The sequence below is a fragment of the Engystomops pustulosus genome, chromosome 4 (genome assembly GCF_040894005.1).
Source record: "Engystomops pustulosus chromosome 4, aEngPut4.maternal, whole genome shotgun sequence".
Taxonomy (NCBI): Eukaryota; Metazoa; Chordata; class Amphibia; order Anura; family Leptodactylidae; genus Engystomops; species Engystomops pustulosus.
The window spans coordinates 4,620,241-4,739,952 of record NC_092414.1 but is presented as its reverse complement, the minus strand read 5'-3'; the positions used below and the strand labels follow the sequence as shown (position 1 = coordinate 4,739,952).

General features: G+C 48.3%; 2 protein-coding genes across 7 annotated transcripts; one reads left to right on the top strand and one right to left on the bottom strand.

Annotated features, from left to right (window-relative positions):
• The first annotated feature begins 18,106 nt into the window (after positions 1-18,106).
• On the top strand, positions 18,107-61,535 carry SVOPL (SVOP like). 2 transcript variants are annotated; one of them, XM_072150537.1, is made up of 15 exons: positions 18,107-18,227; positions 25,466-25,557; positions 25,644-25,742; positions 26,605-26,676; positions 26,809-26,933; positions 27,314-27,377; positions 31,642-31,767; positions 31,867-31,995; positions 32,131-32,204; positions 32,403-32,596; positions 46,533-46,644; positions 46,713-46,794; positions 49,172-49,261; positions 49,345-49,458; positions 61,464-61,535. In XM_072150537.1, exons 1-15 carry the CDS (start codon positions 18,149-18,151, stop codon positions 61,473-61,475), a joined length of 1,464 nt encoding a protein of 487 aa, XP_072006638.1. In that variant the 5' UTR covers positions 18,107-18,148; the 3' UTR covers positions 61,476-61,535. The 2 variants fall into 2 exon arrangements, with proteins under 2 accessions (XP_072006638.1, XP_072006639.1); XM_072150538.1 differs by lacking the exon at positions 31,642-31,767.
• Positions 61,536-62,732: 1,197 nt separating this feature from the next.
• Positions 62,733-100,761, bottom strand: TRIM24 (tripartite motif containing 24). 5 transcript variants are annotated; one of them, XM_072144826.1, is made up of 19 exons: positions 100,176-100,761; positions 80,993-81,111; positions 75,603-75,753; positions 75,385-75,514; positions 75,180-75,296; positions 74,843-74,957; positions 72,427-72,573; positions 72,205-72,319; positions 69,389-69,672; positions 69,106-69,273; positions 68,840-69,007; positions 68,427-68,556; positions 68,278-68,344; positions 68,015-68,189; positions 67,623-67,939; positions 67,395-67,524; positions 67,234-67,308; positions 65,185-65,337; positions 62,733-62,997 (listed from the first exon to the last, which is right to left on the bottom strand). In XM_072144826.1, the coding sequence occupies exons 1-19, from the start codon at positions 100,471-100,473 to the stop codon at positions 62,803-62,805; spliced, it is 3,054 nt and encodes a 1,017-aa protein (XP_072000927.1). In that variant the 5' UTR covers positions 100,474-100,761; the 3' UTR covers positions 62,733-62,802. The 5 variants fall into 5 exon arrangements, with proteins under 5 accessions (XP_072000927.1, XP_072000930.1, XP_072000928.1 ...); XM_072144829.1 differs by having other exon boundaries at positions 75,385-75,511; XM_072144827.1 differs by having other exon boundaries at positions 75,603-75,750.
• Between the last annotated feature and the right edge of the window lie 18,951 nt (positions 100,762-119,712).

Genomic DNA, 119,712 nt, shown 5'->3' with positions numbered 1-119,712 from the left:
CCTAGTGGTGGTGTATAATATGTATGTAGTGATCTCCTCCTAGTGGTGGTGTATAATGTGTATGTAGTGATCTCCTCCTAGTGGTGGTGTATAATGTGTATGTAGTGATCTCCTCCTAGTGGTGGTGTATAATGTGTATGTAGTGATCTCCCCCTAGTGGTGGTGTATAATGTGTATGTAGTGATCTCCTCCTAGTGGTGGTGTATAATGTGTATGTAGTGATCTCCTCCTAGTGGTGGTGTATAATGTGTATGTAGTGATCTCCCCCTAGTGGTGGTGTATAATCTGTATGTAGTGATCTCCTCCTAGTGGTGGTGTATAATGTGTATGTAGTGATCTCCCCCTAGTGGTGGTGTATAATGTGTATGTAGTGATCTCCTCCTAGTGGTGGTGTATAATCTGTATGTAGTGATCTCCTCCTAGTGGTGGTGTATAATCTGTATGTAGTGATCTCCCCCTAGTGGTGGTGTATAATGTGTATGTAGTGATCTCCCCCTAGTGGTGGTGTATAATGTGTATGTAGTGATCTCCCCCTAGTGGTGGTGTATAATGTGTATGTAGTGATCTCCCCCTAGTGGTGGTGTATAATGTGTATGTAGTGATCTCCCCCTAGTGGTGGTGTATAATGTGTATGTAGTGATCTCCCCCTAGTGGTGGTGTATAATGTGTATGTAGTGATCTCCCCCTAGTGGTGGTGTATAATCTGTATGTAGTGATCTCCCCCTAGTGGTGGTGTATAATGTGTAGGTAGTGATCTCCTCCTAGTGGTGGGGTATAATGTGTATGTAGTGATCTCCCCCTAGTGGTGGTGTATAATGTGTATGTAGTGATCTCCTCCTAGTGGTGGTGTATAATGTGTATGTAGTGATCTCCCCCTAGTGGTGGTGTATAATGTGTATGTAGTGATCTCCCCCTAGTGGTGGTGTATAATCTGTATGTAGTGATCTCCCCCTAGTGGTGGTGTATAATGTGTATGTAGTGATCTCCCCCTAGTGGTGGTGTATAATCTGTATGTAGTGATCTCCCCCTAGTGGTGGTGTATAATCTGTATGTAGTGATCTCCCCCTAGTGGTGGTGTATAATGTGTATGTAGTGATCTCCTCCTAGTGGTGGTGTATAATGTGTATGTAGTGATCTCCTCCTAGTGGTGGTGTATAATGTGTATGTAGTGATCTCCCCCTAGTGGTGGTGTATAATGTGTATGTAGTGAGCTCCCCCTAGTGGTGGTGTATAATCTGTATGTAGTGATCTCCTCCTAGTGGTGGTGTATAATGTGTATGTAGTGATCTCCCCCTAGTGGTGGTGTATAATGTGTATGTAGTGATCTCCTCCTAGTGGTGGTGTATAATGTGTATGTAGTGATCTCCCCCTAGTGGTGGTGTATAATGTGTATGTAGTGATCTCCTCCTAGTGGTGGTGTATAATGTGTATGTAGTGATCTCCTCCTAGTGGTGGTGTATAATCTGTATGTAGTGATCTCCTCCTAGTGGTGGTGTATAATCTGTATGTAGTGATCTCCCCCTAGTGGTGGTGTATAATGTGTATGTAGTGATCTCCCCCTAGTGGTGGTGTATAATGTGTATGTAGTGATCTCCCCCTAGTGGTGGTGTATAATGTGTATGTAGTGATCTCCCCCTAGTGGTGGTGTATAATGTGTATGTAGTGATCTCCTCCTAGTGGTGGTGTATAATGTGTATGTAGTGATCTCCTCCTAGTGGTGGTGTATAATGTGTATGTAGTGATCTCCCCCTAGTGGTGATGTATAATCTGTATGTAGTGAGCTCCCCCTAGTGGTGGTGTATAATGTGTATGTAGTGATCTCCCTCTAGTAGTGGTGTATAATCTGTATGTAGTGATCTCCCCCTAGTGGTGGTGTATAATCTGTATGTAGTGATCTCCTCCTAGTGGTGATGTATAATGTGTATGTAGTGAGCTCCCCCTAGTGGTGGTGTATAATGTGTATGTAGTGATCTCCTCCTAGTGGTGGTGTATAATGTGTATGTAGTGATCTCCCCCTAGTGGTGGTGTATAATCTGTATATAGTGATCTCCTCCTAGTGGTGATGTATAATCTGTATGTAGTGATCTCCCCCTAGTGGTGGTGTATAATCTGTATGTAGTGATCTCCTCCTAGTGGTGATGTATAATGTGTATGTAGTGATCTCCTCCTAGTGGTGGTGTATAATGTGTATGTAGTGATCTCCTCCTAGTGGTGGTGTATAATGTGTATGTAGTGATCTCCTCCTAGTGGTGGTGTATAATCTGTATGTAGTGATCTCCCCCTAGTGGTGGTGTATAATCTGTATGTAGTGATCTCCCCCTAGTGGTGGTGTATAATGTGTATGTAGTGATCTTCTCCTAGTGGTGGTGTATAATGTGTATGTAGTGATCTCCTCCTAGTGGTGGTGTATAATGTGTATGTAGTGATCTCCTCCTAGTGGTGGTGTATAATCTGTATGTAGTGATCTCCCCCTAGTGGTGGTGTATAATGTGTATGTAGTGAGCTCCTCCTAGTGGTGGTGTATAATCTGTATGTAGTGATCTCCTCCTAGTGGTGGTGTATAATGTGTATGTAGTGATCTCCCCCTAGTGGTGGTGTATAATCTGTATGTAGTGATCTCCCCCTAGTGGTGGTGTATAATGTGTATGTAGTGATCTCCTCCTAGTGGTGGTGTATAATGTGTATGTAGTGATCTCCTCCTAGTGGTGGTGTATAATGTGTATGTAGTGATCTCCTCCTAGTGGTGGTGTATAATGTGTATGTAGTGATCTTCTCCTAGTGGTGGTGTATAATGTGTATGTAGTGATCTCCTCCTAGTGGTGGTGTATAATGTGTATGTAGTGAGCTCCCCCTAGTGGTGGTGTATAATGTGTATATAGTGATCTCCCCCTAGTGGTGGTGTATAATGTATATGTAGTGATCTCCCCCTAGTGGTGGTGTATAATGTGTATGTAGTGATCTCCCCCTAGTGGTGGTGTATAATGTGTATGTAGTGATCTCCTCCTAGTGGTGGTGTATAATGTGTATGTAGTGATCTCCTCCTAGTGGTTGTGTATAATGTGTATGTAGTGAGCTCCCCCTAGTGGTGGTGTATAATCTGTATGTAGTGATCTCCTCCTAGTGGTGGTGTATAATGTGTATGTAGTGATCTCCTCCTAGTGGTGGTGTATAATGTGTATGTAGTGAGCTCCCCCTAGTGGTGGTGTATAATCTGTATGTAGTGATCTCCTCCTAGTGGTGGTGTATAATGTGTATGTAGTGATCTCCCCCTAGTGGTGGTGTATAATCTGTATGTATTGATCTCCCCCTAGTGGTGGTGTATAATCTGTATGTAGTGATCTCCCCCTAGTGGTGGTGTATAATCTGTATGTAGTGAGCTCCTCCTAGTGGTGGTGTATAATGTGTATGTAGTGAGCTCCCCCTAGTGGTGGTGTATAATCTGTATGTATTGATCTCCCCCTAGTGGTGGTGTATAATCTGTATGTAGTGATCTCCCCCTAGTGGTGGTGTATAATGTGTATGTAGTGATCTCCTCCTAGTGGTGGTGTATAATGTGTATGTAGTGATCTCCTCATAGTGGTGGTGTATAATGTGTTTGTAGTGATCTCCTCCTAGTGGTGGTGTATAATGTGTATGTAGTGAGCTCCTCCTAGTGGTGGTGTATAATCTGTATGTAGTGATCTCCTCCTAGTGGTGATGTATAATCTGTATGTAGTGATCTCCCCCTAGTGGTGGTGTATAATCTGTATGTAGTGATCTCCTCCTAGTGGTGGTGTATAATGTGTATGTAGTGATCTCCCCCTAGTGGTGGTGTATAATGTGTATGTAGTGATCTCCCCCTAGTGGTGGTGTATAATGTGTATGTAGTGATCTCCTCCTAGTGGTGGTGTATAATCTGTATGTAGTGAGCTCCCCCTAGTGGTGGTGTATAATGTGTATATAGTGATCTCCCCCTAGTGGTGGTGTATAATGTGTATGTAGTGATCTCCCCCTAGTGGTGATGTATAATCTGTATGTAGTGATCTCCTCCTAGTGGTGGTGTATAATGTGTATGTAGTGATCTCCTCCTAGTGGTGGTGTATAATGTGTATGTAGTGATCTCCCCCTAGTGGTGATGTATAATCTGTATGTAGTGATCTCCCCCTAGTGGTGATGTATAATCTGTATGTAGTGATCTCCCCCTAGTGGTGGTGTATAATGTGTATGTAGTGATCTCCCCCTAGTGGTGGTGTATAATGTGTATGTAGTGATCTCCCCCTAGTGGTGGTGTATAATGTGTATGTAGTGATCTCCCCCTAGTGGTGGTGTATAATGTGTATGTAGTGATCTCCTCCTAGTGGTGGTGTATAATGTGTATGTAGTGATCTCCTCCTAGTGGTGGTGTATAATGTGTATGTAGTGATCTCCCCCTAGTGGTGATGTATAATCTGTATGTAGTGAGCTCCCCCTAGTGGTGGTGTATAATGTGTATGTAGTGATCTCCCTCTAGTAGTGGTGTATAATCTGTATGTAGTGATCTCCCCCTAGTGGTGGTGTATAATCTGTATGTAGTGATCTCCCCCTAGTGGTGGTGTATAATGTGTATGTAGTGATCTCCTCCTAGTGGTGGTGTATAATGTGTATGTAGTGATCTCCTCCTAGTGGTGGTGTATAATGTGTATGTAGTGATCTCCCCCTAGTGGTGGTGTATAATCTGTATATAGTGATCTCCTCCTAGTGGTGATGTATAATCTGTATGTAGTGATCTCCCCCTAGTGGTGGTGTATAATCTGTATGTAGTGATCTCCTCCTAGTGGTGATGTATAATGTGTATGTAGTGATCTCCTCCTAGTGGTGGTGTATAATGTGTATGTAGTGATCTCCTCCTAGTGGTGGTGTATAATGTGTATGTAGTGATCTCCTCCTAGTGGTGGTGTATAATCTGTATGTAGTGATCTCCCCCTAGTGGTGGTGTATAATCTGTATGTAGTGATCTCCCCCTAGTGGTGGTGTATAATGTGTATGTAGTGATCTTCTCCTAGTGGTGGTGTATAATGTGTATGTAGTGATCTCCTCCTAGTGGTGGTGTATAATGTGTATGTAGTGATCTCCTCCTAGTGGTGGTGTATAATCTGTATGTAGTGATCTCCCCCTAGTGGTGGTGTATAATGTGTATGTAGTGAGCTCCTCCTAGTGGTGGTGTATAATCTGTATGTAGTGATCTCCTCCTAGTGGTGGTGTATAATGTGTATGTAGTGATCTCCCCCTAGTGGTGGTGTATAATCTGTATGTAGTGATCTCCCCCTAGTGGTGGTGTATAATGTGTATGTAGTGATCTCCTCCTAGTGGTGGTGTATAATGTGTATGTAGTGATCTCCTCCTAGTGGTGGTGTATAATGTGTATGTAGTGATCTCCTCCTAGTGGTGGTGTATAATGTGTATGTAGTGATCTCCTCCTAGTGGTGGTGTATAATGTGTATGTAGTGATCTCCCCCTAGTGGTGGTGTATAATCTGTATGTATTGATCTCCCCCTAGTGGTGGTGTATAATCTGTATGTAGTGATCTCCCCCTAGTAGTGGTGTATAATCTGTATGTAGTGAGCTCCTCCTAGTGGTGGTGTATAATGTGTATGTAGTGAGCTCCCCCTAGTGGTGGTGTATAATCTGTATGTATTGATCTCCCCCTAGTGGTGGTGTATAATCTGTATGTAGTGATCTCCCCCTAGTGGTGGTGTATAATGTGTATGTAGTGATCTCCTCCTAGTGGTGGTGTATAATGTGTATGTAGTGATCTCCTCATAGTGGTGGTGTATAATGTGTTTGTAGTGATCTCCTCCTAGTGGTGGTGTATAATGTGTATGTAGTGAGCTCCTCCTAGTGGTGGTGTATAATCTGTATGTAGTGATCTCCTCCTAGTGGTGATGTATAATCTGTATGTAGTGATCTCCCCCTAGTGGTGGTGTATAATCTGTATGTAGTGATCTCCTCCTAGTGGTGGTGTATAATGTGTATGTAGTGATCTCCCCCTAGTGGTGGTGTATAATGTGTATGTAGTGATCTCCCCCTAGTGGTGGTGTATAATGTGTATGTAGTGATCTCCTCCTAGTGGTGGTGTATAATCTGTATGTAGTGAGCTCCCCCTAGTGGTGGTGTATAATGTGTATATAGTGATCTCCCCCTAGTGGTGGTGTATAATGTGTATGTAGTGATCTCCCCCTAGTGGTGATGTATAATCTGTATGTAGTGATCTCCTCCTAGTGGTGGTGTATAATGTGTATGTAGTGATCTCCTCCTAGTGGTGGTGTATAATGTGTATGTAGTGATCTCCCCCTAGTGGTGATGTATAATCTGTATGTAGTGATCTCCCCCTAGTGGTGGTGTATAATGTGTATGTAGTGAGCTCCTCCTAGTGGTGGTGTATAATGTGTATGTAGTGATCTCCCCCCTAGTGGTGGTGTATAATGTGTATGTAGTGATCTCCCCCTAGTGGTGGTGTATAATGTGTATGTAGTGATGTCCTCCTAGTGGTGGTGTATAATGTGTATGTAGTGACTTCCCCCTAGTGGTGGTGTATAATCTGTATGTAGTGATCTCCTCCTAGTGGTGGTGTATAATCTGTATGTAGTGATCTCCCCCTAGTGGTGTATAATGTGTATGCAGTGATCTCCCCCTAGTGGTGGTGGATAATCTGTATGTAGTGAGCTCCTCCTAGTGGTGGTGTATAATCTGTATGTAGTGAGCTCCCCCTAGTGGTGGTGTATAATCTGTATGTAGTGAGCTCCCCCAAGTGGTGGTGTATAATCTGTATGTAGTGAGCTCCCCCTAGTGGTGGTGTATAATGTGTATGTAGTGATCTCCCCCTAGTGGTGGTGTATAATGTGTATGTAGTGATCTCCCCCTAGTGGTGGTGTATAATCTGTATGTAGTGATCTCCCCCTAGTGGTGGTGTATAATCTGTATGTAGTGATCTCCCCCTAGTGGTGGTGTATAATCTGTATGTAGTGATCTCCCCCTAGTGGTGGTGTATAATCTGTATGTAGTGATCTCCCCCTAGTGGTGGTGTATAATCTGTATGTAGTGATCTCCCCCTAGTGGTGGTGTATAATCTGTATGTAGTGACTTCCCCCTAGTGGTGGTGTATAATCTGTATGTAGTGATCTCATCCTAGTGGTGGTGTATAATCTGTATGTAGTGATCTCCCCCTAGTGGTGGTGTATAATCTGTATGTAGTGATCTCCTCCTAGTGGTGGTGTATAATGTGTATGAAGTGATCTCCCCCTAGTGGTGGTGTATAATCTGTATGTAGTGATCTCCTCCTAGTGGTGGTGTATAATCTGTATGTAGTGATCTCCTCCTAGTGGTGTATAATCTGTATGTAGTGATCTCCCCCTAGTGGTGGTGTATAATCTGTATGTAGTGATCACCCCCTAGTGGTGGTGTATAATCTGTATGTAGTGATCTCCTCCTAGTGGTGGTGTATAATCTGTATGTAGTGATCTCCTCCTAGTGGTGTATAATCTGTATGTAGTGATCTCCCCCTAGTGGTGGTGTATAATCTGTATGTAGTGATCTTCCCCTAGTGGTGGTGTATAATGTGTATGTAGTGATCTCCCCCTAGTGGTGGTGTATAATGTGTATGTAGTGATCTCCCCCTAGTGGTGGTGTATAATCTGTATGTAGTGATCTCCCCCTAGTGGTGGTGTATAATGTGTATGTAGTGATCTCCCCCTAGTGGTGGTGTATAATGTGTATGTAGTGATATCCTCCTAGTGGTGGTGTATAATCTGTATGTAGTGATCTCCTCCTAGTGGTGGTGTATAATGTGTATGTAGTGACTTCCCCCTAGTGGTGGTGTATAATGTGTATGTAGTGATCTCCTCCTAGTGGTGATGTATAATCTGTATGTAGTGAGCTCCCCCTAGTGGTGGTGTATAATCTGTATGTAGGGATCGCCCCCTAGTGGTGGTGTATAATCTGTATGTAGTGATCTTCCCTTAGTGTGGGTATGTAATGTGTATGTAGTGATCTCCCCGTAGTGGTGGTGTATAATCTGTATTTAGTGATCTCCCCCTAGTGGTGGTGTATAATCTGTAAGTAGTGATCTCCCCCTAGTGGTGGTGTATAATGTGTATGTAGTGATCTCCTCCTAGTGGTGGTGTATAATGTGTATGTAGTGATCTCTCCCTAGTGGTGGTGTATAATCTGTATGTAGTGATCTCCTCCTAGTGGTGGTGTATAATCTGTATGTAGTGATCTCCTCCTAGTGGTGGTGTATAATCTGTATGTAGTGATCTCCCCCTAGTGGTGGTGTATAATCTGTATGTAGTGATCTCCCCCTAGTGGTGGTGTATAATGTGTATGTAGTGAGCTCCCCCTAGTGGTGGTGTATAATGTGTATGTAGTGATCTCCTCCTAGTGGTGGTGTATAATTTGTATGTAGTGATCTCCCCCTAGTGGTGGTGTATAATATGTATGTAGTGAGCTCCCCCTAGTGGTGGTGTATAATATGTATGTGGTGAGCTCCCCCTAGTGGTGGTGTATAATGTGTATGTAGTGATCTCCTCCTAGTGGTGGTGTATAATGTGTATGTAGTGATTTCCCCTTAGTGGTGGTGTATAATGTGTATGTAGTGATCTCCCCCTAGTGGTGATGTATAATGTGTATGTAGTGATGTCCCCCTAGTGGTGATGTATAATGTGTATGTAGTGAGCTCCTCCTAGTGGTGGTGTATAATGTGTATGTAGTGATCTCCTCCTAGTGGTGGTGTATAATGTGTATGTAGTGATCTCCCCCTAGTGGTGATGTATAATCTGTATGTAGTGATCTCCCCCTAGTGGTGGTGTATAATCTGTATGTAGTGATCTCCCCCTAGTGGTGGTGTATAATGTGTATGTAGTGATCTCCCCCTAGTGGTGGTGTATAATCTGTATGTAGTGATCTCCCCCTAGTGGTGGTGTATAATCTGTATGTAGTGATCTCCCCCTAGTGGTGGTGTATAATGTGTATGTAGTGATCTCCCCCTAGTGGTGGTGTATAATGTGTATGTAGTGAGCTCCCCCTAGTGCTGGTGTATAATGTGTATGTAGTGATCTCCCCCTAGTGGTGGTGTATAATGTGTATGTAGTGATCTCCCCCTAGTGGTGGTGTATAATGTGTATGTAGTGATCTCCCCTAGTGGTGGTGTATGTGTATGTAGTGATCTCTCCCTAGTGGTGGTGTATAATGTGTATGTAGTGATCTCCCCTAGTGGTGGTGTATAATGTGTATGTAGTGATCTCCCCCTAGTGGTGGTGTATAATGTGTATGTAGTGATCTCCTCCTAGTGGTGGTGTATAATGTGTATGTAGTGATCTCCCCTAGTGGTGGTGTATAATGTGTATGTAGTGATCTTCTCCTAGTGGTGGTGTATAATGTGTATGTAGTGATCTCCCCCTAGTGGTGGTGTATAATCTGTATGTAGTGATCTCCCCCTAGTGGTGGTGTATAATGTGTATGTAGTGAGCTCCCCCTAGTGGTGGTGTATAATGTGTATGTAGTGATCTCCTCGTGGTGGTGTATAATGTGTATGTAGTGATCTCCTCCTAGTGGTGGTGTATTTTGTGTATGTAGTGAGCTCCCCCTAGTGGTGGTGTATAATGTGTATGTAGTGATCTCCTCCTAGTGGTGGTGTATAATGTGTATGTAGTGATCTCCTCCTAGTGGTGGTGTATAATGTGTATGTAGTGAGCTCCCCCTAGTGGTGGTGTATAATGTGTATGTAGTGATCTCCCCCTAGTGGTGGTGTATAATGTGTATGTAGTGATCTCCTCCTAGTGGTGGTGTATAATCTGTATGTAGTGATCTCCTCCTAGTGGTGGTGTATAATGTGTATGTAGTGATCTCCTCCTAGTGGTGGTGTATAATGTGTATGTAGTGATCTCCCCCTAGTGGTGGTGTATAATGTGTATGTAGTGATCTCCTCCTAGTGGTGGTGTATAATCTGTATGTAGTGATCTCCCCCTAGTGGTGGTGTATAATGTGTATGTAGTGATCTCCCCCTAGTGGTGGTGTATAATGTGTATGTAGTGATCTCCCCCTAGTGGTGGTGTATAATCTGTATGTAGTGATCTCCTCCTAGTGGTGGTGTATAATGTGTATGTAGTGATCTCCTCCTAGTGGTGGTGTATAATGTGTATGTAGTGATCTCCCCCTAGTGGTGGTGTATAATGTGTATGTAGTGATCTCCTCCTAGTGGTGGTGTATAATGTGTATGTAGTGATCTCCTAGTGGTGATGTATAATGTGTATGTAGTGATCTCCTCCTAGTGGTGGTGTATAATGTGTATGTAGTGATCTCCTCCTAGTGGTGGTGTATAATGTGTATGTAGTGATCTCCTCCTAGTGGTGGTGTATAATGTGTATGTAGTGATCTCCTAGTGGTGGTGTATAATGTGTATGTAGTGATCTCTCCCTAGTGGTGGTGTATAATGTGTATGTAGTGATCTCCTCCTAGTGGTGGTGTATAATGTGTATGTAGTGATCTCCTCCTAGTGGTGGTGTATAATCTGTATGTAGTGATCTCCCCCTAGTGGTGGTGTATAATATGTATGTAGTGATCTCCTCCTAGTGGTGGTGTATAATGTGTATGTAGTGATCTCCCCCTAGTGGTGGTGTATAATCTGTATGTAGTGATCTCCCCCTAGTGGTGATGTATAATGTGTATGTAGTGATCTCCCCCTAGTGGTGGTGTATAATGTGTATGTAGTGATCTCCCCCTAGTGGTGGTGTATAATCTGTATGTAGTGATCTCCTCCTAGTGGTGGTGTATAATCTGTATGTAGTGATCTCCCCCTAGTGGTGGTGTATAATGTGTATGTAGTGATCTCCCCCTAGTGGTGATGTATAATGTGTATGTAGTGAGCTCCTCCTAGTGGTGGTGTATAATGTGTATGTAGTGATCTCCTCCTAGTGGTGGTGTATAATCTGTATGTAGTGATCTCCTCCTAGTGGTGGTGTATAATGTGTATGTAGTGATCTCCTAGTGGTGATGTATAATGTGTATGTAGTGATCTCCTAGTGGTGGTGTATAATGTGTATGTAGTGATCTCCTAGTGGTGGTGTATAATGTGTATGTAGTGATCTCCTAGTGGTGATGTATAATGTGTATGTAGTGATCTCCTAGTGGTGGTGTATAATGTGTATGTAGTGATCTCCTCCTAGTGGTGGTGTATAATGTGTATGTAGTGATCTCCTCCTAGTGGTGGTGTATAATGTGTATGTAGTGAGCTCCCCCTAGTGGTGGTGTATAATATGTATGTAGTGATCTCCTCCTAGTGGTGGTGTATAATGTGTATGTAGTGATCTCCCCCTAGTGGTGGTGTATAATCTGTATGTAGTGATCTCCCCCTAGTGGTGATGTATAATGTGTATGTAGTGATCTCCCCCTAGTGGTGGTGTATAATGTGTATGTAGTGATCTCCCCCTAGTGGTGGTGTATAATCTGTATGTAGTGATCTCCTCCTAGTGGTGGTGTATAATCTGTATGTAGTGATCTCCCCCTAGTGGTGGTGTATAATGTGTATGTAGTGATCTCCCCCTAGTGGTGATGTATAATGTGTATGTAGTGAGCTCCTCCTAGTGGTGGTGTATAATGTGTATGTAGTGATCTCCTCCTAGTGGTGGTGTATAATCTGTATGTAGTGATCTCCTCCTAGTGGTGGTGTATAATGTGTATGTAGTGATCTCCTCCTAGTGGTGGTGTATAATCTGTATGTAGTGATCTCCTCCTAGTGGTGGTGTATAATCTGTATGTAGTGATCGCCCCCTAGTGGTGGTGTATAATGTGTATGTAGTGATCTCCTCCTAGTGGTGGTGTATAATCTGTATGTAGTGATCGCCCCCTAGTGGTGGTGTATAATTTGTATGTAGTGATCTCCTCCTAGTGGTGGTGTATAATGTGTATGTAGTGATCTCCTCCTAGTGGTGGTGTATAATGTGTATGTAGTGATCTCCCCCTAGTGGTGGTGTATAATCTCTATGTAGTGATCTCCTCCTAGTGGTGGTGTATAATGTGTATGTAGTGATCTCCTCCTAGTGGTGGTGTATAATCTGTATGTAGTGATCTCCCCCTAGTGGTGGTGTATAATGTGTATGTAGTGATCTCCTCCTAGTGGTGGTGTATAATGTGTATGTAGTGATCTCCTCCTAGTGGTGATGTATAATGTGTATGTAGTGATCTCCTCCTAGTGGTGGTGTATAATGTGTATGTAGTGATCTCCCCCTAGTGGTGGTGTATAATGTGTATGTAGTGATCTCCCCCTAGTGGTGGTGTATAATGTGTATGTAGTGATCTCCTCCTAGTGGTGGTGTATAATCTGTATGTAGTGATCTCCCCCTAGTGGTGGTGTATAATCTGTATGTAGTGATCTCCTCCTAGTGGTGATGTATAATCTGTATGTAGTGATCTCCCCCTAGTGGTGGTGTATAATCTGTATGTAGTGATCTCCCCCTAGTGGTGGTGTATAATGTGTATGTAGTGATCTCCCCCTAGTGGTGGTGTATAATGTGTATGTAGTGATCTCCTCCTAGTGGTGGTGTATAATGTGTATGTAGTGATCTCCCCCTAGTGGTGGTGTATAATGTGTATGTAGTGATCTCCCCCTAGTGGTGGTGTATAATGTGTATGTAGTGATCTCCCCCTAGTGGTGGTGTATAATGTGTATGTAGTGATCTCCCCCTAGTGGTGGTGTATAATGTGTATGTAGTGATCTCCTCCTAGTGGTGGTGTATAATGTGTATGTAGTGATCTCCCCCTAGTGGTGGTGTATAATGTGTATGTAGTGATCTCCCCCTAGTGGTGGTGTATAATGTGTATGTAGTGATCTCCTCCTAGTGGTGGTGTATAATGTGTATGTAGTGATCTCCTCCTAGTGGTGGTGTATAATGTGTATGTAGTGATCTCCCCCTAGTGGTGGTGTATAATCTGTATGTAGTGATCTCCCCCTAGTGGTGGTGTATAATGTGTATGTAGTGATCTCTCCCTAGTGGTGGTGTATAATGTGTATGTAGTGATCTCCTCCTAGTGGTGGTGTATAATGTGTATGTAGTGAGCTCCCCCTAGTGGTGGTGTATAATGTGTATGTAGTGATCTCCTCCTAGTGGTGGTGTATAATGTGTATGTAGTGAGCTCCCCCTAGTGGTGGTGTATAATGTGTATGTAGTGATCTCCCCCTAGTGGTGGTGTATAATGTGTATGTAGTGAGCTCCCCCTAGTGGTGGTGTATAATGTGTATGTAGTGATCTCCCCCTAGTGGTGGTGTATAATGTGTATGTAGTGATCTCCCCCTAGTGGTGGTGTACAATGTGTATGTAGTGATCTCCCCCTAGTGGTGGTGTATATTCTGTATGTACCTCGGTGGCAGGTAACCAGAAAGTTGTCTGATTTTAGGAATTAATGGAAATCTAAGCGATCACATTGTTCCTGCAGATGTGTTGGATACATGTTCAGTTACATGATTCCTTTAAGATGTTCATGTCCCTAGGGGGATGTGGCTTTATCTGGGGATGTGGCTTTATCTGGGGGTGTGGCTTTATCTGGGGGTGTGGCTTTTGTGCAGGTTTATCCCCATTGTGTAATTATCTTTATTGGCAGAGGTGACAAGGACCGGAGAAATCACAGGTAAGAGACTTCTCCCATCATATCACATTGTAGAAAGCGGAATTAGTAACATAAATTATATCCAGATGGGAGGGGCTTGCATACATGTTATATTATATGACTAATGAGACCACACCCACTAAACATGAAGGGAGCGACATTATCTCCAATTATAGGGAAAAATCAACGCCAGACCAAAATATATCCTGTCCTTATGATAGGGGGCAGTATTATAGTAGTTATATTCCTGTACATAGGGGCAGTATTATAGTAGTTATATTCCTGTACATAGGGGGCAGTATTATAGTAGTTATATTCCTGTACATAGGGGGCAGTATTATAGTAGTTATATTCCTGTACATAGGGGGCAGTATTATAGTAGTTATATTCCTGTACATAGGGGGCAGTATTATAGTAGTTATATTCCTGTACATAGGGGGCAGTATTATAGTAGTTATATTCTTGTACATAGGGGGCAGTATTATAGTAGTTATATTCCTGTACATAGGGGGCAGTATTATAGTAGTTATATTCTTGTACATAGGGGGCAGTATTATAGTAGTTATATTTCTGTACATAGGGGGCAGTATTATAGTAGTTATATTCCTGTACATAGGGGGCAGTATTATAGTAGTTATATTCCTGTACATAGGGGGCAGTATTATAGTAGTTATATTCTTGTACATAGGGGGCAGTATTATAGTAGTTATATTTCTGTACATAGGGGGCAGTATTATAGTAGTTATATTCCTGTACATAGGGGGCAGTATTATAGTAGTTATATTCCTGTACATAGGGGGCAGTATTATAGTAGTTATATTCTTGTACATAGGGAGCAGTATTATAGTAGTTATATTCCTGTACATAGGGGGCAGTATTATAGTAGTTATATTCCTGTACATAGGGAGCAGTATTATAGTAGTTATATTCCTGTACATAGGGGGCAGTATTATAGTAGTTATATTCTTGTACATAGGGAGCAGTATTATAGTAGTTATATTCCTGTACATAGGGGGCAGTATTATAGTAGTTATATTCCTGTACATAGGGGGCAGTATTATAGTAGTTATATTCCTGTACATAGGGGGCAGTATTATAGTAGTTATATTCCTGTACATAGGGGGCAGTATTATAGTAGTTATATTCCTGTACATAGGGGGCAGTATTATAGTAGTTATATTCCTGTACATAGGGGGCAGTATTATAGTAGTTATATTCCTGTACATAGGGGGCAGTATTATAGTAGTTATATTCCTGTACATAGGGGGCAGTATTATAGTAGTTATATTCTTGTACATAGGGGGCAGTATTATAGTAGTTATATTCCTGTACATAGGAGGCAGTTTTATAGTAGTTATATCCCTGTACATAGGGGGCAGTATTATAGTAGTTATATTCTTGTACATAGGGGGCAGTATTATAGTAGTTATATTCCTGTACATAGGGGGCAGTATTATAGTAGTTATATTCCTGTACATAGGGGGCAGTATTATAGTAGTTATATTCTTGTACATAGGAGGCAGTATTATAGTAGTTATATTCTTGTACATAGGGGGCAGTATTATAGTAGTTATATTCCTGTACATAGGAGGCAGTTTTATAGTAGTTATATTCTTGTACATAGGGGGCAGTATTATAGTAGTTATATTCCTGTACATAGGGGGCAGTATTATAGTAGTTATATTCCTGTACATAGGGGGCAGTATTATAGTAGTTATATTCTTGTACATAGGGGGCAGTATTATAGTAGTTATATTCCTGTACATAGGGGGCAGTATTATAGTAGTTATATTCTTGTACATAGGGGGCAGTATTATAGTAGTTATATTCCTGTACATAGGGGGCAGTATTATAGTAGTTATATTCCTGTACATAGGAGGCAGTTTTATAGTAGTTATATTCCTGTACATGGGGGGCAGTATTATAGTAGTTATATTCTTGTACATGGGGGGCAGAATTATAGTAATTATATTCCTGTACATAGGAGGCAGTATTATAGTAGTTATATTCCTGTACATAGGGGGCAGTATTATAGTAGTTATATTCCTGTACATAGGAGGCAGTATTATAGTAGTTATATTCTTGTACATAGGGGGCAGTATTATAGTAGTTATATTCTTGTACATAGGGGGCAGTATTATAGTAGTTATATTCTTGTACATAGGGGGCAGTATTATAGTAGTTATATTCCTGTACATAGGGGGCAGTATTATAGTAGTTATATTCTTGTACATAGGGGGCAGTATTATAGTAGTTATATTCTTGTACATAGGGGGCAGTATTATAGTAGTTATATTCTTGTACATAGGGGGCAGTATTATAGTAGTTATATTCCTGTACATAGGGGGCAGTATTATAGTAGTTATATTCCTGTACATAGGGGGCAGTATTATAGTAGTTATATTCCTGTATATAGGGGGCAGTATTATAGTAGTTATATTCCTGTACATAGGAGGCAGTATTATAGTAGTTATATTCCTGTACATAGGGGGCAGTATTATAGTAGTTATATCCCTGTACATAGGGGGCAGTATTATAGTAGTTATATTCCTGTACATAGGAGGCAGTATTATAGTAGTTATATTCTTGTACATAGGGGGCAGTATTATAGTAGTTATATTCCTGTACATAGGGGGCAGTATTATAGTAGTTATATTCCTGTACATAGGGGGCAGTATTATAGTAGTTATATTCTTGTACATAGGGGCAGTATTATAGTAGTTATATTCCTGTACATAGGGGGCAGTATTATAGTAGTTATATTCCTGTACATAGGGGGCAGTATTATAGTAGTTATATTCCTGTACATAGGGGGCAGTATTATAGTAGTTATATTCTTGTACATAGGGGACAGTATTATAGTAGTTATATTCTTGTACATAGGAGGCAGTATTATAGTAGTTATATTCCTGTACATAGGAGGCAGTATTATAGTAGTTATATTCCTGTACATAGGGGGCAGTATTATAGTAGTTATATTCTTGTACATAGGGGACAGTATTATAGTAGTTATATTCTTGTACATAGGAGGCAGTATTATAGTAGTTATATTCCTGTACATAGGGGGCAGTATTATAGTAGTTATATTCTTGTACATAGGGGGCAGTATTATAGTAGTTATAATCTTGTACATAGGGGGCAGTGTTATAGTAGTTATATTCCTGTACATAGGGGGCAGTATTATAGTAGTTATATTCCTGTACATAGGAGGCAGTATTACAGTAGTTATATTCTTGTACATAGGAGGCAGTAGTATAGTAGTTATATTCTTGTACATAGGGGGCAGTATTATAGTAGTTATATTCCTGTACATAGGGGGCAGTATTATAGTAGTTATATCCCTGTACATAGGGGGCAGTATTATAGTAGTTATATCCCTGTACATAGGGGGCAGTATTATAGTAGTTATATTCCTGTACATAGGGGGCAGTATTATAGTAGTTATATTCTTGTACATAGGGGGCAGTATTATAGTAGTTATATTCTTGTACATAGGGGCAGTATTATAGTAGTTATATTCTTGTACATAGGGGGCAGTATTATAGTAGTTATATTCCTGTACATAGGGGGCAGTATTATAGTAGTTATATTCCTGTACATAGGGGACAGTATTATAGTAGTTATATTCTTGTACATAGGAGGCAGTATTATAGTAGTTATATTCCTGTACATAGGGGGCAGTATTATAGTAGTTATATTCTTGTACATAGGGGGCAGTATTATAGCAGTTATATTCTTGTACATAGGGGGCAGTATTATAGTAGTTATATTCCTGTACATAGGGGGCAGTATTATAGTAGTTATATTCCTGTACATAGGGGGCAGTATTATAGTAGTTATATTCTTGTACATAGGGGACAGTATTATAGTAGTTATATTCCTGTACATAGGGAGCAGTATTATAGTAGTTATATTCCTGTACATAGGGGGCAGTATTATAGTAGTTATATTCCTGTACATAGGGGGCAGTATTATAGTAGTTATATCCCTGTACATAGGGGGCAGTATTATAGTAGTTATATTCCTGTACATAGGGGGCAGTATTATAGTAGTTATATTCTTGTACATAGGGCGCAGTATTATGTAGGATGTATAACTGTTGTTTTCTGCCTCGTATCGTTATGTATGATATGAGGATTATTTATAATTAATATTTATGTGTTCAGTAATATTTTGCTGTACATTCTTAGCGCTGTGATTTTCCTCGCTATCTCCTGCGGTTTGTTATTAGCTGTAAGTGGTTAATGTGGAGCTGTTGTTGATTTTCTTTTGAGACGTTGGTTCACACAATGGGCACCTTCTGGCCGCTCTGTAATATTATAATATAATAAGCAGTTATTACGCTCCTCCTCCCCTGCGCTGATGTGTATAGAATATAATAATGGCGCTGTCGATCAGGAACCTGCGGAGAGATTATAGATCTGATGGGGCGGAGTATGAGGCTTTGTTGCTGTGTGTTATAGAGAATATTACACCTCATTTGTTATACTCTAGTCACATCCAAAGCTGCCTCTGACCCGTCACATGACACAACATGGAGCCACAACTGACAAAATATGTGAACACCGTGAAGATGGAGGAGATGCCCCCAGACGCTCCAGAAACATCTAAGGGTAAGTGCGGTGACCATTTATACAGACGCAGGACATTCATGGACCAAACCAGTGAAATTGATGACAAAAATGTAGATTTGACACAAAATGACTTCCAGAGGTGCAGGGAGGCCCCCAGAATGTTCCGTAATGTCCTTCTCAGGAGGTCCGTACTAAATATACTGCTATTTCCAGGGAATTGTCGCCATCTACTGGCTGGAAATCGCATGTTTGTATTGTGACCAATCAGATGTAATCTTTGATTCATCGGTTAAAAAGCTGCTGATTGGATAATGTCACAAGGGAAGGGAAGTTACTAAAACCCCCTGGCGGATGGAAAGTTCAAGTTCATTCTAAGATGGAATAAGAAGCACATGTGTCTGAGACTGCTGCCCAAACACACAGCCTTCAACCAAGGCCTGCAGGTGTCTGAGCCCCACCAGAGCCTTCAACTGAGACCAGCAGTTGTCTGAGCCCTACCAGAGCCTTCACCTAAGTCCTGCAGGTCTCTGAGCCCAGACAAGAGCCTACAACTAAGGCATGCAGGACTCTGAGCCCAGACAAGAGCCTACAACTAAGGCCTGCAGGACTCTGAGCCCAGACAAGAGCCTACAACTAAGGCCTGCAAGTCTCTGAGCCTTACCAGAGCCCACAACTTAGGCCTGCAGGATTCTGAGCCCTACCAGAGCCTACAACTAAGGCCTGCAGGACTCTGAGCCCTACCAGAGCCTACAACTAAAACCTGCAGGACTCTGAGCCTTACTGGAGCCTATAACTTAGGCCTGCAGGACTCTGAGCCCTAACAGATCCTACAACTAAGGCCTGCAGGTCTCTGAGCCCAGACAAGAGCCTACAACTAAGGCCTGCAGGACTCTGAGCCCAGACAAGAGCCTACAACTAAGGCCTGCAAGTCTCTGAGCCCTACCAGAGCCTATAACTTAGGCCTGCAGGACTCTGAGCCCTACCAGAGCCTACAACTAAAACCTGCAGGACTCTGAGCCCAGACAAGAGCCTACAACTAAGGCCTGCAAGTCTCTGAGCCCTACCAGAGTCTACAACTAAGGCCTGCAGGACTCTGAGCCTTACCGGAGCCTATAACTTAGGCCTGCAGGACTCTGAGCCTTACCAGAGCCTACAACTAAGGCCTGCAGGTCTCCGAGCCATACCAAAGCCTACAACATAGGCCTGCAGTATTCTGAGCCCTACCAGAGCCTAAAATTAGGCCTGCTGGACTGTGAGCCCTACTAGAGCTTACAACTAAGGCCTACAGGACTCTGAGCCCTACCAGAGCCTATAACTAAGACCTGCATGATTCTGAGCCCTACCAGAGCCTACAACTAAGGCCTGCAGGACTCTGAGCCCTACCAGAGCCTACAACTAAGGCCTGCAGGATCCTGAGCCCTACAAGAGCCTACAACGAAGGCCAGCAGGTGTCTGAGCCCTACCAGAGCCTTCAACTAAAGTCTGTAGGTGTCTGAGCTCTACCAGAGCCTATAACTAAGGCTTACAAGTCTCTGAGCCCTACCAGAGCCTACAACTAAGACCTGCATGATTCTGAGCCCTACCAGAGCCTATAACTAAGGCCTGCAGGACTCTGAGCCCTACCAGAGCCTACAACTAAGGCCTGCCGGATTCTGAGCCCTACAAGAGCCTACAACTAAGGCCAGCAGGTGTCTGAGCCCTACCAGAGCCTTCAACTAAAGTCTGTAGGTGTCTGAGCTCTACCAGAGCCTATAACTAAGGCTTACAAGTCTCTGAGCCCTACCAGAGTCTACAACTAAGGCCTGCAGGACTCTGAGCCTTACTGGAGCCTATAACTTTGGCCTGCAGGACTCTGAGCCCTACCAGAGCCTACAACTAAGGCCTGCAGGTCTCCGAGCCATACCAAAGCCTACAACATAGGCCTGCAGTATTCTGAGCCCTACCAGAGCCTACAAATAAGGCCTGCTGGACTGTGAGCCCTACTAGAGCTTACAACTAAGGCCTACAGGACTCTGAGCCCTACCAGAGCCTATAACTAAGACCTGCATGATTCTGAGCCCTATAAGAGCCTACAACTAAGGCCAGCAGGTGTCTGAGCCCTACCAGAGCCTTCAACTAAAGTCTGTAGGTGTCTGAGCTCTACCAGAGCCTATAACTAAGGCTTACAAGTCTCTGAGCCCTACCAGAGCCTACAACTAAGGCCTGCAGGTCTCTGAGCCCTACCGGAGCCTACAATTAAGGCCTGCGGGTCTCTGAGCCCTACCGGAGCCTACAATTAAGGCCTGCAGGTCTCTTAGCCCTACCAGAGCCTACCACTAAGGCCTGCAGGTTTCTGAGCCCTACCAGAGCCTACAACAAAGGCCTGGAGGTCTCTGAGCCCTACCGGAGCCTACAATTAAGGCCTGCAGGTCTCTTAGCCCTACCAGAGCCTACCACTAAGGCCTGCAGGTTTCTGAGCCCTACCAGAGCCTACAACAATGGCCTGCTGGACTGTGAGTCCTACTAGAGCTTACAACTAAAGCCTGCAGGTCTCTGAGCCAAGACAAGAGCCTACAACTAAGGCCTAGAAGTCTCTGAGCACAGACAAGAGCCTACAACTAAGGACTGCAGGATTCAGAGCTCTACCAGGGCCTACAACTAAGGTCTACAGGATTCTGAGCCCTACCAGAGCCTACAACGAAGGCCTGCAGGACTCTGAGCCCTACCAGAGCCTAAACTATGGCCTGCTGGACTGTGAGCCCTAGTAGAGCTTACAACTAAGGCCTACAGGATTCTGAGCCCTACCAGAGCCTACAACTAAGGCCTGCTGGACTGTGAGCCCTACTAGAGATTACAATCAAGGCCTGCAGGACTCTGAGCCCTACCAGAGCCTACAACCAAGGCCTGCAGGATTCTGAGCCATACCAGAGCCTACAACTAAGGCCTACAGGACTCTGAGCCCTACCAGAGCCTATAACTAAGACCTGCATGATTCTGAGCCCTATAAGAGCCTACAACTAAGGCCAGCAGGTGTCTGAGCCCTACCAGAGCCTTCAACTAAAGTCTGTAGGTGTCTGAGCTCTACCAGAGCCTATAACTAAGGCTTACAAGTCTCTGAGCCCTACCAGAGCCTACAACTAAGGCCTGCAGGTCTCTGAGCCCTACCGGAGCCTACAATTAAGGCCTGCAGGTCTCTTAGCCCTACCAGAGCCTACCACTAAGGCCTGCAGGTTTCTGAGCCCTACCAGAGCCTACAACAAAGGCCTGGAGGTCTCTGAGCCCTACCGGAGCCTACAATTAAGGCCTGCAGGTCTCTTAGCCCTACCAGAGCCTACCACTAAGGCCTGCAGGTTTCTGAGCCCTACCAGAGCCTACAACAATGGCCTGCTGGACTGTGAGTCCTACTAGAGCTTACAACTAAAGCCTGCAGGTCTCTGAGCCAAGACAAGAGCCTACAACTAAGGCCTAGAAGTCTCTGAGCGCAGACAAGAGCCTACAACTAAGGACTGCAGGATTCAGAGCTCTACCAGGGCCTACAACTAAGGTCTACAGGATTCTGAGCCCTACCAGAGCCTACAACGAAGGCCTGCAGGACTCTGAGCCCTACCAGAGCCTAAACTATGGCCTGCTGGACTGTGAGCCCTAGTAGAGCTTACAACTAAGGCCTACAGGATTCTGAGCCCTACCAGAGCCTACAACTAAGGCCTGCTGGACTGTGAGCCCTACTAGGGATTACAATCAAGGCCTGCAGGACTCTGAGCCCTACCAGAGCCTACAACCAAGGCCTGCAGGATTCTGAGCCATACCAGAGCCTACAACTAAGGCCTTCAGGTCTCTGAGCCCTACCAGAGCCTACAACTAAAGCCTGCAGGACTATGAGCCCTACCAGAGCCTACAACTAAGGCCTGCAGGACTCTGAGCCCTCCCAGAGCCTACAACTAAGGCCTGCAGATTGCTGAGCCCTACCAGAGCCTACAACTAAGGACTGCAGAACTCTGAGCCCTACCAGAGCCCACAACTAAGGCCGACAGAACTCTGAGCCCTATTAGAGCCTACAACTAAGGGCTGCAGGACTCTGAGCATTACCAGAGCATATAGCATAGGCCTGCAGGACTCAGAGCCTTACCAGAGTCCACAACTTAGGCCTGCAGGATTCTGAGCCCTACCAGAGCCTACAACTAAAGCCTGCAGGTCTCTGAGCCCTACCAGAGCCCAGAACTAAGGCCTGCAGAACTCTGAGCCCTAACAGAGCCTACAACTAAGGCCTGCAGGTCTCTGAGCCCTACCTAAGCCTACGACATAGGCCTACAGGATTCTGAGCCCTACCAGAGCCTACAACTAAGGCCTGCTGGACTGTGAGCCCTACTAGAGATTACAATCAAGGCCTGCAGGACTCTGAGCCCTACTAGAGCCTACAACCAAGGCCTGCAGGATTCTGAGCCATACCAGAGCCTACAACTAAGGCCTTCGGGTCTCTGAGCCCTACCAGAGCCTACAACTAAAGCCTGCAGGACTATGAGCCCTACCAGAGCCTACAACTAAGGCCTGCAGGACTCTGAGCCCTACCAGAGCCTACAACTAAGGCCGGTAGAACTATAAGCCCTACCAGAGCCTACAACTAAGGACTGCAGATTGCTGAGCCCTACCAGAGCCTACAACTAAGGACTGCAGAACTCTGAACCTTACAAGAGCCTACAACTAAGGCCTGCAGGACTCTGAGCCCTACAGGAGCCTACATTTAAGGGCTGCAGAACTCTGAGCCCTACCAGAGCCTACAACTAAGGCCTGCAGGATTCTGAGCCCTACCTAAGCCTACGACATAGGCCTACAGGATTCTGAGCCCTACCAGAGCCTACAACTAAGGCCTGCTGGACTGTGAGCCCTACTAGAGATTACAATCAAGGCCTGCAGGACTCTGAGCCCTACTAGAGCCTACAACCAAGGCCTGCAGGATTCTGAGCCATACCAGAGCCTACAACTAAGGCCTTCGGGTCTCTGAGCCATACCAGAGCCTACAACTAAGGCCTGCAGGACTCTGAGCCCTACCAGAGCCTACAACTAAGGCCGGTAGAACTATAAGCCCTACCAGAGCCTACAACTAAGGACTGCAGATTGCTGAGCCCTACCAGAGCCTACAATTAAGGACTGCAGAACTCTGAACCTTACAAGAGCCTACAACTAAGGCCTGCTGCACTGTGAGCCCTACTAGAGCTTACAACTAAGGCCTGCAGGACTCTGAGCCCTACAGGAGCCTACATTTAAGGGCTGCAGAACTCTGAGCCCGACCAGAGCCTACAACTAAGGCCTGCAGGATTCTGAGCCCTACCAGGGCCCACAACTAAGGATGGCAGAACTCTGAGCCTTACAAGAGCCTACAACTTAGGCCCGCAGGATTCTGAGCCCTATCAGAGCCTTCAACTAAGGCTTGCAGGTCTCTGAGCCCTATCAGAGCCTTCAACTAAGGCCTGCAGGACTCTGAGCCATACCAGAGCCTACAACTAAGGCATGCTGCACTCTGAGCCCTACTAGAGCTTACAACTAAAGCCTGCAGGAGTTTGAGCCCTAAAGGAGCCTACAATTAAGGGCTGCAGGACTCTGAGCCCTACTAGAGCCTACAACTAAGGCCTGCAGGATTCTGAGCCCTACCAGAGCCTACTGCTAAGGCCTTCAGGTCTCTGAGCCCTACCAGAGCCTATAACTAAGGGCTGCAGGTCTCTGAGCCCTCCCAGAGCCTACAACTAAGGGCTGCAGGTCTCTGAGCCCTACCAGGGCCTACAGCTAAGGCCTTCAGGTCTCTAAGCCCTAACAAAGCCTACAACTAAGGCCTGCAGGACTCTGAGCCCTACCAGGGCCTACAACTAAAACCTGAAGGGCTCTGAGCCTTACCAGAGCCTACAACTTAGGCCTGTAGGACTTTGAACCCTACCAGAGCCTACAACTAAGGCCTGAAGGATTCTGAGCCCTACCAGAGCCTACAACTTAGGTCTGCAGGACTTTGAGCCCTACCAGAGCCTTCAACTAAGGCCTGCAGGATTCTGAGCCCTACCAGAGCATACAACGAAGGCCTGCAGGACTCTGCGCCCTACCAGAGCCTACAACTAAGGCATGCTGCACTGTGAGCCCTACTAGAGCTTACAACTAAAGCCTGCAGGAGTTTGAGCCCTAAAGGAGCCTACAATTAAGGGCTGCAGGACTCTGAGCCCTACTAGAGCCTACAACTAAGGCCTGCAGGATTCTGAGCCCTACCAGAGCCTACAGCTAAGGCCTTCAGGTCTCTGAGCCCTCCCAGAGCCTACAACTATGGCCTGCAGGATTCTGAGCCCTTACAGATCCTATAACCAAGGCCTGCAGGTCTCTGAGCCCTACAAGAGTCTACAACTAAGGCCTGCAGAACTCTGAACCCTACAAGAGCCTACAACTAAGGCCTGAAGGACTCTGAGCCCTACCAGAGCCCAGAACTAAGGCCTGCAGAACTCTGAGCCCTACCAGAGCCTAGTACTAAGGCCTGCAGGTCTCTGAGCCGTACCAGAGCCTACAACTAAGGCCTGAAGGATTCTGAACCCTACCAGAGCCTACAACTAAGGCCTGAAGGATTCTGAGCCCTACCAGAGCCTACAACTAAGGCCTGAAGGACTCTGAGCCCTACTAGAGCTTACAACTAAGGCCTGCAGGACTGTGAGCCCTACTCGAGCCTACAACTAAGGCCTGCAGGACTCTGAGCCCTACCAGAGCCTACAACTAAGGCCGGTAGAACTCTGAGCCCTATTAGAGCCTACAACTAAGGCTGACAGGTGTCTGAGCCCTACCAGAGCCTACAACTATGGCCTGCAGGATTCTTAACCCTTACAGAGCCTACAACCAAGGCCTGCAGGTCTCTGAGCCCTACCAGAGCCTACAACTAAGGCCTGCAGGTCTCTGAGCCCTACCAGAGCCTACAACTAAGGCCTGCAGGATTCTGAACCCTTGCAGAGCCTACAACCAAGGCCTGCAGGTCTTTGAGCCCTACCAGAGCCTACAACCAAGGCATGCAGGTCTCTGAGCCCTACCAGAGCCTACAACTAAGGCCTGCAGGACTCTGAACCCTACTAGAATCTACAACTAAGGCCTGCAGGTCTCTGAGCCCTACCAGACCCAATTTACCATCACCAGGGATCCCTACACATACATCGGGGTTGCCCCAGTGAGAAATATTCTATACCTGCAGCCTCTTCCTCGTTTCTTGCAAGTCATATAAGATGGCTGTCAGCCTTCTTCTCCTCCTTACTGATTTTTTTCATAAAATCCAAAAATCTTTTTAGGCCCAAAGACTTTTTCCGTGGAGGACGCGGTGGAGACAATCGGATTTGGTCGTTTCCATATTATGTTATTTCTGATTATGGGGAGCACCGGGGTGAGTAAGATGGTGAGAGACTGCGACCACCGAGACAGCGCCGGCTCCATGGGGTCATTAGCAATCTCCCATCATTCCTCCTCCAGATCGCCGAAGCCATGGAGATAATGCTCCTCGCCGTCATCTCATCCTCCATCCGCTGTGAGTGGCACCTACAGAGCTGGCAGGTGGCGCTGGTCACTATGGTGAGTAATGTCATGTAGAATAGTGAGTGCAGCTCTGGAGTATAATACAGGATGTAACTCAGGATCAGTACAGGATAAGTAATGTCATGTATGTACAGTGACTGCACCAGCAGCAGAATAGTGAGTGCAGCTCTGGGGTATAATACAGGATGTAACTCAGGATCAGTACAGGATAAGTAATGTCATGTATGTACACAGTGACTGCACCAGCAGCAGAATAGTGAGTGCAGCTCTGGAGTATAATACAGGATGTAACTCAGGATCAGTACAGGATAAGTAATGTCATGTATGTACACAGTGACTGCACCAGCAGCAGAATAGTGAGTGCAGCTCTGGAGTATAATACAGGATGTAACTCAGGATCAGTACAGGATAAGTAATGCCATGTATGTACAGTGACTGCACCAGCAGCAGAATAGTGAGTGCAGCTCTGGGGTATAATACAGGATGTAACTCAGGATCAGTACAGGATAAGTAATGTCATGTATGTACACAGTGACTGCACCAGCAGCAGAATAGTGACTGCAGCTCTGGGGTATAATACAGGATGTAACTCAGGATCAGTACAGGATAAGTAATGTCATGTATGTACACAGTGACTGCACCAGCAGCAGAATAGTGAGTGCAGCTCTGGGGTATAATACAGGATGTAACTCAGGATCAGTACAGGATAAGTAATGTCATGTATGTACACAGTGACTGCACCAGCAGCAGAATAGTGACTGCAGCTCTGGGGTATAATACAGGATGTAACTCAGGATCAGTACAGGATAAGTAATGTCATGTATGTACACAGTGACTGCACCAGCAGCAGAATAGTGAGTGCAGCTCTGGAGATGATCTTGTGCTCCGTGTTTTGCAGATGGTTTTCTTCGGATACATGATTTTCAGTATAGTTCTTGGACTCCTCGCAGACAGATACGGTCGTCTGAAGGTTGGTGATGATGGATTGTGTCCTCCTATAGGAGACCAGTGATGGCTCCTCCTACTCTCGGGTGGGACCCTGTAGTTCTCCAGTAACTGTTTATATAGTTGGATTGTGATATATTGAGGTCTCTCCTTCCAGATCCTGACCCTGTCCTTCCTGTGGGGGGCGTACTTCTCCCTTCTTACCTCCTTCGCTCCCACTTACGCCTGGTTCGTCTTCCTGCGGTGTATGGTGGGATGTGGCGTCTCCGGTCACTCACAGGGGTAAGTAATGGGAAGGACCTATGGGACTAGAGACTCTTAAAGGGGAAGTCTTCTCTTCTGTGACTCCTCAACTGGAAGAGACAGAAGGGACAACTCTATTACCCCTGACTATGTGGACAAGCTCCTCCCCTAGATTTTTTTCTAGAGCACCCCTCCTCCGTGACTATGAGGATAAGCTCCTCCCCTAGACTATTTTCTAGAGCACCCGCCTCTATGACTAAAGGAGAACACCATGACTCCTCCAAAGTGGTTTTAGCTTCTATCTACACACTGTAGCAAAACTTTTGACTTTCCAGCTCCGCATTAGGAATGAAGCATCATGGGAGGTAATAATCAGTTTAATAATCAAGGATTAGTTATAGAAATTTTTGGTTTTTCAGTCTCATCATCAAAACTGAATTTTTGCCAAAGAATTTCCGCGGTTACATGCTCCCACTGTCACAGGTAAGAGACGCCGCAGCATCTACCAGCAGGAATACAAGAGGTTAATATTATAGGGTGACCACCCCAATATTCAATGCATCTTGTAAGGGTTCCCAATATTTAGCTGTGATCTGTTCTTACTGGAATCTCAGACACAAGGACCCAGAGCAGAGCTCATAATTACAGACTCTGGTCTCTGGAAGGTTCCGGGTGAGCAGCCGGTGGAGCAGCCGATAGTAGAGGCGATAGAGCAGCAGGTACAGCAGCCGATAGTAGAGTCGATAGAGCAGCAGGCACAGCAGCCGATAGAGCAGTCAAATTTTTGTTTATGCTGCTTTTGTTTTGAAGATATTAAAGAAATTCGAAAGGTCAAAAGTCAGTCAGCACTTCCCCTATCCCCTCACATAAACTGAATCAAACAAAAGTGGTGTCAAACGTTTATGCTGGTTTGTGCACCAAAAATTTTCGTCTGTGCTGCTATCATTTTTAAGCTATTGATCATTTTCTCCAGAGGTCAGCAGTGTTTTCCTTCCAATGTGTTTGCTAGCTCCCCCTGGTGATCAAACCAGAGAAGTGTCACCGTAACTTGTGTAAACACCTAAACATACCTTCAAAATGATAGCAGCACAAATTAAATTTATTTGCTGCACACACCAACACAAACGTTTGACTCACGGTTTTTTTATTTGGTTAATATGAGGGGGGGGGGGGCTGCCTGAATTTTTGACCTTTACAATTTCGTTAAGATCTTTAAAACAAAAACAGCACAAACAAAAATGTGAGTAGCACAAAAAACGTAACACAATTGATTGGCACCAGTTTTGTTTGATTTGGATAATGTGGGGGTGGGGGTGGGGTTGCTTGACCTCTGATGACCTTTGGAAACTTTTATTAATATCTTAAAAACAATAGTGGCACAAACTAAAATTTCTGCAGCAGACATAGCACAAACGTTTGACACCAATTTTGTTAGATTTCAACAAGGGGGGAGCTACTACATCTCTCCAGGGGCAATACATAACACTGGCTGCAGAGGGCACAGAGAACAGCAGTGTGAGGTCTGATTACACATCTCTCCAGGGACAATACATAACACTGGCTGCAGAGAGCACAGAGCACAGCAGTGTGAGGTCTGATTACACATCTCTCCAGGGACAGTACATAACACTGGCTGCAGAGAGCACAGAGCACAGCAGTGTGAGGTCTGATTACACATCTCTCCAGGGACAGTACATAACACTGGCTGCAGAGAGCACAGAGCACAGCAGTGTGAGGTCTGATTACACATCTCTCCAGGGACAATACATAACACTGGCTGCAGAGAGCACAGAGCACAGCAGTGTGAGGTCTGATTACACATCTCTCCAGGGACAATACATAACACTGGCTGCAGAGAGCACAGAGCACAGCAGTGTGAGGTCTGATTACACATCTCTCCAGGGACAATACATAACACTGGCTGCAGAGAGCACAAAGCACAGCAGTGTGAGGTCTGATTACACATCTCTCCAGGGGCAATACATAACACTGGCTGCAGAGAGCACAGAGCACAGCAGTGTGAGGTATGATTACACATCTCCACTGGGACAATACATAACACTGGCTGCAGAGAGCACAGAGCACAGAGCACAGCAGTGTGAGGCCTGATTACACATCTCTCTATGGACAATACATAACACTGGCTGCAGAGAGCACAGAGCACAGCAGTGTGAGGTCTGATTACACATCTCTCCAGGGACAATACATAACACTGGCTGCAGGGAGCACAGAGCACAGCAGTGTGAGGTCTGATTACACATCTCTCCAGGGATAATACATAACACTGGCTACAGAGAGCACAGAGCACAGCAGTGTGAGGTCTGATTACACATCTCTCCAGGGACAATACATAACACTGGCTGCAGAGAGCACAGAGCACAGCAGTGTGAGGTCTGATTACACATCTCTCCAGGGACAATACATAACCCTGGCTGCAGAGCACGGGGCACAGCAGTGTGAGGTCTGATTACACATCTCTCCAGGGACAATATATAACACTGGCTGCAGAGAGCACAGAGCACAGCAGTGTGAGGTCTGATTACACATCTCTCCAGGGACAATAGATAACACTGGCTGCAGAGAGCACAGAGCACAGCAGTGTGAGGTCTGATTACACATCTCTCCAGGGACATTACATAACACTGGCTGCAGAGAGCCCAGAGCACAGCAGTGTGAGGTCTGATTACATATCTCTCCAGGGACAATACATAACCTTGTCTGCAGAGAGCACAGAGCACAGCAGTGTGAGGTCTGATTACACATCTCTCCAGGGACAATACATAAACCTGTCTGCAGAGAGCACAGAGCACAGCAGTGTGAGCTCTGATTACACATCTCTCCATGGACAATACATAACCCTGGCTGCAGAAAGCACAGAGCACAGCAGTGTGAGGTCTGATTACATATCTCTCCAGGGACAATACATAACCTTGTCTGCAGAGAGCACAGAGCACAGCAGTGTGAGCTCTGATTACACATCTCTCCATGGACAATACATAACCCTGGCTGCAGAAAGCACAGAGCACAGCAGTGTGAGGTCTGATTACACATCTCTCCAAGGACAATACATAACACTGACTGCAGAGAGCACAGAGCACAGCAGTGTGAGCTCTGATTACACATCTCTCCAGGGACAATACATAACACTGGCTGCAGAGAGCACGGAGCACAGCAGTGTGAGGTCTGATTACACATCTCTCCAGGGACAGTACATAACACTGGCTGCAGAGAGCACAGAGCACAGCAGTGTGAGCTCTGATTACACATCTCTCCAGGGACAATACATAACACTGGCTGCAGAGAGCACAGAGCACAGCAGTGTGAGGTCTGATTACACATCTCTCCAGGGACAATACATAACACTGGCTGCAGAGAGCACAGAGCACAGCAGTGTGAGGTCTGATTACACATCTCTCCAGGGACAGTACATAACACTGGCTGCAGAGAGCACAGAGCACAGCAGTGTGAGGTCTGATTACACATCTCTCCAGGGAGAATACATAACACTGGCTGCAGAGAGCACAGAGCACAGCAGTGTGAGGTCTGATTACACATCTCTCCAGGGACAATACATAACACTGGCTGCAGAGAGCACAGAGCACAGCAGTGTGAGGTCTGATTACACATCTCTCCAGGGACAATACATAACACTGGCTGCAGAGAGCACAGAGCACAGCAGTGTGAGGTCTGATTACACATCTCTCCAGGGACAATACATAACACTGGCTGCAGAGAGCACAGAGCACAGCAGTGTGAGGTCTGATTACACATCTCTCCAGGGACAATACATAACACAGGCTGCAGAGAGCACAGAGCACAGCAGTGTGAGGTCTGATTACACATCTCTCCAGGGACAATACATAACACTGGCTGCAGAGAGCACAGAGCACAGCAGTGTGAGGTCTGATTACACATCTCTCCAGGGACAATACATAACACTGGCTGCAGAGAGCACAGAGCACAGCAGTGTGAGGTCTGATTACACAGCTCTCCAGGGCCAATACATAACACTGGCTGCAGAGAGCACAGAGCACAGCAGTGTGAGGTCTGATTACACATCTCTCCTGGTACAATACACAACACTGGCTGCAGAGAGCACAGCAGTGTGAGGTATGATTGGACACTTCTACAGGGACAATACCTAATGCTGGCTGCAGAGAGCACAGAGCACAGCAGTGTGAGGTCTGATTACACATCTCTCCAGGGACAATACATAACACTGGCTGCAGAGAGCACAGAGCACAGCAGTGTGAGGTCTGATTACACATCTCTCCAGGGACAATACATAGCACTGGCTGCAGAGAGCACAGAGCACAGCAGTGTGAGGTCTGATTACACATCTCTCCAGGGACAGTACATAGCACTGGCTGCAGAGAGCACAGAGCACAGCAGTGTGAGGTCTGATTACACATCTCTCCAGGGACAATACATAACACTGGCCGCAGAGTGCACAGAGCGCAGCAGTGTGAGATCTGATTACACATCTCTCCAGGGACAATACATAACACTGGCTGCAGGGAGCACAGGGCACAGCAGTGTGAGGTCTGATTACACATCTCTCCAGGGACAATCCATAACACTGGCTGCAGTCTATAGGGTCAGAGACCCTGATAGGGACACTCCAGGTACAGGGACTTACTTCCTCCCACCCATCAGTTTCGGGAGCCGCTATGGAGCTTCTCGATTAGTTGGGCCTTGCACAGAATGTGTGTGATGTTATAACCCTCCTTCTGATTGGTCCGTGCAGCTCTTCTGGTTGGGGGGCTCGTTGCTGATCATCGGTTTGGGGTCAGTGGTCACCCCCAGTCTAGGCTGGCGCTGGCTCGTCCGCTTCGCCTCCATCCCTGGGATCATCCTCATCCTCGTCTTCAAGGTGCAGTACACTGAGATTGTTTTGGGGTGATGCCTGTAGCTCCGCCTCCCTTGGGGTCACTCCACCCGCCGTCACATATTTTTCTGTATGTCTCTGCAGTTTGTCCCTGAGTCCGCGAGATATAACGTCTCTGTGGGTAAAGATCAGGCAGCGATGGAAACGCTGGGGAGAATCGCCAAGATCAATCGGTCAAAGATGCCGGAGGGAAGGATCCACGAGCCGGTGGCGGTAAGTGACAGCCGAAAGGACGACTCCAGTCACATCCAGAGCTGCAGTCACCACATCACAGGGCAGGACCTGCAGGGGGCAGCAGTGGGATCTGAGTCCTGGATCCTGACTTATTCCTTCTCTTCTCTCCCTCAGGAGAACCTCGGGAGCTTCATGGATCTTCTAGATCCGAAATATCGTCGCACTTCATTGCAGATTTGGGTCATCTGGTAAAATCTTCATTATTTCATCTGTGATTTTGTGGCCATATCTGGTACTGCAGCACATCAGCACAAACTCAACTAAACTGATGCAGTACGAGATACAGCCACATACATATGGAGGCGCTGTGTGAGAAAAATCACTGATCCCCCCCCCCCCCCATACACACATTTATACTGACCCCCAAAATTCATTTTACTACTCAGGTTGGGTATCGCCTTTGCGTATTACGGCGTCATCCTGGCGAGCTCCGAGCTGCTGGAGAACAATCTGCTGTGCGGCACCGGTCCGGTCCAGGGGTCCATCAGTGTAGAAAAGGGAGAGGGTCCCTGTCACTGCAACATGCTGAGCACCTCCGACTACCACACCATGATCATCAGCACCATCGGAGAGATCGCGTGTGAGGACGCAATACAATAACCAACAACAGAGGGGCAGCGTGAGGGGGAAAAGGGGAAGTGTAGTGACGAGCTCCCCCTAGTGGTGGTGTATAATGTGTATGTAGTCAACTCCCCCTAGTGGTGGTGTACAATGTGTATGTAGTGATCTCCTCCTAGTGGTGGTGTATAATCTGTATGTAGTGATCTCCTCCTAGTGGTGATGTATAATGTGTATGTAGTGATCTCCCCCTAGTGGTGGTGTATAATGTGTATGTAGTGATCTCCTCCTAGTGGTGGTGTATAATGTGTATGTAGTGATCTCCCCCTAGTGGTGGTGTATAATGTGTATGTAGTGATCTCCTCCTAGTGGTGGTGTATAATGTGTATGTAGTGAGCTCCCCCTAGTGGTGATGTATAATGTGTATGTAGTGATCTCCTCCTAGTGGTGGTGTATAATGTGTATGTAGTGATCTCCCCCTAGTGGTGGTGTATAATGTGTATGTAGTGAGCTCTCCCTAGTGGTGGTGTATAATCTGTATGTAGTGAGCTCCTCCTAGTGGTGGTGTATTATCTGTATGTAGTGATCTCCTCCTAGTGGTGGTGTATAATGTGTATGTAGTGAGCTCCCCCTAGTGGTGGTGTATAATGTGTATGTAGTCAACTCCCCCTAGTGGTGGTGTACAATGTGTATGTAGTGATCTCCTCCTAGTGGTGGTGTATAATCTGTATGTAGTGATCTCCTCCTAGTGGTGATGTATAATGTGTATGTAGTGATCTCCCCCTAGTGGTGGTGTATAATGTGTATGTAGTGATCTCCTCCTAGTGGTGGTGTATAATGTGTATGTAGTGATCTCCCCCTAGTGGTGGTGTATAATGTGTATGTAGTGATCTCCTCCTAGTGGTGGTGTATAATGTGTATGTAGTGAGCTCCCCCTAGTGGTGATGTATAATGTGTATGTAGTGATCTACACCCAATGTGGTGGTGTATAATGTGTATGTAGTGATCTCCCCCTAGTGGTGGTGTATAATGTGTATGTAGTGAGCTCTCCCTAGTGGTGGTGTATAATCTGTATGTAGTGAGCTCCTCCTAGTGGTGGTGTATTATCTGTATGTAGTGATCTCCTCCTAGTGGTGGTGTATAATCTGTATGTAGTGATCTCCTCCTAGTGGTGGTGTATAATCTGTATGTAGTGATCTCCCCCTAGTGGTGGTGTATAATGTGTATGTAGTGATCTCCCCCTAGTGGTGGTGTATAATGTGTATGTAGTGATCTCCTCCTAGTGGTGGTGTATAATCTGTATGTAGTGAGCTCCTCCTAGTGGTGGTGTACAATCTGTATGTAGTGAGCTCCTCCTAGTGGTGGTGTATAATGTGTATGTAGTGATCTCCCCCTAGTGGTGGTGTATAATGTGTATGTAGTGATCTCCCCCTAGTGGTGGTGTATAATGTGTATGTAGTGAGCTCCTCCTATTGGTGGTGTATAATCTGTATGTAGTGAGCTCCTCCTAGTGGTGGTGTATAATCTGTATGTAGTGAGCTCCTCCTAGTGGTGGTGTATAATCTGTATGTAGTGATCTCCCCCTAGTAGTGGTGTATAATGTGTATGTAGTGATCTCCCCCTAGTGGTGGTGTATAATGTGTATGTAGTGATCTCCCCCTAGTGGTGGTGTATAATTTGTATGTAGTGATCTCCTCCTAGTGGTGGTGTATAATCTGTATGTAGTGATCTCCCCCTAGTGGTGGTGTATAATGTGTATGTAGTGATCTCCCCCTAGTGGTGGTGTATAATGTGTATGTAGTGAGCTCCCCCTAGTGGTGGTGTATAATCTGTATGTAGTGAGCTCCCCCTAGTGGTGGTGTATAATGTGTATGTAGTGATCTCCCCCTAGTGGTGGTGTATAATCTGTATGTAGTGAGCTCCCCCTAGTGGTGGTGTATAATCTGTATGTAGTGAGCTCCTCCTAGTGGTGGTGTATAATCTGTATGTAGTGATCTCCTCCTAGTGGTGGTGTATAATGTGTATGTAGTGATCTCCCCCTAGTGGTGGTGTATAATGTGTATGTAGTGATCTCCCCCTAGTGGTGGTGTATAATGTGTATGTAGTGATCTCCCCCTAGTGGTGGTGTACAATGTGTATGTAGTGATCTCCTCCTAGTGGTGGTGTATAATCTGTATGTAGTGATCTCCTCCTAGTGGTGATGTATAATGTGTATGTAGTGATCTCCCCCTAGTGGTGGTGTATAATGTGTATGTAGTGATCTCCCCCTAGTGGTGGTGTATAATGTGTATGTAGTGATCTCCTCCTAGTGGTGGTGTATAATGTGTATGTAGTGAGCTCCCCCTAGTGGTGATGTATAATGTGTATGTAGTGATCTACACCCAATGTGGTGGTGTATAATGTGTATGTAGTGATCTCCCCCTAGTGGTGGTGTATAATGTGTATGTAGTGAGCTCCCCCTAGTGGTGGTGTATAATCTGTATGTAGTGAGCTCCTCCTAGTGGTGGTGTATTATCTGTATGTAGTGATCTCCTCCTAGTGGTGGTGTATAATCTGTATGTAGTGATCTCCTCCTAGTGGTGGTGTATAATCTGTATGTAGTGATCTCCCCCTAGTGGTGGTGTATAATGTGTATGTAGTGATCTCCCCCTAGTGGTGGTGTATAATGTGTATGTAGTGATCTCCTCCTAGTGGTGGTGTATAATCTGTATGTAGTGAGCTCCTCCTAGTGGTGGTGTACAATCTGTATGTAGTGAGCTCCTCCTAGTGGTGGTGTATAATGTGTATGTAGTGATCTCCCCCTAGTGGTGGTGTATAATGTGTATGTAGTGATCTCCCCCTAGTGGTGGTGTATAATGTGTATGTAGTGAGCTCCTCCTATTGGTGGTGTATAATCTGTATGTAGTGAGCTCCTCCTAGTGGTGGTGTATAATCTGTATGTAGTGAGCTCCTCCTAGTGGTGGTGTATAATCTGTATGTAGTGATCTCCCCCTAGTAGTGGTGTATAATGTGTATGTAGTGATCTCCCCCTAGTGGTGGTGTATAATGTGTATGTAGTGATCTCCCCCTAGTGGTGGTGTATAATTTGTATGTAGTGATCTCCTCCTAGTGGTGGTGTATAATCTGTATGTAGTGATCTCCCCCTAGTGGTGGTGTATAATGTGTATGTAGTGATCTCCCCCTAGTGGTGGTGTATAATGTGTATGTAGTGAGCTCCCCCTAGTGGTGGTGTATAATCTGTATGTAGTGAGCTCCCCCTAGTGGTGGTGTATAATGTGTATGTAGTGATCTCCCCCTAGTGGTGGTGTATAATCTGTATGTAGTGAGCTCCCCCTAGTGGTGGTGTATAATCTGTATGTAGTGAGCTCCTCCTAGTGGTGGTGTATAATCTGTATGTAGTGATCTCCTCCTAGTGGTGGTGTATAATGTGTATGTAGTGATCTCCCCCTAGTGGTGGTGTATAATGTGTATGTAGTGATCTCCCCCTAGTGGTGGTGTATAATGTGTATGTAGTGATCTCCCCCTAGTGGTGGTGTACAATGTGTATGTAGTGATCTCCTCCTAGTGGTGGTGTATAATCTGTATGTAGTGATCTCCTCCTAGTGGTGATGTATAATGTGTATGTAGTGATCTCCCCCTAGTGGTGGTGTATAATGTGTATGTAGTGATCTCCCCCTAGTGGTGGTGTATAATGTGTATGTAGTGATCTCCTCCTAGTGGTGGTGTATAATGTGTATGTAGTGAGCTCCCCCTAGTGGTGATGTATAATGTGTATGTAGTGATCTACACCCAATGTGGTGGTGTATAATGTGTATGTAGTGATCTCCCCCTAGTGGTGGTGTATAATGTGTATGTAGTGAGCTCCCCCTAGTGGTGGTGTATAATCTGTATGTAGTGAGCTCCTCCTAGTGGTGGTGTATTATCTGTATGTAGTGATCTCCTCCTAGTGGTGGTGTATAATCTGTATGTAGTGATCTCCTCCTAGTGGTGGTGTATAATCTGTATGTAGTGATCTCCCCCTAGTGGTGGTGTATAATGTGTATGTAGTGATCTCCCCCTAGTGGTGGTGTATAATGTGTATGTAGTGATCTCCTCCTAGTGGTGGTGTATAATCTGTATGTAGTGAGCTCCTCCTAGTGGTGGTGTATAATCTGTATGTAGTGAGCTCCTCCTAGTGGTGGTGTATAATGTGTATGTAGTGATCTCCCCCTAGTGGTGGTGTATAATGTGTATGTAGTGATCTCCCCCTAGTGGTGGTGTATAATGTGTATGTAGTGAGCTCCTCCTATTGGTGGTGTATAATCTGTATGTAGTGAGCTCCTCCTAGTGGTGGTGTATAATCTGTATGTAGTGAGCTCCTCCTAGTGGTGGTGTATAATCTGTATGTAGTGATCTCCCCCTAGTAGTGGTGTATAATGTGTATGTAGTGATCTCCCCCTAGTGGTGGTGTATAATGTGTATGTAGTGATCTCCCCCTAGTGGTGGTGTATAATTTGTATGTAGTGATCTCCTCCTAGTGGTGGTGTATAATCTGTATGTAGTGATCTCCCCCTAGTGGTGGTGTATAATGTGTATGTAGTGATCTCCCCCTAGTGGTGGTGTATAATGTGTATGTAGTGAGCTCCCCCTAGTGGTGGTGTATAATCTGTATGTAGTGAGCTCCCCCTAGTGGTGGTGTATAATGTGTATGTAGTGATCTCCCCCTAGTGGTGGTGTATAATCTGTATGTAGTGAGCTCCCCCTAGTGGTGGTGTATAATCTGTATGTAGTGAGCTCCTCCTAGTGGTGGTGTATAATCTGTATGTAGTGATCTCCTCCTAGTGGTGGTGTATAATGTGTATGTAGTGATCTCCCCCTAGTGGTGGTGTATAATGTGTATGTAGTGATCTCCCCCTAGTGGTGGTGTATAATGTGTATGTAGTGATCTCCCCCTAGTGGTGGTGTATAATGTGTATGTAGTGATCTCCCCCTAGTGGTGGTGTATAATGTGTATGTAGTGATCTCCCCCTAGTGGTGGTGTATAATGTGTATGTAGTGATCTCCCCCTAGTGGTGGTGTATAATGTGTATGTAGTGATCTCCCCCTAGTGGTGGTGTATAATGTGTATGTAGTGATCTCCCCCTAGTGGTGGTGTATAATGTGTATGTAGTGATCTCCCCCTAGTGGTGGTGTATAATGTGTATGTAGTGATCTCCCCCTAGTGGTGGTGTATAATGTGTATGTAGTGATCTCCCCCTAGTGGTGGTGTATAATGTGTATGTAGTGATCTCCCCCTAGTGGTGGTGTATAATGTGTATGTAGTGATCTCCCCCTAGTGGTGGTGTATAATGTGTATGTAGTGATCTCCCCCTAGTGGTGGTGTATAATGTGTATGTAGTGATCTCCCCCTAGTGGTGGTGTATAATGTGTATGTAGTGATCTCCCCCTAGTGGTGGTGTATAATGTGTATGTAGTGAGCTCCCCCTAGTGGTGGTGTATAATGTGTATGTAGTGAGCTCCCCCTAGTGGTGGTTTATAATGTGTATGTAGTGATCTCCCCCTAGTGGTGGTGTATAATGTGTATGTAGTGAGCTCCCCCTAGTGGTGGTGTATAATCTGTATGTAGTGATCTCCTCCTAGTGGTGGTGTATAATGTGTATGTAGTGATCTCCCCCTAGTGGTGGTGTATAATGTGTATGTAGTGAGCTCCCCCTAGTGGTGGTGTATAATCTGTATGTAGTGATCTCTTCCTAGTGGTGGTGTATAATGTGTATGTAGTGATCTCCCCCTAGTGGTGGTGTATAATCTGTATGTAGTGAACATCCCCTAGTGGTGATGTATAATCTGTAGGTAGTGATCTCCCCCTAGTGGTGGTGTATAATCTGTAGGTAGTGATCTCCCCCTAGTGGTGGTGTATAACCTGTACGTAGTGATCTCCCCCTAGTGGTGGTGTATAATGTGTATGTAGTGATCTCCCCCTATTGGTGGTGTAAAATGTGTATGTAGTGATCTCCCCCTATTGGTGGTGTATAATGTGTATGTAGTGATCTCCCCCTATTGGTGGTGTATAATGTGTATGTAGTGATCTCCCCCTATTGGTGGTGTATAATGTGTATGTAGTGATCTCCCCCTATTGGTGGTGTATAATGTGTATGTAGTGATCTCCCCGTAGTGGTGGTGTATAATGTGTATGTAGTGATCTCCCCCTAGTGGTGGTGTATAATGTGTATGTAGTGATCTCCCCCTAGTGGTGGTGTATAATGTGTATGTAGTGATCTCCCCCTAGTGGTGGTGTATAATGTGTATGTAGTGAGCTCCCCCTAGTGGTGGTGTATAATGTGTATGTAGTGAGCTCCCCCTAGTGGTGGTGTATAATGTGTATGTAGTGAGCTCCCCCTAGTGGTGGTGTATAATTTGTATGTAGTAATCTCCCCCTAGTGGTGGTGTATAATCTGTATGTAGTGACCTCCTCCTAGTGGTGGTGTATAATCTGTATGTAGTGATCTCCCCCTAGTGGTGGTGTATAATCTGTATGTAGTAATCTCCCTCTAGTGGTGGTGTATAATGTGTATGTAGTGATCTCCCCCTAGTGGTGGTTTATAATGTGTATGTAGTGATCTCCCCCTAGTGGTGGTTTATAATGTGTATGTAGTGAGCATCCCCTAGTGGTGATGTATAATCTGTATGTAGTGATCTCCCCCTAGTGGTGGTGTATAATCTGTAGGTAGTGATCTCCCCCTAGTGGTGGTGTATAACCTGTATGTAGTGATCTCCCCCTAGTGGTGGTGTATAATGTGTATGTAGTGATCTCCCCCTAGTGGTGGTGTATAATGTGTATGTAGTGATCTCCCCCTAGTGGTGGTGTATAATGTGTATGTAGTGATCTCCCCCTAGTGGTGGTGTATAATGTGTATGTAGTGATCTCCCCCTAGTGGTGGTGTATGTAGTGATCTCCCCCTAGTGGTGGTGTATAATGTGTATGTAGTGATCTCCCCCTAGTGGTGGTGTATAATGTGTATGTAGTGAGCTCCCCCTAGTGGTGGTGTATAATGTGTATGTAGTGAGCTCCCCCTAGTGGTGGTGTATAATCTGTATGTAGTAATCTCCCCCCAGTGGTGGTGTATAATGTGTATGTAGTGATCTCCCCCTAGTGGTGGTGTATAATGTGTATGTAGTGATCTCCCCCTAGTGGTGGTGTATAATGTGTATGTAGTGATCTCCCCCTAGTGGTGGTGTATAATCTGTATGTAGTGATCTCCTCCTAGTGGTGGTGTATAATCTGTATGTAGTGATCTCCCCCTATTGGCGGTGTATAATGTGTATGTAGTGATCTCCCCCTAGTGGCGGTGTATAATGTGTATGTAGTGAGCTCCCCCTAGTGGTGGTGTATAATGTGTATGTAGTGAGCTCCCCCTAGTGGTGGTGTATAATTTGTATGTAGTAATCTCCCCCTAGTGGTGGTGTATAATCTGTATGTAGTGACCTCCTCCTAGTGGTGGTGTATAATCTGTATGTAGTGACCTCCCCCTAGTGGTGGTGTATAATGTGTATGTAGTAATCTCCCCCTAGTGGTGGTGTATAATGTGTATGTAGTGATCTCCCCCTAGTGGTGGTGTATAATGTGTATGTAGTGAGATCCCCCTAGTGGTGGTGTATAATGTGTATGTAGTGATCTCCCCCTAGTGGTGGTTAATAATGTGTATGTAGTGATCTCCCCCTAGTGGTGGTGTATAATGTGTATGTAGTGAGCATCCCCTAGTGGTGATGTATAATCTGTATGTAGTGATCTCCCCCTAGTGGTGGTGTATAATCTGTAGGTAGTGATCTCCCCCTAGTGGTGGTGTATAATGTGTATGTAGTGATCTCCCCCTAGTGGTGGTGTATAATGTGTATGTAGTGAGCTTCTCCTAGTGGTGGTGTATAATGTGTATGTAGTGAGCTCCCCCTAGTGGTGGTGTATAATCTGTTTGTAGTGAGCATCCCCTAGTGGTGATGTATAATCTGTAGGTAGTGATCTCCCCCTAGTGGTGGTGTATAATCTGTAGGTAGTAATCTCCCCCTAGTGGTGGTGTATAATGTGTATGTAGTGAGCTCCCCCTAGTGGTGGTGTATAATGTGTATGTAGTGAGCATCCCCTAGTGGTGATGTATAATCTGTATGTAGTGATCTCCCCCTAGTGGTGGTGTATAATCTGTAGGTAGTGATCTCCCCCTAGTGGTGATGTATAATCTGTAGGTAGTGATCTCCCCCTAGTGGTGATGTATAATCTGTAGGTAGTGATCTCCCCCTAGTGGTGGTGTATAACCTGTATGTAGTGATCTCCCCCTATTGGTGGTGTATAATGTGTATGTAGTGATCTCCCCCTATTGGTGGTGTATAATGTGTATGTAGTGATCTCCCCCTATTGGTGGTGTATAATGTGTATGTAGTGATCTCCCCCTAGTGGTGGTGTATAATGTGTATGGAGTGATCTCCCCCTAGTGGTGGTGTATAATGTGTATGTAGTGAGCTCCCCCTAGTGGTGGTGTATAATGTGTATGTAGTGATCTCCCCCTAGTGGTGGTGTATAATGTGTATGTAGTGATCTCCCCCTAGTGGTGGTGTATAATGTGTATGTAGTGATCTCCCCCTAGTGGTGGTGTATAATGTGTATGTAGTGATCTCCCCCTAGTGGTGGTGTATAATGTGTATGTAGTGATCTCCCCCTAGTGGTGGTGTATAATGTGTATGTAGTGATCTCCCCCTAGTGGTGGTGTATAATGTGTATGTAGTGATCTCCCCCTAGTGGTGGTGTATAATGTGTATGTAGTGATCTCCCCCTAGTGGCGGTGTATAATGTGTATGTAGTGATCTCCCCCTAGTGGTGGTGTATGATCTGTATGTAGTGAGCTCCCCCTAGTGGTGGTGTATAATGTGTATGTAGTGATTTCCCACTAGTGGTGGTGTATAATGTGTATGTAGTGATCTCCCCCTAGTGGTGGTGTATAATGTGTATGTAGTGATCTCCTCCTAGTGGTGGTGTATAATCTGTATGTAGTGATCTCCCCCTAGTGGTGGTGTATAATGTGTATGTAGTGAGCTTCTCCTAGTGGTGGTGTATAATGTGTATGTAGTGAGCTCCCCCTAGTGGTGGTGTATAATCTGTATGTAGTGAGCATCCCCTAGTGGTGGTGTATAATCTGTAGGTAGTGATCTCCCCCTAGTGGTGGTGTATAATCTGTAGGTAGTGATCTCCCCCTAGTGGTGGTGTATAATGTGTATGTAGTGAGCTCCCCCTAGTGGTGGTGTATAATGTGTATGTAGTGAGCATCCCCTAGTGGTGATGTATAATCTGTATGTAGTGATCTCCCCCTAGTGGTGGTGTATAATCTGTAGGTAGTGATCTCCCCCTAGTGGTGATGTATAATCTGTAGGTAGTGATCTCCCCCTAGTGGTGATGTATAATCTGTAGGTAGTGATCTCCCCCTAGTGGTGGTGTATAACCTGTATGTAGTGATCTCCCCCTATTGGTGGTGTATAATGTGTATGTAGTGATCTCCCCCTATTGGTGGTGTATAATGTGTATGTAGTGATCTCCCCCTATTGGTGGTGTATAATGTGTATGTAGTGATCTCCCCCTAGTGGTGGTGTATAATGTGTATGGAGTGATCTCCCCCTAGTGGTGGTGTATAATGTGTATGTTGTGAGCTCCCCCTAGTGGTGGTGTATAATGTGTATGTAGTGATCTCCCCCTAGTGGTGGTGTATAATGTGTATGTAGTGATCTCCCCCTAGTGGTGGTGTATAATGTGTATGTAGTGATCTCCCCCTAGTGGTGGTGTATAATGTGTATGTAGTGATCTCCCCCTAGTGGTGGTGTATAATGTGTATGTAGTGATCTCCCCCTAGTGGTGGTGTATAATGTGTATGTAGTGATCTCCCCCTAGTGGTGGTGTATAATGTGTATGTAGTGATCTCCCCCTAGTGGTGGTGTATAATGTGTATGTAGTGATCTCCCCCTAGTGGTGGTGTATAATGTTTATGTAGTGATCTCCCCCTAGTGGTGGTGTATAATGTGTATGTAGTGATCTCCCCCTAGTGGTGGTGTATGATCTGTATGTAGTGAGCTCCCCCTAGTGGTGGTGTATAATGTGTATGTAGTGATCTCCCCCTAGTGGTGGTGTATAATGTGTATGTAGTGATCTCCCCCTAGTGGTGGTGTATAATGTGTATGTAGTGATCTCCTCCTAGTGGTGGTGTATAATGTGTATGTAGTGATCTCCCCCTAGTGGTGTATAATGTGTATGTAGTGATCTCCCCCTATTGGTGGTGTATAATGTGTATGTAGTGATCTCCCCCTAGTGGTGGTGTATAATGTGTATGTAGTGATCTCCCCCTAGTGGTGGTGTATAATGTGTATGTAGTGATCTCCCCCTAGTGGTGGTGTATAATGTGTATGTAGTGATCTCCCCCTAGTGGTGGTGTATAATGTGTATGTAGTGATCTCCCCCTAGTGGTGGTGTATAATCTGTATGTAGTGATCTCCCCCTAGTGGTGGTGTATAATCTGTATGTAGTGATCTCCTAGTGATGGTGTATAATGTGTATGTAGTGATCTCCCCCTAGTGGTGGTGTATAATGTGTATGTAGTGATCTCCCCCTAGTGGTGGTGTATAATGTGTATGTAGTGATCTCCCCCTAGTGGTGGTGTATAATGTGTATGTAGTGATCTCCCCCTAGTGGTGGTATATAATGTGTATGTAGTGATCTCCCCCTAGTGGTGGTGTATAATGTGTATGTAGTGATCTCCTCCTAGTGGTGGTGTATAATGTGTATGTAGTGATCTCCTCCTAGTGGTGGTGTATAATGTGTATGTAGTGATCTCCCCCTAGTGGTGGTGTATAATGTGTATGTAGTGATCTCCTCCTAGTGGTGGTGTATAATGTGTATGTAGTGATCTCCCCCTAGTGGTGGTGTATAATATGTATGTAGTGATCTCCTCCTAGTGGTGGTGTATAATGTGTATGTAGTGATCTCCTCCTAGTGGTGGTGTATAATGTGTATGTAGTGATCTCCTCCTAGTGGTGGTGTATAATGTGTATGTAGTGATCTCCCCCTAGTGGTGGTGTATAATGTGTATGTAGTGAGCTCCCCTTGTGGTGGTGTATAATGTTTATGTAGTGATCTCCTCCTAGTGGTGGTGTATAATGTGTATGTAGTGATCTCCCCCTAGTGGTGGTGTATAATGTGTATGTAGTGATCTCCCCCTAGTGGTGGTGTATAATGTGTATGTAGTGATCTCCCCCTAGTGGTGGTGTATAATGTGTATGTAGTGATCTCCTCCTAGTGGTGGTGTATAATGTGTATGTAGTGATCTCCTCCTAGTGGTGGTGTATAATGTGTATGTAGTGATCTCCCCCTAGTGGTGGTGTATAATGTGTATGTAGTGATCTCCCCCTAGTGGTGGTGTATAATGTGTATGTAGTGATCTCCCCCTAGTGGTGGTGTATAATCTGTATGTAGTGATCTCCCCCTAGTGGTGGTGTATAATCTGTATGTAGTGATCTCCCCCTAGTGGTGGTGTATAATCTGTATGTAGTGATCTCCCCCTAGTGGTGGTGTATAATGTGTATGTAGTGATCTCCTCCTAGTGGTGGTGTATAATCTGTATGTAGTGATCTCCTCCTAGTGGTGGTGTATAATCTGTATGTAGTGATTTCCTCCTAGTGGTGGTGTATAATCTGTATGTAGTGATCTCCTCCTAGTGGTGGTGTATAATGTGTATGTAGTGATCTCCCCCTAGTGGTGGTGTATAATGTGTATGTAGTGATCTCCCCCTAGTGGTGGTGTATAATGTGTATGTAGTGATCTCCCCCTAGTGGTGGTGTATAATCTGTATGTAGTGATCTCCCCCTAGTGGTGGTGTATAATCTGTATGTAGTGATCTCCCCCAAGTGGTGGTGTATAATCTGTATGTAGTGATCTCCCCCTAGTGGTGGTGTATAATGTGTATGTAGTGATCTCCTCCTAGTGGTGGTGTATAATCTGTATGTAGTGATCTCCTCCTAGTGGTGTTGTATAATCTGTATGTAGTGATCTCCTCCTAGTGGTGGTGTATAATGTGTATGTAGTGATCTCCTCCTAGTGGTGGTGTATAATGTGTATGTAGTGATCTCCCCCTAGTGGTGGTGTATAATCTGTATGTAGTGATCTCCCCCTAGTGGTGGTGTATAATGTGTATGTAGTGATCTCCCCCTAGTGGTGGTGTATAATGTGTATGTAGTGATCTCCCCCTAGTGGTGGTGTATAATCTGTATGTAGTGATCTCCTCCTAGTGGTGGTGTATAATCTGTATGTAGTGATCTCCTCCTAGTGGTGGTGTATAATCTGTATGTAGTGATCTCCCCCTAGTGGTGGTGTATAATCTGTATGTAGTGAGCTCCTCCTAGTGGTGGTGTATAATGTGTATGTAGTGATCTCCCCCTAGTGGTGGTGTATAATCTGTATGTAGTGAGCTCCCCCTAGTGGTGGTGTATAATGTGTATGTAGTGATCTCCCCCTAGTGGTGGTGTATAATATGTATGTAGTGATCTCCCCCTAGTGGTGGTGTATAATGTGTATGTAGTGATCTCCCCCTAGTGGTGGTGTATAATGTGTATGTAGTGATCTCCCCCTAGTGGTGGTGTATAATGTGTATGTAGTGATCTCCCCCTAGTGGTGGTGTATAATCTGTATGTAGTGATCTCCCCCTAGTGGTGGTGTATAATCTGTAGGTAGTGATCTCCTCCTAGTGGAGGTGTATAATGTGTATGTAGTGATCTCCCCCTAGTGGTGGTGTATAATGTGTATGTAGTGATCTCCTCCTAGTGGTGGTGTATAATGTGTATGTAGTGATCTCCTCCTAGTGGTGGTGTATAATCTGTATGTAGTGATCTCCCCCTAGTGGTGGTGTATAATGTGTATGTAGTGATCCCCCCCTAGTGGTGGTGTATAATCTGTATGTAGTGATCTCCCCCTAGTGGTGGTGTATAATCTGTATGTAGTGATCTCCCCCTAGTGGTGGTGTATAATGTGTATGTAGTGAGCTCCCCCTAGTGGTGGTGTATAATGTGTATGTAGTGATCTCCCCCTAGTGGTGGTGTATAATGTGTATGTAGTGATCTCCTCCTAGTGGTGGTGTATAATGTGTATGTAGTGATCTCCCCCTAGTGGTGGTGTATAATGTGTATGTAGTGATCTCCTCCTAGTGGTGGTGTATAATGTGTATGTAGTGATCTCCCCCTAGTGGTGGTGTATAATGTGTATGTAGTGATCTCCCCCTAGTGGTGGTGTATAATGTGTATGTAGTGATCTCCCCCTAGTGGTGGTGTATAATGTGTATGTAGTGATCTCCCCCTAGTGGTGGTGTATAATGTGTATGTAGTGATCTCCTCCTAGTGGTGGTGTATAATGTGTATGTAGTGATCTCCTCCTAGTGGTGGTGTATAATGTGTATGTAGTGATCTCCCCCTAGTGGTGGTGTATAATGTGTATATAGTGATCTCCCCCTAGTGGTGGTGTATAATGTGTATGTAGTGATCTCCCCCTAGTGGTGGTGTATAATGTGTATGTAGTGATCTCCTCCTAGTGGTGGTGTATAATGTGTATGTAGTGATCTCTCCCTAGTGGTGGTGTATAATGTGTATGTAGTGATCTCCCCCTAGTGGTGGTGTATAATGTGTATGTAGTGATCTCCCCCTAGTGGTGGTGTATAATGTGTATGTAGTGATCTCCCCCTAGTGGTGGTGTATAATGTGTATGTAGTGATCTCCCCCTAGTGGTGGTGTATAATGTGTATGTAGTGATCTCTCCCTAGTGGTGGTGTATAATGTGTATGTAGTGATCTCCTCCTAGTGGTGGTGTATAATGTGTATGTAGTGATCTCCCCCTAGTGGTGGTGTATAATCAGTTTTTTCGGTGAGGTTTTGGTGCTCTGTTCGGTGAATGTCTCTCTTCTCTTTAGTAAACCCTTTTAACATTTTGGGCATTAACCTGATTGGTCGCCGTTGGACTCTTGGCATCACTATGACGACTACGGGAGTCTTCTTCCTGCTGCTCATCATCTGCTTGTCCCGGTAAGTTGGGGGCTTTGGGGTCTCGGGGGAAGGGTCCGGTCTGGATGTGATTCTCGTCTCTTCTCCAGGACCGGACTCATCGCGATTCTTTTCTGTCTTCGCGCTTTAGTTTCTGCGAACTTCAACACCATCTACATCTACACGGCGGAGGTAACTATGGAGATGAGGGCGGAGCCAAAATGGGGACCACCTCCCCCGTTACAACACGATTATCGATATTTAGTTACATTATTTCAATTCTTCTTGCAGGGGCATTTTGGGGTCTGAGACGTAACAGATTGTGCCCCAAGGGATCCCCCAAATGGATGGCAGTAGATGGGACAGGGGTTCCCCTATATGGAGGGCAGGAGGAGGGTGCGGGAATCCCATATATGGAGGGCAGGAGGAGGGTGCGGGGATCCCCTATATGGGGGGCAGGAGGAGGGTGGGGGGGGATCCCCTATATGGAGGGCAGGAGGAGGATGGGGGGGGATCCCCTATATGGAGGGCAGGAGGAGGGTGGGGGGGATCCCCTATATGGAGGGTAGGAGGAGGGTGCGGGAATCCCATATATGGAGGGCAGGAGGAGGGTGGGGGGGGGGGTCCCCTACATGGAGGGCAGGAGGAGGGTGGGGGGGGGTCCCCTACATGCAGGGCAGGAGGAGGGTGGGGGGGGTCCCCTACATGGAGGGCAGGAGGAGGGTGGGGGGGGATCCCCTACATGGAGGGCAGGAGGAGGGTGGGGGGGGTCCCCTACATGGAGGGCAGGAGGAGGGTGGGGGGGGGTCCCCTACATGCAGGGCAGGAGGAGGGTGGGGGGGGTCCCCTACATGGAGGGCAGGAGGAGGGTGTGGGGGGGTCCCCTATATGGAGGGCAGGAGGAGGGTGTGGGGGGATCCCCTATATGGAGGGCAGGAGGAGGGTGTGGGGGGATCCCCTATATGGAGGGCAGGAGGAGGGTGGGGGGGATCCCCTATATGGAGGGCAGGAGGAGGGTGGGGGGGATCCCCTATATGGAGGGCAGGAGGAGGGTGGGGGGGGGATCCCCTATATGGAGGGCAGGAGGAGGGTGGGGTGGGGATCCCCTATATGGAGGGCAGGAGGAGGGTGCGGGGATCCCCTATATGGAGGGCAGGAGGAGGGTGCGGGGATCCCCTATATGGAGGGCAGGAGGAGGGTGTGCCCGGCAAATACTCCACACCTTTGCAATGGAGGGACTACAGAAAATAGGACACTATATCCCCCTTTTCCCCCAACTTCTATCATGTCCCTCGTTTGCCCTTTTCAGTGTGAGGAATAATCCTGCACATCCCATATCCTGGAGCGTGAGCCAAGGCCCCTCAGTTACCACAAAAAATAGAATAGGGACTTATTGACTTGAGTGTTACCTAGGAAGAGAAACTCACCCGCTACACTACACAATGAAAGTCCCAGCAGCGGCCTCCCCTCACTAATAACGTGTCCCAGCAGCGGCCTCCCCTCACTAATAACGTGTCCAGCAGTGGCCTCCACTCACTAATAACGTGTCCAGCAGCGGCCTCCACTCACTAATAACGTGTCCAGCAGCGGCCTCCACTCACTAATAACCTGTCCATCACAGCTTCCCCTCACTAATAACGTCTCCAGCAGCGGCCTCCCCTCACTAATAACGTGTCCAGCAGCGGCCTCCCCTCACTAATAACGTGTCCAGCAGCGGCCTCCCCTCACTAATAACGTGTCCAGCAGCGGCCTCCCCTCACTAATAACGTGTCCAGCAGCGGCCTCCCCTCACTAATAACAAGTCCCAGCAGCGGTCTCCCCTCACTAATAACGTGTCCAGCAGCGGCCTCCCCTCACTAATAACGTGTCCAGCAGCGGCCTCCCCTCACTAATAACAAGTCCCAGCAGCGGTCTCCCCTCACTAATAACAAGTCCCAGCAGCAGCCTCCCCTCACTGATAACGTGTCCAGCAGCGGCCTCCCCTCACTAATAACATGCCCCAGCAGTGGCCTGCCCTCACTACTAACCTGTCCATCACAGCCTCCCCTCACTAATAGCCTATCCAGCAGCGACCTCCTCTCACTAATAACGTGTCCAGCAGCAGCCTCACCTCACTAATAACATGTCCCAGCAGCGGCCTCCCCTCACTACTAACCTGTCCAGCAGCAGCTCCCCCTCACTGATAACCTGTCCAGCAGCAGCTCCCCCTCACTGATAACCTGTCCAGCAGCGGCCTCCCCTCACTACTAACCTGTCCATCACAGCTTCCCCTCACTAATAACGTCTCCAGCAGCAGCCTCCCCTCACTAATAACGTCTCCAGCAGCAGCCTCCCCTCACTAATAACATGTCCCAGCAGCAGCCTCCCCTCACTGATAGCGTGTCCAGCAGCTGCCTCTCCTTACTGATAGCGTGTCCAGCAGCGGCTTCATGTACGCCCTGTCTTCATGATAACAATCACGTTGATGTGAACCACAAAGTGGGCGGAGTTGAAGCCTGGAGGGAAACGGGCATCACAGAAATAACGGTCATTAGCTGCAACAGTAACTTGATTTTGTTTCCACCCACAGGTGTATCCGACTGTAATGAGAGCCATCGGGATGGGGACAAGCGGCTCCCTGTGCCGGATTGGAGCCATGGCCGCCCCTTTTATAGCACAAGTAAGAGGGGGGGGGGGCTGGGATGTAGACACTTGGTCACCGGCAGAAAAAACATTTCTCAATCACTTCTTGTTTCCTTGCAGGTTCTGCTCAGCGCCTCCATCATCGGGGGGCTCTGCCTCTTCGCCGGAGTCTGTTTTGTCTGTGCTCTCTCTGCCTTCACCCTGCCCATAGAGACCAAAGGGCGAGCGCTACAGGTAAGAGAAGGGTCCAACGTCACCTCCTCCTCCTCCGAGCTTTACCCTGCAGCTCTGCCGGGTATATGCACAAGGCAGGACGCTAATGAAACTTGTACATAACCCATGAGTACAGAGTGTGCAGAAAGTATTAGGACCCCTTCACATTCTTCACTCACATGTTTCATTGCAGCCAATTGGTAGAATCAAAAGAAGTTCTTCTATTCTCCCAAGTATTGTGCAGCTCTCCATCTGGTCAGAGCAGAGAATCTTATTCCTCATAGTCCGGATCCTCCATGTGCTGCACCCAGAGGAGAAGCTTCCAGACTCTGCCATAAAGCCCCGACTGCTGGAGGCAGCAGGGATCCCGCACTTTTCTTTAACTCTTACCAAGGCAGTTCCTCCACAATTGCTTAGTTTGGCTGGACGGCCAGGTCCAGGAAGAGTAGTGGTCCCAAAATTCTTCCATTTGAGAAGTATAGAGGCCACTGTGCTCTTAGTAACCTTGAGTGCTGCACAAATTCCTCTGTAACCATGGGCAGATCCATGCCTTGTCACATATCTGTCTCCGAGCTCCTGAGTTCTTGATTAGGAAAGGCTCCACCTGTCTATATAAGTCCAATCAGTTTAACTACACAAAACTGGACTCCAATGAAGGAGTAGAACCAACTCAAGGAGGATCAGAAGGAAATGGTCAGCATGTGAGATTCATATGCGAGTAACAACAAAGTTTCATAAATTAACAAAAATATCTACATTTCAGTTTTCTGTAAAATAGAAACAGAGTGCACATTAATGTGCAAAAAAAACTAAAAAAATTGACTGCAATGAAAAAAAATGAAAAATTTAAAGGGTCCGAATACTTTCTGTACCCACTGTATGCACCAAGAAATAAACATCTCAGACCAATTTCATTAGGAACTGTATATTCTGTATGTAGTAATCCTCCCTAGTGGTGGTTTATGATCATGATACAGCCGCCAGTAGGGGGAGCTCACTACATACACATTATACACCACCACTAGGAGGAGATCACTACATACACATTATACACCACCACTAGGGGGAGCTCACTACATACACATTATACACCACCACTAGGAGGAGATCACTACATACAGATTATACACCACCACTAGGGGGAGCTCACTACATACACATTATACACCACCACTAGGAGGAGATCACTACATACAGATTATACACCACCACTAGGAGGAGATCACTACATACACATTATACACCACCACTAGGAGGAGATCACTACATACACATTATACATCACCACTAGGGGGAGATCACTACATACACATTATACACCACCACTAGGAGGAGATCACTACATACACATTATACACCACCACTAGGGGGAGATCACTACATACAGATTATACACCACCACTAGGAGGAGATCACTACATACAGATTATACACCACCACTAGGGGGAGCTCACTACATACACATTATACACCACCACTAGGAGGAGATCACTACATACAGATTATACACCACCACTAGGGGGAGATCACTACATACAGATTATACACCACCACTAGGAGGAGATCACTACATACACATTATACACCACCACTAGGAGGAGATCACTACATACACATTATACACCACCACTAGGGGGAGATCACTACATACACATTATACACCACCACTAGGGGGAGATCACTACATACACATTATACACCACCACTAGGAGGAGATCACTACATACACATTATACACCACCACTAGGGGGAGATCACTACATACACATTATACACCACCACTAGGAGGAGATCACTACATACACATTATACACCACCACTAGGGGGAGATCACTACATACACATTATACACCACCACTAGGAGGAGATCACTACATACACATTATACACCACCAATAGGAGGAGATCACTACATACACATTATACACCACCACTAGGAGGAGATCACTACATACACATTATACACCACCACTAGGGGGAGATCACTACATACACATTATACACCACCACTAGGAGGAGATCACTACATACACATTATACACCACCACTAGGAGGAGATCACTACATACACATTATACACCACCACTAGGGGGAGCTCACTACATACACATTATACACCACCACTAGGAGGAGATCACTACATACAGATTATACACCACCACTAGGGGGAGCTCACTACATACACATTATACACCACCACTAGGAGGAGATCACTACATACAGATTATACACCACCACTAGGGGGAGATCACTACATACAGATTATACACCACCACTAGGAGGAGATCACTACATACACATTATACACCACCACTAGGGGGAGATCACTACATACACATTATACACCACCACTAGGAGGAGATCACTACATACACATTATACACCACCACTAGGAGGAGATCACTACATACACATTATACACCACCACTAGGGGGAGATCACTACATACACATTATACACCACCACTAGGAGGAGATCACTACATACACATTATACACCACCACTAGGGGGAGATCACTACATACAGATTATACACCACCACTAGGAGGAGATCACTACATACAGATTATATACCACCACTAGGGGGAGATCACTACATACACATTATACACCACCACTAGGGGGAGATCACTACATACACATTATACACCACCACTAGGGGGTGATCACTACATACACATTATACACCACCACTAGGAGGAGATCACTACATACACATTATACACCACCACTAGGGGGAGATCACTACATACACATTATACACCACCACTAGGAGGAGATCACTACATACACATTATACACCACCACTAGGAGGAGATCACTACATACACATTATACACCACCACTAGGGGGAGATCACTACATACACATTATACACCACCACTAGGAGGAGATCACTGCATACACATTATACATCACCACTAGGAGGAGATCACTGCATACACATTATACACCACCACTAGGGGGAGATCACTACATACACATACACCACCACTAGGGGGAGATCACTACATACACATTATACACCACCACTAGGGGGAGATCACTACATACACATACACCACCACTAGGAGGAGATCACTACATACACATTAAACACCACCACTAGGGGGAGATCACTACATACACATTAAACACCACCACTAGGGGGACCTCACTACATACACATTATACACCACCACTAGGAGGAGATCACTACATACAGATTATACACCACCACTAGGGGGAGATCACTACATACACATTATACATCACCACTAGGGGGAGATCACTACATACACATTATACACCACCACTAGGGGGAGATCACTACATACACATTATACACCACCACTAGGGGGAGATCACTGCATACACATTATACATCACCACTAGGAGGAGATCACTACATACACATTATACACCACCACTAGGGGGAGATCACTACATACACATTATACACCACCACTAGGGAGAGATCACTACATACACATTATACACCACCACTAGGGAGAGATCACTACATACACATTAAACACCACCACTAGGGGGAGATCACTACATACACATTATACACCACCACTAGGGGGAGATCACTACATACACATTATACACCACCACTAGGGGGAGATCACTACATACACATTATACACCACCACTAGGGGGAGATCACTACATACACATTATACACCACCACTAGGAGGAGATCACTACATACACATTATACACCACCACTAGGGGGAGATCACTACATACACATTATACACCACCACTAGGAGGAGATCACTACATACACATTATACACCACCACTAGGAGGAGATCACTACATACAGATTATACACCACCACTAGGGGGAGCTCACTACATACACATTATACACCACCACTAGGAGGAGATCACTACATACAGATTATACACCACCACTAGGGGGAGATCACTACATACAGATTATACACCACCACTAGGAGGAGATCACTACATACACATTATACACCACCACTAGGAGGAGATCACTACATACACATTATACACCACCACTAGGGGGAGATCACTACATACACATTATACACCACCACTAGGGGGAGATCACTACATACACATTATACACCACCACTAGGAGGAGATCACTACATACACATTATACACCACCACTAGGGGGAGATCACTACATACACATTATACACCACCACTAGGAGGAGATCACTACATACACATTATACACCACCACTAGGGGGAGATCACTACATACACATTATACACCACCACTAGGAGGAGATCACTACATACACATTATACACCACCAATAGGAGGAGATCACTACATACACATTATACACCACCACTAGGAGGAGATCACTACATACACATTATACACCACCACTAGGGGGAGATCACTACATACACATTATACACCACCACTAGGAGGAGATCACTACATACACATTATACACCACCACTAGGAGGAGATCACTACATACACATTATACACCACCACTAGGGGGAGCTCACTACATACACATTATACACCACCACTAGGAGGAGATCACTACATACAGATTATACACCACCACTAGGGGGAGCTCACTACATACACATTATACACCACCACTAGGAGGAGATCACTACATACAGATTATACACCACCACTAGGGGGAGATCACTACATACAGATTATACACCACCACTAGGAGGAGATCACTACATACACATTATACACCACCACTAGGGGGAGATCACTACATACACATTATACACCACCACTAGGAGGAGATCACTACATACACATTATACACCACCACTAGGAGGAGATCACTACATACACATTATACACCACCACTAGGGGGAGATCACTACATACACATTATACACCACCACTAGGAGGAGATCACTACATACACATTATACACCACCACTAGGGGGAGATCACTACATACAGATTATACACCACCACTAGGAGGAGATCACTACATACAGATTATATACCACCACTAGGGGGAGATCACTACATACACATTATACACCACCACTAGGGGGAGATCACTACATACACATTATACACCACCACTAGGGGGTGATCACTACATACACATTATACACCACCACTAGGAGGAGATCACTACATACACATTATACACCACCACTAGGGGGAGATCACTACATACACATTATACACCACCACTAGGAGGAGATCACTACATACACATTATACACCACCACTAGGAGGAGATCACTACATACACATTATACACCACCACTAGGGGGAGATCACTACATACACATTATACACCACCACTAGGAGGAGATCACTGCATACACATTATACATCACCACTAGGAGGAGATCACTGCATACACATTATACACCACCACTAGGGGGAGATCACTACATACACATACACCACCACTAGGGGGAGATCACTACATACACATTATACACCACCACTAGGGGGAGATCACTACATACACATACACCACCACTAGGAGGAGATCACTACATACACATTAAACACCACCACTAGGGGGAGATCACTACATACACATTAAACACCACCACTAGGGGGACCTCACTACATACACATTATACACCACCACTAGGAGGAGATCACTACATACAGATTATACACCACCACTAGGGGGAGATCACTACATACACATTATACATCACCACTAGGGGGAGATCACTACATACACATTATACACCACCACTAGGGGGAGATCACTACCTACACATTATACACCACCACTAGGGGGAGATCACTGCATACACATTATACATCACCACTAGGAGGAGATCACTACATACACATTATACACCACCACTAGGGGGAGATCACTACATACACATTATACACCACCACTAGGGAGAGATCACTACATACACATTATACACCACCACTAGGGAGAGATCACTACATACACATTAAACACCACCACTAGGGGGAGATCACTACATACACATTATACACCACCACTAGGGGGAGATCACTACATACACATTATACACCACCACTAGGGGGAGATCACTACATACACATTATACACCACCACTAGGGGGAGATCACTACATACACATTATACACCACCACTAGGGAGAGATCACTACATACACATACACCACCACTAGGGGGAGATCACTACATACACATTAAACACCACCACTAGGGGGAGATCACTACATACACATTATACACCACCACTAGGGGGAGATCACTACATACACATTATACACCACCACTAGGGGGAGATCACTACATACACATTATACACCACCACTAGGAGGAGATCACTACATACAGATTATACACCACCACTAGGAGGAGATCACTACATACAGATTATATACCACCACTAGGGGGAGATCACTACATACACATTATACACCACCACTAGGGGGAGATCACTACATACACATTATACACCACCACTAGGGGGTGATCACTACATACACATTATACACCACCACTAGGAGGAGATCACTACATACACATTATACACCACCACTAGGGGGAGATCACTACATACACATTATACACCACCACTAGGAGGAGATCACTACATACACATTATACACCACCACTAGGAGGAGATCACTACATACACATTATACACCACCACTAGGAGGAGATCACTACATACACATTATACACCACCACTAGGGGGAGATCACTACATACACATTATACACCACCACTAGGAGGAGATCACTGCATACACATTATACATCACCACTAGGAGGAGATCACTACATACACATTATACACCACCACTAGGGGGAGATCACTACATACACATTATACACCACCACTAGGGGGAGATCACTACATACACATTATACACCACCACTAGGAGGAGATCACTACATACACATTATACACCACCACTAGGGGGAGATCACTACATACAGATTATACACCACCACTAGGAGGAGATCACTACATACAGATTATACACCACCACTAGGAGGAGATCACTACATACACATTATACACCACCACTAGGAGGAGATCACTACATACACATTATACACCACCACTAGGGGGAGATCACTACATACACATTATACACCACCACTAGGGGGAGATCACTACATACACATTATACACCACCACTAGGAGGAGATCACTACATACAGATTATACACCACCACTAGGGAGAGATCACTACATACACATTATACACCACCACTAGGAGGAGATCACTACATACATATTATACACCACCACTAGCGGGAGATCACTACATACAGATTATACACCACCACTAGGGGGGGATCACTACATACACATTATACACCACCACTAGGGGGAGATCACTACATACACATTATACACCACCACTAGGGGGAGATCACTACATACACATACACCACCACTAGGGGGAGCTCACTACATACACATTATACACCACCACTAGGAGGAGCTCACTACATACACATTATACACCACCACTAGGGGGAGATCCCTACATACACATTATACACCACCACTAGGGGGAGATCACTACATACACATTATACACCACCACTAGGGGGAGGTCACTACATACACCACCACTAGGGGGAGCTCACTACATACACATTATACACCGACACGAGGGGGAGATCACTACATACAGATTATACACCTCCACTAAGGGGAGATCACTACATACACATTATACACCACCACTAGGGGGAGATCACTACATACAGATTATACACCACCACTAGGGGGAGATCACTACATACAGATTATACACCACCACTAGGGGGAGATCACTACATACAGATTATACACCTCCACTAAGGGGAGATCACTACATACACATTATACACCACCACTAGGGGGAGATCACTACATACAGATTATACACCACCACTAGGGGGAGATCACTACATACAGATTATACACCACCACTAGGGGGAGATCACTACATACAGATTATACACCACCACTAGGGGGAGATCACTACATACAGATTATACACCACCACTAGGGGGAGATCACTACATACAGATTATACACCACCAGTAGGGGGAGATCACTACATACAGATTATACACCACCACTAGGGGGAGATCACTATATACACATTATACACCACCACTAGGGGGAGATCACTACATACACATTATACACCACCACTAGGGGGAGCTCACTACATACACATTATACACCACCAGTAGGAGATCACTATATACAGATTATACACCACCACTAGGGGGAGATCACTACATACACATTATACACCACCACTAGGGGGAGATCACTACATACACATTATACACCACCACTAGGGGGAGCTCACTACATACACATTATACACCACCACTAGGGGGAGATCACTACATACACATTATACACCACCACTAGGAGGAGATCACTACATACACATTATACACCACCACTAGGGGGAGCTCACTACATACACATTATACACCACCACTAGGAGGAGATCACTACATACACATTATACACCACCACTAGGGGGAGATCACTGCATACACATTATACACCACCACTAGGAGGAGATCACTGCATACACATTATACATCACCACTAGGAGGAGATCACTACATACACATTATACACCACCACTAGGGGGAGATCACTACATACACATACACCACCACTAGGGGGAGATCACTACATACACATTAAACACCACCACTAGGGGGAGCTCACTACATACAAATTATACACCACCACTAGGGGGAGATCACTACATACACATTATACACCACCACTAGGGGGAGATCACTACATACACATTATACACCACCACTAGGGGGAGATCACTACATACACATTATACACCACCACTAGGGGGAGATCACTACATACACATTATACACCACCACTAGGGGGAGATCACTACATACACATTATACACCACCACTAGGAGGAGATCACTACATACACATTATACACCACCACTAGGAGGAGATCACTACATACACATTATACACCACCACTAGGAGGAGATCACTACATACAGATTATACACCACCACTAGGAGGAGATCACTACATACACATTATACACCACCACTAGGAGGAGATCACTACATACAGATTATACACCACCACTAGGAGGAGATCACTACATACACATTATACACCACCACTAGGAGGAGATCACTACATACACATTATACACCACCACTAGGGGGAGATCACTACATACACATTATACACCACCACTAGGAGGAGATCACTACATACAGATTATACACCACCACTAGGGGGAGATCACTACATACACATTATACACCACCACTAGGAGGAGATCACTACATACATATTATACACCACCACTAGCGGGAGATCACTACATACAGATTATACACCACCACTAGGGGGGGATCACTACATACACATACACCACCACTAGGGGGAGATCACTACATACACATTATACACCACCACTAGGAGGAGATCACTACATACACATTATACACCACCACTAGGGGGAGATCACTACATACACATACACCACCACTAGGGGGAGCTCACTACATACACATTATACACCACCACTAGGGGGAGCTCACTACATACAGATTATACACCACCACTAGGGGGAGATCACTACATACACATTATACACCACCACTAGGGGGAGATCACTACATACACATTATACACCACCACTAGGGGGAGCTCACTACATACACCACCACTAGGGGGAGCTCACTACATACACATTATACACCGACACGAGGGGGAGATCACTACATACAGATTATACACCTCCACTAAGGGGAGATCACTACATACACATTATACACCACCACTAGGGGGAGATCACTACATACAGATTATACACCACCACTAGGGGGAGCTCACTACATACACATTATACACCACCACTAGGGGGAGATCACTACATACACATTATACACCACCACTAGGGGGAGATCACTACATACACATTATACACCACCACTAGGGGGAGGTCACTACATACACATTAAACACCACCACTAGGGGGAGCTCACTACATACACATTATACACCACCACTAGGGGGAGGTCACTACATACACATTATACACCACCACTAGGGGGAGGTCACTACATACAGATTATACACCACCACTAGGGGGAGCTCACTACATACAGATTATACACCACCACTAGGGGGAGATCACTACATACACATTATACACCACCACTAGGGGGAGATCACTACATACACATTATACACCACCACTAGGAGGAGATCACTACATACATATTATACACCACCACTAGCGGGAGATCACTACATACACATTATACACCACCACTAGGGGGAGATCACTACATACACATACACCACCACTAGGGGGAGCTCACTACATACACATTATACACCACCACTAGGGGGAGCTCACTACATACACATTATACACCACCACTAGGGGGAGATCACTACATACACATTATACACCACCACTAGGGGGAGATCACTACATACACATTATACACCACCACTAGGGGGAGATCACTACATACACATTATACACCACCACTAGGGGGAGCTCACTACATACACCACCACTAGGGGGAGCTCACTACATACACATTATACACCGACACGAGGGGGAGATCACTACATACAGATTATACACCTCCACTAAGGGGAGATCACTACATACAGATTATACACCACCACTAGGGGGAGATCACTACATACACATTATACACCACCACTAGGGGGAGATCACTACATACACATTATACACCACCACTAGGAGGAGATCACTACATACATATTATACACCACCACTAGGGGGAGCTCACTACATACACATTATACATCACCACTAGGGGGACATCACTACATACAGATTATACACCACCACTAGGAGATCACTACATACACATTATACACCACCACTAGGGGGAGCTCACTACATACACATTATACACCACCACTAGGAGGAGATCCCTACATACAGATTATACACCACCACTAGGAGGAGATCACTACATACAGATTATACACCACCACTAGGAGGAGATCACTACATACACATTATACACCACCACTAGGAGGAGATCCCTACATACACATTATACACCACCACTAGGGGGAGATCACTACATACACATTATACACCACCACTAGGAGGAGATCACTACATACACATTATACACCACCACTAGGAGGAGATCACTACATACACATTATACACCACCACTAGGAGGAGATCACTACATACAGATTATACACCACCACTAGGGGGAGATCACTACATACACATTATACACCACCACTAGGGAGAGATCACTACATACACATTATACACCACCACTAGGGGGAGATCACTACATACACATTATACACCACCACTAGGAGGAGATCACTACATACACATTATACACCACCACTAGGAGGAGATCACTACATACACATTATACACCACCACTAGGAGGAGATCACTACATACACATTATACACCACCACTAGGGGGAGATCACTACATACACATTATACACCACCACTAGAGGGAGATCACTACATACACATTATACACCACCACTAGGAGGAGATCACTACATACACATTATACACCACCACTAGGGGGAGATCACTACATACAGATTATACACCACCACTAGGGGGAGATCACTACATACAGATTATACACCACCACTAGGGGGAGATCACTACATACAGATTATACACCACCACTAGGGGGAGATCACTACATACACATTATACACCACCACTAGGAGGAGATCACTACATACACATTATACACCACCACTAGGGGGAGATCACTACATACACATTATACACCACCACTAGGGGGAGATCACTACATACACATTATACACCACCACTAGGGGGAGATCACTACATACACATTATACACCACCACTAGGAGGAGATCACTACATACACATTATACACCACCACTAGAGGGAGATCACTACATACACATTATACACCACCACTAGGGGGAGCTCCTCCCCCTAGTGGTGATCACAAGTAGCCAATATGTTGGAGGCGTCTATAGAGGCCACTATGATTTCTGGGTAACCCCGCCCACACTAGCTTTCTCTTTCTTTCCTTTACAGCAGGTGAAGTGACAGTGAGAAACCGGAGACTTGCCGCTGCAGAGTCAACTCCACTGGATGCGCACCCAACTAAAATTAAAATAAAAACCTTAAAAAAATCATTTTGACTACAACTCCCAGCATGTCCCGGTCTTCTCACCATAGAATAGCTTCTCCTGTGATTGAGGAGCCTGGGGTCACCACACACTGGGATGTCATAGATATTCTCTGGAGCTGCAGAGGGCCCCCTGCCGTGTGTGGCCCCAGACAGATTATAGGAAAAGTAACAGACTGCGGAATTGTTCAGAAATTAACATAGTAACAACAGAAATCTCTCAAACATTATAAATTCCTGGCGTAGTGTGAGCAGAGACAAAAAGAAGCCGCTGCAGGAGAGAGGGGTGGCTCTAACACAGCATCATCCTCCAGAGCTGCACTCACTATTCTGCTGCTGGTGCAGTCACTGTGTACATACATGACATTACTTATCCTGTACTGATCCTGAGTTACATCCTGTATTATACCCCAGAGCTGCACTCACTATTCTGCTGCTGGTGCAGTCACTGTGTACATACATGACATTACTTATCCTGTACTGACCCTGAGTTACATCCTGTATTATACCCCAGAGCTGCACTCACTATTCTGCTGCTGGTGCAGTCACTGTGTACATACATGACATTACTTATCCTGTACTGATCCTGAGTTACATCCTGTATTATACTCCAGAGCTGCACTCACTATTCTGCTGCTGGTGCAGTCACTGTGTACATACATGACATTACTTATCCTGTACTGATCCTGAGTTACATCCTGTATTATACTCCAGAGCTGTACTCACTATCCTGCTGCTGGTGCAGTCACTGTGTACATACATGACATTACTTATCCTGTACTGATCCTGAGTTACATCCTGTATTATACCCCAGAGCTGCACTCACTATTCTGCTGCTGGTGCAGTCACTGTGTACATACATGACATTACTTATCCTGTACTGATCCTGTCATGTATGTACATAGTGATGGCACCAGTAGAACACTGAGTGCAGCTCTGGGATATACTTCTATGTGTGACCGCAGTGGCAGTAAGTTATCATGTTGGGGGTGTTCGGCCGCTCTCCTCCTGACATCAGTCTTTGCGCTGAGCTTCACCTTACACAAACCTGTGATGATCTGCAGTATCCAGGGTGTAGCATCAGTTGTAGCTCCGCCTCCAGGCCTGCGAGGGGGTGGAGCTTGCTCCTGTTGCCCCTCCCCCTTCCCGGGTTACGAGTCGCAGGCTCACAGCCATTTCCAAAAATAGTTTTATTGAACAGCTAACATCTTATGTACACGGCACTCGCTACAAACTACAGGAGGGTCATTTGAAAAATATGCGCTCGTCCCCTTTAAAGCGCTTTTTACGTGGTGTGACGAAATCCTCCGGGGGCTCCTCCTCCCCCGCCCCAAACTCAAAGGCCAATTTGGGGAATTTCATTTCTCGGTAAATGTTGGCAATCAACTCCTCAAAGTACAACTCCAGCTTGATGCCGGCCGTGCCGATCTCCGAGTCAGGCTGTGGGAGGAGCAAAGAGGAGAAGACGTGAGGGGCAGCTCTGGGTGTGACTAGAGGAGAAGGATGAGACGTGAGGGGAGCTCTGGGTGTGACTAGAGGATAAGACGTGAGGGGCAGCTCTGGGTGTGACTAGAGGAGAAGGATGAGACGTGAGGGGAGCTCTGGGTGTGACTAGAGGATAAGACGTGAGGGGCAGCTCTGGGTGTGACTAGAGGAGAAGGATGAGACGTGAGGGCAGCTCTGGGTGTGACTAGAGGAGAAGGATGAGACGTGAGGGGAGCTCTGGGTGTGACTAGAGGAGAAGGATAAGACGTGAGGGGAGCTCTGGGTGTGACTAGAGGATAAGACGTGAGGGGCAGCTCTGGGTGTGACTAGAGGATAAGACGTGAGGGGAGCTCTGGGTGTGACTAGAGGAGAAGACGTGAGGGGAGCTCTGGGTGTGACTAGAGGAGAAGACGTGAGGGGAGCTCTGGGTGTGACTAGAGGAGAAGACGTGAGGGGAGCTCTGGGTGTGACTAGAGGAGAAGACGTGAGGGGAGCTCTGGGTGTGACTAGAGGAGAAGACGTGAGGGGAGCTCTGGGTGTGACTAGAGGATAAGACGTGAGGGGCAGCTGTGGGTGTGACTAGAGGAGAAGGATAAGACGTGAGGGGCAGCTGTGGGTGTGACTAGAGGAGAAGGATGAGACGTGAGGGGAGCTCTGGGTGTGACTAGAGGAGAAGGATGAGACGTGAGGGGAGCTCTGGGTGTGACTAGAGGAGAAGGATGAGACGTGAGGGGAGCTCTGGGTGTGACTAGAGGAGAAGGATGAGACGTGAGGGGAGCTCTGGGTGTGACTAGAGGAGAAGGATGAGACGTGAGGGGAGCTCTGGGTGTGACTAGAGGAGAAGGATGAGACGTGAGGGGAGCTCTGGGTGTGACTAGAGGAGAAGGATGAGACGTGAGGGGAGCTCTGGGTGTGACTAGAGGATAAGACGTGAGGGGCAGCTCTGGGTGTGACTAGAGGAGAAGACTTGAGGGGCAGCTCTGGGTGTGACTAGAGGAGAAGGATGAGACTTGAGGGGAGCTCTGGGTGCGACTAGAGGAGAAGGATAAGACGTGAGGGGAGCTCTGGGTGTGACTAGAGGAGAAGACGTGAGGGCAGCTCTGGGTGTGACTAGAGGAGAAGACGTGAGGGGAGCTCTGGGTGTGACTAGAGGAGAAGACGTGAGGGGAGCTCTGGGTGTGACTAGAGGAGAAGACGTGAGGGGAGCTCTGGGTGTGACTAGAGGAGAAGACGTGAGGGGAGCCCTGGGTGTGACTAGAGGAGAAGACGTGAGGGGCAGCTCTGGGTGTGACTAGAGGAGAAGACGTGAGGGGAGCTCTGGGTGTGACTAGAGGATAAGACGTGAGGGGCAGCTCTGGGTGTGACTAGAGGATAAGACGTGAGAGGAGCTCTGGGTGTGACTAGAGGAGAAGGATGAGACGTGAGGGGAGCTCTGGGTGTGACTAGAGGAGAAGGATGAGACGTGAGGGGAGCTCTGGGTGTGACTACAGGAGAAGACGTGAGGGGAGCTCTGGGTGTGACTACAGGAGAAGACGTGAGGGGAGCTCTGGGTGTGACTACAGGAGAAGACGTGAGGGGAGCTCTGGGTGTGACTACAGGAGAAGACGTGAGGGGAGCTCTGGGTGTGACTACAGGAGAAGACGTGAGGGGAGCTCTGGGTGTGACTAGAGGAGAAGGATAAGATGTGGGTGTGACTAGAGGAGAAGGATAAGATGTGAGGGGCAGCTGTGGGTGTGACTAGAGGAGAAGGATAAGATGTGAGGGGCAGCTGTGGGTGTGACTAGAGGAGAAGGATAAGATGTGAGGGGCAGCTGTGGGTGTGACTAGAGGAGAAGGATAAGACGTGAGGGGCAGCTCTGGGTGTGACTAGAGGAGAAGGATAAGACGTGAGGGGCAGCTGTGGGTGCGACTAGAGGAGAAGGATAAGACGTGAGGGGCAGCTGTGGGTGCGACTAGAGGAGAAGGATAAGACGTGAGGGGCAGCTGTGGGTGTGACTAGAGGAGAAGGATAAGTTGTGAGGGGCAGCTCTGGGTGTGACTGGAAGAGAAGGATAAGACTGGAGGGGCAGCTGTGGTAGTGACTGGAGGATAGGGGACGAGAGTACAGCTCTAGGTGTAACTAGAGGATCACTTGTTCCTCACCTCATTGAACTCTGCGCAGTTCTTGAAGATGAGGCGGATGTCGCCTATGAACTCCTCGGGGCGCGTGTAGTGGGGGGAGGCGTTCCCCTGGAGCTTCCGCTTTATGTGTGATAAATCCATCGGCTTCTTTATGATCCTGTAATAGTCCGGCACCTGCAGAGGAGGGAGGATCAGCAACAGGACCTCAACTGTACAGGACCCTCCCCTACCCCATGACTCCTCCTCCACATCACACACCCCCAGTGCAGGACCCTCCCCTACCCCCCATGACTACTCCTCCACATCACACACCCCCAGTGCAGGACCCTCCCCTACCCCATGACTCCTCCTCCACATCACACATCCCCAGTGCAGGACCCTCCCCTACCCCCATGACTCCTCCTCCACATCACACACCCCCAGTGCAGGACCCTCCCCTACCCCATGACTACTCCTCCACATCACACATCCCCAGTGCAGGACCCTCCCCTACCCCATGACTCCTCCTCCACATCACACATCCCCAGTGCAGGACCCTCCCCTACCCCATGACTCCTCCTCCACATCACACATCCCCAGTGCAGGACCCTCCCCTACCCCCATGACTACTCCCCCACATCACACATCCCCAGTGCAGGACCCTCCCCTACCCCCCATGACTCCTCCTCCACATCACACATCCCCAGTGCAGGACCCTCCCCTACCCCCATGACTCCTCCCCCACATCACACATCCCCAGTGCAGGACCCTCCCCTACCCCATGACTCCTCCTCCACATCACACATCCCCAGTGCAGTACCCTCCCCTACCCCCATGACTCCTCCTCCACATCACACATCCCAGTGCAGGACCCTCCCATACCCCCATGACTCCTCCACATCACACATCCCCAGTGCAGGACCCTCCCATACCCCCATGACTACTCCCCCACATCACACATCCCAGTGCAGAACCCTCCCCTACCCCCATGACTACTCCTCCACATCACACATCCCAGTGCAGGACCCTCCCCTACCCCCATGACTACTCCCCCACATCACACATCCCAGTGCAGGACCCTCCCATACCCCCATGACTCCTCCTCCACATCACACATCCCAGTGCAGGACCCTCCCATACCCCCATGACTCCTCCTCCACATCACACATCCCCAGTGCAGGACCCTCCCATACCCCATGACTCCTCCCTCCACATCACACATCCCCAGTGCAGGACCCTCCCATACCCCCATGACTACTCCCCCACATCACACATCCCAGTGCAGGACCCTCCCCTACCCCCATGACTACTCCCCCAAATCACACATCCCAGTGCAGAACCCTCCCCTACCCCCATGACTACTCCCCCACATCACACATCCCAGTGCAGGACCCTCCCCTACCCCCATGACTACTCCCCCACATCACACACCCCCAGTGCAGGACCCTCAACTACCCCCATGACTCCTCCACATCACACATCCCCAGTGCAGGACCCTCCCCTACCCCCATGACTCCTCCACATCACACATCCCCAGTGCAGGACCCTCCCATACCCCCATGACTCCTCCCCCACATCACACATCCCAGTGCAGGACCCTCCCATACCCCCATGACTCCTCCACATCACACATCCCCAGTGCAGGACCCTCCCATACCCCCATGACTCCTCCACATCACACATCCCCAGTGCAGGACCCTCCCATACCCCCATGACTACTCCTCCACATCACACATCCCAGTGCAGGACCCTCCCATACCCCCATGACTCCTCCACATCACACATCCCCAGTGCAGGACCCTCCCATACCCCCATGACTCCTCCACATCACACATCCCCAGTGCAGGACCCTCCCATACCCCCATGACTCCTCCACATCACACATCCCCAGTGCAGGACCCTCCCATACCCCCATGACTCCTCCACATCACACATCCCCAGTGCAGGACCCTCCCCTACCCCCATAACTCCTCCTCCACATCACACATCCCCAGTGCAGGACCCTCCCATACCCCCATGACTCCTCCACATCACACATCCCCAGTGCAGGACCCTCCCCTACCCCCATAACTCCTCCTCCTTGTCACTTACCGTCAGTGGGACAGGGTCCTGGAAGGGCAGACTCATCTCGTGACAGAAGAGGTATAACAGGATCCGCTCGCACTTCTGTGGACACAATAAGAGGGACGTTACCTGTGATGTGGGGGGTAAACCCGTCAGCAGTTTAGCAGACCCCCCAGGCAGACACTTACTCTCTGGTCGATGGGCGACATGAAGCTAACGCCCCCCAGCTTCCTCTTCTCGGCGAGGGCCGGATCGTCGCAGTCGTACTCCACTTCCGGTTTGGAGAGATCCCGGCAGAAGGTGCAGAACCACTCACCGCTACGAGAGAATGGAGAGGATCAGACCAGACCGGACCATGCGCCATTAGTAATGGAGCCGCGCAGTGACCTGCCAGCTCCGGCGTGCACGCTCCTGACCTGGGGAAGTTGAGCAGGGTGGGCACATGGCAGGAGAGGTGGAACACCTTGGGGCATTTCTCGCAGCACAGCAGCTCGCCCCCGTTCTGGCACACCGCGCACCAGTCCTCGTTGGGGTCGTCTTCTTTCCCGCCGCTCTCAGTCACGTGGTTCTGTATCATCCAGTCGCTGGATCCTGACAGCGATCCCTCCTGCAGGACGTGTCGGTCCCCGGTGCTGTCCGGAGTGTCCCTCCGCGGCCCCATGTCCGGCTTGGTTGTGCGGTTGCCGTTGCGGTCCAGCAGCATGGGGACGAGGAGGCTTCCTGAGTAATCAGTCTGGGAGAGAAGAAGGGAATAAAGTAACAGCTGCCGGGGAATGCTGGGAGTTGTAGTACTGGGCAGTCGCCTTACATTGCGGGGGCGCTGCTGCTGGCGGCGATTGGCTTGTTTCACCACCACCACCGGGTAGTCGAGGGCCTCGCTGTCCGCACTGTTCTCAGACTTGATTTTGATTGGCTCCAGTCTGACGACCGGTATCCTGTGCGTGGAGTCGGCGCCACCGCTGGGTTTACTGGAAGAACCCGTGCTGCAGAATGGATCAGAACACAAAACGTCAAGGCTTGGCATGCTCCCGCCATACTCTGTGCTGCAGGATACATGAACCGTGCACTGACCTTTCCCGACTGCCCACGCTGGACGCACTCGAGGTACGGATGGGAGGGTGGACGCCGGCCATGGAGCCTGGACAGGAGAGGAGTCATTACAGCTCTGACCCACTAGGGGGAGGAGTCATAATCACATGACTAGTATAAAGCGGTTGTACCTAGCGGTGACGGCACCGAGGAGTTAGGAGATTGGACGGTGCGGTGCGACGCCATGCGCTGCTGGTGACTCTCCATGGCGAAGTCTTTACGCATCAACTTGTCCATCATCATGTGATCGGTGCTATCAATCTGCGGGAAGAAGCAGGGAGTGAGCGCAGCTCTGAAGCCCTAGAGGCAGCCCCACACACTACAGCTACCTGTGAGCCCCTGGGGGGAGGGGATGATGGGAGTGATGCATGGTATGATAGGAGATGAGATTGTGAGCTCCTGGGACAGGGATGATGGGAGTGATGCATGGTATGAGAGGAGATGAGATTGTGAGCTCCTGGGACAGGGATGATGGGAGTGATGCATGGTATGATAGGAGATGAGATTGTGAGCTCCTGGGACAGGGGTGACAGACTACACTTACATCAGGCAGGGGAGGGAGGTTGAAGGAGTTTGCTGCGGAGGACACCAGCTCCATGACGGGTGAGGAGAGGCCCTTCCCATCTCCGCCGGCCACACTGCTGATGGTTGGACTGGAGGGGGTGGCGCTGGCCCCCGGGTTGCAGAGGCTCTGGTTACCAGGAACCTGCCACTAAACAAGAGACAACGAGGACGAATACCTCTGCTTGCTGTAAGTGTATAGATCTGCACCCCCTCCCTGGGCTCGTGGATGAGGGGAGGTGCTCGTACCTGCTTCTGCCCCATGTAGGGCGCCCTCACATGGCCGGGTGCGGGACCTCTGCGGGGAATGTTGTGCATGTGCATCTCTGGTGGGGGGTAGCGCAGAGGCTGCTGGGGCATCATCAGACCATTGGCCCTCGGGTTTATATTCTGCACTGCCACAAATCGCTGCCCCTGCTGGAGGAAGCACACGGAGGATGACTGCGGGATCGGACTGGCACATAGGTCTGCACAAGAGCTGTGTACACGTGACTGGGTCCAGAGGTGGATGCACCCTCCTGCTCATCAGTACCTGATTGGCCATTGCTTGCTGGTGGGCCGGGGGTCCCTGGGGTCTGCTGTTATTCATGACCATATTTTGCGGGGGGACGTTGGGGTTGGGCCGTCGCTGTTGCACCTGCTGCATCTGGCGCTGAGCGAGGAGCTGCTGGTGCATGTGCTGGAGCCGGAGCTGTGCCAGGTTTATCTGAGAGGGGAATTTGGAAAGCTGGGGGCCGGCAGGGGTCCCCTGAGAAGCGTGGACGTCCACAGGAGTCGTCTGCTGGGCCGGGTCCGCTTCTTCAACAACCAGAGAACCTACAAGAGACCTGGATGTCACCGAACGACTACAGGGGCCGCGCACACACACACATAGCAGAGGGTGCACACACGCACGCTACATCCCCGCACACAGCAGAGGGTGCACACACACACACACTACATCCCCGCACACAGCAGAGGGTGCACACACACACTACATCCCCGCACACAGCAGAGGGTGCACACACACACACACTACATCCCCGCACACAGCAGAGGGTGCACACACACACACACTACATCCCCGCACACAGCAGAGGGTGCACACACACACACACTACATCCCCGCACACAGCAGAGGGTGCACACACACACACACTACATCCCCGCACACAGCAGAGGGTGCACACACACACACACTACATCCCCGCACACAGCAGAGGGTGCACACACACACTACATCCCCGCACACAGCAGAGGGTGCACACACACACTACATCCCCGCACACAGCAGAGGGTGCACACACACACTACATCCCCGCACACAGCAGAGGGTGCACACACACACTACATCCCCGCACACAGCAGAGGGTGCACACACACACACACTACATCCCCGCACACAGCAGAGGGTGCACACACACACACACTACATCCCCGCACACAGCAGAGGGTGCACACACACACTACATCCCCGCACACAGCAGAGGGTGCACACACACACTACATCCCCGCACACAGCAGTGGGTGCACACACACACTACATCCCCGCACACAGCAGAGGGTGCACACACACACTACATCCCCGCACACAGCAGAGGGTGCACACACACACGCTACATCCCCGCACACAGCAGAGGGTGCGCACACGCTACATCCCCGCACACAGCAGAGGGTGCGCACACGCTACATCCCCGCACACAGCAGAGGGTGCACACACACACACACTACATCCCCGCACACAGCAGAGGGTGCACACACACACACACTACATCCCCGCACACAGCAGAGGGTGCACACACACACACACTACATCCCCGCACACAGCAGAGGGTGCACACACACACACACTACATCCCCGCACACAGCAGAGGGTGCACACACACACACACTACATCCCCGCACACAGCAGAGGGTGCACACACACACACACTACATCCCCGCACACAGCAGAGGGTGCACACACACACTACATCCCCGCACACAGCAGAGGGTGCACACACACACTACATCCCCGCACACAGCAGAGGGTGCACACACACACTACATCCCCGCACACAGCAGAGGGTGCACACACACACTACATCCCCGCACACAGCAGAGGGTGCACACACACACTACATCCCCGCACACAGCAGAGGGTGCACACACACACTACATCCCCGCACACAGCAGAGGGTGCACACACACACGCTACATCCCCGCACACAGCAGAGGGTGCGCACACGCTACATCCCCGCACACAGCAGAGGGTGCGCACACGCTACATCCCCGCACACAGCAGAGGGTGCGCACACGCTACATCCCCGCACACAGCAGAGGGTGCGCACACGCTACATCCCCGCACACAGCAGAGGGTGCGCACACGCTACATCCCCGCACACAGCAGAGGGTGCGCACACGCTACATCCCCGCACACAGCAGAGGGTGCGCACACACACTACATCCCCGCACACAGCAGAGGGTGCGCACACACACTACATCCCCGCACACAGCAGAGGGTGCACACACACACTACATCCCCGCACACAGCAGAGGGTGCACACACACACTACATCCCCGCACACAGCAGAGGGTGCACACACACACTACATCCCCGCACACAGCAGAGGGTGCACACACACACACTACATCCCCGCACACAGCAGAGGGTGCACACACGCTACATCCCCGCACACAGCAGAGGGTGCGCACACGCTACATCCCCGCACACAGCAGAGGGTGCGCACACGCTACATCCCCGCACACAGCAGAGGGTGCGCACACGCTACATCCCCGCACACAGCAGAGGGTGCGCACACACACTACATCCCCGCACACAGCAGAGGGTGCACACACACACTACATCCCCGCACACAGCAGAGGGTGCACACACACACTACATCCCCGCACACAGCAGAGGGTGCGCACACGCTACATCCCCGCACACAGCAGAGGGTGCACACACGCTACATCCCCGCACACAGCAGAGGGTGCGCACACGCTACATCCCCGCACACAGCAGAGGGTGCGCACACACTACATCCCCGCACACAGCAGAGGGTGCACACACACGCTACATCCCCGCACACAGCAGAGGGTGCGCACACGCTACATCCCCGCACACAGCAGAGGGTGCGCACACGCTACATCCCCGCACACAGCAGAGGGTGCGCACACGCTACATCCCCGCACACAGCAGAGGGTGCGCACACGCTACATCCCCGCACACAGCAGAGGGTGCGCACACGCTACATCCCCGCACACAGCAGAGGGTGCGCACACACTACATCCCCGCACACAGCAGAGGGTGCGCACACACACTACATCCCCGAACACAGCAGAGGGTGCGCACACACTACATCCCCGCACAGCAGTGTTGGACATTACCTAGGCTGAAGATATGTTGGGCCCAGGAATTAGCATCACACAGAAACTGCACATTGTTGGTTATGGGCGCGATGTCCCAGCGAGCGCGGAGCAGGTGCCGGAGCCGATACGTGATCTGAGGGAGAGAAATCAGAAAATACGTAATTATAACTAAGAAAAATCCATCACAACCCCTCTTTATACAAGATACACAACCCCCAAACTAGGGAAAGAGGCACCTACCAGCCGCTTACTGTACAGGAGCGCCGTACTGCTGCCGCTAGACACTGCCCACTTAGAGAAGTACACAACGTGCTCCAACTGCTTAGAGAAGACGTCCACCTCACTCTGCTGCTTCAGGAGCTTCATCCTCCGCTCCTTAGCCAGAGCCTAAAGAAAGAGCCAGGGTTATAGGAGAATAGTGAGTGCAGCTCTGGGGTATAATACAGGATGTAACTCAGGATCAGTACAGGATAAGTAATGTCATGTATGTACACAGTGACTGCACCAGCAGCAGAATAGTGAGTGCAGCTCTGGAGTATAATACAGGATGTAACTCAGGATCAGTACAGGATAAGTCATGTCATGTATGTACACAGTGACTGCACCAGCAGCAGAATAGTGAGTGCAGCTCTGGGGTATAATACAGGATGTAACTCAGGATCAGTACAGGATAAGTAATGTCATGTATGTACAGTGACTGCACCAGCAGCAGAATAGTGAGTGCAGCTCTGGGGTATAATACAGGATGTAACTCAGGATCAGTACAGGATAAGTAATGTCATGTATGTACACAGTGACTGCACCAGCAGCAGAATAGTGAGTGCAGCTCTGGAGTATAATACAGGATGTAACTCAGGATCAGTACAGGATAAGTAATGTCATGTATGTACACAGTGACTGCACCAGCAGCAGAATAGTGAGTGCAGCTCTGGAGTATAATACAGGATGTAACTCAGGATCAGTACAGGATAAGTAATGTCATGTATGTACACAGTGACTGCACCACCAGCAGAATAGTGAGTGCAGCTCTGGGGTATAATACAGGATGTAACTCAGGAACAGTACAGGATAAGTAATGTCATGTATGTACACAGTGACTGCACCAGCAGCAGAATAGTGAGTGCAGCTCTGGGGTATAATACTGGATGTAACTCAGGATCAGTACAGGATAAGTAATGTCATGTATGTACACAGTGACTGCACCAGCAGCAGAATAGTGAGTGCAGCTCTGGGGTATAATACAGGATGTAACTCAGGATCAGTACAGGATAAGTAATGTCATGTATGTACACAGTGACTGCACCAGCAGCAGAATAGTGAGTGCAGCTCTGGAGTATAATACAGGATGTAACTCAGGATCAGTACAGGATAAGTAATGTCATGTATGTACACAGTGACTGCACCAGCAGCAGAATAGTGAGTGCAGCTCTGGAGTATAATACAGGATGTAACTCAGGATCAGTACAGGATAAGTAATGTCATGTATGTACACAGTGACTGCACCAGCAGCAGAATAGTGAGTGCAGCTCTGGAGTATAATACAGGATGTAACTCAGGATCAGTACAGGATAAGTAATGTCATGTATGTACACAGTGACTGCACCAGCAGCAGAATAGTGAGTGCAGCTCTGGGGTATAATACAGAATGTAACTCAGGATCAGTACAGGATAAGTAATATCATGTATGTACACAGTGACTGCACCAGCAGCAGAATAGTGAGTGCAGCTCTGGAGTATAATACAGGATGTAACTCAGGATCAGTACAGGATAAGTAATGTCATGTATGTACACAGTGACTGCACCAGCAGAATAGTGAGTGCAGCTCTGGAGTATAATACAGGATGTAACTCAGGATCAGTACAGGATAAGTAATGTCATGTATGTACACAGTGACTGCACCAGCAGCAGAATAGTGAGTGCAGCTCTGGAGTATAATACAGGATGTAACTCAGGATCAGTACAGGATAAGTAATGTCATGTATGTACACAGTGACTGCACCAGCAGCAGAATAGTGAGTGCAGCTCTGGGGTATAATACAGGATGTAACTCAGGATAAGTACAGGATAAGTAATGTCATGTATGTACAGTGACTGCACCAGCAGCAGAATAGTGAGTGCAGCTCTGGGGTATAATACAGGATGTAACTCAGGATAAGTACAGGATAAGTAATGTCATGTATGTACAGTGACTGCACCAGCAGCAGAATAGTGAGTGCAGCTCTGGAGTATAATACAGGATGTAACTCAGGATCAGTACAGGATAAGTAATGTCATGTATGTACAGTGACTGCACCAGCAGCAGAATAGTGAGTGCAGCTCTGGGGTATAATACAGGATGTAACTCAGGATCAGTACAGGATAAGTAATGTCATGTATGTACACAGTGACTGCACCAGCAGCAGAATAGTGAGTGCAGCTCTGGGGTATAATACAGGATGTAACTCAGGATCAGTACAGGATAAGTAATGTCATGTATGTACACAGTGACTGCACCAGCAGCAGAATAGTGAGTGCAGCTCTGGAGTATAATACAGGATGTAACTCAGGATCAGTACAGGATAAGTAATGTCATGTATGTACAGTGACTGCACCAGCAGCAGAATAGTGAGTGCAGCTCTGCAGTGATTAGCATACACGTGTGTAGAGGAGCTTTACCTCGAGCTGGTGCAGCAGGGCTTTGCCTTTCTTATTGATCTCCACCATTAGGGTGAATATGGCCACTTTGATGTCCTGCTCCACCTGCCGCTGGTTCTGGTTGACTTCCTGGATTCTGAGGAAATAGATAATACCGGGATGAGACGCTGCAGGAGGAGGAAGTGTCAGAGCTGAAATATCATCCAATTAAAATCTGAGCAGCGTCTTGTGTACAGATGGAGAGCGGCGGCTGCAGACATTTACTATAGAGACTGCAATGCAGCAATGAGGACGCTGTGCAGAACACGGGCCACGTCCTCACCCCCCACATACTGGACCTTGTGACCCAATAACCCACCGGTTCTGGATTTGGTCTCCAGTGTATTTGATGTACTTGTTCTTCTCCATCAGTTTCGCTATGAGCGTGTCGATGATCACCTTCTGGCTCTGGAAGGCCTCCTCGATAAACTGGTACCTGACCCAGAAAGAGAAGAACCGTCAGATACCCACATGACTCCGGGGAGCACCTGCAGTGTAAAGCAGGGCGCGCTATGACCTCTCACCTGTGCTCCTTGTGCTCCTGGAGCTGACAGTCTCGGCAGGTGAGTTTATCGCAGGTTTCACAGTAGAGTTTCAGCTGCTCTTTCTTGTGGTAGGGGCAGAAGACGGGGCGCTGACTATTCGCTCCGACTGCTTGGAGAGAGAACAAAGCAAAGGTCAAATCGCTGACCCCCAAGGGGTAGGTGGGACTTCCATATACACACGCCCCCTGGACTCTTACCAGGAGGCACCTCCTCCTTCTGCCGCACCGTATGGTCCTTGGTGAACTTGACCCTCTGGTGGGCCTGCACGCAGTTCTTACACAGCCACTCCACGCACTCCACGCAGAAGCCCCGCGCCTCCGCATTGTCCTCACAGCTCGTGCAGAACTGCTGCAAAACAAAAAGCATAATAAGTGTATAATAACACAAGGAGGAAGGAACCGCTCCGCCAGCGATCAGCGCCCTAAAGACAGATCCTGAGGTCAAACAACGACCGGCACCTCAGAAAACTACAGCTCCCAACGTGGAGAACCGAGGACCAAGAGCCAACGGGGAGCAAACTACAGCTCCCAACGTGGAGAACCGAGGACCAAGAGCCAACGGGGAGCAAACTACAGCTCCAAATGTGGAGAACCGAGGACCAAGAGCCAACGGGGAGCAAACTACAGCTCCCAATGTGGAGAACCGAGGACCAAGAGCCAACGGGGAGCAAACTACAGCTCCCAACGTGGAGAACCGAGGACCAAGAGCCAACGGGGAGCAAACTACAGCTCCAAATGTGGAGAACCGAGGACCAAGAGCCAACGGGGAGCAAACTACAGCTCCCAACGTGGAGAACCGAGGACCAAGAGCCAACGGGGAGCAAACTACAGCTCCCAACGTGGAGAACCGAGGACCAAGAGCCAACGGGGAGCAAACTACAGCTCCCAACGTGGAGAACCGAGGACCAAGAGCCAACGGGGAGCAAACTACAGCTCCCAATGTGGAGAACCGAGGACCAAGACCCAACGGGGAGCAAACTACAGCTCCAAATGTGGAGAACCGAGGACCAAGAGCCAACGGGGAGCAAACTACAGCTCCAAATGTGGAGAACCGAGACCCAACAGGAAGCAAACTACAACTCCCAATGTGGAGAACCGAGACCCAAGAGCCAACGAGGAGCAAACTACAGCTCCCAACGTGGAGAACCGAGGACCAAGAGCTAACGGGAAGCAAACTACAGCTCCCAATGTGGAGAACCGAGGACCAAGACCCAACGGGGAGCAAACTACAGCTCCAAATGTGGAGAACCGAGACCCAACAGGAAGCACACTACAGCTCCAAATGTGGCGAACAGAGAGCCCACAGGGAGCAAACTACAGCTCCCAATGTGGAGAACCGAGGACCAAGACCCAACGGGGAGCAAACTACAGCTCCCAATGTGGAGAACCGAGACCCAAGAGCCAACGGGGAGCAAACTACAGCTCCAAATGTGGAGAACAGAGAGCAAAGAGCCAACGGGGAGCAAACTACAGCTCCAAATGTGGAGAACCGAGACCCAACAGGAAGCAAACTACAACTCCCAATGTGGAGAACCGAGAGCCAACCGGGATAAAACTACAGCTGCAAATGTGGAGAACCGAGACCCAAGAGCCAACGAGGAGCAAACTACAGCTCCAAATGTGGAGAACCGAGACCCAACAGGAAGAAAACTACAACTCCCAATGTGGAGAACCGAGACCCAAGAGCCAACGGGTAGAAAACTACAGCTCCAAATTTGGAGAACCGTAGCCAACGGGGAGCAAACCACAGCTCCAAATGTGGAGAACCGAGACCCAAGAGCCAACGGGGAGCAAACTACAGCTCCCAATGTGGAGAAGCGAGACCCAAGAGCCAACGGGGAGCAAACTACAGCTCCAAATGTGGAGAAGCGAGACCCAAGAGCCAACAGGGAGCAAACTACAGCTCCCAATGTGGAGAAGCGAGACCCAACAGTGAGCAAACTACAGCTCCAAATGTAGAGAACCGACACCCAACAGTGAGCAAACTACAGCTCCAAATGTAGAGAACCGAGACCCAACGGGGAGCAAACTACAGCTCCAAAATGTAGAGAACCGAGACCCAACGGGGAGCAAACTACAGCTCCAAATGTGGAGAACCAAGACCCAACGGGGAGCAAATTACAGCTCCAAATGTGGAGAACCGAGACCCAACAGGAAGCAAACTACAGCTCCCAACGTGGAGAACCGAGACCCAAGAGCCAACGAGGAGCAAACTACAGCTCCCAATGTGGAGAACCGAGACCCAACAGGAAGCAAACTACAGCTCCAAATGTGGAGAACCGAGACCCAACAGGAAGCAAACTACAGCTCCCAAGGTGGAGAACCGAGACCCAAGAGCCAACGAGGAGCAAACTACAGCTCCAAATGTGGAGAACCGAGACCCAACAGGAAGCAAACTACAGCTCCCAACGTGGAGTACCGAGACCCAAGAGCCAACGAGGAGCAAACTACAGCTCCCAATGTGGAGAACCGAGACCCAACAGGAAGCAAACTACAGCTCCCAAGGTGGAGAACCGAGACCCAAGAGCCAACGAGGAGCACACTACAGCTCCAAATGTGGAGAACCGAGACCCAACAGGAAGCAAACTACAGCTCCCAACGTGGAGAACCGAGACCCAAGAGCCAACGAGGAGCAAACTACAGCTCCCAATGTGGAGAACCGAGACCCAAGAAGCAACGGGTAGCAAACTACAGCTAAACCTCAGGCACCATGCAGGGTGATGGGTCAGCCCTCCTCCATGTGGAGCAGACACAATATTTCTCCCAATATCAATCATCATGGTCCCAATATTGATTTGGAGAGAAGATGGCGCACGGCGCCCGCTCTCCGCTGTGTGACCTCTGCTAGCCGGGTGAAGTAGTGAGTGACATCCCCGTGTATTGATGGTGCATTAGGTGGAGGGTCAGGAGGAAGAATCTAGCAGCAACAATGCAGTACCCTGACCGGGTTTCTGTTGTCCCAGATTCTCAACCACATCTCCCAGTGGTCGGAAAACTACAAGGTTATAATTACAGCTCCAGGACTGGACCCCCGGACTGACACGGCTTTGGTAGAGAAGTAATGATGGATTGGTACTCTCCTCGAACCATCAGTTCTCGGAAAAGTGCAGTCCACCACATGGAAAGTCAGGAACTACAGTACCAGCAATTTGGCCTACAGTACACCGAGTAGGACAAGTCCTATATTTTACTACACGGCCGCCCAAGTGTGTGGTGGTGCGATGACAACCATGTGCTCACCGCACCATCACCGAGGAGTCATAGAAGTTTATAGGGGCCACAAATCACACAACTAGATCACGGCCTCCATAATGGCTATGGGAATGAGCCAAGTATAGGTTCCTCTCTGCCAAAACCGGGAAACAAATTTAAGTGCCTTAGGTAACAACCTAAGGCAGAGGCGGATCAAGAGATGTCGGAACGGAAGCGCCACTTTTGCTTGCTTGTCGCTGGAAGGTGCTGCGCTTTCTGCCTCAGGATACTTGTACATCCCGTTTTTCCAGGATAATTTATGGTGACAAAGCGGGTGTCGGAGCATTACTGCGCTGCCAATGTTAGCACCAACGTCTGCAACTTCTGGCTTTAGATACTAAATATCACCCAGTAGCTTGTACGAAATATTCCCACACTGCGATTAGCTCTTGTCTGGCGACACGTAGGCTGCAGCATAGAAGACGTCTACCCAAGGCACTTTTATTATGGCAGAAACATCATCATCCTCATCCACAATTGTCTCATTGTTACTCATGTCTTGTGGCAACGCCCCGGACTAATGGCAACACTCGATCCTGCAAGCTGTGCAAAGCACCTCTCCATCACATACAGGGGGGTCCTGATGACTGACCTCACGATAAAGCAGGAGAGAGTCCGCGGTAGCCATAGCCCACATGGAAAAAGCAGTAGCATAAGAAAGAGGCAGACGGAGCCAGAAGAAGAGCGCTCCACAGCTACAGGCCCGCTCACCAGGACAAGAGCGCTCCACAGCTACAGGAGTGATCGCCAGGACAAGAGCGCTCCACAGCTACAGGAGTGATCGCCAGGACAAGAGCGCTCCACAGCTACAGGCCCGGTCACCAGGACAAGAGCGCTCCACAGCTACAGGCCCGCTCGCCAGGACAAGAGCGCTCCACAGCTACAGGCGTGATCGCCAGGACAAGAGCGCTCCACAGCTAGAGGCCCGCTCGCCAGGACAATAGCGCTCCACAGCTAGAGGCCCGCTCGCCAGGACAAGAGCGCTCCACAGCTAGAGGCCCGCTCGCCAGGACAAGAGCGCTCCACAGCTAGAGGCCCGCTCGCCAGGACAAGAGCGCTCCACAGCTACAGGCCCGCTCGCCAGGACAAGAGCGCTCCACAGCTACAGGCCCGCTCGCCAGGACAAGAGCGCTCCACAGCTACAGGCCCGCTCACCAGGACAAGAGCGCTCCACAGCTACAGGCCCGCTCACCGGGACAAGAGCGCTCCACAGCTACAGGCCCGCTCACCAGGACAAGAGCGCTCCACAGCTACAGGAGTGATCGCCAGGACAAGAGCACTCCACAACTACAGGCCCGCTCACCAGGACAAGAGCGCTCCACAGCTACAGGCCCGCTCGCCAGGACAATAGCGCTCCACAGCTAGAGGCCCGCTCGCCAGGACAAGAGCGCTCCACAGCTAGAGGCCCGCTCGCCAGGACAAGAGCGCTCCACAGCTAGAGGCCCGCTCGCCAGGACAAGAGCGCTCCACAGCTAGAGGCCCGCTCGCCAGGACAAGAGCGCTCCACAGCTAGAGGCCCGCTCGCCAGGACAAGAGCGCTCCACAGCTACAGGCCCGCTCGCCAGGACAAGAGCGCTCCACAGCTACAGGCCCGCTCACCAGGACAAGAGCGCTCCACAGCTACAGGCCCGGTCACCAGGACAAGAGCGCTCCACAGCTACAGGCCGGGTCACCAGGACAAGAGCGCTCCACAGCTACAGGTCCGCTCACCAGGACAAGAGCGCTCCACAGCTACAGGCCCGGGCGCCAGGACAAGAGCGCTCCACAGCTACAGGAGTGATCGCCAGGACAAGAGCGCTCCACAACTACAGGCCCGCTCACCAGGACAAGAGCGCTCCACAGCTACAGGAGTGATCGCCAGGACAAGAGCACTCCACAACTACAGGCCCGATCGCCAGGACAAGAGCGCTCCACAGCTACAGGCCCGATCGCCAGGACAAGAGCACTCCACAGCTACAGGCCCCGTCACCAGGACAAGAGCGCTCCACAGCTACAGGCCCGCTCGCCAGGACAAGAGCGCTCCACAGCTACAGGCCCGGTCACCAGGACAAGAGCGCTCCACAGCTACAGGCCCCGTCACCAGGACAAGAGCGCTCCACAGCTACAGGCCCCGTCACCAGGACAAGAGCGCTCCACAGCTACAGGCCCCGTCACCAGGACAAGAGCGCTCCACAGCTACAGGCCCCGTCACCAGGACAAGAGCGCTCCACAGCTATAGGCCCCGTCACCAGGACAAGAGCGCTCCACAGCTACAGGCCCCGTCACCAGGACAAGAGTGCTCCACAGCTACAGGCCCCGTCACCAGGACAAGAGTGCTGGATGGCACGGTCACTCACCTGGCTGGGCTTCTCCACGGTGCTGCTGGGGACTTCGGTGGTGTCACGTACAAAGTAATTCTCTATGATGTCCCTCTCGGCACATTCCTGGCTGCACACGGGACACCGGATGATTCCCACTGTGGAGAACAAGGGAAGGGAAGGAGTTAGATACTCAGGTACAAAGCTCCACACTACAGATTATCCACTCCTGGGAAAGCCGAGTAGCAACTTATAGGGACTCCGCTGGAACACTTTACAAGAGCGAGGCAGGATTTTAAATTCAGTCCCTCTGACGCCTGCGGCAGATTAATGACGGGTTACACAACGCACGTGACAACCGATTCACAATACAGGAAACCGAGGCGGAACCACTAACATCTACAACCAGGATCCTGGCACCGCGCCTAAAGGATCCAGCACCTGCAAGACATGTGACGAGCCAGAGGCCATAGGTAACGTTATATATACCACAAACAGGGGGAGGAGCTATAGCCTGTATTATACTCCAGAGCTGCACTCACTATTCTGCTGCTGGTGCAGTCACTGTGTACATACATGACATTACTTATCCTGTACTGATCCTGAGTTACATCCTGTATTATACTCCAGAGCTGCACTCACTATTCTGCTGCTGGTGCAGTCACTGTGTACATACATGACATTACTTATCCTGTACTGATCCTGAGTTACATCCTGTATTTTACCCCAGAGCTGCACTCACTATTCTGCTGCTGGTGCAGTCACTGTGTACATACATGACATTACTTATCCTGTACTGATCCTGAGTTACATCCTGTATTATACCCCAGAGCTGCACTCACTATTCTGCTGCTGGTGCAGTCACTGTGTACATACATGACATTACTTATCCTGTACTGATCCTGAGTTACATCCTGTATTATATCCCAGAGCTGCACTCGTTATTCTGCTGCTGGTGCAGTCACTGTGTACATACATGACATTACTTATCCTGTACTGATCCTGAGTTACATCCTGTATTATACTCCAGGGCTGCACTCACTATTCTGCTGCTGGTGCAGTCACTGGGTACATACATGACATTACTTATCCTGTACTGATCCTGAGTTACATCCTGTATTATACCCCAGAGCTGCACTCACTATTCTGCTGCTGGTGCAGTCACTGTGTACATACATGACATTACTTATCCTGTACTGATCCTGAGTTACATCCTGTATTATACTCCAGAGCTGCACTCACTATTCTGCTGCTGGTGCAGTCACTGTGTACATACATGACATTACTTATCCTGTACTGATCCTGAGTTACATCCTGTATTATACTCCAGAGCTGCACTCACTATTCTGCTGCTGGTGCAGTCACTGTGTACATACATGACATTACTTATCCTGTACTGATCCTGAGTTACATCCTGTATTATACCCCAGAGCTGCACTCACTATTCTGCTGCTGGTGCAGTCACTGTACATACATGACATTACTTATCCTGTACTGATCCGGAGTTACATCCTGTATTATACCCCAGAGCTGTACTCACTATTCTGCTGCTGGTGCAGTCACTGTGTACATACATGACATTACTTATCCTGTACTGATCCTGAGTTACATCCTGTATTATACCCCAGAGCTGCACTCACTATTCTGCTGCTGGTGCAGTCACTGTGTACATACATGACATTACTTATCCTGTACTGATCCTGAGTTACATCCTGTATTATACCCCAGAGCTGCACTCACTATTCTGCTGCTGGTGCAGTCACTGTGTACATACATGGCATTACTTATCCTGTACTGATCCTGAGTTACATCCTGTATTATACCCCAGAGCTGCACTCACTATTCTGCTGCTGGTCCAGTCACTGTGTACATACATGACATTACTTATCCTGTACTGATCCTGAGTTACATCCTGTATTATACCCCGGAGCTGCACTCACTATTCTGCTGCTGGTCCAGTCACTGTGTACATACATGACATTACTTATCCTGTACTGATCCTGAGTTACATCCTGTATTATACCCCAGAGCTGCACTCACTATTCTGCTGCTGGTGCAGTCACTGTGTACATACATGACATTACTTATCCTGTACTGATCCTGAGTTACATCCTGTATTATACTCCAGAGCTGCACTCACTATTCTGCTGCTGGTGCGGTCACTGTGTACATACATGACATTACTTATCCTGTACTGATCCTGAGTTACATCCTGTATTATACCCCAGAGCTGCACTCACTATTCTGCTGCTGGTCCAGTCACTGTGTACATACATGACATTACTTATCCTGTACTGATCCTGAGTTACATCCTGTATTATACCCCGGAGCTGCACTCACTATTCTGCTGCTGGTGGTGCAGTCACTGTGTACATACATGGCATTACTTATCCTGTACTGATCCTGAGTTACATCCTGTATTATACCCCAGAGCTGCACTCACTATTCTGCTTGCATATTACTAGGTAGCTGTATCACACAGACAGACATAGGAGGTCCAGGTAGACAGAATTTACTGCTTCAGAGCGGATCTCCCCCGGCATCCCCTGCTTATTCAGCGTTGTCTGTGGCCATTTGCATGTCAGGACATATGAGAAATCCTCTGTGTTAAAATTTGCTTTCTGAAGACACTTGACGCCTTCTCCACTTTCAATTACAAGAATTAAAAATTAATTTTAAAGCACCCACAAATCTCGCAGGTAAATCCCAGAATTCTTATTCCCGGACGTTAATTGAAATTGAGCAGCGGTGGAGAATAATCTCCGGAAAACAACCCCTAAAGACCCTTCCCCGGGGTGAACCAGGGGCTCTGGGCCTTGTAATAAAGTGGGCAGCTGAGACGTGGGGCGAGGGGGGGGGGGGGGGTAGCTGCCAGATAAAGAAAGGCAATACAAAAAAAAAAAAAAAAAAAACATAAAAGACAAAATGCATAAAAATAAAAAACTTAAACTAAAATAACTATAAAACTAAAACAAAATAAATGACTCATCATCATAAAATGTCATCAGTCTGCTCCAACTGCCCGAGTCATCTGACAAGCTCCGCCCACACGTTTCCCGAGGATGATGTCATCGACAACACTGGGAGGTGAGTCACGGGCAGACAACACGAGGCCGAGCACTTACATAACCCCGGCTCAAGGACTATGTTACCGAGCCCGGGAGATCATCCTCTCCACCATTACCGAAACACGTCGTCCCTTTCAAAGCTGCGCTCACAGATCTGCCGATCGGCCTTCGAGAACGAAATATAAATCCTGTAATAGCCGATGGATTATGGCCACAAAGAGCGGAACGTGCTACACCGACTCCACACTGAAGGGGGCGCCATCACTACAGAAGGGTGCCGGATGGGAATCGGTCTAGGGCACCCAGTTATTTCACCAACTAAAGATTAATTTCACCCTTAAAATTAACCCAATGCGATCCCCGGGGAGGTGCACGATTCAGGATAAGGGGGGGGGGGTGGAGGCAGGATCCGTATCGTGTGATCTGCCCATCCCCCACCACATTTCCATTAATACACAAGACGGTCGGGCTCGGGAAACCGCTTCAAACTGGTTTGAGCTGGATGAGACTGTGCAGATCCAGACTCCACGGCTCGCCCTCGGCTAAGAACAGGTCAAACCATTCACAGGGAGAGAGAGGGGGGAGGACGGAGGAGCACAGGACGGAAGAAACCAGAAAATAGACTCCACCGGAAAGGTCGTCCCCTACTCGGAGAAATAAGTCGTCCCGCGTACTGCAGGACCACGGCCATAATTATGCATCGTTATTCTCCTCTCCATGCAAGCCAACCAGATTCTATGGGCACTTTCCAGATTTTCAATTTGTCCTAAAGTGTCCATTTAGACTAATGGATGGGTCATGTCCTCACACTGCTGTGTCCTTATCTCACTGGAATACAGCTCCGCCCCTCTGACGGCTGTAGAACCAAACCATAAAAACAAACTACAGCTTTTACTAAGAGTAGGAGGTGGATGTGGAACAGCTCAACGCAGAGCACACAGATCTCAGCAGTGTGAGGAAACATTCCATCCTGGAATAGAAAAGCAAACTTCACAGTCCTGCTGCTACTAACAACATACACAAAGGTCTGATCTCTACAGGGACAATAGCCAACATCTGCACATCAGTGTGAGGACAAGCCACCCCACTACAATCCTGGGATATAAATCCATATTTTCCCGTTATGCTTCTACTAACCTACACATAAAAGGTAGGACTACACTTCTCTCGAGGGACAATACCCAAAAAAAAAGCCTTTAGAAGAGTTTCTCAAATCTGCCAGTTCTCATCAGAGTTGCAAAACTGTACACAGAACTGGATCCAGACTTGTGTCCTAAAACAGCTTTCTCCAGGACAACCCAAATCACAGACCCCACTGATGGAGACCTAATGAGAAGACCCCCGAATCTGCACGGGCAAAGTGAGCAGCAACGACTAAACCTAGTAGACCTCTAGCTTCAGGCCGATATCTGAAAGGGAAACATGAACCTTGTGGGAAATCCATTTGTCCTTCAGAAGAACACAATCAACCAGAGGGAAAGGCGAGGTCAATGTCACCTGAAATACGACACCACAAGTAGGAACGTTGCCGACGGCTGGCAACCTCAAAGAACAACCCAACAAGTTCCACGATATTCACCAAAGATTGATATCGGGTGAGTGGTGACTTATCAAGATGTCCTCCAGACGTGAACCTTTCCTAGTGGAGACCCACGATTGAAAGGATTATTATTGGGACAGATTTCCTTTCATCTTATCCTCAGACGAGTTGTGTTGGAGCTGCACTTGCCCTCAGGAAGAAGAGTGTATCCGGTTTTCATCGTAATGTTCTCGCCTTCCAGGAAAGTTCCAACACGTGTAAGGAGTACAACCAGGCATGTGGAGAACCTGCCACAACGGGACGATACGGGACGATCCTGCCTTAGTCTATGGCCGACATGAATGCGTAACCAAGTGCAACTTCTTGGAGGTCATCGCTTCTGAGGCAACTAATACAGGCAAGTCTACCCAGGGGACCGTTATTTCAAGTCTTGGTGGCACACTGGACCCTAGTTGGGCTATAGAGCACTTTGATGGGCAATAAGTGACCATTGTTTTCCCCCTTTAATTTCTAGAAAAAGGAACTGGAAGGAGACCAAGTCATTACCTACTGACGTGGACCCAAACTCGTAGGTAGACACATGTGACAACTACCAGCAGTCAGCCAAATGGGTGAACAGGAACAAAAGTCGAGAGAAGTTTGTCGATAACCCAACAGCAGGTTCAGGCGGGCAGCACAGATAATTCAACCAATTTTGTACCTCTGAGATCAAGTCCACCCTCATCCTAGCAATTCAGATCCAGTTGATGTTTGAGTTAATGTCAGGCTAAGGGGGAGGAGGAATGGAGCCGGATATTTGGAGAAAGAGGAATTGTCCATATTCCATTTGTTTATGTACGTTCATTTAGGTAACAGACTACAAATGTGGTCTGATCCTGCAGCTTAGCAACTTCCTCCTCTAGCTGGGAGGAACAGACTACACAAGTCTCACTGTAGTCTGGAGCCACGTAGGACACATTGATCTGCACAAGACGGGAGGAGGTTTAAAATCAAATATATACGCAAATGTGGGTTGCAAAAAAAAAAAATCCTAATGATTAACCTTGGTAATTATATTGGTGTGGTGGGAGTGAAGCAAGGCGGGGTGGCCGATGAGCATGTGGGTCCATGTGTTTACAGAGGAAATGCTGTAGACGCAGCATATGTATTATGATCCCGGCTTCAATATTTGCATTTTGCCCTTATTCGTTACCAGACAGTGAATATGCAAACCTTTACCCCGGAGAGCTGCCGTTCCGAGGAGGACCAGTTACTAGCCAGAGGAACCATTTTGGTCTAGCAGTAACAAGGAAAGAAGGATTCTGGGAAAGATCCATTCACACGTAAATGTGACAGGGGATGGGCGAGAACTCACACTCCAGTCACGTCAGTGCAAGTTTTGGAAAAGCTTAGTCAAAACATTCCACAGGGCAAAGACAGAAGGATTGTTGACCACGTAAGTAGCAAGGATTGAACTTCTCCAGCAAGACCCAAGCCTAGTAGAATGTGCTGGTACTGTACTGCTATACCTGGTACCAGTGACTGCGCAGCTTGCCCATTCCACTCACACAGCAAGTTCTCATGCATATGAGCGTATAACCGGGACAGCTAGCACACCCCCACGTCCCCAGGCTCGAAACACACGGCAGTGTTCTCCATAGTGACCCGAGCAATCCGACTGTCCGAGTAACAGATTATAGAGCAGGACCTATTCTTGCCAGAGTTTGAGGCACATGAATTCTCCTCTTACCATCATCAGTGCTTGTGAAGACCTCATGGGTAGAGACAAGCAGAGCTGATGGTTGGGTCCGCTGTCTGACCTGGACTTATTGGCAGATTGGTGGCTGAACCAGTCCAACCAACTGACACACCTATTAACCAGCCAAGGCTATGACCGGACAACGCTGGGCCAAAAATTTGCGGGATTGGCTATTCAGCCACCAATCATGCAATAGGTCCTGGTCAGGTGGCCAAACCCAAATCCGACCACCGGGTCCCACTCATCTCTACTCCAGAACAGAACGCTGGTGGCCCGAGCTCACACAACTTTGTGCTCAGGAGGCCCAAGTCATATTCTGCCGTGGTGCAAGTCTGTGGTACAATTCAAGCGAGTTACGAGCTCCCCCAATACTTTTTGCCCCAGGTTGGTGAATGAAAAAAGTCAAGACTCAAAAATGACAAAGACTGAGGAGTCCAATAAGGCAACAGGGGCTGCGATGGTGAAAGAAGGAACATCAACCACAGATAACACTCAAGTCCAGAACATCTGTGCTGGGCAACCCATTCCAAGTGGTGGTAGATAATAAAAACTGGTTGGGACTTAATGCCAGGCAGCTGCCGTGCAAGCCAAGTAGGTATCGGGCCTGGAAAATGGGATGGCCAAGTATTTACCAGATAACAAGACTAAAAGGGAACACTGAACTGGACTCCTCTCCCTCAAACATTAATCGAGTTATTCACCTGTGTAAGGCGATCTCCTCGGGAAGCTCCTGTATGTTCATCATTTACCTCCTGGATCCCGGACCCATATTTCTCGGCTTCACACATGGATACGGACCATGAGGTCTACTGCCAGTGGTACAGATGAATGCATTGTAGACATCTCCAGAGATCTCACAGCTTCCAGTCTACGACGGGGACCAGGCTAGCCTCCGTCAGATGGCAGTAGAGGACACTATGGCCCTGTGACTGTTGGGTTGGCACCTAGATGGATACTGGGTTTTCAAAAGGCAATCCAGGAGCCTACCGGATGTTCCCCAAGTCTTGGCGTTTATCTCTGGTCCTTCTCTGGGTCCAGTTAAGGGGATCCATTGTAGGTCAAATCTTTGTGCAGTTTTAACGAGCTTCATAAAGTGAAAGTAACCTTGGGCCTTCACATTTTCTGTCGATCTGCTCGCCTTCGGGGGTACAACCTTCTGATTCATTGACTTTGGAGGTTTTGATTACTGGTGGCAGACCAGTATCATCACAAGAAAACCCATAATGGTCAGAAGAAAGACGTCCAATGATGTATCCATCAGCTGGTGTCCCCGGTGTAACCTATCTGGGGATGCTGTTGTAGTCACTTCCTAGGCATGACCGCGCTATATGTCCTCGCCCGAGCCTGTGACAGCCCTCAGCAGTCTCTCACCGTCAGTAGATGGAGACTTTCTTACGATGGTTGGGATTTACAGTCGCAAAGAGTCTCCTGATGACTGGAAAAAGGGTCTGAAGCGGTTACTCCTTATGCAAATATGAGCAGGGCGGGAGGCAAGCTGCAGCTCTCAATGCCAGGAAGCTGCTGCACAAGCCCAAAACATGAGATTAAACAACACAGAAACCGGTGACAATTTACTGTCATAACCTCAGATCTGGCAGCAGCAGCGTAGCCGTCACATTCACATAGTACAATCCATCCAAACCATCATCAAGGTGCAGTCTCCAGTATAGCCCAGTCACATCCACAGCTCCATCCACTACTCTACTAGGTTATCCGACCTCAGGTACAACTAGCACCTGCTGGTTCAGTGTCTACACAGAACATATCAAACCTATTACATCCCCCTGATAGGTCAACATCTGCACAGAGAGGAACACACAACGTACTCTGATGCTGGTTTAGGGTCTGTGATGACTGAGAGGACATCTTACTTGTTTATGTGTCTGAGGATTGACTCCATACCAGGCAGACAATGCAAAAACCAATACAATGCCCACACAGAAAAGGTAACTAGGGAATAAGCCAGCAGAATAGTGAGTGCAGCTCTGGGGTATAATACAGGATGTAACTCAGGATCAGTACAGGATAAGTAATGTCATGTATGTACACAGTGACTGCACCAGCAGCAGAATAGTGAGTGCAGCTCTGGGGTATAATACAGGATGTAACTCAGGATCAGTACAGGATAAGTAATGTCATGTATGTACACAGTGACTGCAGCAGTAGCAGAATAGTGAGTGCAGCTCTGGAGTATAATACAGGATGTAACTCAGGATCAGTACAGGATAAGTAATGTCATGTATGTACACAGTGACTGCACCAGCAGCAGAATAGTGAGTGCAGCTCTGGGGTATAATACAGGATGTAACTCAGGATCAGTACAGGATAAGTAATGTCATGTATGTACACAGTGACTGCACCAGCAGCAGAATAGTGAGTGCAGCTCTTGTGTATTATACAGGATGTAACTCAGGATCAGTACAGGATAAGTAATGTCATGTATGTACACAGTGACTGCACCAGCAGCAGAATAGTGAGTGCAGCTCTGGGGGATAATACAGGATGTAACTCAGGATCAGTACAGGATAAGTAATGTCATGTATGTACACAGTGACTGCGCCAGCAGCAGAATAGTGAGTGCAGCTCTGGGGTATAATACAGGATGTAACTCAGGATCAGGACAGGATAAGTAATGTCATGTATGTACACAGTGACTGCACCAGCAGCAGAATAGTGAGTGCAGCTCTGGAGTATAATACAGGATGTAACTCAGGATCAGTACAGGATAAGTAATGTCATGTATGTACACAGTGACTGCACCAGCAGCAGAATAGTGAGTGCAGCTCTGGGGTATAATACAGGATGTAACTCAGGATCAGTACAGGATAAGTAATGTCATGTATGTACACAGTGACTGCACCAGCAGCAGAATAGTGAGTGCAGCTCTGGTGTATAATACAGGATGTAACTCAGGATCAGTACAGGATAAGTAATGTCATGTATGTACACAGTGACTGCACCAGCAGCAGAATAGTGAGTGCAGCTCTGGAGTATAATACAGGATGTAACTCAGGATCAGTACAGGATAAGTAATGTCATGTATGTACACAGTGACTGCACCAGCAGCAGAATAGTGAGTGCAGCTCTGGAGTATAATACAGGATGTAACTCAGGATCAGTACAGGATAAGTAATGTCATGTATGTACACAGTGACTGCACCAGCAGCAGAATAGTGAGTGCAGCTCTGGGGTATAATACAGGATGTAACTCAGGGTCAGTACAGGATAAGTGATGTCATGTATGTACACAGTGACTGCACCAGCAGCAGAATAGTGAGTGCAGCTCTGGGGTATAATACAGGATGTAACTCAGGATCAGTACAGGATAAGTGATGTCATGTATGTACACAGTGACTGCACCAGCAGCAGTATAGTGAGTGCAGCTCTGGGGTATAATACAGGATGTAACTCAGGATCAGTACAGGATAAGTAATGTCATGTATGTGCACAGTGACTGCACCAGCAGCAGAATAGTGAGTGCAGCTCTGGGGTATAATACAGGATGTAACTCAGGATCAGTACAGGATAAGTAATGTCATGTATGTACACAGTGACTGCACCAGCAGCAGAATAGTGAGTGCAGCTCTGGAGTATAATACAGGATGTAACTCAGGATCAGTACAGGATAAGTAATGTCATGTATGTACACAGTGACTGCACCAGCAGCAGAATAGTGAGTGCAGCTCTGGGGTATAATACAGGATGTAACTCAGGATCAGTACAGGATAAGTAATGTCATGTATGTACACAGTGACTTCAGCAGAATAGTGAGTGCAGCTCTGGAGTATAATACAGGATGTAACTCAGGATCAGTACAGGATAATTAATGTCATGTATGTACACAGTGACTGCACCAGCAGCAGAATAGTGAGTGCAGCTCTGGAGTATAATACAGGATGTAACTCAGGATCAGTACAGGATAAGTAATGTCATGTATGTACACAGTGACTGCACCAGCAGCAGAATAGTGAGTGCAGCTCTGGTGTATAATACAGGATGTAACTCAGGATCAGTACAGGATAAGTAATGTCATGTATGTACACAGTGACTGCACCAGCAGCAGTATAGTGAGTGCAGCTCTGGGGTATAATACAGGATGTAACTCAGGATCAGTACAGGATAAGTAATGTCATGTATGTACACAGTGACTGCACCAGCAGCAGAATAGTGAGTGCAGCTCTGGAGTATAATACAGGATGTAACTCAGGATCAGTACAATGTCATGTATGTACACAGTGACTGCACCAGCAGCAGAATAGTGAGTGCAGCTCTGGGGTATAATACAGGATGTAACTCAGGATCAGTACAGGATAAGTAATGTCATGTATGTACACAGTGACTGCACCAGCAGCAGAATAGTGAGTGCAGCTCTGGGGTATAATACAGGATGTAACTCAGGATCAGTACAGGATAAGTAATGTCATGTATGTACACAGTGACTGCACCAGCAGCAGAATAGTGAGTGCAGCTCTGGGGTATAATACAGGATGTAACTCAGGATCAGTACAGGATAAGTAATGTCATGTATGTACACAGTGACTGCACCAGCAGCAGAATAGTGAGTGCAGCTCTGGAGTATAATACAGGATGTAACTCAGGATCAGTACAGGATAAGTAATGTCATGTATGTACACAGTGACTGCACCAGCAGCAGAATAGTGAGTGCAGCTCTGGTGTATAATACAGGATGTAACTCAGGATCAGTACAGGATAAGTAATGTCATGTATGTACACAGTGACTGCACCAGCAGCAGTATAGTGAGTGCAGCTCTGGGGTATAATACAGGATGTAACTCAGGATCAGTACAGGATAAGTAATGTCATGTATGTACACAGTGACTGCACCAGCAGCAGAATAGTGAGTGCAGCTCTGGTTTATAATACAGGATGTAACTCAGGATCAGTACAGGATAAGTAATGTCATGTATGTACACAGTGACTGCACCAGCAGCAGAATAGTCAGTGCAGCTCTGGGGTATAATACAGGATGTAACTCAGGATCAGTACAGGATAAGTAATGTCATGTATGTACACAGTGACTTCAGCAGAATAGTGAGTGCAGCTCTGGAGTATAATACAGGATGTAACTCAGGATCAGTACAGGATAAGTAATGTCATGTATGTACACAGTGACTGCACCAGCAGCAGAATAGTGAGTGCAGCTCTGGAGTATAATACAGGATGTAACTCAGGATCAGTACAGGATAAGTAATGTCATGTATGTACACAGTGACTGCACCAGCAGCAGAATAGTGAGTGCAGCTCTGGAGTATAATACAGGATGTAACTCAGGATCAGTACAGGATTAGTAATGTCATGTATGTACACAGTGACTGCACCAGCAGCAGAATAGTGAGTGCAGCTCTGGGGTATAATACAGGATGTAACTCAGGATCAGTACAGGATAAGTAATGTCATCTGTGTACACAGTGACTGCACCAGCAGCAGAATAGTGAGTGCAGCTCTGGAGTATAATACAGGATGTAACTCAGGATCAGTACAGGATAAGTAATGTCATGTATGTACACAGTGACAGCACCAGCAGCAGAATAGTGAGTGCAGCTCTGGAGTATAATACACGATGTTACTCAGGATCAGTACAGGATAAGTAATGTCATGTATGTACACAGTGACTGCACCAGCAGCAGAATAGTGAGTGCAGCTCTGGAGTATAATACAGGATGTAACTCAGGATCAGTACAGGATAAGTAATGTCATGTATGTACACAGTGACTGCACCAGCAGCAGAATAGTGAGTGCAGCTCTGGGGTATAATACAGGATGTAACTCAGGATCAGTACAGGATAAGTAATGTCATGTATGTACACAGTGACTGCACCAGCAGCAGAATAGTGAGTGCAGCTCTGGGGTATAATACAGGATGTAACTCAGGATCAGTACAGGATAAGTAATGTCATGTATGTACACAGTGACTGCACCAGCAGCAGAATAGTGAGTGCAGCTCTGGAGTATAATACAGGATGTAACTCAGGATCAGTACAGGATAAGTAATGTCATGTATGTACACAGTGACTGCACCAGCAGCAGAATAGTGACTGCAGCTCTGGGGTATAATACAGGATGTAACTCAGGATCAGTACAGGATAAGTAATGTCATGTATGTACACAGTGACTGCACCAGCAGCAGAATAGTGAGTGCAGCTCTGGAGTATAATACAGGATGTAACTCAGGATCAGTACAGGATAAGTAATGTCATGTATGTACACAGTGACTGCACCAGCAGCAGAATAATGAGTGCAGCTCTGGGGTATAATACAGGATGTAACTCAGGATCAGTACAGGATAAGTAATGTCATGTATGTACACAGTGACTGTACCAGCAGCAGAATAGTGAGTGCAGCTGTGGAGTATAATACAGGATGTAACTCAGGATCAGTACAGGATAAGTAATGTCATGTATGTACACAGTGACTGCACCAGCAGCAGAATAGTGAGTGCAGCTCTGGGGTATAATACAGGATGTAACTCAGGATCAGTACAGGATAAGTAATGTCATGTATGTACACAGTGACTGCACCAGCAGCAGAATAGTGAGTGCAGCTCTGGGGTATAATACAGGATGTAACTCGGGATCAGTACAGGATAAGTAATGTCATGTATGTACACAGTGACTGCACCAGCAGCAGAATAGTGAGTGCAGCTCTGGGGTATAATACAGGATGTAACTCAGGATCAGTACAGGATAAGTAATGTCATGTATGTACACAGTGACTGCACCAGCAGCAGAATAGTGAGTGCAGCTCTGGGGTATAATACAGGATGTAACTCGGGATCAGTACAGGATAAGTAATGTCATGTATGTACACAGTGACTGCACCAGCAGCAGAATAGTGAGTGCAGCTCTGGGGTATAATACAGGATGTAACTCGGGATCAGTACAGGATAAGTAATGTCATGTATGTACACAGTGACTGCACCAGCAGCAGAATAGTGAGTGCAGCTCTGGGGTATAATATAGGATGTAACTCAGGATCAGTACAGGATAAGTAATGTCATGTATGTACACAGTGACTGCACCAGCAGCAGAATAGTGAGTGCAGCTCTGGGGTATAATACAGGATGTAACTCAGGGTCAGTACAGGATAAGTAATGTCATGTATGTACACAGTGACTGCACCAGCAGCAGAATAGTGAGTGCAGCTCTGGGGTATAATACAGGATGTAACTCAGGATCAGTACAGGATAAGTAATGTCATGTATGTACACAGTGACTGCACCAGCAGCAGAATAGTGAGTGCAGCTCTGGGGTATAATACAGGATGTAACTCAGGATCAGTACAGGATAAGTAATGTCATGTGTGTACACAGTGACTGCACCAGCAGCAGAATAGTGAGTGCAGCTCTGGAGTATAATACAGGATGTAACTCAGGGTCAGTACAGGATAAGTAATGTCATGTATGTACACAGTGACTGCACCAGCAGCAGAATAGTGAGTGCAGCTCTGGGATATAATACAGGATGTAACTCAGGATCAGTACAGGATAAGTAATGCCATGTATGTACAGTGACTGCACCAGCAGCAGAATAGTGAGTGCAGCTCTGGGTATAATACAGGATGTAACTCAGGATCAGTACAGGATAAGTAATGTCATGTATGTACACAGTGACTGCACCAGCAGCAGAATAGTGAGTGCAGCTCTGGAGTATAATACAGGATGTAACTCAGGATCAGTACAGGATAAGTAATGTCATGTATGTACACAGTGACTGCACCAGCAGCAGAATAGTGAGTGCAGCTCTGGGGTATAATACAGGATGTAACTCGGGATCAGTACAGGATAAGTAATGTCATGTATGTACACAGTGACTGCACCAGCAGCAGAATAGTGAGTGCAGCTCTGGGGTATAATACAGGATGTAACTCGGGATCAGTACAGGATAAGTAATGTCATGTATGTACACAGTGACTGCACCAGCAGCAGAATAGTGAGTGCAGCTCTGGGGTATAATATAGGATGTAACTCAGGATCAGTACAGGATAAGTAATGTCATGTATGTACACAGTGACTGCACCAGCAGCAGAATAGTGAGTGCAGCTCTGGGGTATAATACAGGATGTAACTCAGGGTCAGTACAGGATAAGTAATGTCATGTATGTACACAGTGACTGCACCAGCAGCAGAATAGTGAGTGCAGCTCTGGGGTATAATACAGGATGTAACTCAGGATCAGTACAGGATAAGTAATGTCATGTATGTACACAGTGACTGCACCAGCAGCAGAATAGTGAGTGCAGCTCTGGGGTATAATACAGGATGTAACTCAGGATCAGTACAGGATAAGTAATGTCATGTGTGTACACAGTGACTGCACCAGCAGCAGAATAGTGAGTGCAGCTCTGGAGTATAATACAGGATGTAACTCAGGGTCAGTACAGGATAAGTAATGTCATGTATGTACACAGTGACTGCACCAGCAGCAGAATAGTGAGTGCAGCTCTGGGATATAATACAGGATGTAACTCAGGATCAGTACAGGATAAGTAATGCCATGTATGTACAGTGACTGCACCAGCAGCAGAATAGTGAGTGCAGCTCTGGGTATAATACAGGATGTAACTCAGGATCAGTACAGGATAAGTAATGTCATGTATGTACACAGTGACTGCACCAGCAGCAGAATAGTGAGTGCAGCTCTGGAGTATAATACAGGATGTAACTCAGGATCAGTACAGGATAAGTAATGTCATGTATGTACACAGTGACTGCACCAGCAGCAGAATAGTGAGTGCAGCTCTGGAGTATAATACCGGATGTAACTCAGGATCAGTACAGGATAAGTAATGTCATGTATGTACACAGTGACTGCACCAGCACTGCACACATCTCAGGTCTCGGCCGTGTTAGTTTTCGGGTAACATCACATTCCATCCTCTCGGCTTCGCCCATTGCCACTGGTTGTGACATTTCTCACGACCCCTTCCCCTCTGGAGGGAGGACTAAGGCTCCGGCTCCGGTGTCTGTGGGATTACTGGGCCAGAACCTACAAGAACCGCAGAGGACGATGATGGAGCAGGGTTCAGCGGTTCTCGGTTCCGGTGGGTAAATCCCGCAGACACACGGAACGTCTGCCGGAAGAAACAAGCGGCCGGAGACTGATCCTCACACCGGGCGTCTACATCCAGACCTGTCCGGCTCGCACAGCTGAGGTCACGTTACAATGTATCAGCACAGATAAGAGCCATCAGCCTGGACAGAGAGATAAGCTCTATAACTACCCCACTATAGGGGGACACGGCGGCTCCGGGGGTGATGTTACCCCTCACCATACAGTCATGGAGTAACATTTTGGGGTGCTCTGAGTACACAGCAGGATGGGGGTCACATGGTAACATTAGTCATGTAACATTTTGGGGTGATCACACAAAGGTCTGGGGTAAGAGGGGGTGCCTTCACGCTTTGGGGTTAGGCCTCACATCGCTGAGGTATCCCCACACAGTTATGGGGTGACAGGGATGAGGTAACATTTTGGGGTGATCACACACAGTTATGGGGTGACAGGGATGAGGTAACATTTTGGGGTGATCACACACAGTTATGGGGTGACCGGGATGAGGTAACATTTTGGGGTGATCACACACAGTTATGGGGTGACAGGGATGAGGTAACATTTTGGGGTGACCACACACAGTTATGGGGTGACAGGGATGAGGTAACATTTTGGGGTGATCACACACAGTTATGGGGTGACAGGGATGAGGTAACATTTTGGGGTGATCACACACAGTTATGGGGTGACAGGGATGAGGTAACATTTTGGGGTGACCACACACAGTTATGGGGTGACAGGGATGAGGTAACATTTTGGGGTGATCGGGATGAGGTAACATTTTGGGGTGATCACACACAGTTATGGGGTGACAGGGATGAGGTAATATTTTGGGGTGATCACACACAGTTATGGGGTGACAGGGATGAGGTAATATTTTGGGGTGATCACACAGTTATGGGGTGACCAGGATGAGGTAACATTTTGGGGTGATCACACACAGTTATGGGGTGACAGGGATGAGGTAACATTTTGGGGTGAGCGTCACACTCTCAGTCCTGGGGTAACACGGCTGTGATGAGGTAGGTAGGCTCTAGGGCACATGTGGGGCGAGGGGCATTTTAGGGGGGGTATAGTCGTGCTGGGGATTGATGGGAGAGGTGGAGACATATGGGGGAGGTACGACTAGGGGGGCAGACTGTGGCTTGGTGCAGGGGATACATGTATATATTGGGGCACCCCTGGTACATGCCCTGCACTCTGGGTCCCCCATGTAGTGGGGGTGCATATATATGCCGGGGTGTACTCGCCGTGTATGCAGGCTCCCACATGTATATGTTGGGGTGCCCCCTATACTCCGCCTGTGTAGTGGGGGTACATATATATGTCGGGGTGCACATGCCCTGCACTCTGGGTCCCCCGTGTAGTGGGGGTGCATATATATGCCGGGGTGTACTCGCTGTGTATGCAGGCTCCCACATGTATATGTTGGGGTGCCCCCTTTACTCCGCCTGTGTAGTGGGGGTACATATATGTCGGGGTGTACTAGCTCTGCATGCTTGCTCTCCCGTGTGGTGGGGGACCTGGGGGTACAGGTATATCTCAGGGTGTTCCCAGTACTCGCCCTGTACGTTTGCTCTGTTGTGTGGTTGGGGTACATGTATATCTGGGGGTATCCCTGGTACGCACCAATCACGCAGGTTTTCCCGTGTGGTGGTGGGGTATATGTATATTTCGGGGTGTCCTCCCCCGTGTGGTGGTGGGGGGTATAGGGGTACATGTATAACTGGGGGTACATGCATATCTGGGGGGGTGCACTCGCCCGTGTGGTGGTGGGGGGTATAGGGGTACATGTATATCTGGGGGGTGCACTCGCCCGTGTGGTGGTGGGGGGTATAGGGGTACATGTATATCTGGGGGGTGCACTCGCCCGTGTGGTGGTGGGGGGTATAGGGGTACATGTATATCTAGGGGGTGCACTCGCCCGTGTGGTGGTGGGGGGTATAGGGGTACATGTATATCTGGGGGGGTGCACTCGCCCGTGTAGTGGTGGTGGGGTAAAGGGGTACATCAGGGGGGTGTACTTGGGGTACAGGTATATCTGGGGGGGGTGCACTCGCCCGTGCGGTGGTGGTGGGGTATAGGGGTACATGTATCTCTGGGGGTACAGGTATATCTGGGGGGTGCACTCGCCCGTGTGGTGGAGGTGGGGTATAGGGGTACATCAGGGGGGGGTGCACTCGCCCGTGTGGTGGAGGTGGGGTATAGGGGTACATGTATCTCTGGGGGTACAGGTACATCAGGAGGGGTGCACTCGCCCGTGCGGTGGTGGTGGGGTATAGGGGTACAGGTATATCTGGGGGTACAGGTACATCAGGGGGGGTGCACTCGCCCGTGCGGTGGTGGGGTATAGGGGTACATGTATATCTGGGGGTACAGGTACATCAGGGGGGGTGCACTCGCCCGTGTGGTGGTGGGGGGTATAGGGGTACATGTATATCTGGGGGGTGCACTCGCCCGTGTGGTGGTGGGGGGTATAGGGGTACATGTATATCTGGGGGGTGCACTCGCCCGTGTGGTGGTGGGGGGTATAGGGGTACATGTATATTTAGGGGGTGCACTCGCCCGTGTGGTGGTGGGGGGTATAGGGGTACATGTATATCTGGGGGGGGTGCACTCGCCCGTGTAGTGGTGGTGGGGTAAAGGGGTACATCAGGGGGGTGTACTTGGGGTACAGGTATATCTGGGGGGGGGGGTGCACTCGCCCGTGTGGTGGTGGTGGGGTATAGGGGTACATGTATCTCTGGGGGTACAGGTATATCTGGGGGGTGCACTCGCCCGTGTGGTGGAGGTGGGGTATAGGGGTACATCAGGGGGGGGTGCACTCGCCCGTGTGGTGGAGGTGGGGTATAGGGGTACATGTATCTCTGGGGGTACAGGTACATCAGGAGGGGTGCACTCGCCCGTGCGGTGGTGGTGGGGTATAGGGGTACAGGTATATCTGGGGGTACAGGTACATCAGGGGGGGTGCACTCGCCCGTTTGGTGGTGGGGTATAGGGGTACATGTATATCTGGGGGTACAGGTACATCAGGGGGGGTGCACTCGCCCGTGCGGTGGTGGTGGGGTATAGGGGTACAGGTATATCTGGGGGTACAGGTACATCAGGGGGGGTGCACTCGCCCGTGCGGTGGTGGTGGGGTATAGGGGTACAGGTATATCTGGGGGTACAGGTACATCAGGGGGGGTGCACTCGCCCGTGCGGTGGTGGGGTATAGGGGTACATGTATATCTGGGGGTACAGGTACATCAGGGGGGGTGCACTCGCCCGTGCGGTGGTGGTGGGGTATAGGGGTACAGGTATATCTGGGGGTACAGGTACATCAGGGGGGGTGCACTCGCCCGTGCGGTGGTGGGGTATAGGGGTACATGTATATCTGGGGGTACAGGTACATCAGGGGGGGTGCACTCGCCCGTGCGGTGGTGGTGGGGTATAGGGGTACATCTGGGGGGTGCACTCGCCCGTGCGGTGGTGGTGGGGTATAGGGGTACATCAGGGGGGGTGCACTCGCCCGTGCGGTGGTGGTGGGGTATAGGGGTACATGTATCTCTGGGGGTACAGGTATATCTGGGGGGTTCACTCGCACGTGTGGTGGAGGTGGGGTATAGGGTACATGTATCTCTGGGGGTACAGGTACATCAGGGGGGGTGCACTCGCCCGTGCGGTGGTGGTGGGGTATAGGGGTACATGTATATCTGGGGGTACAGGTACATCAGGGGGGGTGCACTCGCCCGTGCGGTGGTGGTGGGGTATAGGGGTACATGTATAACTAGGGGTACATGTATATCTGGGGGGGTGCACTCACCCTGCACGCTGACGGTGGCGGCCCCGCTGCTGCTCCCCCCCGGGGCCCCGGAGGCGGCGGCCTGGCTGGCGGCCTGGGGCAGGCTGATGTAGCGGCTGGGCGCGGGCAGGCAGCGCACACACACGGAGTGCAGGCACGGCAGCAGGCGGGGGCTGCGGCTCTGGATGTTCAGGCGGCACACTCCGCACGTCTCCAGCAGGCTGAGGGCCGCCCTCTCCCCGCTCCTCTCCTCCGGGCCCGGCCGGCTCTCCGCCTCATTCTCCGGGGGCGCTTGGCTCGAGGCCGCGGGCCCCTCCATACTCAGAGTCCTGGGACTGTCCTGGGCCTTCTCCCCGCTCCTCCGGCCTCACACTCTCCGGACATCCGACAGGCTCAGCGGCCCGACACAGACTGAGCGCCCGCTCCAGACACGCCCCGCGGCCGTTACCACCACAACAGCGGCCGGGGCCGAGGAAACTACTGGAACAACAAGACGGACGCGCCGGAGCCAAGTTCACCCGATCTCCCCCCTGCGGCAGCGGCGCCCGTGGTACAGTCTAGAACGGTATCTCTCCGCCGAGCGAGCGAGCGAGCGAGCGGGATCGCGAAGCCACGCCCCCGCCCTTTTATCCAATAGGAAATGTGTGAGGAATAATTCATGAGCTGGGCGTGGCGTGCTCATGAATATTAAGCAGCGGTCCTGTCTGGAATGCAGATGAGGATGAGGAGGCTTTGTGCTGCTGCTGGACCCAGAACAAAGGCAGAGACACAGGGAGAAGTCCAGGAAGCCGAGGCCACATGCAAATCAGACAGTAATTAGCATAAGGCCGGGCCTCCCGCATGTAAATCAGCTCAGACTACATTGTTTGTTTGGTTTTTTTTTTAGAAAATTTACTAAAAACTTTATTACCCCTCAGTTCTAACGTACAGCGACGCGTCACATCCGAAATTAAAAATGACTCGGCCAAAATCTTCGCGCACCAGTGACAAGCTGAGCTTCTGCTATTATTGAGAGCGATGTACACACAAAGCGTCTGCTTCATCCCACCAGCGTCCGATAAATATGGCCGCCCATAGCGAGACGAGCAAGGAGTGACAGAAACACTCCTCTAGACCAATCACGTGAGGCTTCCAGCGCTTCTGTTGGTCGTGGCCCTCAGTTCGGTCGTGGACATGTTATAACTTCTTATATATTGCTCCTCGCGTAAAACTGCGACACGATTGGCTGGAGACCAGCACGCCTAATAAGCAGGGGCGTGGCCCCATAGTGTCCAATCATATTTGACTTCTTAGGCCCCTCTATGGGCGGGTGACGTGAGATTTCTCGGTGGTAGACCCTGTCCTCCCGGTGTTGAAGCCTCTGTGGTCGGGGCAGGGCCGCGGAGAGTAACTTTGATTCATTGTGCGGAGGAATCAGTCAGTTGTGACGGTGACCTGCTGGCAGCGGCGCTCTCCATTGAAGTGGAAGGAGCCAGATTTCGTGAGACAATATTTACCAACCATAAAAATCTGGAGCACCTACAAGTACCTGAGAAGAGCGAGTCCCCGCCAGGCATGAAGAGGAGCCGATTCCCGTCCAAGGTCCCTCAACTGCTTAGATTCCATGTGAAACCCATCGATAGGATCTGAATTTTGGCAGAAGCACCTCTTCTGAAAAGCCTCCGAACGGGCTGGTGGTGGGGGGGGGGGGTTATGATAAAACAAAACGTGTAACTAGGGTTACACTAGGGTTGTCGCCGTTCAGGGTGAAGGTCCATGCGCTATTTAGAAACCACGACCAGACCCCTTGAGCGTCTGCGTATCCCCTCAGTACGGATCGGGTAGATGATCCCTATCCTCACCAGCTGAGGGGGAGCCAGGAGACCCTGCACACATTAGATGGTCAGTGCCCCAGAAATAGCGGCCTGGTCTCTCTTAAGCCGTTTCACTGGCTGACTCGTGTTTTTCAGGACATTTTTTGTTCGTGCGATCTACGCCCTCATAGTTGAGTCACGCCCTCATAGTTGAGTCACGCCCTCATAGTTGAGTCACGCCCTCATAGTTGAGTCACGCCCTCATAGTTGAGTCACGCCCTCATAGTTGAGTCGCGCCCTCATAGTTGAGTCACGCCCTCATAGTTGAGTCACGCCCTCATAGTTGAGTCACGCCCTCATAGTTGAGTCACGCCCACTGTTTTACCGACCCCCCGTTTATTTTGCCTATGAGACATCTCCTATTCCTGGACGTTTTCTCGTCATGTCCAGTCCTATTGAAATCCATAAAAAAAAGGAGCTGCCGTCTGTTTTTGCGTCTGTTGCTAGTAAATATCATGTGACCTGAGGGCTTTATTTTAGCCAATGACATCATCGCCTTCTTTCAGATGCATTCAGATGATACATGCAGGGGCAGATAAGGTTACCCTGGGGCTGTATGAATACTATGGCCCCTACAAGTCTGGGATCACTTCCTACATATGGTCCTTGAATCAGTTTCTTCGGGAATAGAGGATGCGTCCCTTCTGCTGCTTTCAATACGCGGTTTCAGGACCTTTGGATGATCTACAGGAGGTCCTGCAATGGCTCTTGTCTACATGTGTATTGAGAGTGGGAACAGATGAAAGAGGATTTCATGGGTGAAGGTCCTTCTTAGTAAAATTGATGCGCCTCTAGAAGTCTAGTGCCCAGGGCTCATGTGTCTCAATTACCCTGTATTATGTCTGTCCCAGGCAGCAGGAGGTATGTCCTCCATGTTAGCTCCATGTAGTTGTAGTGACCCGGAGTGGGGTTCCTCCTAAATTCTTTCTGGGTAATCCCTTGAGTATTGAAGGACAGTGCTCCTGCCAATGAACTGTAAGAAAACCCTTTATGCCTATATTAAGCCCTTAGCAGCGGCACCACCTTCAACTATTGTAAAGCATTATGTCTTATTATAATATTTTAATATTCATGTTTACTGTGTATTATGAATCCTGTTCCATGATAGCAGGCAGGCCACCCAGGAACCTTCTAGAATGGAGAATCTAAAGTTAATATGAAGGATCTGGTGTGAAGTAGTCCAATGGGAAGTTAGATTGAGGTGTAGAAGTTAGAGGAAGTAGTAAATCTGAGAGTGATTTAGCAGAGTGGGAAGTGTCTAGCGTTGGAGAGCTAGCCTTCAGAACATCACTGCAGGGCTGAAGAAGTCAGAAGGGTTAGTCCAGGCCTAAGCCTCAGCATGCGTCCCGCCAGATGCTGCCACCAGACAGATTCTGCTCCATTGTTCTTGCTACTGTTGGATCTTGGATTCCACAACACAACCAAACGTATTACATAGTAACAGCATCAAACCAATCCTATTACATAGATACAGTAAGGCAAAGACGCTGCGACATAGAAATGTTAGCAGAAGCAAGATTACTACAAAGATACTGTCAGGACTCGCAAATTGTACTGAATGAATCAGGTTTCAGGCTTCTTGCTGGAAAACCACACCCAGAGCTGCCTGTGATTGACAGCTGCATTTCTGATCCTGGGAAAGCTGGGTGTGTCTCTGTAATTGTTTGCCTACAGCTGCGGGTTGAGTGATGGACAGCTGAGCCAGTCAGTGCTGGGGGCGGTGTCCATTACTGCCTTATATTCTGCTCAGCCCCTTCATTTTGTGCTGGTTATTGCAGTCTCCTGTGTATCTAGTGCTCTTGCGTTTCTTGCTATTCTGTGTAGTGACTTCTGCTTTGCCTCCTGACCATTCTATTTGCTATACGAATCTGTTCCTTTGCCGCCATCTTGGTTTTGACCCGGTTTGTTTGACTCCGCTTGTCTGTCTGTATCTGTTGTTTGTCCCTCAGTACCGTTTATCTCCTAGTGTGACCCCGCCTTCCTGTCAGTCTTGTGTCGGTTGCTGTTACCTGTGTGACCCCGCCTTCCTGTCAGTCTTGTGTCGGTTGCTGTTACCTGTGTGACCCCGCCTTCCTGTCAGTCTTGTGTCGGTTGCTGTTACCTGTGTGAACACTGACCTATATCTGTATTCTGGTTACCTGTCCGCTCCACCATCCAGCAGCTGCCAGACACAGTAGGTTTTCCTGTCATCTTGTAGGGTCACTCAGGGACCATCAGGTAGGTTTCTAATAGTGGGTTCGCCCTTACCAGGGCGGTTTATCTGCTTTAGGCAGGGCCTTAGCCCGCAGGGACGTCGCAGGGTGAGTTCGCCACCACTTACCTAGTCTGACAGCGAGCGCCAAGCCTGGTTGTGGTTGCGCGGTTGCAGGACAGGTTCTGACAGATACTTTACCAGATCCAAGATTACTGCATTGTTATATCAACAGAAATAGGATTACTACATAAAATGTTACTACAACCAAGATTACTACATAAAGGTCCAGAACCAGGATTACTATATAATTACCAGTACTAAGCCTAGAAGTAGAAACAGAAACAAAGCCAATATAGTCACATTCCCCCACAGTAGCCAATATAATAAGTGTCCAAAAGTTGCCATTATAGTAACAGTGTCCCCTACAGTAGCCAATATAGTATCAGTACCTCCACAGTAGCCAATATAGTATCGGTACTCCCACAGTAGCCAATATAGTATTGGTACTCCCACAGTAGCCATTATAGTATTGGTACCCCCACAGTAGCCAATATAGTATTGGTACCCCCACAGTAGCCAATATAGTATTGGTACCCCCACAGTAGCCAATATAGTATTGGTACCCCCACAGTAGCCAATATAGTATTGGTACCCCCACAGTAGCCAATATAGTATTGGTACCCCCACAGTAGCCAATATAGTATTGGTACCCCCACAGTAGCCAATATAGTATTGGTACCCCCAAAGTAGCCAATATAGTATTGGTACCCCCACAGTAGCCAATATAGTATTGGTAGCCCCTCAGTAGCCAATATAGTATCGGTACCCCCACAGTAGCCAATATAGTATCGGTACCCCCACAGTAGCCAATATAGTATCGGTACCCCCACAGTAGCCAATATAGTATCGGTACCCCCACAGTAGCCAATATAGTATCGGTACCCCCACAGTAGCCAATATAGTATCGGTACCCCCACAGTAGCCAATATAGTATCGGTACCCCCACAGTAACCAATATAGTATCGGTACCCCCACAGTAGCCAATATAGTATCGGTACCCCCACAGTAGCCAATATAGTATCGGTACCCCCACAGTAGCCAATATAGTATCGGTACCCCCACAGTAGCCAATATAGTATCGGTACCCCCACAGTCGCCAATATAGTATCGGTAGCCCCACAGTCGCCAATATAGTATCGGTACCCCCACAGTAGCCAATATAGTATCGGTACCCCCACAGTAGCCAATATAGTATCGGTACCCCCACAGTAGCCAATATAGTATCGGTAACCCCACAGTAGCCAATATAGTATCGGTAACCCCACAGTAGCCAATATAGTATAGGTACCCCCACAGTAGCCAATATAGTATCAGTACCCCTACAGTAACCAATATAGTATCAGTACCCCTACAGTAGCCAACAGTCACAGTACTTCCACAGTAGCCAATGGTTCAAATGTTCACATGCAGGATATCGGGCGCAGGATCTTCGTGACTCCCCGCACAGTGCATTATACACGGACAATGCACTTACATGCACCAGGAAGAAGAAGGTGAACTCCAGGGACCTGAGCGGGGAAGCGACACATGCAGGATATCGGGTGCAGGATCTTAGTGACTCCCCGCACAGCGCATTATACACGGACAATGCACTCACATACACCAGGAAGAAGAAGGTGAACTCCAGGGACCTGAGCGGGGAAGCGACACATGCAGGATATCGGGAGCAGGATCTTAGTGACTCCCCGCACAGCGCATTATACACGGACAATGCACTTACATGCACCAGGAAGAAGAAGGTGAACTCCGGGGACCTGAGCGGGGAAGCGACACATGCAGGATATCGGGCGCAGGATCTTAGTGACTCCCCGCACAGCGCATTATACACGGACAATGCACTTACATGCACCAGGAAGAAGAAGGTGAACTCCGGGGACCTGAGCGGGGAAGCGACACATGCAGGATATCGGGGGCAGGATCTTAGTGACTCCCCGCACAGCGCATTATACGCGGACAATGCACTTACATGCACCAGGAAGAAGAAGGTGAACTCCGGGGACCTGAGCGGGGAAGCGACACATGCAGGATATCGGGCGCAGGATCTTAGTGACACCCGCACAGCGCATTATACACGGACAATGCACTTACATGCACCAGGAAGAAGAAGATGAACTCCAGGGACCTGAGCGGGGAAGCGACACATGCAGGATATTGGGCGCAGGATCTTAGTGACTCCCCGCACAGCGCATTATACACGGACAATGCACTTACATGCACCAGGAAGAAGGTGAACTCCAGGGACCTGAGCGGGGAAGCGACACATGCAGGATATCAGGCGCAGGATCTTAGTGACTCCCCGCACAGCGCATTATACACGGACAATGCACTTACATGCACCAGGAAGAAGAAGGTGAACTCCAGGGACCTGAGCGGGGAAGTGACACATGCAGGATATCGGGCGCAGGATCTTAGTGACTCCCCGCACAGCGCATTATACACTGACAATGCACTTACATGCACCAGGAAGAAGAAGGTGAACTCCGGGGACGTGAGCGGGGAAGCGACACATGCAGGATATTGGGCGCAGGATCTTAGTGACTCCCCGCACAGCGCATTATACACGGACAATGCACTTACATGCACCAGGAAGAAGAAGGTGAACTCCGGGGACCTGAGCGGGGAAGTGACACATGCAGGATATCAGGTGCACAATCTTACTGACTCCCCGCACAGCGCATTATACACGGACAATGCACTTACATGCACCAGGAAGAAGGTGAACTCCGGGGACCTGAGCGCGGAAGCGACACATGCAGGATATCGGGCGCAGGATCTTAGTGACTCCCCGCACAGCGCATTATACACAGACAATGCACTTACATGCACCAGGAAGAAGAAGGTGAACTCCGGGGACCTGAGCGGGGAAGCGACACATGCAGGATATCGGGAGCACGATCTTAGTGACTCCCTGCACAGCGCATTATACGCGGACAATGCACTTACATGCACCAGGAAGAAGAAGGTGAACTCCAGGGACCTGAGCGGGGAAGTGACACATGCAGGATATCGGACGCACAATCTTAGTGACTCCCCGCACAGCGCATTATACACGGACAATGCACTTACATGCACCAGGAAGAAGAAGGTGAACTCCAGGGACTTGAGCGGGGAAGCGACACATGCAGGATATCGGGCGCAGGATCTTAGTGACACCCGCACAGCGCATTATACACGGACAATGCACTTACATGCACCAGGAAGAAGAAGATGAACTCCAGGGACCTGAGCGGGGAAGCGACACATGCAGGATATCGGGCGCAGGATCTTAGTGACTCCCCGCACAGCGCATTATACACGGACAATGCACTTACATGCACCAGGAAGAAGAAGGTGAACTCCAGGGACCTGAGCGGGGAAGCGACACATGCAGGATATTGGGCGCAGGATCTTAGTGACTCCCCGCACAGCGCATTATACACGGACAATGCACTTACATGCACCAGGAAGAAGAAGGTGAACTCCGGGGACCTGAGCGGGGAAGTGACACATGCAGGATATCGGATGCACGATCTTAGTGACTCCCCGCACAGCGCATTATACACGGACAATGCACTTACATGCACCAGGAAGAAGGTGAACTCCAGGGACCTGAGCGGGGAAGCGACACATGCAGGATATCAGGCGCAGGATCTTAGTGACTCCCCGCACAGCGCATTATACACGGACAATGCACTTACATGCACCAGGAAGAAGAAGGTGAACTCCAGGGACCTGAGCGGGGAAGTGACACATGCAGGATATCGGGCGCAGGATCTTAGTGACTCCCGGCACAGCGCATTATACACTGACAATGCACTTACATGTACCAGGAAGAAGAAGGTGAACTCCAGGGACCTGAGCGGGGAAGCGACACATGCAGGATATCGGGTGCAGGATCTTAGTGACTCCTCGCACAGCGCATTATACACGGACAATGCACTTATATGCACCAGGAAGAAGAAGGTGAACTCCGGGGACGTGAGCGGGGAAGCGACACATGCAGGATATTGGGCGCAGGATCTTAGTGACTCCCCGCACAGCGCATTATACACGGACAATGCACTTACATGCACCAGGAAGAAGGAGGTGAACTCCGGGGACCTGAGCGGGGAAGTGACACATGCAGGATATCAGGTGCACAATCTTACTGACTCCCCGCACAGCGCATTATACACGGACAATGCACTTACATGCACCAGGAAGAAGAAGGTGAACTCCGGGGACCTGAGCGGGGAAGTGACACATGCAGGATATCAGGTGCACAATCTTACTGACTCCCCGCACAGCGCATTATACACGGACAATGCACTTACATGTACCAGGAAGAAGAAGGTGAACTCCGGGGACCTGAGCGGGGAAGCGACACATGCAGGATATCGGGTGCACGATCTTAGTGACTCCCCGCACAGCGCATTATACACGGACAATGCACTTACATGCACCAGGAAGAAGGTGAACTCCAGGGACCTGAGCGGGGAAGCGACACATGCAGGATATCAGGCGCAGGATCTTAGTGACTCCCCGCACAGCGCATTATACACGGACAATGCACTTACATGCACCAGGAAGAAGGTGAACTCCAGGGACCTGAGCGGGGAAGCGACACATGCAGGATATCAGGCGCAGGATCTTAGTGACTCCCCGCACAGCGCATTATACACGGACAATGCACTTACATGCACCAGGAGGAAGGTGAACTCCTGGGACCTGAGCGGGGAAGAGACACATGCAGGATATCGGGCGCAGGATCTTAGTGACTCCCCGCACAGCGCATTATACACGGACAATGCACTTACATGCACCAGGAAGAAGAAGGTGAACTCCGGGGACCTGAGCGGGGAAGCGACACATGCAGGATATCGGGCGCAGGATCTTAGTGAATCACGGCAGAATGCTCGTCGGACAACGCACAGCGGGGATAGCGACAAGACTGGGTACGTAAATGTGCCCTAATGTGTGTGATCTAACTTTTTTGTTTTTTATAGGGATGAGCAATTTTTGTGTGATGTATTTTCTGCACTCTTTTTTTAGACCTTATAGACGTTTTTTTTAAATTAAACTTTATTTATTTTTCTTTACATTTTACTTTGTAGTGCAGTGCATTATATGATATTTGACAGGCATCTACCGTGCTCCCCCTGCACCCACTTAGACACCGGAGTCCATTCTTGACAGCACTGTCAAATTTTTGGGCTGGATGAATCTTTTAAAATTATAGTTTAAAGGAAATCTACCATAAAAACCCATGAAAAACACAACCACTAGATCCAGGATTTTATTATCTTGTATCACTTGGCATTTACTATTTTTGCTCAAACCTTCTGCAAGTCCCAAAGTGGACAGCAGGGGGCGGCACAGCATTAGTTATAAGTTACTTTATACAGTTATTATACCTTATAGCAGTGATGGCGAACCTTTTAGAGACCAAGTGCCCAAACTGCAACCCAAAACCTAATTACTTATCGCAAAGTGCCAGTACGGCAATTTAACCAGAAAACTGACGGTTTCGTTTAGAATCAATTTACACAGGACTGTCTGAGCTTGGAGTACAGCAGTCCTATACACACTGAAACGCCACTTTTACACCATTTTACATCATATAAAAGAGTAATAAAAAGTTATCAAAAGGTTACACAGTCCTCAAAATGGTAGCAATGAAAACAACGGCTCATTAAGCAAAAAAACCACCACCCTCCCCAGCTCCGTGCACTAAAGTTATTAGCCTCACAAGATGGCGAAACTATTTTCTTTTTCGTACACTGTTTTAATTATAGAAAAAGTATTAAAACGCAATAAAACCTACAAATCTGGTATCACTGTGATTTTACGGAACCAAAGAATAAAGGAGACATATGATTTGGAGCGCACAGCGAAAGTATTAAAATCTACAGCTTCCCAGTACACGACACGGAATAATAAATAAATGAGAAGTAAAATATGTTACGCAAAAAATAAGCCCTCACACAGGTATAAATATATAAATGCACATATAAATGTATAATATAATATGTACATACATAAATACATACATAAAAATACATATGTTACTTGCTCAGGTGTCTGTTGTTTCGGGGGGGGGGGGGGGGGTAATGCAGCATCTGGAGTTCAGGGCAGTGTGGTTATGAGGCATGAGTTCCAGGGGAGGGGGTGATGGGGGGCAGTGACCGGAGTTGAGCAGGGGTGGAGTGAGAGCGGCCGGAGTTCTTGCGGGGGGGGGAGCGGGGGGGCGCGATAGCGGGCAGAACAGGCTGGGGTTCGGGCGTGCGCGGGGGGGGGGGGGGTTGGTGCGATAGCGGGCAGAACAGGCTAGAGTTTGGTCGCGGGGGGGGGGGGGGGCTTGTGCTAGCGGGCGCAGTTTGTGCAGTGACTTTCGGGCCGGTTGCGGGCGGAGTTTTATGGGAGGTGCGGGAGCGTGCAGGGAATCAGCCTTCCGGCTGATCTATTATGCCCCGTGGATGCGCTGAATTAAAAAATAAATAAATACACTCACCTCAGACTCCGCGTTCCTCCGGCTGATCACTGCAGCGCACACGGAGTAAGGTGCCCAGCGCTGGCAGCGTAATGACATCATTTCGCTGCCAGCGCTGGGACGCTTTACTGTCCTGTGCGCTGCTGTGATCAGAGTGACAGAGCAGGCAGTGTCGGCGCCCTGCTCTGTCATGGCTGTTAGCAGTATCGGAGCGCAGCTACGATACTGCTAACAGCCTTGACAACCAGGTGTGGACAGTGGTTGTCCGCACCTGGCAGTGGTTGGGAGGATGGGGCGCGTGCCAGCAGTGAGGGCTCTGCGTGCCCTCTCTGGCACGCGTGCCATAGGTTCGCCACCGCTGCCTTATAGTGAGGTCCGGCCTCAGGGGCCTCCATTCTGGGAGCTCTGCAATGATCAGACAGCGTCGCTTCTGACGACGAGGACTTAGGACACTGAGTTTTTAACATTTTCAGTATATATCGTCGTCAAAGGGGCAGATGTATCCTTTTTGTGAGCTTCCAGCCAAAATGTTTTCCCTCAAAACGTAGCATTTTATAGGGACAATTTTTTTCAAAATCCTATGTACGGGCAGCACGGTGGCTCAGTGGTTAGCATTTCAGCCTTGCAGCGCTGGGGACCTGGGTTCAAATCCCAGGATCAACATCTGCAAAGAGTTTGTATGTTCTCTCTGTGTTTGCGTGGGTTTCCTCCGGATCCTCTGGTTTCCTCTCACACTCCAAAACATCCTGGTAGGTGATTAGATTGTGAGCCCCATGGGGACAGGGACTGATTTGGCAAGTTCTGTGCAGCGCTGCGGTATCTGTGTGCGATATATAAATAAATTATTATTATTAGGTCCCTGGGAGTTCTGATTCTGCCTCCGTGACATCTGTTAACCCCTAAGATGCCATTGTTGCTATTTACCCCCTCATGTACGTGAGCAGCAGCCGCTATGGGGCACTATGGTGACTCGCTGGGATGTATAAAGGGTTTGGAGCCTTTATATGTGTGTTATAAAAAAAGGGTTAATATGAGTGTTCTACCTACCATAGGGATGAGGTAGGTACCTGCTACTGGATCCATGTTCTAGGCCTGATACCTAAGGGAGAGACTGAGGTAAGATTCATCTAGGATACTAGGACATGGCCCCCATATATCAAACTGGTCTTCTATAGAAGCCAATCGGAGCTCAGCCTTCATGTGTGACACTGCTCAGGTAAATGAAAGCTGCACCGTGATTGGTTACTGTGGGAAGCAAAGCCATGTGTAGAAATCTGCCCAGTTACAGAGCAGGAGGTCTGATTGGTTGAAACCAAATCACCTCATACATGCTCCACCAGAGGGGACGGAGCAGAGGCTGTGATTGGTAGAAGAGCTTTTACTTTCATTTTACCTCACTATAGCTCCCAATCAGAGCGCAGCTTTCATTCTTTTCACTGCTCTGGTAAAGTGAAAGCTGAGCTGTGATTGGTGACCATGGTCCGCACAGGCAGTTTTGAACTATTGCCCAATTACTAAGCAGAAGCTCTCATTGGCAGAGTGAAGTCACCTGACACCTGCTCCACCAATCAGCAGAGGAGATTTTACCTCACAGTGAGCCGGCGGGAGACTCCGGGGCTGCAGAGGATGAGGCTTCCTGGTAACCTCCTCTGCCTCCTGTCAGTGAATGGCAGTGCAGCAGGAGGAGACCCCTGCAGAGCTGTGGCCGGTGAGTGGATGCTGCAGCTCCAGGAGTTGTTGTGGAGGGAAGATGGATAATGGTTTCTGTGGTACATTGCAACCAATTACAACTCAGCTCAGATTTCACAAGAGCACTATGAGAAATGTAATCTGCGCTGTGATTGGCCACTATCATATTGCTCCACATGTGCTGTTATGTATATGGGAGAGGGGCCTGTGTGTTGGGGGCTGTTCACACTGTGTATTATGGAGGTGGGGGGGTCACACTGTGTATTATGGAGGAGGGGGGGGGGGGTCACACTGTGTATTATGGAGGAGGGGGGGGTCACACTGTGTATTATGGAGGAGGGGGGGGGGTCACACTGTGTATTATGGAGGGGGGGGGGGCTTCACACTGTGTATTATGGTTGTCACACTGTGTATTATGCAGGGGGGTGTCACACTGTGTATTATGCAGGGGGGGTCACACTGTGTATTATGGTTGTCACACTGTGTATTATGGAGGTGGGGGTCACACTCTATTATGGAAGGGGGGTCACACTATGTATTATGGAGGGGGGGGTCACACTGTGTATTATGGAGGGGGTGTCACACTGCGTATTATCAGGGTGGGGGGTCACACTGTGTATTATGGAGGGGGGGTCACATGTGTATTATGGAAGGGGGGGGGGGTCCCACTGTGTATTATGAGGGGGGGGGTCACACTGTGTATAATGGAGGGGGGATCACACTGTATTATGGAGGGGGGGGGTCACACTGTGTATTATGGAGGGGGGGGGGTTACACTGTGTATTATGGAGGGGGGGGGTTACACTGTGTATTATGGAGGGGGGTCACACTATGTATTATAGAGGGGGGGTTACACTGTGTATTATGGGGGGCTGTTCACACTGTGTATTATTGGGGGGGATACTGTGTATCACTGTGTATTATGGAGGGGGGGTCACACTATGTATAAGGGGGGGGGTCACACTGTATTATGGAGGGGGGTTTACACTGTGTATTATTGGGGTGTCTCACTGTGTATTATGGAGGGGGTGTTATACTGTGTATTATGGAGGGGGTGTTATACTGTGTATTATGGAGGGGGGGTTATACTGTGTATTATAGAGGAGGGATACTGTGTATTATGGAGGGGGGTCACACTATGTATAAGGGGGGATACTGTGTATCACTGTGTATTATAGGGGGGGGATACTGTGTATTATGGAGGGAGGGTCACACTATGTATAAGGGGGGGATACTGTGTATGACTGTGTATTATAGGGGGGGATACTGTGTATTATGGAGGGGAGGAGCACACTATGTATAAGGGGGGGATACTGTGTATCACTGTGGATGAGGCACCAGTGCAGATGCTTCATTACTGCCCCATTCCCTTCTCACACATCACCATAGAAGTGATACAAGAGCAGCTCATCCATGGCTTCCAGGGAAGACCCCGAACCATCTCCTAGTGGTCAGACCCCCTGAGCCCCTTACACCACTCCTGGGGTGATTGGAGATATAATATGGGGTAACAGTGTATATTAGATACACAGATTTCTTCCATAAAAGCAGCTTTGATTCTTTCACCTTTGATGCATCTGCTGTGATCCGTATAGTATATGTCAGGGCTCATCTCCACATTTATTGTACAATCGATGTGGCTTGTCGTCCTCATGTTTCCTACCGTCTTCTACAACCAGAACCATCACAGCGGACTCCCATTCAGGGCTTCAGATCTGCAGTGGTCCAGGTCGGCTCTGAAGCAGAACACAGGGATTACATGTAATTTTAACCCCTTAGTGACCACCCATATGGATTTCTACTTCAGTCACTTAGGGGCCTTAGGCTAGGCCGCCAGGTTTCTCCATCGGCCTAACCTAAGTTCTGAACGGGCCCCCCATGCAGGGAGGTGCAGTGCCCCAGCTGTCTTATGGACAGGATTGATGTACCTCCAGAGGGAGGGGCTACCTCCCTCTCCTCCCGCCACCTTCTCAGCCGACTCTTCTAATGCACTATAATACATAGTTACAAAAAACCCCACAAAATATAAAAATGAAAAATAAAATTCATAAATATTTCCCAAAAGCCCCTAAAACATATAAAACAATAAATAATAAAAAAGTGGAAAAAAGTAACAAAACACAACCTGTTAGGTATCACCGCGTCCCAAAATTCCCAATCTATAAAAATATAAAAACGCTTATTCCCGGCAGTGAACCCTGTAACGGAAAAATGCGCTCAAATGTCCGAATAAGCACTTTTGCAACACATAAAAAAACATAATAAAACCTAATCTAAAAGTCGCACAGTCCCCAAAATCATAGCAATGAAAATCTCAGCTTGTCCTGGAAAAAAAAAACACACCTTAGCCAACTCCGTACTCCTAAGTATGAAAAAGTTATTGGAGTCAGAATGTGTTAAAAGTAATAATATTTTGGGGGTACATAAGTTTTTAATTTTTGGTAAAATCTATTAACACCTAATATAAATGTGGTATCCCAGTGATCATACCAAACTGGGGAATATATTAGAGATGCGATTTGGAATGTACAGTTGTCGCGACCACGGGCACCCTGTGACACATATTCCGGGTCACAGGTGCACCCGTGTGCCTTGCTCTGCCCCCAGAGCCTGTCTGTCTCCTGACTTACCTCTCCCAGCTCCAGCAGCGGCCTCCTCGCTCCCTGCGGTCCGATGCACGTGTTCCCGCCTCCTAGGGCGTGCCTGCGTCGTCTCTATAACATTTAAAGGGCCATCACGCCGATAATTGGTGCTGGCTGGCTTCCTGCCAAAGATAAATTCCTGCCCCTTCCTGGGCTCCCTGGAGGATCTTTGTGCCTACACCTCAGAGAAAGCTCCCCTGCGATATTCCTGTGTTCCTGCTCCTGTGTTCCTGTTCCCATGTTCCTGTGTGTCCCTGTTCTTCATTCCTGTGTTCCCGTTCCCCTCTGCCTGGACCTCCCGTTGCTGACCCCGCATTGGATTTGACCTTGCATCTCTGCCACCTGCCCTGACCAAGTGCCTGAACCTGACTGTGAGACTGTCTCCTGCTAGGGTACCTTGACCTCGGCAGCCACCGCCTCTTCTGCAGAACCCAGACTGCATCTATCTATGCCATCTAAATATGATGGGGACCCCAAGTTGTGCAGGGGCTTCATCACTCAGTGCTCCCTGCACATTGTACTCATGCCTACGCAGTTCGTCACAGAACTAAAGTAGCTTTCATCATCAGCCTTTTCTCCGGGAAGGTCCTGGCATGGGCTACTCCCCTGGGATAGTTGAGACCTGTTCACGGCTAATGTCACCACCTTTTTTGCCGAGTTCCCGTCCGTCTTTGAGGAACCAGCGCGGGCGTCTTTTGCTGATACCACCCTACTGAACTTGCATCAAAGGGACTTATCTGTCGGTGACTATGCGGTTCAGTTCCACATCTTGGCTTCTGAGCTTGCCTGCAACGAAGCCACCTTAGTCACAACCTTTAAAAAGGGATTGTCTGGTCAGATCAAAGACTGCATGGGACCTTCCATCCAAGCTGAGTGAACTAATCTCTCTGGCCACTCAGATAGACATCCAGTTTATTGAGCGCTCTGAGGAGCAACTTCTGGAACAACCGCAAGTCAGGACCCATCGTCTGTCCCGTTGGCCCCTGTCTTCCAAAGGTCACCTCAGCCATCTTCCGTGCCTGTTGCAGAGGAACGCATGCAAGTGGATTGAGCTTGTCTATCTCCTCAGGAACGTGCCAGACGAAGACAGGAGAATCTCTGCCTCTATTGTGCCAGCCGTGAGCACTTTCTTTCGTCCGTCCACAGTGTTCGGGAAAAAGCCCTCAACTAGGGTACTAGGTGAGAGCAAAGCTTCTCCTCGCCTGAATGTCTGTCCTCTTCTGAGTTTGGAACAGGCAACCCACTTCTAGTCTCAGCCTTCTTGGACTCTGGCTCTGTAGGGAATTTCGTGGACGCAGCCTTGGTCTCCCAGCATCACTTTACTGTGGTTCGCCTAGAGAAGCCGCTGGTCATCTCTTCCGTCAGTGGACAGATTCTCCATGACCCGGTCCAGTATCGTACTGAGCTCCTGTCTCTGCAAATTAGGGCGTTGCACAAGGAGAGACTGTCATTTTATGTGCTCCCCCGCTCTACGTCCTCAGTGCTTTTGGGCCTCCCGTGGTTGCAGCAACCCGCTCCGGTGCTCGACTGGCATACTGGGGAAATCCTTTGCTGGGGACCGGAGTGGCATTCCCGCTGTCTCATGGCTCTTTACCCGGTGTCTGTAATGTCTCCTGAGGACTCTCTCAAGCAGTTGGCAGGCCTTTCCGCTGCTTATGAGGATTTTGCAGATGTCTACTTTGAGAAGCAAGTGGAGAATCTGCCACTGCACCGCCCCTATGACTATCCCATAGACCTGCTGCTCCACGAGGTCGGGTATACTAGTTATCTGTGCTTGAGACTGCGGCTATGTCGGCCTACTTCAAGATGGATAACTTGCAGAAGGGATTCATCTGCAAGTCGTCTTCCCCTATTGGCACTGAATTCTTCTTTGTGGCCAAGAAGGATGGTTCCCTCCGTCCGTGGATTGATTACCGCGGCCTCAATAAAGTCATGGTGAAAATACGCTACCCTTTGTCTCTCATCACTGAACTTTTTGATCACCTACGGGGTGCCAAGGTTTTCACCAAGCTGGATCTGCGGGGGGCAAAAAAACTCATCTGCATCCATGAAGGCGATGAGTGGAAGACGGCCTTTAATACTTGGGGCGGGCATTTGGAGTATTTGTTGATGCCCTTTGGACTCTGCAATGCTCCACCATCTTCACTGTCACACATGGTGGGGGGCACCATCCCCACTGTCACACATGGTGGGGGGCACCATCCCCACTGTCACACATGGTGGGGGGCACCATCCCCACTGTCACACATGGTGGGGGGCACCATCCCCACTGTCACATATGATGGGGCACCATCCCCACTGTCACACATGGTGGAGGCACCATCCCCACTGTCACACATGGCGAGGGCACCATCCCCACTGTCACACATGGCGGGGGCACCATCCCCACTGTCACACATGGCGGTGGCACCAACCCCACTGTCACACATGGCGGTGGCCCCAATCCCGCTGTCACACATGCTGGTCCCCAGATACAAAACGGTTTGGGAGCACTGGTTTAGAGGTCAGCTGCTGTTTTCATTTATGTTTGTGCCACGGGGGTCACTGGTGCTCCCGCGACCCATATCGTGGGTAGCGGGCTCACGCGTGCGCGCAGACGCGGCACTCGCCCTGCTCACCTCTCCCTGCTCCTGATTCACGTCCGTGGCCGTGCGTGTGCGTCCCCGTCTCCTATTGCGCTTGTGCCTCGGCTTCAGGAAGTTTAAAGTTCCAGCGCACTGTTAATTGCCACTGGCTATTTCCCAGAAATCTATTTAAACCGGCCTCTCCCTGCACACCCTGCCACATCTTTCTAAGAGAAAGCTGTTCCCTGCAAGTTATTTCCGTGTTTTGACCTCCCATTGTGACCTCGGACCTGTTCCTGATTACGCTCCTTCGCTGCCAGTCCTGACCTCCTGCTCCGTCTCTGACCTTGAACCTCTGACGCCTGTATCGATCTATTGCCTGTCCCCGAGATTGCATGCCGATTGTGTACCTCAACCTTGGCTGCCACCGCGGACAAGTCACGCCTGTGGAATGACCTGATGGTACCACGGCGCAGCAAGACCATTCTTCTTCGTGGCGGGCTCTAGTGAAGACCAGGTGCCACTTAGATTCCCGTCTCATGTGTTGGCTTGTGTCATCATCCGTGGTGGTCCAGGGGGGTCACTGACCCCGAGCCTGGACAGTTTGTTTATTTATGGTTATTCATTTTTTTAATTAGTTTTTGCATATGTAATGTTTGCTCTGCTAAAAGCAGAAGTGTTGCAGGGGTTTTCCGGCGGTGTGTTGCATCCTTGCTAATATTGTGACACATTGTACAATATGTGCCCTTGTGGACATGGTTTATTTTTGTATGTATGTTGAAAAATGTCCTAAAATTTTTTAAAAAAAACCTCAAGGTGGCAATCAACTTTGGGCTCATTCACATGGCCATCTGCGGGGACGTACATGCGGCCGCAAATTTTACGTCCCCATAGACGGCAATAGTGGCACGGCGCAGATACGGTGCCACACGTGTGTGCCACAGATCCGGGCCGCACACTGCAAAAAGATAGAGCATGCTCTATCTTTCGGCATGTGTGCGGCCGTGTCCCGCTATTCTCTATGGAGGGAGGAGGGGTCACCTCCTCCTCCTCTCCAGCGCACGGCGGGCATACCGCGTGTGTATGTACCCTTTAACTGATTAAAATCTGGAACAATTTAATAATAATGTTCACTCTCCCAAGACATACTATACACGAAGACTCTTGGAACATTAATGATTCGCCACTTGTTTCTCACAGTTTATCTTTCCACAGATTTGGAGTTGGTTTCTTGATTTATTCTGAAAATTTACAGTCAAGAATGAATTTTTCTACTAAAAGGGGAAAACTTGGCCTCTACCTCATAATGTCTCTGCCTTCATCATTGCAGGAAAACGGGCTGAACTGTAAGAATGAAGGACTTTATTCAATCTCAGGTTACTCTTCTATTATGTGCTACAGTTCTTACAATATTCTAGATCTCCCAATAAATCCCCAGATAAAACGGCAAACCTGCAGAACTTTTTCCTGTGACAATGACGACGGAGTTGATGAGATCTTTTAGTCCTGTATTTTTAACAGGATATAACAGAAACAAGGAAGACGGATACAAACCTACATACAAAATCTCTATAGTAATATAACATTAAATTCATACCTAATAGAGTGGGTTTCCATCCAGAATATCCTCCAGGCTGCAGGATATCATACGTCTTTACTGGAAGTTATATTTTAGGCAAAACTTTGTTGATAAATCATCATCTAAATAAAAACAACTTCATAGCGTCCACTGCGGTCTTGAGCCTTGGTGCAGACCTGGACCTGCTGTTGTCAGTGTCGGACCACCTTGAGCCTTGGTGCAGACCTGGACCTGCTGTTGTCAGTGTCGGACCACCTTGAGCCTTGGTGCAGACCTGGACCTGCTGTTGTCAGTGTCGGACCACCTTGAGCCTTGGTGCAGACCTGGACCTGCTGTTGTCAGTGTCGGACCACCTTGAGCCTTGGTGCAGACCTGGACCTGCTGTTGTCAGTGTCGGACCACCTTGAGCCTTGGTGCAGACCTGGACCTGCTGTTGTCAGTGTCGGACCACCTTGAGCCTTGGTGCAGACCTGGACCTGCTGTTGTCAGTGTCGGACCACCTTGAGCCTTGGTGCAGACCTGGACCTGC

Excerpts from the sequence above, each read along its gene's own strand:
- SVOPL (XM_072150537.1), top strand. The coding sequence starts at position 18,149 with ATGGAGCCACAACTGACAAAATATGTGAACACCGTGAAGATGGAGGAG. Across the intron at positions 26,677-26,808 it reads ACAGATACGGTCGTCTGAAG|ATCCTGACCCTGTCCTTCCT; the intron begins GTTGGTGATGAT and ends CTCTCCTTCCAG. Across the intron at positions 32,597-46,532 it reads CACCATCGGAGAGATCGCGT|TAAACCCTTTTAACATTTTG; the intron begins GTGAGGACGCAA and ends TCTTCTCTTTAG.
- TRIM24 (XM_072144826.1), bottom strand. The coding sequence starts at position 100,473 with ATGGAGGGGCCCGCGGCCTCGAGCCAAGCGCCCCCGGAGAATGAGGCG. Across the intron at positions 68,345-68,426 it reads CTCGGTGCCGTCACCGCTAG|GCTCCATGGCCGGCGTCCAC; the intron begins GTACAACCGCTT and ends TCTCCTGTCCAG. Across the intron at positions 62,998-65,184 it reads ACTGCGCAGAGTTCAATGAG|CCTGACTCGGAGATCGGCAC; the intron begins GTGAGGAACAAG and ends CTCCTCCCACAG.